At 37.9% G+C, this 144,179-nt stretch overlaps 2 protein-coding genes across 7 annotated transcripts; both read right to left on the reverse strand.

Annotated features, from left to right (window-relative positions):
- Positions 1-15,951: 15,951 nt before the first annotated feature.
- Positions 15,952-81,385, reverse strand: zbbx (zinc finger, B-box domain containing). 2 transcript variants are annotated; one of them, XM_047822788.1, is made up of 19 exons: positions 81,278-81,385; positions 80,787-80,870; positions 80,417-80,530; positions 76,387-76,462; positions 75,768-75,813; positions 74,758-74,861; positions 68,524-68,619; positions 62,656-62,826; positions 60,037-60,214; positions 57,889-58,000; positions 51,537-51,640; positions 49,546-49,658; positions 49,327-49,382; positions 47,999-48,351; positions 47,129-47,704; positions 39,547-39,764; positions 37,919-38,090; positions 19,437-19,589; positions 15,952-16,390 (listed from the first exon to the last, which is right to left on the reverse strand). In XM_047822788.1, exons 2-19 carry the CDS (start codon positions 80,846-80,848, stop codon positions 16,230-16,232), a joined length of 2,865 nt encoding a protein of 954 aa, XP_047678744.1. In that variant the 5' UTR covers positions 80,849-80,870; positions 81,278-81,385; the 3' UTR covers positions 15,952-16,229. The 2 variants fall into 2 exon arrangements, with proteins under 2 accessions (XP_047678744.1, XP_027023853.2); XM_027168052.2 differs by having other exon boundaries at positions 47,129-48,351.
- An 18,441-nt stretch (positions 81,386-99,826) lies between these two features.
- LOC113656705 (WD repeat-containing protein 49) lies at positions 99,827-141,122 on the reverse strand. 5 transcript variants are annotated; one of them, XR_007144756.1, is made up of 21 exons: positions 140,856-141,120; positions 137,438-137,563; positions 136,243-136,683; positions 135,120-135,296; positions 134,154-134,325; positions 125,953-126,120; positions 123,453-123,601; positions 122,693-122,926; positions 122,360-122,524; positions 120,766-120,881; positions 117,912-118,042; positions 115,794-115,886; positions 114,565-114,690; positions 114,188-114,375; positions 109,071-109,268; positions 108,104-108,291; positions 105,968-106,092; positions 105,439-105,585; positions 104,454-104,583; positions 99,992-102,142; positions 99,827-99,885 (listed from the first exon to the last, which is right to left on the reverse strand). XR_007144756.1 is itself a non-coding variant. In XM_027168055.2 (20 exons), exons 2-20 carry the CDS (start codon positions 137,516-137,518, stop codon positions 102,100-102,102), a joined length of 3,072 nt encoding a protein of 1,023 aa, XP_027023856.2. In that variant the 5' UTR covers positions 137,519-137,563; positions 140,856-141,120; the 3' UTR covers positions 99,838-102,099. The 5 variants fall into 5 exon arrangements, 3 of the variants coding, with proteins under 3 accessions (XP_027023856.2, XP_027023858.2, XP_027023859.1); XM_027168055.2 differs by having other exon boundaries at positions 99,838-102,142; XM_027168057.2 differs by lacking the exon at positions 140,856-141,120 and having other exon boundaries at positions 99,838-102,142; positions 136,243-136,499; positions 137,438-137,565.
- Positions 141,123-144,179: the final 3,057 nt, after the last annotated feature.

Raw genomic sequence — 144,179 nt, forward strand, 5'->3', positions numbered from 1 at the left:
GTTCATCAGCCACAAGAGTGTTACGAAAGGCAGGCACTGATGTAGGTGAGGTAGGGTGGAGTCAGCGTTCACATTCATCCCAAAGGTGTTCAGCAGGAAAGGTCAGGTGACCCAATACTTTTGGAAATATAATGTATAATGTAAGTGTAACACCAAGGCCATATCCCAAACTGTAGGGAGATTCCAGCGCTGTCCTTGAAAACAGCTCAAAATTATTGTGATGTTTTACAAATGACAAAATTAATGTTAATTAAAGTAAGCACTTCGTGTTTTTTGGGTTGACACAATATGTTAAGCATTCGCCATGAATCCTTTTTTGAAACCGATTATTTCAAACATCTCCCTCATATATGGCCATGGGTGTTCAGGAATGTCCTCGTTGTTAGTTATTTTAACATCGGTGACTGATTTAACATTCCTTTTGTAGGCGTGCTGCTCATTGTTAGTTCCGCTATCCTTAGCCAGTAAATAATACAGTACACCAGTGACATGGTGAAAAAGCCGCACAATGATTGGATGATAGGCTGGAAACAGTGCTCAATGAGAAGAAATAATACTAAAAGTAGCGAGTCTGTTTTGAAAATGTAAGAAGTAAAAAGTACAGATATTTGTGTAAAAATTTAATGAGTAAAAGTAAAAAGTTGTCCGAAAAATAAATAGTGGAGTAAAGTATTGATACCAGAAAAATTTACCTAAGTACAGTAACAGTATTTTTACTCCGTTACTGCCCACCTCTGGTGTGTGGGAGCTTCATCTGCACTATTTCACCATCGTTCACCTCATTTCACTACCCAATATCAATATACTCTGTTATTTTGACATATCTCAGTCTCCGTTGTCTTCTGTCTGTGACAATAATAGCATATATATATATATATATATATATATATATATATATATATATATATATATATATATACACACACACAACAACACACACATACCATTTTATAATCTAATAATCCCTGTATTCCTGTTAAAAGTCAGCATTCTGGCAGCTTTCTTATGTAACCAATATGAAGGCATTTGTGAGGATGACATTAAATGTATCCATTTTCATAATCCTATTCAGCAGGGCTGCTGTCAGATGTTGATCTTGATCATGTGAAGATCCCACATCAACATTTTACTTTTGTTGTATACAAAAATTGTCCAGTCAATTGTCATTTCATAACATAATTGATGTACATTCAAAACAAAATACATGAAATAAAACAAAACTATAAGTTTAAACGACAACTGTACAGTATAACTTAGAAGACTAGACAGAGTAATAGTAAAGAATAATAGTACAATGTAAACAGTGAAATGAGTGGATAACAAAGTGTATGTTATTGCAAATGAAAGGTCTGTGGCAGTTATATAATACATAATGTATACATTGACTTCAGAAGTTTAATAAATTGGAAAGTTAGTAGAGGTACACTGACTAGGGAAATGATTTGTTTTATTTCTGAACTCTTATCCAACTGCATCATGTTAGGATATCGAAAATATTAAAATATCACACAAGTAATTTAAATGTGTCTTGTCTGAATTAAAATATTTTTAATAGTAGCATACAAAATCCATCTACATATTCAAAGAAAGGTATATAATGTTAATCTGTAAAATAGTCAGAGTGTAAACACCAATATCTACATCATTAGGGGGCCTGAACAGTGCCCAGGAGGTCAGGTGTCATACACCACTGGTTTATCAACATCCCATATTAATTAAGGTCAACAATTAGGCAGATGAAGTTATGAAGGAAACAAAGATTCACTGGAGCAAAGAGGGCAAGGGAAGAGTACTAAAAATATTTTTCCTTCAGGTTATCCAAATATAGATCAACTGTATAACTGTGGATAATCGTGCTTACAGTGAGGAGAAAAAATGATTTGATCCCCTGGTAATTTTGTACGTTTGCCCACTGACAAAGAAATGATCAGTCTATAATTTAAATAGTAGGTTTATTTTAACAGTGAGAGACAGAAAAATAATAATAAAAAAACAAAAAAAAAACATTTCAAAAAAGTTAAAAATTGATTTGCATTTTAATGAGTGAAAAAATATTTGACCACTTCACAAAACATGACTTAGTACTTGGTGGGAAAACCCTTGTTGGCAATCACAGAGGTCAGACATTTCTTCTAGTTGGCCACCTGTTGCAATTTATTATTTGCACTAGTATTGATATTGAACAATGTTAAATGTAAGGTTAAAATTTAGTGTTGCTTTAATGTTTATAATGTTTTTATTGTTTACCTTTACATTTGTTTTAAACAAACTACATTTCCCATGAGCATTAGCACGAGAGATGTCGGTGGTGAATGCTGGGATCAGGCGGCCACACGCGCTCTATTATTCTATTAGTTTCTCTGCTTGCAAAACATACATAGTTGTTTGTCTCTTATGCAATTTTGTTCAGTAAAGCTTCCTGAAAGACAAGATGCCTCCCATCTCTTAATTTTAACCCAAACTATTTCATGGTGCAGAACCCGGGATATTTGGGCTTTATTAACGAACTTAAATAAGAAGTTTGGAGTTAGCTCGTGGCTGCCGGTGAGTGAGTGAATTAGAAGTAACGCTATGAGTGAATGAGACGGAAGCACTGAACGATTAGAGCTTCCACTACAAAGCTTTTGAGTCGTATAGAAGAGGAGAGCAACAAGGACGACGCGGATTGTGAGAAATTGCATGAACTATTGTCATTGTACGAGAGAGGAAAGCTTATCGGAACTAGACAAGGGAATAAAGGAGGAAATGTCGACAGATGAATTCGAGGACAAGGTTGATATGGCGCAGGAATATCAAGACCATATTGTGTTGTGGAAAAGACCACCAGACTGACTCAAAGCAGCAGAGATTCAACTGCCCGTCAGAGTGACGTAAGTTCAGTCAGTAATAGGCAGTCAGTTAAGTTACCAAAGTTGATAATTGACAAATTTGATGGAGAAATAAACGCTTGGCAAGAATTTTGGAACCAATATGAGACTTAAATTCATTTAAATGATACACTGTGCAAGAGAGAAAAGTTCACCTACTTGAAATCCTACTTAACTGGAGCTGCAGCCAAGGCAGTGATAGGCCTTACATTGAGTGATAATAATTATGATGCTGCAATTACATAGATTTGGAAGGAAGGACCTTGTAGTGAATGCACATATGTCCAAACTGCTAAACCTGACTCCCGTGAAGAAATCATATGACATCACAGCATTAAGACAGCTGTATGACGAATGTGAAATACAGATTCACAGTTTAGAGTCTGTAGGAATTCACTATGATACCTATGGCAGCCTTCTTTGTCCAATACTAATGCAGCTGATTCCAAATGACATTGCATTCAGTTATACACAAAAGGCTGGCGCAAATGATGTATGGAGTGTACCTGAGTTCATGGCATTTTTGCAGCTTAAAGTTCAGAGTAGAGAGAGAGCACAGCAGCTCAAAAGACTCAATTGCATACAAAGAGAAGCTGTTCAGAAACCATTTAGCAAAGCAGTGCCAGGTAGTGAATCAAAAAGACTGCATGCACCATCAGCAGCTGCGTTGCACACAGCTTGTCCAACAGTTCCAACAAACTGTGTATTTTGTGACAGCGCAACCCATAAGTCAGAGGCACAAGACACATAGCAAAATACTGTATAGTCAAGGGTGTTACATGTCCAGTCTGCAGTCGTTGCCATCATCAGTCTGTATGTGAACAAATCGAAGAAAAGCCAGAAATTTCTAGCATGAAGACAGACACATTGGTTTCATCTCTGTCAAGTACAGAAAATATAACATCAAAAGAACGAAATGCAGTGTTGCTTCAGACAGCGAAGGCATGGACTGAGGGTCCAGGAGGTAGAAACATTGTACAGTGTTTGATAGATGGAGGTAGTCAATGAAGCTTCGTTCATGAAAGGCTGGTGAGAAGTTTGCAGCTACCAGTATTAAGACAAGAGACATTGAACCTCCACACCTTTGGTTCTCCCAATTCTATAATGACCAAGGGTAACACTTTAAAAATTATATTGGAAAATGTGTGGAACACACAGCAGAAACTTGAGATTGATTCTATTGAGACCCCACAAGTGTCTTCAGCTCTCATAAGAGTACCTGATGATAATATTCAAAGACTGCTGAAGGAAAAGGGACTGCAGCTTGCAGATTTTCCGCTTGAGGGTGCTGACCCAGAACTTCTAGTGCTCATTGGAGCAGATATCTACTGGAAGGTTGTATCTGGGGAAATTGAGAGGCTAAAATATTTCCTTGTGGCTCTGGACAGTGCCCATGACTGGACCATTCAAGGTATTGTTTCAAACTCAAGCGAGATGGAAACCACATGTATGAACATTAGCGTAGCAGAAGACGATCAGATCGCAAAGCAGTTACATGCGTCTTGGGAAATTGAATCTCTCTGCATCGTCCATGACAAATCACCAAATGCAAAGAAGCTGAAGTGCTAGAGGCATTTGAATAGATGGTATGCTTTACAAATGGACACTACCAAGTTGAATTGCCATGGAAATGTGGCAGAGACAAATCTGAGCTTAAAGACAATGACAATGTTGCAAGAAAGAGTTTTGAAGCGTGTTCGCCCTCCCTCAATGACTGTTTGCTTATCGGGCGCAACTAAAATTACTACAGTTACTTATCAATTACTACAGGTACTTATCAAGTTCTGCCTTCACAAAATTGCCTTCACAGCTGATATTGCAAAGGCCTTTCTGCAGATCGGAGTGAAAGAGAGGGATAGAGATGTTCTGAGGTTTTATGGACCTATGATCCCTCTTCGCAGAATTCTGAACAGAAGCTTTGCACTATGAGAATGAAAAGAGTTGTATTCGGAGTTGCGTCTAGCAATTTTCTGTTAGTTGCGACAATTAGAACTCATCTCAAACATCTCTGGCTGTTCAGAATCTGAACAGCCAGAAACTGTGGCAGTACTCAGAGAGTCACTATATGTGGATGACCTCATTGCAAGCTCACCTGATGTAAACAAGGCCTGTTCTATAACAGCACAAGCGAAGGGGATTTTGGCTGCTGCAGGAATGGAGCTGCGGAAATGGACAACCAACTCCTCTGACCTAAGAGCGAGATAGATGAATGACCAGATTAAAAGCACAGCAGATTCAGAGACGGCAAACGTTGCACTGAAAGTTTTGGGATTAATAAGGAGGCAAGACCATGACGACTTTGTGTTCAACTTGCAGCAAGTGCTGGATGTTTTGAAATGGAAAGAGAGTACTAAGTGGTGTGTCCTTCAGATATCATCTTGTGTCTTTGATCCAGTAGGTTTCCTAACACCCTATACCATCTGTGTAAAATGCCTCTTCCAGGAAATGTGGGAGCGAGGTCTCAAGTGGGATGAAGAACTACCCCCAGATTATCCCACAAATGGAAACAGTGGTGTGACGAGTTCCCACAGCTACACCTTGTGGCCATTCCAAGATGGTATCACATATTGACCAATCAGCAAAGTGAGACAGTCAGGCTCCATGTCTTTTGTGATGCAAGTGAAAAGGCTTACTGTGCAGTTGAATATCTACAAGGCAGGAGTGAGATTGCAGAAATGATTTTGACAATGGTAGCCTCAAAGTCCAGAGTTGCTCCTCTAAAGAAAATGACGCTTCATTAGGTGCCAGGCTAGCTCATAACCTGTCAAAAGCTCGGAGAAAGCCAGCTCCATATGTGGACAGACTCAATGATAGTCTTGAGCTGGATCCGCAGTTCGGTGCTAAAATGGAAGCCCTTTGTGGCAAATCGAGTGACTGAAATTCAGAGCCTCAGTAAACCAGAGTCATGGTCACACTGCAGTGAAAAACATAATCCAGCAGATCTGCCAACAAGAGGACAATCTTTAGACAATTTGATTGATAATCACTTGTGGTGGAATGGACCTGATTTTCTCCAGTCAGTGAACTCTTTAGTATCAGCAGATGTAGAGCTTCCAGAAGATGAGGTAAATGCAGAACTCAGATCTAAATTCCAAGTTGTAGTGCAGTTTAGCAGCACAGACAAAATAGAGACACTGCTTGATCAAGAGATCAAGATGTAGGAGAAAATCGCCTCCACCCTACATTAGCCCAGGCTAGCTACGGCAATCTGACTAAAAGTTTAAACAGCAAATCCAAGTTAAAATGTAAAGAAGAAATGATCAGCCAAACTCACGAAAACTGGATTCAGTTGAGGTAGGTTTATTGACAGTCGTATAGACAGCAATCAACCAGCTGGTACCAGGGATACAAGTTTGTCTAGCAGATGATACTTGCACCAAAGCACTGCTGATTTTAGCAAGCTTATATACAGCTCTGACATGCCCCCCTTTTCGACATACCCTCCTTGCTATCCAATCATAATATTGCTCACATACATACATACTCACATACATATTTTCTGCATGTTTAGGAAATTACCATTATCTCCAAAATGGAACCTTTTTGCCAATACACTGGGTCAATATTGGCCTATGCATTAGGCCATCTAAATTCCCAATATCTTCCACCTGAAGGGTCCCATTTCCACAGGACTTGGGTCTACGTCATCAGGCCATAGAGCTTATAAGTTGGGTTTATGTGCTTTAAGACCTATTCTCTTTCCTGAGGTTCTTCTTTAACAGACTCAACACAACGCACCGATACATGGGTATGTATTGGATCTTCTTGTGTTCTTGTCTATAAACATTTTCTTTTCTATATGACTCAAACCTGTTCTATCTCTTTAGATATGGTGTGCAGTAGCCATTGGTTTACTTATTAACCCGGTGGCTAGAGTGAATATATGCTTACTGAGGCTCTATTTGTGGTGTGCTCTCAGCTTCCATCTCTGCTTGGGTTGCACATCTTTTGGATGAGACTGACCTTTCTACACCATCACCTATCGCTGATATTCTCACTGAGGTAATCACTCATTATCTTCAGGACATGGAGAGTCGTGGTCGGTCCAGAGACACATCTGCTGTTAAGGGGGTCGATGTCTCAACTCAGACTGCTACCGCTGCCACTAAGTCTACCCAAACTCATTCACCCTCATCCACAAGCACACAAGCTACTCAAACTACATGGCGTGTTAACAAAAAGACTCAATATCCTACTCGTTATGCTGTCAAACCATTTTATATTAAGAAGTGACTTTTCCTTTTCATTTTGCATCTCCCTATTAAACCTTTATGCTCAGTTTTGGGCCTTGATCATGTGTGTGCACGTGTCCTTTTCTCTGCCTTACTGTGTGTGTAGATTGTTGTGTGTTTTTAGCATATAGTGGTGGTTGATCATTTACTACCACTAATTGTCTATGCCTAGGATCTGCTCGCTTCTAATGGCCCTAATGGCCTGTGCACCTGTTCGCTCCTAATGCACCTAATAACATTTGACCCTCAATGTATATTTCTTCTCCCCCTTTCACCTTTCCCCTAGTCATGGTATAATTTGACACATTTATTTATTAAAAATGTCCCACAAAGAAGAGGGTAAAGAGATTTCTCACCAATACATGCTCAAGCGTTAAGGAGCATGGAGAGCTTTCTGCTGAAGAGTTAATGACAGCCAAATTGTATTGGGTCAGAATGACTCAAGAGGAGACATTTGAAAGAGAGATGAAATTGCTTAGTGAAGGACAGAATGTACATAAAGACTCAAAAATCAAAGAACTCAAACCATTTCTTGATGAGAAAGGCCTGATTAGGGTGGGAGGAAGGCTGCAGCAGTCTGACCTCACCTTTAGAGAGCAGCACCCATGGATACTACCTGCCAAACACCGGTATTGTGAACAGTTAATTCGAAGCTGTCATGAAAAGGATTTGCACTCAGGTACAAGAAATACACTCATGCAAGTCAGAGACAGATTTTGGAAGATTTTAAGAAGATAGTTGGAAGGTATCACGTGTGCAAGAAGTTTAAGGCTAAGCCAGTCCAGCAGGCCACCGCACCCTTACCAAGTAATGGAATCTCCTCCATTTTGAACAACTTGGGTGGATTTTGATGGACCGCACCTGGTGAAGACCAGTAATGGTACGAGTAAGGCATACATAGCACTTTTCATGTGTGCTTTCACTAGGGCCATACATTTGAAACTAGTCTCAAAGGGAATAACCTGGAAGTACATAGTCGGGCGAGCAGCCTGGTGGGGAAGTTTCTGGGAGCGTATTGTGAGGTCAACAAAGTCATGCCTTAAGAGAATCTTGGGTAAAGCCTCATTAAATTTTGAAAAGCTAACCACGATCTTAAATGAAGTAGAGGCTGTGCTAAATTCAAGACCCCTCACTTACGTTCACAACAAATTGGATGAACCTCAGCCATTGACTCCTGCTCATTTTCTGGTTGGTAACAGATTTACATCGCTACCACCCAAGACCATTGCATCATTGCAACCCTCAGCCAGCTACTCAAAATCGGGAAACCTTGACAAAGAGATGGAAATACAGTCAGAGGCTGTTGAATGAATTTTGGACTCATTCACAGCAGAGGTGCTAAAGGAGGGAGATGTCTTTCTTGTAGCAGAGGACAAGATGCTACGACAGACATGGAAGACAGGAAAGATTGAAGACGTTTTCCTGGGGAGAGGTGGATTAATACGTGCATGTTCTGTGCGCACTTCTCTTGGAACAGTGTTGAGAAGACCAGTACAGTTACTGTATCCTTTGGAAGTTAGTGATTCTTAGTGATGAGAGATGTCGTCGGTGAATGTCGTCGGTGAATGTTGGGTCCGGGCGGCCACGCACGCTCTATTATTCTATTTGTTTCTCTGCTTGCAAAACCTTTACTCAGTTGTTTGTCTCTTATGCAATTTTGTTCAGTAAGGGTTCCCGAAAACACAAGACGCCTCCTGTCTCTTTATTTTAACCCAAACTATTTCACCACCAGGTTGGCACACGTCTCAATAGGGATTTTGTCCCACTCCTCTTTTCAGACCCTCTCCAAGTTATCAAGGTTTCGAAGGCTGACTTTTGGCAACTCAAACCTTCAGCTCCCTCCACAGATTTTCTATGTGATTTAGGTCTGGAGACTGGCTAGGCCACCCCTGGCTTGGCCGTGTGTTTCTGTCATTCTCATGCTGGAATACCCATCCACGACTTATTTTCAATGATGTAGTGAAGTTGCCCTGTCCCCTTAGCAGAAAAACACCTCAAAAGCATATTGTTTCCACCTCCATGTTTGACAGTGGGGATGGTGTTCTTGGGTCAAATGCTCCTCCTTCAAGCACGGTCAGGTGAGTTGGAGCCAAATAACTCTATTTTAATCTCGTCTGACCACAACACTTTCACTTTTCTGAAACATTCAGATGTTCCTTAGCAAAATTCAGATGAGCCTGTACGTGTGTTTTCTTGAGCAGAGGGACATTGTGGGCACTGCAGGATTTCAGTCCTTCACAGTACATTGTCAGCTGATGCAGCTCATTCTTCCTCTTTCCAGATTGGTGGCCATCTTGTATGTAGCACTTCAGATTGCCTTTCAAGTATCTTTGTGAGTCATTTTGCCCTTCATGGTCCGTGTCTTTGCGCCCTTCATGGTTTTCATCTTTGACTTTGCCTTGGCCTCAGGTTAAGTTCCGGGTTTCTTCTCTTCCATCGTGTTCACTGTTCGTCTCGTGGCCGTTTTGGATCTTTTGTCGAGTTCGCTGTGGATTACTCCCTAATTCTCTTGGATTATTATTGTTTCGTGGAATATAGACATCCCACAATCTGAGTGTTTTCCTTTTTGTGGATATCCTTGGACAGCTCTTTGGTCTTGGCCATGGTGGAGAGTTTGGAATCTTGATTTGGTGGACAGATATCTCTTAAACAGGTAACGATCTGAGATCAGGAGGACTCCCTTTAAGAGAGTCCTCCTGATCTCAGCTCTTTACTTGTATAAATGACACCTGGGAGTTAGAAATCATGCTGAAAGTTATGGGATCAAATACTTATTTCGATGCAAATCAATTTATAACTTTTTGAAATGCATTTTTCTGGATTTTTTAGTCTCTCACTGTTAAAATAAATCTACCATTAAAATTATATATTGATTGTTTCTTTGTCAGTGGACAAACATACAAAATCCATAGGGGAACAAATATTTTTTTTCTTTACTGTCCCTTAAACTGCTATAAATTGTGTCTATGACAACCTCTAAAATCAGCTGTCACCTATGTATGTATTATGCAGATAATGGTAAGCATAATATTTTTTTTTACAGATAAGAGAAGTGCCTTCTGTATAATGCTATACACAAACAGTGTTTTCTGTAATATTTAAATATGTGCCTGTGTAATACTTTCTTGATATTCTTCTTAAGCAGTTACTTGCCAGACTACTCTAACTTATGCTTGGGTCATTACTTTTTAAAAAACTTTTGCATTTTTGGCTAATGTATGAACCTCTATAGAGAAATTATGTTGAAGGCTGCTAAGGTTTTGTGTTTTTTTTATACATGAAGAATGGAAGATCTGCACCCTTGTGTCTGCAAGTTGCCAATGTAGTAGTTGTGTGTGTTTGTGTGTGTGTGTGTGTGTGTGTGTGTGTGTGTGTGTGTGTGTGTGTGTGTGTGTGTGTGTGTGTGTGTGTGTGCCAGGATGAAATTAACTTAACACCAGCAGCAGCTGAAAAGAGGGGAACAAAAATCTGCTAAACACCCACAGACACAAAAACTCACAGTGCATACCTGCATACTTACACAGGTGATGAACCTGAACCCAAGAGTAGGTTTTATCAGTGCAAGAGCAGCCTTGTTCTTCCTGCTTCCATAAACACAATTTATCACCTGCATAAAAATGTGCCTTCACATTGGCTACACCTAATTAAGAAGAAAAATGTGATGACAACAGGGAAACGGATTGAGCATGAGACTCCTGAGGATGAGGATGGCAGAAAAATAATGACTGACTTGCTAGCCAATGTCCTTTTTTTTTTTTTATTCCTTCCAGCTCAGTTCTGATCAGCTCATCCCCCTTTCCTAAGATTGTCAGGATCTAGCCCGGACTTTGGGCTTATTTACGTTCTGTGTTCACGTGTCTGCCCTGACCTTGTTATTCCTTCATGCCTCAGCGAACCTGTTCCTTATGTGTCTAAGTGTTTTTTGTATTTAGCCACACCGCATTGCCTATGGCAGCGTTGAATCATTGTCTTCTGTTGTCTTTTGTTGTCTTTTGATTTGTCTTGTCTGGTCTGTGCTTGGTTTTTATTAATAAATCGTGTTTTTTAAGCTATCCTGCATTTGGGTCTTTTTTATCCCCATATCGATGACAGAAGGATTCTGCCACTTTAAGACCCAGCAGGATAGCATCTATCCTGGCACCGGCTTATTGTGAGAGCATTTTTTGGATTATTCTTTTTGCTCTGTTAAACCCTGGATTTTTGTTTCATTTGTTCCAGTGGGGGATGTCGCTTCACTTCCTGTTTTCACGCGGACAACCCACCTCACTTCTTGTCTGCAGGGGGTGTTGCAGGTCCATATGTTTTCCCAGTATATATTTTGTTTCTTTTTTCTTTTTTTTTTGCTCCATGGTGGAGGTTTATTTTCCTGCCCTCTCTCCCTTTCTGGACATGGGTCTGGCTAAGTATTGTTGGGGTTGTCGCTCGACGCTTCTGCTCGGCTGTGGACGTCGCTCAGCCCTTCTGCTCTGACTGTGCCGCCATGTGCTTCGCTCCCCCTCACCTGCCTTGCTGTGTGCCTCGCTTCCCCCACCTGCCTCGCCATGTGCCTTGCTCTCCCCACCTGCCTTGCCAGGTTCTCTTGGATGTGGTGACTCATACAGGATTGACATGTTGGGAGCTGCACCTCGAGGAACAGTACTGTCAGGATCTAGCCTGGACTTTGGCCACGTGCATTTGTTTACGTTCTGTGTTCACGTGTTTGCCCCACCCTTGTCTATTCCTTCCCACGTCAGCACACTTGTTCTTTATGTGTCTAACTGTCTTTAGTATTTAGCCGTGCCACTTTGCCTATGGCAGCAAAGGAATCCTGGTCATTTGTTGTCTTCTGTCGTGTTTTGTCGTCTTTTGTTTTGTCTTGTCTGGTCTGTGTTTAGTCTTTATTAATAAACCATGTTTATTTTAGGTATCCTATTTTTATCCCTGCATCGTTGACAAAGATAATATATTTACACTAATGGCAACATGATGCTCTAAAAAGTCTGGTAGTTATTGGTTTTTAATGAGACTAGTCAATTTCCATCAACAAGTGATTAAAGGAACCATTCTGGTTTTTAATTGAGATGGAGGAGAAACTGACTCTTGACAAAACAAACTTTACTGTCTTCTGATGCTAGTCAAAACAAGGTGGTTTGCTGCATTTTGCATTCAAAATCCATTGAACATGGCTGTAAAAAAAAAAGTTCTTTCCAAAATGTCAGTAGGTTTTGTACAGACCAAAATGCACTTTAAATGATTTTGCATGACATTGAAAACATGACAGATAGTATTAAAGATGATTTACTTGCTACTATTAAAATAAAGCACAAGACCACCAAGGCATACAAGCTAAGATTTTGTTTACTGCCACACTCACAGGAAGGACACAATGTATAAAAAGGTATGTCTCAAATAAAACTAATATTTTTTACTAAACTGAAATGCTAATACTAAAATGAAATCATAACATTAATGCAATTTTTGTAAAGGTGTTTGTGTTGTAGACTTTTCACCACAGAAAAAATAATTTGGCCAGGAGTTAAAATCTTTGGTCTTAATTGCTTCTATTGATGTGTTCACTGGCAAATGATAAGAAACGTAAGAAATATTGGATCAAAATTGTGTGAATGCTGTTGTGTTTTATTTGAATAATCTGAATTGCAGCATGAACATGAACATACTTATGTAGCGATTTTGGCTAGCGAAGCAAGGTAAATATTTATAAGTAACTATAACGTGTTATAGTGACTTCTAAATATTTTAACCTAAGTTGAAATTAACGGTAACGGAATTAACGTTACACTTATTTGGTCTGTTCGTCCGAACAGTCCGTGTAACCTTTATTAATTCTATGAAGGCGGTATCTTCCCGGCCAAGAAAGATTCGCTTCCCTTTTACTTTATACCGTATTTTAAATTAAATTAACTTAATAAAGCATGTAGTTCAGACCAGATGTTGTAGGTACCTCAATTTGTGAGCGATACTCAGAGACAATCACTGGTGGCGCAAAAATATGACATTTAATGAATGAGACAAACACAACATAAAACTAACTACACAAACAAACAAAAGAAATAGGGAAAATGAAGATGAAAATAAAATAAAACAAAATAAATTAAAATTGGGGAAAGGGAGGAAGAGACTGGAAATAAGAAACTAGAGAAAGGAAGGAAAGGAATGGCAAGCTTAGACTCAAAAATTAATCACACCCTAAATGGGAAATCGTCACAGAAACCTAAATTCACCTTATGATTCAATGAAAGATTCCTAATTAAAATTACGCATCTAAATTGGTTGGTAAAGGAAACGGTTACTTGCATTGGCTTACTGCACAAGAGTCCGGATGCAACAGAGAAATCTCTGAAAAGTCAGTTAGGGTGGGGTCAGATGTTCTTCCAAGTTCTCCTGAAGATCAGAATAGTTGTCGTTCTTGGAAGTGAAGCTTGCTGGAACTTCTTTGAAAGAAGATGGAGTCGTCTCCAAGCTGTTCCGAAAGTCTGACCACGGATTAGTGGTGTTTGTGACAATTTAAAGGTGGCGAACTCCACCCATCTTTGGGGAGATGACCAATACTTCGGTCAGAATTTTTGGAGGGAAAAACTCCCTTTGTTTCAGGTGTCTGTGGGTGTGGTTTAGCTATCAAACTTTTAGATGACTTTAAAGTTTGATCCAGGGTGTATTAAAACGGTATGGCGCTTTTCGTGCTCAAATAAAATACACCATTGTTTAAAAAAAATGAGTAACTGATAACAAAAGTGACAAACAAAAATGAAACATAAAACAAGATGCACTTTCATTAGGGAAGTAAAAAGAAAACGATAGCTTCGTATACATTCTGACATCAGACCTTAAAGGGGCATACAGCATTAGAACAGGTATACATTAACATGCCATGATCAGTAATTAGAGTGTAACGGATGTTAAATACAATGTTGTTTTCTGACGCATGAATAAAATACACCCTTGTCAGGGAATTAAGGAGCAAATAATTTTAAGTCAGGCAAGCCTTAAAAGAAGAACACATTACAAAAAGGGTTATAAGAATGAGAACCTTAGAGTACCTTATCTTCGGGTTTTATTAGTAAAAGGAATGTCTCATTGTGTTGTGTGTGTGTGTATGTGTTTGTGTGTGTGTGTTCTGGTTTAGGGCCCCTCTGAGTTCAATCGGAGAAGCCGCATGGGGTTATCTTGTCGTTGTGTAGGCTCCAGACATTCTGTAGCCAGTTGTGGGTGTAGCCTTCAATAAAATCGTAAAACTGAGTGGTCATCGGTTAATTGAGGAGTAGATGTTGAAATTTATGGTGCCTGGGACATGAAATCTAAAATGATGCTACACTTATTACATACATATTGCAAAGTCACACAAAATTTGCCAAGCTTTGGTATCATATTCTACAGTAAGACACATAGTCTTTAATTAAGACTATTTATAAAATTGTTAATTATCTACATGATCATTTGACCCAGTTAGTGCATTTCTCTAAAGTAGGTGTTGTGTTCTGTGTTTCCATCCATATTTCAGTCAGTAAGAATACACTGTACTGGACAGTGCAATTCATCACTAGAGAGAATCTGGGCTATCTTTTCCTGTCAACAAAACACTGATGTTCAAGATCAAAGGTCAGAGATCACATCTGATGAATCCTTCTTTAAAAAAAATCAAGTTCAAGCAGAGGTTGAAATCCATTATTTTCTTATAAGACAAGCCTAGACAAGCAGCGATAGCCCTCTATGGGACAGAGAGTGGACACTTCTAAGGCAACAAAAAAGAGACCTACATAGAGATAGGGATAAAAAGATAAAAAAAAAAATAGACAAAAAAGCATAGACTGACATCCCCCTGTTACACAACATACAGCACAACAACTAATACAGCAAAGAGCTACACTTCAGATCACATGCCTCAAGCACATATTTGGCCCTATAATTACACACACGTAATGATGCCAAATTATTTAGGCTTGCTTACATTTTATACCAAGTTGCACACATAATTTGGGAGACACACAATAGCCCTAAGCCTTTGCACATGAAAACACTCGATGCTATTATACTTAAAGGGATTTACAAGCATGTATTCAACTTGGGCTAAGATATGAATAACATAAAGACAGAAAGAAGGATTTAGCACAAAGAGAAAGACATGTTTTGGGAAGAGACACAGGAACATAATCAGATGATTACTCACATTTCAAAGCAGCATCATGTGCATTTTTGATTTTCTGATTTAATGTAGAATGTAATGTTTTTTATTGCTACTTTCTTGTTAAATTTGTAAAATTTTGTTAGATTCTGGGAAATATACAGTAGTCTTGTATCATAGCCTAGCAAAAGACCGAAGCAATATACATTTAGCTAGCAGGGAATTATACGGACAACATATAGAGAATGTGCTGGCAGAAACAAAACAAAAAAGCTACATACAGTACTGTAATTGGTGGGTTTGATAGAATACTAAAATCTCAATATAAACGTATTATAGTATAGTTAAATGCATAAATAACCTTATATTTAACTGCTGTCAAGGGTTGTAAATGTCACCTGTATAATGTGTGCCCTGGGATTGAGAGGAAAAAACATTGGAACTGCATTGTTCAAGAGGGAGGGGAAGTTTGTAAATAGTATGTATGACCTTGAAACAATCATCATACTGTAGCATGACACATCAAAATAGTTGCCAAGCAACAGCTCACATGTAGACAATGCTGATGATGGTGATAATGTTTATTACCTAATAGGCCAGGCTCTCTTCTTGACCAATAACCAAAATTTTACAGGGTGTGTGCCTTGCATGATAAGAATCTCTTTGAAGGTGTGTGTGTATATATATATATATATATATATATATATATATATATATATATATATATATATATTACTCTGTGCAAACAATAGTTGCATTAGGGTTGAGCATGCATTTTACAATTGAGTGAGCAGGGCTTAGTGAAGTGTCAATTAGTATTGGGATAATGAGAATTAATATCTGCACATGGAAAATATATTCCTTTTGTATGATCACAAAACTGATTATGTTAGAAAAAGCATTGTTATGCAAATTTTACTGCTGCAAATATTTAGAATATGGTTAAAAAAATCAGTATGTTTTTTTGTTCATTCTCCAATGTTTTTAGTTTCAACTAATATGTTTTCAGTTTCAACTAATATAACTAAATTTTTCTTCTTTCAAACCGGCAATGGTGAGCAGATCGTCATCATCCTGTTTGATGTGTGTGATCTCAGCTTGCTCCACACTCTGTACATCCAGGATCTCCAGAGCAGTGCGAGAAACACTCTGAGTCACTGGAACAGAGGGATCTAAAATTAATGTGAAGAAGATAAACACACAGTGAATGGAAAGTGTGGGAAAATAAAAATAAACATAAAAATAAAAGAAGACTGGGCAGAAAAATTAAATAGAGAAAAGATATGATCACGTGAGAACTCAGATGAGAACATGAAAAAGCAGAGACAGGATAGGAAGAGGATAGAAAGAGAAGGGGAAAGGACAGGATAAGAGAAGGAAGGAGAGGATATGGTAAGAAAAAGAGAAACGGACTGTTTTCATTAAAACGCGGAATGAAAAGGAGCAGAGTGGCAGTAGCTTAAGAAAGGGAAACAGAGAACAATATTTCATGAGAGATGGCATAAAAATATAGAGAACAGTATAAGGAATGGAGAAAAATGTGTCAGTTTTTATTATGAAAAAGAAAGAGAAAATTGGATTGAAAAAGTAAAGAGAGAGGAATAAAGGCTTGAGTAGAGGGTACTGGTGTAAAGGAAAAGAGATAAACCAGAGTGATAGTGAGTAGAGTGTCAGAGAGACAGATAGATAGTCAGACAGTATAAAGTAGGAGGTAAACGAGTGGCAGAGGGTCAGGTGTGTTTTTGCCCCTTAGATCTAATCAAATAGAGCAGCAGGAGACTTCTGCCAGCCTCAGGCAAACACACACACACACACACACACACACACACACACACACACACACACACACACACACACACACACAAACAAATGTACTATGCCTCCTACTGTATCTGATGAACATGTTCTAGATACACATATAATATAGAAGCTGTCTCTTATTAACTGTTTAATGACTATTTATTTTGAATCGTTGAGCTTGTGCAAGTCTACATCTGCACCCTTGACTTAATATTGATAAACAACCATATATGGAATGTTATTTAAATTTTACTTCCTTTTCTTTTTTTGTTTGTGGCATTTTACAGATCATGACATTAGAAATTCCTGCACAAAATCCTGCAAAGTCAGTTGAAAGTATGAGCAAAGCTTTTATCCATTATCTTTGCTCTGGTTTGAATTGGAAAACCTGGCACACAGATGCACAAACACAGAACATAAAGTACTGGCATACAGAACAGTGCATACAGGACAGACTGCTTGTAGAAACATAATTTTCCACTATAAGAACTATAACAATTAACAAAACTAGCAATAGAACTACAATTCTGAACGGACCCAAAAAGTTTTTCACATTTGAAATTGTTAACTCTGTGTCACAGTAAAACTCTGGTAAATGGAATGCTGGGTTTTCTTGTTTCACATTTCAGACTGCACTTGCTTACATACTTGCGCACATATTTTTCAAATAACAAATAATTCTGGGTATTCATTTTCTGATGTTTCTAAAATGTACTTTCCTAAACCTTAGCTTTACATAGTTGCTCTGTGAACAAACATGATCAGATAAATACAGGTTATGACCACTTTAAACAATTCCATGACTTTCCTTTTTGCATTATTGTGGAAAAAATCACAGCTCTTCTGTTCTGCACCCAAGCAGATATTACTATCATTCACAGCTTTCTAAATTGTCTTAAACATTTGTTTTCCACTTATTTGACCAGGCATCTTTTGATATCATTTGTCATAATTCTAGTTTTTCTTTTCTTGTTTTCTATTCTATTGCTAATTGAAGTTGTGTTCTTAAATCATGTTAAATCCTCTACAAGAGGCTTCAGGTCAACAGTAAACAGTTTGTTCAGCCCTGGGGGCTGGAAACGTACGTACGCCAGTTCCCACGCAAAGGTTGAGATCTATAAAAAACAAACTTGACGGGAGAATGTGCGCACCTATAAGCAAACTTTGAGCCGTGCGTACGCACATTCTGGAGACAAAGGGAATTGGCGACACAGATGGTGAGGTCGTGAACTGAAGTTAGATTGTAGAAAATAAATGTGAGAAGAAAGATTATAAGAATTATTCATTCATTCATTCATTTTCTACTGCTTGTCCGAACTTCTCGGGTCACAGGGAGCCTGTGCCGATCTCAGGCGCCATCGGGCTTCAAGGCAGGATACACCCTGGAGGGAGTGCCAACCCATTGCAGATACATTATCATGAGGATTAAATCCAACAGTGTTATTTGTGCCGATTGTTTTATGGCATGTGTCAGCAGGAAGCAAATGGTCTAGAGCAGGGGTGTCAAACTCAAATTCACAGTGGGCCAAAATATAAAACTGAGATAAAGTCACGGGCTAAACTGAATATTTATTGAAAAATTAACTGCAACTGATACGTAATGTTTAACCTTTTTCATATGAAAACAAACTTTAGTTTTGCTTAAACACAGGATTTGGGAAAAAACATGTTTGAAAATTTGAAATAAGAGACACATCAGTGGTGTTCATTTCGCAAACTTTGACCATACACTTTTTTACAAACTCTCCCTCATTTTGGCCATCTCTGCTGCCATAATAAAGCTAGCCTTTACAGCAGCTTCACTTTTTGATTTTGCTTTCATGAACATTTCAGGAAACCAGACTTTTTTTCATCTCCTCCGCCTTCTGGAGCTAATGCTTTACGTCCAGATCCTTATACTTCTCATAATGTTTCGTTTCATAGTGTCTTCTTATGTTATATTCTTTCGTTACAGACACATTAGCTCCGCACACAAGACAAACAGGTCTGTCCTTTATATTCGTGAACAGATAATCTGCCTCCCACCTGTCTTGAAAGCTCCTATTGTCCATCTTTCATTTGGCCATTTAAGTGGAAGGGGGAATTAACTTGCCCGATGTGACTGTGGCATGGTTGTTAACGACTGTCAACATAGAATGAGGGGCGCCTGCTGCGCGTGACTACGCGTCAATACAGTAGCAAGACATTCTGGGATTTGTAGTATTAGCAGAGCATGCGGCTAGCCAGCTGTAATGCACATTTGATATGATCTCGTGAAATATAATAATATAAGTTTGACACCCCTTCTCACACTGATTTAAGATATACGGGATCAGTCACTTATCAGCCAGATAAGATGCCTCAGTAAATGTGACAAACTTATATACTGCTTTAGCCCATAATTTTTTTTGTCCAGTTGTTACATAAGAGATATCACACCTGATTGACTTTTTCTCTGAGATGGCTCCACTTTACTGATTGGTGTATCAGATTGTGAGGTGATGTTGATTGGCTGGTTGTTAATTAATACACCAACAAGCGTTGCCTCTGAGTGAGGTTGGAGGCTGGTCTCTGGCCTCCAGAAACTGTCACCTACAAAGAAAGAGAGAGACAGGGAGATTGTGATATTGATCAGTATTATTCCAACAATGATTAAAAAGCATTTTCATGTCTTTTCGTTTACCTATTTATTCCTGTGTCTGTATATATATATTTACCTGCCATCCTGCCTGTCCATTCACCTATGTTCACTCTATATTTACTTGTTTTTTGTTTGTCTTTGTCTGTCCATTATTCTTTATTTTATTGTATGTCTGGTCAATTATTTCTGTCTGTATCTTTTCTCCTTATCCTTAGATCTGCTCATTCTTAGACCTTAGATCTGAATTTCAATTAAAGCAGCACACTGGCTGTAAAACCTGTGGACCATAGGTGAGGTGAGGCGAATGCAGATCTGCCCACAGCCACTGTTTCAATCTGAGATTCCACACTGCTACCGTGTCTGTCCGTAGTAAAACAGCAGATAAATTGATATCATGTATTTCTTTTTAATTCTGATGCTTATTCATTGTAACCCGGGTCCAAATGTACCAACTGAGCACAACGTGGATAGTGAATCCTTGTTGTACTTGTTACGATCCAGGCAACTCTCAAATTTTAGACGAGAATTCTTGAGTCACATCATCAGATAATCAGTCTATTTCATCAACTTAAGATTTACTATTCTGAAGGGCAAGTCAAAGAAGTCCTGTATCTTCAGAATCTAATGCTTTTATCTGATTGTTTTATTGTCAAAGAGGACTCTTTCTCACAGTTCTCAGGTAACAGTGGTTTTGATAATTCATCTCCTGTTAAATCATGATGCTTTTATTGTTGTTATCTGGGAATGTGCAGCCAAATCCTGGGCCTACTACCTCTGTATCTCTGTCTACCCACTCCCTCAGATTTCAAAAGTCGATCAGGCCTTGTTTTTATACATTTAAATGTCTGGTACCAAAAATGGATATGATCAAGATCTGGGCAAATATGACAAGTGCTGATGTAATGGTTCTATCAGAAACTTGGTTTAAAAAATCTGTAACTGATTATTTAATTTTTATTGATGGTTATAAAGTCTATAGAACTGATCGGTTGGGTAAAGGAGGTGGGGTTGCCATGTATGTCAAATCCAAGCTCACTAGCTCTGTAACTTTGTCAATTACTAAAGCTAAACAGTTTGAGGTATTGGCTATCAAAGTAGGCATATCAAAGGTTCTTACATCACTGTTGTTGATTGCTATAGACCCCCCGTCTGCTGCAAAGGTTGCTTTCAAATCTATTTCAGATATTTTACGTGAGTTAAATGACTCTGAATTCATCCTTATGGGTGATCTAAATTGGGCCTGGCTTTCAGTGACGTCAGATTATTTTAAAGAACTGTGTGATTCATTAACCCTCTGGGGTCTGACCATTTTGGGACACTGGCAGAGGTTCTGACATGCTCTTACATTTGGTCTTTTTTCAGTTATTTCAAAACAGGTTAATGGCTAATATCACATAACATTGTATTCAGCACAAACTGGGCTACAATATTATGTAAGTAAAATGTATGTACATGTTTGTATTTTTAAGTAAATGATGTTTATGCGTGGGTAGTAAAAAAAAGAAAAGATGCTGAAATAAGGCCAAGAAACACATACTAAACATTTGTTCACACACAATAAAGTTCTCTACTCTTGTAGAGTTGATAATTTGCTACAAAAAGATGTGAAAACCATTTTACCCACTCATTCACATGAAACAATACATTGATTTAACTTTTGTAAGACAGTTTTTGTAGTGTAAAGGCAATATGCAAGGGAGGGTCAAGGGTCATGAATATTGATGATTCACACCTGAGGAGGCCCAACCCCCTAATCGCTTAGTCTGGATTGTGTTGACAAAAGAATGAATGTGGGGAGACTTAAAGAGAAAATCTTTTGCTTGTAGTGTAATAAAATAGTGTACAATGAAGTACAAAAGACTTAAGATTTTATTTATATCTGTACTTGACAAAATAAGACTTATTTAACCAATGTTAAAAAACATGAACAATACAATAGAGTCAAGAGTCAAGATTTGTATGCAATGATTCAAAATGTCAGCTGTAAATGTACAGTTTGGTGTGCATCTAAAAATACTTTACATATAAATTAAATATTTATATAAATATAAATTTGTTAAATGTTGTCATGCCATTGTTCAAAACAGTTCCTATTTAACTGAACACACAAGGGAACATTACATGTTTTGCATTTCCAAGGTGTGTCCTGTCTTTTACCATGCACTGTCTTGCAGTGCACACATTTATTCTTTATTGCATTTTTTGCGCTTTTTTCCTCTTCAACGTGAAATCCACTTAAAATACTCCGTCATTCATAATCATACACATACATGTAATACATCATTCGAAACTGTGAAGTGTCTACTTTTATTTGACTGCCTTCATAATAACAACAAAACGCTGTGCTTTTGGCAAATAAAGAAAATAACCAGGGTGTGCATTCAGACATCTCTGTCTCCTTGACCATCTTCCTGAAACACGTTGAACCGATCAAACATGAACCGATAACTCCGCCAATACTTATCACACGAACATGATACATATGTCTAATGAAAGCCTGAAATGTCTACTTTTAAATGAGGTAATTAAAATCGAAAGCAAATATTGTCTTTTTGTGTAATTTGTATGATTACACGAATGACTGAATCTGTTAAAACTTTGTGCTTCTTATAGCATAGTTTGGGGGCGTTGATCTTGATTGCATAGCCCGCTCAGGTCATTTTCAAATGAATGGCGCACTCGCGGTAGGTGGATCACATTAAGTGCTAATGAGGTCGAGCCAGAAAAACTGTACCTCTCTTTACTTACATACAGATTACACAAAAAGCTCTGAAAAAGAGGACTGTTCGTCCCGACTTCACCCCGCCGATCCCTGAAGATCCTGTGCTGACAGCCCTCCACAACATCCATTTTTCCCTCTCCAATCTCGACGCCAGGATCCAAGTCTTGGAAAAGCTGCCTCCGCCCGTTCCCCCTACAGCCACCGCGTCTATGACACCTGCTCCGCCGCCCCCCGGTGCTTCCTCAATCTCCTCACCAGCTGGCGTAGACCTAAGCCTCCTCCCCCGCGGCAAGCTAGCAACGGCCCTTCCAGCTCCCACCGCCAGCGCCCCCTTCTTTCCACCTGCAGCTGCTATCTCTCCCCACCTGCGCGCCCAGATTCTCGCAGGTAACGACATTAAAGTTAAGATCCTGCTGGGCTCCGAAGTCCAGGACAAACGCACGGTCGACTGCGGGGACGTTTCCGTGTTCTTAAAAGACAACGACCTGAGGCTGTCCAATCGCCTAACCATGCCCGAGTTCAATGTTGCTTTCGGCGTTTTTAGAGACGTCATCTGCGACTCCTATCCGGAGCGCAGGGCAGAGCTAGACACCAACCATCAGAGCTAGACACCTATCATCTCGGACCTCGCCGTGACCTATGGGGGACCCTTTTCTATGTCTATCACAAATCCTTCTCGGCCAAGTCAGCTATGTTCATCCAAAGGCTCAACCAAAGATTAGATTGGTCAGCCGTAGACCTAGTTCTTATCAGCAGGCATCTCACCAGTCACCACGCGCTGTCATGCTCTCTATGCGGTGCTTTGACGCACACCCCTCCTCTGTGCCCGAGGTCCGCCAAATTCGCCACTCCGGCCGAACACCCCCCCAAAGCCAAAGACGACGAACAGGAGTTCCAGGCGCTGTGCCCAGATGCCTCTCCCTCAGGCCTGCCCTGCCCATCATTCGCCCTGAACTTCCTCGACTAAGCTCTACCCTGCAGTCATACCTCTCCGCAGCCTCACTGTACATGAGATCAAGCCTAGCCGAATCCACATTAAAAGCCTATGACTCTGCGTGGTTTCGCTTCACCAGCTTTAGCGCCGCCTTCTCAGCCTCCGTTCTGCCGTTCAACCTCGCCATCGTGAGCGCCTACATCGTTCACTGGATCCAGGCTCAAAAAATGCAACCCTCCTCCATCAAAAGCCAAGTCGCAGGCATCCAATTCCACCCAAGGTGTTTGGACCCGTCCGCGTGCAGTCTGCTGGGGCATCCGTCCATCCGCCTGCTCCTTGCTGGCATCAGGAAACAGACACCAAAAGGCGCAGACAAGCGTCTCCCTCTCACCCTCCCTACGTCAAAAAACTGGACACTAGACTGAGACAGGGGTGCTTCAGTCCTTACCAGGATCTTCTCCTGGAAGTGGTGTTTCTATGTGCCTTCTACGGTGTCCTCAGGGTGGGTGAATTCACGACATGTAGCAACAAATTCAACGCCTACCACGACCTCACAGTGTCGGACATCACGCTAGACCAGTAATTCTTAAAGTGTAGTCCGCGGACCACTAGTGGTCCACCATCGACCCCTAGTGGTCGGCGAAAAGATGACCTAAACTAGGCAAGTGTTTATAAAATCGTCACTTATTTAAGTAGATTTTTAATGTACTTGTGAAACAGTTCTTGCCATTCTGTTTTAATAACGTAAAAATGGATCGGTGGCTAAACCAAAGAGGAGTCAAAAGAAAAGATCAAGCGTCCACTGAATGCAGCAAAACTCCTTCCTGAACATCCAAAGCTTGCAGAATCTGCCCTCAAAGTGCTCATGCCCTTCCTAACTACATACAACTGTGAAGTTGGGTTTTCCACACTGGTTGGTTTGAAAACAAAACAGCGCAACAGACTAAACGTGGAGCTAGTATGAGACTGAAACTCTACTCTTTGGAGCCAGACATTCAGAAACTGATGTGTGATAAGCAGCACCACCCGTCTCATTGATATTCACGTTAAGTTTTAGATGGAAATCTCAAAATCTAAAATCCACAGATCTATTAGTTTTTGTTTCATGTGTAAAATCCCAGCAATTTCAGTGATATTGGACATTAAGGGGAACATTCTTTTCAGCATTTTATTGTTACCATAGTTACAACCATAGACTTCCTATACCCACCACCTCAGTTTTAAACTAATGGCTCTTTGGAATGGCATTAAGTGGGACCTAGGCTGTTACAGTATGTTTAATTGCATTTTTTTTTCCACATGTGCAGTTTGTTGTTCATATTAAGCTGCAACTCATTTCACATTTACTTTTTCAAATTAAATAAAAATTTATATAATAATTTCTGATCATATCATTGCATTTGTGTTTGAATAATTAGTTTTTGACTTGAAACAGTTGCATATTAAACTTAAATTTAGCTTATCCTTCCTATTTTGTTGGTTTTTGGGGGCGTGTTAGAGTGGGATTCTGTAGATGGTCCTCAGAAAAAAATTGGAAGATAAAGTGGTCCTTGGGCTGAAAAAGTTTGAGAAACACTGCGCTAGACGAACATTATTTTTCAATCTTCCTAAAACACTCAAAATCCGACAAACATTTCAAAGGTATTCCCGTCGTAATAACTCGCACTAACACAGAGTTCTGCCCCTTTTTTTCCATGTCCCGTTACCTGGGTCTTTGCCCAGAAGCCCGGCCCAACGAACCGCTGTTCCTGACTGAGGACAGTAAAGCCATGTCAAGGTCATGGTTTGCCGCCCGTCCGCACGGCCTGCCAATTCTGCGGCATCTCACCGGAGCTCTACACACCACATTCCTTCCGCATCGGAGCCGCGACAACCGCAGCCTCGGTCACCTCAATTCCCACCCTTAAAAATCTCTACGGCTTATGAACGCTACGTCCGTCCGGGAACCACGGACATGTTAAAGGCCCAAAAAGCTATGGACCCCCCCCCCAATCGCTTCTGCCCTCCATACTCGTTCTCTTCCCACCCTCTTACCTCCTCTGCTCCTCACCCCCCCCCGCTCTGCCGTCCCCCCATAGCGCGCCACTCCTACCGCTCCAAGCTGCACTCACCAGGACGTGCTGCTCCGCGCCCCCCCCCCGCCCCCCCATTAGTCCATCTCGCGGTGGGGCCCCTGGCTCCCTCTTCCCACGACCCACGCTTAGCTCCGACCCAGTCTCGCACTCCGCCCGCTCGGCAAATACGCCGCCCGCGTTTCATGGTCCCTACGCCACGCATCAGTTATGTTGGGGGTCCCCCCTGGCATATGGTTTTGTTTTGAGGGTCTATTCTTTCCCCAGCTGCTGCCTCCCCGCCCCGTCCATGCATGCGCACGGACAGGCACGCGGGAAAATTCTCCCAGAACAGAACCATCCCGCCAACACTAACTGTATGCTATCATCCTTCTTTACGAAGTGGTCCTGACTGAAATCAAGCCTCACGTTAGTTGCTACATTAGCTGCTAATCAGCCGTGCACAGGCGAACCAATCCGGCTAAGACTTCCTTAATTTCCATCCTTTAAATCCTCGCCTGCGAGCGCTCCCATGCATCGCTGCTGCTGCGATCCAACACCCTCCTCCGTCCCCGACTCCTCCAGCTGAACCTCCCGCCGGCACAGATTGACCGCTATACAAAAAAAAAAAAAAAGTGTAATTCGGTTCTGATTCGGAGCAAAAAGGGGGGGTCTATTCTTTCCCCAGCTGCTGCCTCCCCACCCCGTCCATGCATGCACACGGACAGGCGCGCGGGAAAATTTTCTCAGAACAGAACCATCCCGCCAACACTAACTGTATGCTATCATCCTTCTTTACGAAGTAGTCCTGACTGAATTAAAAGATATTTTAAAAGTTTTCCAGAGCAATCTCCTGCGTGATTTATGTAATAGTGATCTTAAGAGAGTAACCTTGATTCCGGATGTTGAATTGGCATGGGAATCTCAAATAAACATGTTCCCATTAAAAAGTTTAGGATCAGTGGTAGGGAAAATCCCTGGGTCTCTTAGAGCTTATTCATCAAGAGGTTAAGAAATAAATTGTGGGCCCAAGCTAGATTTTCTAACTCCTCTGCTGATTTACTACGTTTAGAACCCTAAGGAACAAGTGCACCTTGATGATAAGAAATTCCAAATCAGAGTTTTATCTGAAGACAGATAAACACAGAATCTAAATTAGCCCTCCAAATTTTGGAAAGTAATTAAATCTACTGTATGTCAGGTACACATGTTGCTTCAAGCCTCCCTGAACACATTCTTGTTGGCTCAGATGAAATCAGGGATAAAGTTGCTATGATCAGTCAGTTAAACAAACACTTTATCTGTGCTGGGTCTACATTTGACAGTTCAAATGTAAATGCACCTGTCCCATGTTCTGTCACCACTGCAACTGATAGTAATCTGAATTTGTTTGAATTTAAAACTACTACAGTTGTGCAAGTTAGTGAAGCTCTGAAAGGCATTTACCACAAAAAATCTGCAGGTCCTGACAATCTGGATCCTTATCTCCTAAAGGTAGCGGTAGATATTATTGCTGAGCCTATTACTCACATTTTTAATTTGAGTCTTATGTCCAATTCAATACCCCAAATCTGAAAAGCTGCTTATGTTCTCCCCTTATTTAAAGGTGAGGACTCCTCAGAGCTAAACAATTACCGTCCGATTTCCAAACTCTCAATCCTGGCTAAGATCTTTGAATCGCAGGTAAATTTACAGGTCAAACAGTTCTTACTTGATAATAATATTTAAACAATTTTCAATCTGGTTTTAGAACTGGCCACAGTACTATTACTGCTGCTATGGTGGTAATAAATGATCTTATTTGTGCCTTGGATATAAAACAACATTGCGCTGCTTTATTTGTAGATCTATCCAAGGCGTTTGATTCTGTAGATCATGAATTGTTGCTAAACATACTTAGGGATGTGAGTTTCAGTCCTAATGCTGTTAAATGGTTTAGAAACAATTTTGTAGCTATTGTGTTCTCTATATTTATAAATGATTTAGGTAAGGACGTTCAAGTTCAAAATGTCATTTATACATATGCTCCTTATATAGCACAGCTTCAGACTGCATTTCAGTCATTACAAACTACTCTGCTCAATTTAAAATTGGTTTTAAATCCTCAGAAAACTAAGTACATGGTCTTTTAAAAAACTCACTCACAGCTGCTTGATGATCTTAGCATTTTTACGTCCGATGGTAATTCCATTGAAAGGGTACCCACATACAAGTACTTGGGTATATGGATAGACGACAAACTTTTATTTAATGTACATATTGCTAATTTAGTTATGAAGCTCAAAATAAGGATTGGCTTTTATTTTAGAAATAAATCTAGTTTTACATTTAACTTCTCTGTCTGTGATTGATTATGGTGACATATTATGTATGCACGCAGCCTCCTCCATCTTACGGAGTCTTGATTCAGTGTATCATTCATGTCTACTCTTCATTACAAATGCAAAGTCCCTTACTCACCATTGTATTCTTTATGATCTGGTGGGTTGGACATCACTGACCACTCGCAGAAAACAGCCTTGGTATACTTTTATATATAAAGCCATGCTAGGTAAACTTCCAGCTTACCAATGTACCCTCCTCTGTCTCAATTCTGCTAGTTATCAGCTACGCTCTTCCAAGTGGTTGCTTTTTAATGTACCCAGGGTTTGGACAGATTTGGGGAAAACTGCATTTTCATACTATGCACCATGGGCATGGAATAATTTGCAAAATGATCTTAAATTAGAAACGTGTATATCAATAAATACATTAAAGACCATCATAAAAAATGTGGTAAAGGAGACATGTAGTAGACAAGAAGTCCTTGTATTGTATGATTGTATGTATGTATGTTTTTACTATGTTGTGTGTCACGGTGAGGCAAGACGAGTGAGGATCCAATTGCAGTTAACAATTTAATAACCAAAACAAGACATAGGAACACAGACAGGTAGGCAAGACTAGGCAGAACACCGGGCTGACAGGCGACAGGGAAGTGAACAAACAGTGTATATATATTAGACTGGAACCAATCAAGAAGCAGGGACAATGAGAGACTAAGACAACACACCTGAGGGAAAGATTGAGTACAATTAGTGTCCATGGTAACAAACAAGTGGGCAGAGCAAACAATCAACAGCAGGGCAAGAAAGCAGACAGAAACAGAGCAAACACAGACAGACTCATTACAGAACCCACCCCCCACCCCCACGAGCGGCTTCCAGACGCTCCCAAGGCCACAGAAAAACTATCCCAGGAGGGTGGAGCGAAGGCGCCACAAGGGTGGGAGGGCGGGTTGAGTTTGTGTTGTGGCGGAGCCGGCAGAACAGGACAGGACAATGCTGTAGGCGAGACCAGGGACCACAGCAGAGTTAGTGGCCAGGGTGGTGCTGCAGGTGGAGACAAAGACCAGAGCAGAGCTGGAAGCCAGGGTGGTGCCACAGGTCGAGCCAGGGACCATTGCGGAGTTGGCGGCCAGGGTGGTGCTGGAGGCACTCTGGACATATAGATGAGGGCAGGAGAGAGCGAGGCTGACAAAGTCAAAGAAGCAGAACTAAAGACAGACAGGGCAGATAGGCTGATTAGTTCGGATATAGTCAGTTTGGGCCAGGCTGAGAGTTCAGGACTATCCCTCTTGGACTTGGCAGAGGGTCTATGGAGCTTGGGCATAACCATATTAGCTGGGCTACACGACCCAGAACATTCCGGAAGTTCCAAGACAGGCTCAAGATTCAGGACAACAGATTCCGAAATTTCAGGTTCGGCTAGCTTGGTCGGAATAAAGAGCTCTAAAGACCTGGTAGACCCCATCGTCCCGGCTGGTTCCGTTGACCCGGTTGTCCCGGGTGGTTCCGTCAACCCGGTCGTCCTGGCTGGTTCCGCCGACCCAGCCGGTTCCGGCGACCCAGTCGGTCAGGCTGGTTCTGGCAACCCGATCGGCCCATCTGGTTCCGGCGACCCGGTCGGCCCGGCTGGTTCCGTCGACCTGGTCAGCCCAGCTGGTTCCGTCGACATGAGCGGTCCGGCTGGTTTTGTCGACCCGGTCGGTCCGGCTGGTTCCATTGATCCAATTGGCCAGGCTGGTTCCGTTGACCCGATCGGCCCAGCTGGTTCCGTTGACTCGATCGGCCCGGCTGGTTCCGTTGACCCAAACGGTCCGGCTGGTAAAGCAGATGGCTTAGGGAGTATCCGCCGGGTTGGAGATCAGCCAGTTCGCACGGGCCTCAACTGAGCTTGCAGGTATAGCAGCCATGTGAACAGGCTCGGTCACAGGCGTGCACAGGACTGGGCTGGACGGAGTTACTGTAGAGCATTCGGGCGTCCGTGGCTGGTTTGGCTCCCGATGCCTACTGCCCTAGCGCACCTTGATCTCCAGTCCATGCCTGAAGATGTCTTTCGGGCCTTCTCCCCGAAGTCCACCTGGTTACATTGGTCCAAAAATACCTCAGCGTATTCTTCAACTGGGGAATCTTCCTGACATAGGCAAAACAAGTTCCCTTTCGAGGGAACTCGACGCTGCGTCAGTGCTGACGCTATAGGAATGCTTCTTTGAGGAAGTTGTGTCTGAAGCTCTGTGTGCACACACGCCATTTAATGGCTCGGAAAGGACACGTGACGGAGTAATTACTCGCCAGTAAGTCCATATAAGGGCATCTACGTCACGCTGCTCCAGCTTTCTTTGTCTTCAGGAAGCGCTCTGTGTATGTGTGTCGTTTGTCTGTCTGTCAAGTGCAGGGAAAGAAAAAAAATAGGGAAAGACTAGGCAAAATGTTGCAGTCTAAGCACTTTAAGAGATGCGTGCATCCTTGCCCCCGCTTTATCACGGCGGACGACGCGCATTCTCTTTGTGTGGTGTGTTTGGGAGAGGGGCATGCCCGGTCGGCTCTCGAGGGAGCCGGCTGTGTGCATTGTGAGGGATTCCCTCTCCGCACGCTCCGCTGGCTGTGTTTTCAGCTTCGGCTGCGCCTTGTGGTTCGGGTCCTGAGTCTGCCGAGGCAGCGCGGCGGCTTCAATCATGGGGTTCCCAGGTTGAGTTAGTGGAGGCGGAGCAAGAGACGGGTGTTCCCCTTTCTCTTGCCCTCTCCCCTGACTCCGATCGCTCGGTTTCGCGTTCGGGAGCTCGCGCTGCGATTTCTACCAACCCGGAAGAGAGCATGCTGCATTCCGCGTCCGGCTCTGAGGAGCTCGATGTCGAAGGGGAGGGGCTTTCCACCTCAGAACAGCCGACGCAATCAGTCGCGTTCGAGGAGCTCCTCGAGGTAATAACTCGGGCTGTTGAGAAGCTGAATTTAGATTGGCCTGAGGAGGTAGTTGGTGTCGCCCATTCTAAGCTGGACGACCGCTTTCTCACTTCAGGCCGTCAGCCACCTGCACGCAGGCGTCTGCCATTTCTTCCAGACCTCCATACTGAGGTATCGAGGTCTTGGAAAAATCCCTTTTCGGCGCGTGTATTTTCTCCAGCCATGTCAGACTATTCAGCCATTAATGGGCTTGAAGACCATGGGTATAGGACGATGTCGAGGGTTGAAGAGACGCTAGCCAGTTATCTCTCCCCTGCATCGCCCGCATGGAGAAAACCTGCCCTTCCATCCAAGCCATGTAGGACCACTTCGGCCATTGTGGGTAAGGCCTATGAGGCAGCGGGTCAAGCGGGTGCAGCGCTGCACACCATGGCGGTCTTGCAGGCCTACCAGGCTGATCTGCTGGCAGAACTGGATGGCGGTGAAGGGCTGGGACCTCAGGCGGTGTCCGAGCTCCGCCGCGCCACTGATCTCGTGCTCCGTGCCACGAAGCAGACGGCCCGCTCTATAGGCCGTACTATGGCTGCGCTGGTTGCCACGGAGAAGCACTTGTGGCTTAATTTGACGGGCATAAGGGAGAAGGATAAGTCATTTCTCCTGGACGCCCCAGTTTCACCTCAGGGCTTGTTCGGCAACGCAGTTAGTACTGTCGTCGACAGGCATCAGGAGGTGAAATGCCAGTCAGCGGCGTTCAAGGAGTTTCTCCCTCGCCGCGGGGAGCAGCCTGGGCCATCATCTAGCCGCCCCCCCCTTTTAGCTCACTCAGGGCAGTGAGAAGAGCTAGTGTGGTGGCCCGAGCCCCCCCGTTTAAAACTAGGGAGGCCGGTTCACATGCCCGGACCCGGACCCGTCCGGTGAGAGAGGACCTTAGGTCTGTCCTCTCAGCCAAGCGGGCCGCGAAGGAGACCTGATGCCCGAGGGCAGGGGCTCCTGGGAGCGCCCTATTCAGAGACGCTCCCCCTACTGCCAGCCCCGCCGCCTTTGTCGTTTCGGGGGGCAGTGGGGCCTGTGTCGGCTCCCCTTTCTTGTGCGGATCTTCCCGGGTTCGCGCCTGCCGGTGCGCTGTTTCAGGGCGCCCGGGAGGTCTGCACAAGTTTGACGCCACTGTCAGGCAGCCTGGCAGCGTGGAAACTTCTGCCAGGGGTGTCTCAGTGGGTCCTGAATACTGTGGAAAGGGGGTACAAGATCCAGTTTTCCTCCCGTCCTCCGTGTTTCCAGGGTGTGTTGCCCACAAATGTGGGCGGGCACCAGGCGGCGTTACTCCGGGAGGAACTCTTCTCACTTCTGGAGAAAGGAGCTATAGAGCATGTTCCCCTCCCAGAGCGGGACTCCGGCTTTTACAGCCGATATTTTGTTGTTCCCAAGAAGGACGGGGGGCTGCGTCCGATTCTGGACCTGCGGGCTCTGAACTGTACTCTGAAGACTTACAAGTTCAAGATGCTCACGCTCAAGATGATCGTGTCCCAGATCAGATCCGAGGACTGGTTTGTCACGATCGACCTCAAGGATGCTTATTTCCACATAAGCATTCTGCCGGAGCACAGGAAGTTCCTCAGGTTCGCTTTCGGGGGCGAAGCGTACCAGTATCGTGTCCTTCCTTTTGGCCTAGCCCTTTCACCACGCACGTTCACGAAGTGCATAGATGCTGCCCTGGCACCATTGCGTCTCCAGGGCATCCGTGTACTGAACTACCTGGACGACTGGCTCATTCTTGCCCAGTCGGAGGCTATGGCAGCCAAGCATCGAGATGCTGTGCTTGCCCACATGAGGTCCTTAGGACTCAGGCTGAACCCAGGAAAGTGTGTGCTTTCTCCTTCTCAGAGAACCACCTTTCTGGGGGTGGTTTGGGACTCCACCATGATGTGGGCACATCTGTCTCCCACCCGGGTGGCCTCCATCTTGTCAGCGGTGAAAGCTATTCGGCTAGGCCGCAGCCTCTCTGTTGCCGAGGCACAGAGGGTGCTCGGACTCATGTCAGCAGCAGCCAACGTTATTCCTTTGGGTCTGCTTCACATGAGGCCATTCCAGCTCTGGCTCAAGGGGGCGGGCTTTCATCCTCGCAGGCATCCCCTCAGGGTTATACGGGTTACGTGCCGTGGGCTTTGTACCCTCCTTATGTGGAAAAGACCCCGGTTCTTGGCCTTGGGTCCCATTCTAGGGGCGTGTCACCGTCGCAGGACTCTTTCGACAGACGCCTCGCTTTCAGGCTGGGGCGCAGCCTTAGATGGACGCCCGGCCCAGGGTCTATGGGAGAGCCCCTGTCTCTCATGGCACATAAATTGCCTGGAGATGAGGGCTGTGTTCCTAGCGTTGCAACACTTTCTCCCGCACCTGGAGGGCTGTCATGTCCTAGTGCGAACAGACAGCACCGCGGTGGTGTCCTATATCAACCATCAGGGCGGTCTGCGTTCACGCCCCCTGTTCAGGTTGGCGTGGCAGATTCTGCTCTGGGCAGAGACCAGGTTTCTTTCGCTAAGAGCGGTTTTTATCCCAGGGCGTGTAAATCGGGAGGCAGACTTCCTGTCGAGGCAGGTGCTGAGGCCCGGGGAGTGGCGTCTTCACCCTCACGTGGTGAAGCGAATCTGGCAGATTTTCGGCCGGGTGGAAGTGGATTTGTTCGCCTCAGAGGAGTCGACCCACTGTCCGCTGTGGTTCTCCCTCTCTCACCCAGCCCCGTTGGGCCTGGATGCCCTGGTATGGATGTGGCCGAGGCTCCGTCTGTACGCCTTTCCCCCGGTAGCTCTGCTCCCGCAAGTCCTAGCCAGAGTGCGCCATGACCGGGTCAACCTTCTCCTAGTTGCCCCCCGTTGGCCCTCTCGGGTTTGGTTCACGGACCTAGTCTCCCTCCTGTATCAGGAGGGATCTCTTCTCTCAGGCGCAGGGGGCAATTCTTCACCCCCGCCCCGAGATGTGGAAGCTTTGGGTCTGGCCCGTGAGGGGGACCAGCACCTCTCAACTGAGGTGACAGAGACTCTGCTGAATGCTAGGGCTCCCTCCACTAGGAAACCGTATGCTCTGAAGTGGAGGCTTTTCCGCCTCTGGTGTGACGAGCACTCTCAGGATCCAGTTCACTGCCCGGTTGGTACAGTGCTGGAGTTACTGCAGTCTTGCTTTTCTCGGGGCCTGTCCCCTCTACTCTAAAGGTGTACGTGGCCGCAGTTGCCGCGAACCACGAACCTGTCCTTGGGGCCTCCTTGGGTAGGCACCCTTTGGTCTCTTGCTTTCTGCGTGGTGTCAGGTGGCTGAGGCCTTCCTCTAGGCCACGCCTTCCTTCCTGGGACCTCTCCGTGGTCCTGGAGGGGCTGCTGGAAGCCCCCTTTGAGCCCTTGGAGTCAGCCTCTGAGAAGTTTCTGACCCTGAAGTCGTCTCTGCTTCTTGCCTTGGCCTCTCTCAGGAGAGTCGGGGATTTGCAGGCTTTGTCGATCGCCCCCGCCTGCCTAGAGTTTGCCCCCGGTATGTCCAAGGCTATCCTGCACCCCAGGCCAGGATATGTCCCTAAGGTGCCCAGGATGGCGGGATGTCCAATCATCCTGCAGGCCTACTGTCCCCCGCCCCATGAGTTGGCGGAGCAGGAGAGGCTGCACTTGCTTTGCCCGGTAAGGGCCCTGAGGACTTACGTCCACCGCTCTAGCTCGTGGCGTAACTCCTCTGCCCTTTTTGTCTGTTTTGGGGGCCGGAATAGGGGTAATCCAGTTTCCAAACAGCGCCTGGCGCACTGGGTGGTGGAGGCCATTACTCAGGCCCATGAGGTGCGCGGTCATGCCTCACCTCTTGGCATCAGGGCCCACTCCACTAGGGGTATCGCCTCATCCAGTGCCTTGGCCAGGGGTGTCCCCATTGGAGATATTTGTGCTGCGGCAGGATGGTCCTCTCCGCACACCTTTATCAGATTCTATGACCTGGACTTGGACCCCACTCCAGGGTCCCAGGTACTTCGGGGCCTATGATGTGCTGTTCCCAGTCTGCTCGTGCTCTCTCACAGCCTCTGGCGCAGTCATTGACCGGTGCGTGGCGGCGTGGGTATTGGCATTCCCATAGCGTCAGCACTGACGCAGCGTCGAGTTCCCTCGAAAGGGAACTACACCAGGTTACGTATGTAACCCGGTTCCCTGAGAGGGGAACGAGATGCTGCGTTGCTGGCCACGCCCCAGGCATCCGTTCGCGCTTCCTTCAGACAAAGAGAGCTGGAGCAGCGTGACGTAGATGCCCTTATATGGACTTACTGGCGAGTAATTACTCCGTCACGTGTCCTTTCCGAGCCATTAAATGGCGTGTGTGCACACAGAGCTTCAGACACAACTTCCTCAAAGAAGCATTCCCATAGCGTCAGCACTGACGCAGCGTCTCGTTCCCCTCTCAGGGAACCGGGTTACATACGTAACCTGGTGTAGATTTCTGCTGGATCCATAGTGGGCGAAGACGAGTGAGGATCCAATTGCAGTTAACCATTTAATAAACAAAACAAAACATAGGAACACAGATAGGTAGGCAAGACTAGGCAGAACAGCGATGAATCGTGATGCAGTAAGCCATAAATATACTATACACGCAGATCTGACCTCCTGCAGTTCTGAATGTCACAGTCAAATACTGCAACATGTCAAAGTGCATGACTTGATTAACATTTGATTATTCTTTTATTTCTATAAGTAATGGACAAAGTTTGGACAAAGCACAGTGTACCTTCAGGAGAGAAAAAAGATGTATACCTGTATATAGAGAGACAGAGAGAAAGATGCACACATGCAGAGAGGCATGTCTCTAGCGTTAGCACATGTCTCCTTTCTCTGTCTTAAACACTGGCTATAATTAAGCCATTTTCCAGCTCAGTGGTCACTGCCCTTGTCACTGTGCTCAGGGGAATGCAAGCTAGAGTGAAAGACCAATAAAACCCATTAGATCATGGCACTCAGAGGAATAGGAAAAGGATGAGAAAAAAGAGTGATTGATATATGCTGCGAAGAAAAAAGAGAGGAGAAAAAAGAAGACACTGCTGACAGGGAAACATCACTCATCTGACCTTTCCTGCCTCTCATTAAGGCTGTGGTTGATACATGGCATCTAAAAATGAGGCCATTAGAGTTCTGTTTGTCTCCATTGACTTTCTTTATAATGTAATATTGGCAATCTTAGAAAGTACTAATGGAAATATTATTGTTTACATTCTAACTAATGCTCTCTTAAGAGTAGCTCATTAAAGGGAAAATGGAACAGGGGAATAAATGGATATTTGAGAGCAGTATAATCTGCACAGTGGCTGTTACCCTGCAGTATTTTATTGAACAATTCATCTAACCATGGAATAATTAGGGTCTGAATAGCACAGTGCTATAAAAAAAAAGGTTTAAATTATTAATATATTAAAAAAAAAAACAGCTTGTAAAAATAACATCTGGAGAAAAGAGGAGTTTGATATCCAAAGCAAAGATCTGATTCAATTTTAATTATGAAACACTAACGTAAATATTGCATCAATCTTTTCTATTATATAATATAAGAGTAGTGTGACATGGAGTGCTGTGGATATACATTTAGTGTACTTGATCCTGGTTCTCCTCACATACAGTATATCAAAACATGGCAGGCTATTATAAAATGCCTCCAGAAATAAACGTGTGTATGGATGGTTGGATTAGCTTGTTGGATGCTGCTTTATCATGTTTTTATTTAGTTTAGTTTGTTAAAAAAATGTTAATGCTGCAAAAAACAGTCGCGGTTGTAACTAAATTTACAACAAGAAACTAAATGTCCTGGTAGATGCACACAGATGGTTAATTTCACAAAATGAAAAACATGTCAGAGTTTGCCATATACCTAAAAGGGAATACTTTACACATAATCAAAACATATTTCAAGTCTTTGTTAAGGCTTAGATCTAGGAAGGATGTGCCACTTCCTTTCATCTTATTCTTGGTCTTTAAGATTTACCAAATATGAATGATTCAACCTGCAGAGATTTGTTCTTCAGTCCACTATGTGATGGACTATGTGATGGCTGTTAGCTTCACCTCAGTTGCAAGTTTCCCTAGCAATACCTAGCTACAAGATACATAGCTATTCAAAAAAACATGATAATTCTTTATTCTAAATAACAAATGAGCCCACAGTGAATAACAATACAACAAATATAGCACATGTGACCAATTTGTCTTAAATTTATTGTTGTTTAGGTGTTTTTTTTTTGAGTAAGGTTCAAAATTACATCTAACTTTGAGAGAATTTTGTGTGAGCTGGATTTTTTTATTGTCTACAAATTAAATATACTTGATAATCAAATGCACTAGAAGGAAAAATAGTATGAGCAAATAAAAAAATAAGCTAAGATATCTAAAAAATGGTTTCATAAAAAAACTGAAAAGATTGATACTTTTCATACACTGAAACACTAATGTTTGAGTAAATGGGCACTCTGGGTATAAAACAAAGTATGAAACAATACACTGTGTCACTTGAATCAAGGTCTACTTTGCCTCAGGGCTTCGGGTGAGAGTAAGCTTCCTTAAGTCTCTTGATTGATGACAGTTATAACCACAATTGTAGAGAATGAACACATTTAAGCACATTTTTAAAGATGAATGAGAATCAGACCAATAACAGCACCTCTGGGTTAAAGGACATAGTAATCAGAGATAGGATGATATGTGCTTCTTAGACTGAAAAACCTCCATCTATATTGTATTATTGTCTCAAACCTCAAGTCTCAGATGGACATAAATTCTCTATTATCTCATCCTCTACCATTTTGACCAAAAATAACATGAAGCTTGAGGACAAGAATAGTTAGAAATAAAGAAAATCCAGCTCATACCAAACTCCACTGGGCTCCAATCTGATTTGAGTTTGAACATGCACATACAATAACATGAGTACAGGAAGTGTTGAAGTGCTCCCTCAGCTAATGCATCCACTGTTTATATCGTAATATTGTCTACATTCTCTGGTGGACATCATTTTTCCCTCTTGACTGAGAATAAAAATTGTTAGTTTTCTATATTACTCATTAAATGGCTCCACTCCATATGAACCAATAACACCAATAAAATGATAGCATTATTGGCAAACTTGTAGGATGAATTTATTATATAATCTATTATACTGAATATCCAGTATGAAGACTTTCCACTCAGTATCTATAACATAAATAAACTTAAACTGATTATAAGTTAAATGCTCTAATTTTCTCACGCACAATGAAATATGTTGTATTGACTGATTATTGACAGAAATAAATGTAATTCAATATAAATATGAAATTACACATTTATAAATATAAAAATAAATTAGTACTGACCTGACACAAAGACTTCTGAATTTGTGGAGATTCTATGCATCTCTGTAGAAGCTTGTGATGCAGCCGGACTGACGGGAACAGACCCGGAATCTAGCCCCAGTGTAAAAAAGCCATCTAGGCCTTGATAGTTTGTTGAAACAATATTGTGTCTCTGCGCTAATGAGCTTACAGCCTGTAATACAGGGAAACATTAATAATTATTTTCTTAGACCTACAAGCAACACTAATACCATGATAAAAAAAACTCAAGCTGAATTTCGGTGCATAGTTGTTGTTTTTTTTCTTTGTACTTAAATACATTACAATACCTAGATTCTACATAAAAATAATCTTTGATTTAAAAAAATCTGCAAGTCAAGGGAGCAAATCTTCTCTTGCCCCTGTCAATTATGGCAACACTAGAAATCTTTTGTCATGTATTCAGTATTTGAGTGTGTTATGCTGCCCTGTGATGCAGCATGAGCAGTAGTTCATGGTTTGGTGACTTTACATCCGGAAGCACATTAGCCCTCACCCAATTGGAAGCTGTCATTTCATAAGGGACAGCTTGCTGGTGTGGGGGAATTGGCAGGTTTAGATTAATATTGCCCTAGGCTATATTACATTTCTGCTATTACTGAAATATTTTAGGTTTAAACTGATTTGAATTGCTGATTCTGTCAAAGTATAAAGGCAGATGTCGAACTTCATTACATACAGTAGGCTGGGTTTAAATCAATTTTTAGTGATTATTTGTCATCTGAGTAGCACACTCAAGTTTGGCACTGACCTATGTAATTTAGTCAAGATGACCACAGGCAGAAAGCACCAGGGTGCTCTGAGTGGTGTCTCTTGTTGTTGTTGAAAGGAAATGAGAATGTGTTATTGTTACCAGTCTGTTACACAAAATCAGTTTGGATGAGATAAAAACCTAAAAAACATTAGTCAGACAAAAGAGCAGAAATGGCCCCTGACAAGATTTTTATTTTAATTTATCTCTTTCTCTCACTTTCTCATTTTCTTTACAACAGGTCACAAATTGTGACAGGCTTTTTACAACAAAGAAAATGTGATTCACTTAATTTAAATTGATCAAATATCTGTAATATCAAACTCATCGGTTCACTACAGTATATCTAAAATTTTATCAGTCAATAAACTTTATTAGAGAAAATAATGAAAAATATTAGAGATATTAAGAAACATTTGCAAAGGAACGACTTAAAGCACACTGAATATTATGCTGGATATACCCTCAATATATCTTAGTAAGCCTTGCCTACAATTCATACCTTAAGGGAAAGGGAAACTACTCTCTGAGTAGTAACCAGAGTTATTACACTATTATAAAATACTATTATATAAAACTATTCATCATAGAGCAAGAAACACCCAAACAACACTACAGAATCAATGATAATGGTTGCATTAGGCTGCATCTAACAGAGGCAGGTAGATCGAACACAAAAGTCAGAAAGAATAAATCCAAGTTAGAACAATTTACAGAAGTGTTCTGTAGCACCTCAAAAAATAAACATGATTTGTGTCTGCCATCTCAATCCAGTTTCCTATCTGCACATTCTCAATTTCTATCAACATAAGATAACTAAAGTACATTACAGTGAAACAAATACATTTGCTTTGCTCACCAGGCACGGTTTGGTAAAGAAGCCTGACTGATCTTCAGTCGTGGGGCTCTGAGAGGGGAAAGGAATGGCTGAAGTGGGAAACAAAGATGGAGGTAAAGAGGATGTGTTTCTCTCCTCTTCTTCCTCCATATCCTGCAGTGCACACCTTCTAATTTCTTCATCAGAAGAGTCATTATCATTAGGTATCATGCCAACACTATCACTTGACATATCTGAATCTGGACAAAAAAAAAATTGTCAAAATTATTAGACTTAAGACATTCTTCAGCATGGTTTGAGGTAAAAGTGTGTCCCACTTGTAGTAAGAAACATTTAGATCCAGATCAATTAGCAAACAACATAATATAGAAGGGATTAATATTAAAGATCAGTTCTACAGTAAAACTCATTTATGGGGACAGTTTACATAATCTAAGGGCAAAAATATAACAAAGATCATAATCACTGATATGATGATGCCTATTATTTTTGAAACGGTCAAAACATTTGTTAAAGTTTTTATTTCTGAATTTTGCATATTCTCTGTACCATGACAAGCTGGTATTTTTATTATTTTAAAGAGAGAAAAAAATAGAGGCCTGTGATGGCTGCTAGAACCAGAGACCATGAACTAACTTGTCTCACAGACGTTAAATTAGTAAATAAATGGTTAAAAAAGAATTCAGTAATGATTCTGAAAATTTTAAAAAATAATAAATAAAATAATAAATAAAAAAACACTTTTGGATATGCTGTTTTAGAAAATAAATTACTTTCGCTTTGCAACAGGCCACATCACACCACCCTGTTATGAATAATATTTTTTAACAGTCCTATTACGTTTTATTCTTTACTTTATTATTTATATTCACACTCTTTCTAGTATATCCATGCTTCCACATGCAAACAGTGTATGTAACTAAATATAACCATTATTGAATCAACATTTTGAAATTCTATGTACAAACAAAAAATAAATCTATAAATATATGTTAATCTTGTTGAATACAAAACAACACTTGAAAAGTGTCTGTATCTTGAAAATTTCAAGATGGCTCCATTACAACAAAGAAAAAGTATTATTGGATTGTGTTGTAAATAATGTTATGTAGGGCATCTTACATTACTCTTAATTAATTTTTGTGCCGATCCCAAGCCCGGATACAGTGCCTTGCAAAAGTATTCATACCCACTGAACTTTTTCACATTTGTATTCAGCCCCACTGAGTCAATACTTTGTAGAACCACCTTTTTTTACAGCTGCAAGTCTTTTGGGGTATGTCTCTACTAGCTTTTCACATCTAGAGAATGAAACTTTTGCTCATTCTTCTTTGCAAAATAGCTCAAGCTCAGTCAGATTGGATGGTGAGCGTCTATGAACAGCGATTTTCAAGTCTTACCACAGATTCTCAATTGGATTTAGGTCTGGACTTTGACTGGGCTATTCGAACACATGAATATGCTTTGATCTAAAACATTCCATTGTAGCTCTGGCTGTATGTTTAAGTTCATTGTCTTGCTGGAAGGTGAACCTCCACCCCAGTCTCAAGTCTTTTGCAGAATCCAGCAGGTTTTCATCTAAGATTGCCCTGTATTTGGCTCCATACATCTTCCCATCAACTCTAACCAGCTTCCCTGTCCCTGCTAAAGAAAAGCATCCTCACAACATGATGCTGCTACCACCATGTTTCACGGTGGGGATGGTGTGTTCAGGGTGATGCGCAGTGTTATGTTTCCGCCACACATAACATTTTGAATTTTGGCCAAAAAATTAAATTTTGGTCTCATCTGACCAGAGCACCTTCTTCCACATGCTTGCTGTGTCCCCCACATGGCTTGTCAAAAACTGCAAATTAGATTTCTTATGGCTTTCTTTTAACAATGGCTTTCTTCTTGCCACACTTCCATAAAGACCAACTTTATCCCTAACCTGTCTGGTGTGTTCTTTGGTCTTCATGATGCTGTTTGTTCACTAACACACTTTTGAGGGCTTCACAGAACAGCTGTATTTATACTTAGATTAAATTACACACAGGTGCACTCTATTTACTAATTAGGTGACTTCTGAAGGCAGTTGGTTTCACTGGATTTTAGTTAGGGGTATCAGAGAAAAAGGGGCTGAATACAAATGCAGACCACACTTTTCAGATATTTATTTTTAAAAAAAATTTGGACACCATTTATAATTATCATTCCACTTCACAATTATGTGCCACTTTCTTTCGGTCTATTTCATAAAATCCCAATAAAATACATTTTTCTTTGTGGTTGTAACATGTCAAAATGTGGACAAGTTCAGTGGGTATGAATACTTTTGCAAGGAACTGTAAATACAGTAGGCTGCATCAGGAAGGTCATCCGGCGTAATACTTAATTTAGCACTGTCGAACCTACAGGGTGATGGCAAAAAATGTGATACTGTTGGTTGAGGAAGAAGAGTATGGAGAAGGGTTAGTAGGCAAAGATAAAAGAGGAAAGGCAGGAGTATAGGTTTAAGTATAGAACCTATTAATTTACAATGACAGGGAAAGGTAGAGATCCGGCAGACATGAGTACTGTGTGTTCAGGAACCCAGGTCGAAGGGGAGCAAAGTACATAGTACTAAAGGGGATACAAACTGTTTTATTATGGTGTGGAGAGGTGTGGTAGGAGAAATGTGGTAGGAGTTATCCTGAAGGATGAGTTTGTGAGGAATGTTTTAGAAGTGAAAAGAGTGTCAGACAGGGTAATCTGTTTGAAGTTAGAAATTGAAGGTGTGATATTGATTGTCATCAAGAGTAAAGTCAAGAAGCTTTTATTGTCATTTCAACCATATACAGTTAGGTCCATATATATTTGGACACAGGCACATTTTTCATACTTTTGGCTATGTATGCCACCAGAATAAAATGAAAATGGAAAAAAAGATGTATTTTAAGAGCAGACATTCAGCTTTAATTCAAGGGGTTGAACAAAAATATCAAGTAAAAGGTTCAGGAACTGCAACCATTTTTATGCAGAATCGCCCCAATTTCTGGGGCTCAAATGTAATTGGACAAATGAATATAATCATAAATAAAATGTTCATTTTTAATATTTTATTGAAAATCATTTGCAGGCAATGGCTGCCTGAAGTCTGGAGCCCATGGGCATCACCAGAGACTGGATTTTATCTTTCCGATGCTTTGCCAGGCCTTAACTGCAGCTGTCTTCAGTTGATGTTTGTTCGTGGGTCTTTCTGCCTTTAGTTTTTCCTTCAGCAATTGAAGTGCATGTTCAATCTGGTTGATATCAGGTGATTGACTCAGCCATTGTAGAATATTTAATTTATTTTCCTTAAAAACTCCTGGGTTGCTTTTGCAGTGTGTTTTGGATCATTGTTCATCTGTACTGTGAAATGCCGTCCAATCACCTTTGCTGTATTTGGCTTAATCTGGGCACACAGTATATTCCTATACACTTCAGAATTCATTCATGCTTCTGTCTTGTCACATCATCAATAAACACCAGTGACCCAGTGCTACTGGAAGCCATGCATGCCCATGCCATTACCCTGCCTCCACTATGTTTTACAGATGATGTTGTATGCTTTGGATCATGAGCTGTTCCAAGCCTTCTCCATACTTTTCTCTTCCCATCATTCTGGTAAAGGTTGATCTTAGTTTCATCCATCCAAAAAATGCTTTTCCAGAACTGGTCAGGCTTTTTTAGATGGTTTTTGTCAAAGTCTAATCTGGCCTTTCTATTCTTGAGGTTTATGAATAGTTTGCACCTTGTGTGAAGTCTTCTCTTGATTGTAGACTTTGACAATGACACAACTACCTCCTTGAGTGTGTCCTTCACTTGGCTGGATGTTGTGAATGGGTTTTGCTTTACCATAGAGAGGATCCTGCTACTACTACTACTACTACTACTGTTGTCTTATTTTGCTGAGATCAACATTGCATTCTTTTTTTCTCATTGCATTTTTTTCTCCAAACTGTTGATCTGGCCACTTCTAATGTTTCTGCTATCTCTCTGATGGATTTGTTTTGTTTTTGAAGCCTAATGATGGCCCTTTTTGACTTGCATGGAGAGCTCCACTGAATGCATGATGTAGGTTCACAGCAACAGATTCCAAGTGCAAATACCACACTTAGAATCAACTCTGAACCTTTTACCTGCTTAAATGATGAAGAAATAATGAAGGAATAGCCTACAGCTGTCCATGAAACAGCTTTTGATTCAACTGTCCAATTACATTTGGTCCCTTGAAAAAGGGGGGTGGCTATTCTTAAGAGCTGTAATTACTAAACCCGTCCTGAAATTTGGATTTAAATACCATCAAATTAAACCTGAGAGACTGCAATTTCAGCCCGCTTGTATATGTTTTGGTAAATACCTAAAAAATAATAATAATAATTGTGCCTGTGTCCAAATATATATGGACCTAACTGTATAGCTGTTGCAGTACACAGTGAAATGAGACAATGTTTCTCCAGGACCATGGTGCTACATAAAACAAAGACAGAGCTAAGGACTTAAGTAAGTACATCTGTGTAAGTAAGTGCATAAAGTGCATCTGTGCTACCTGGTGCAAACAGTGCAAGACAAAAGACAAAAAGACAGTGCAGGACAAAAGACAGTGCAAACAAAAAATACAAGACATTACGCAAAAGACAATACACAAAAGCAGCGCCGACCAGTGTAAATACTGTATGTTCAATATTGCGTGTGCAGAAATACTGGTTGTCCAGGTTGGTGAGGGCTAAATAAAGGTACGTTACAATGGCTTCGTCCGTGGAGCGGTTTGGACAATATGCTAACTGTAGGGGGTCAGATAAGCGTGGTAACTGGGTCTTGATGTGCCTCAAGATGAGCTACTCGAAGCACTTCATTACAATAGGTGTGAGTGGATTGTAGACTTCTTTGGGATAGGGACGATAGTGGTTGTTTTGAGGCACATAGGAACAACAGTGCTGCTCAGTGAAATTTTGAAGATGTTAGTGAAGACATCCACTAGTGGAAGTGGCTGTGGATTGTCTTTACTTATTTGATTGCTCGGGACAGTTTGGCCCTTGCTGATCTTAGGGCCACCCTGTCCCCTGTTCTGAAGGTTAGGTCTCTAGTCTTCAGCAGCATGTGCACTTTAGCAGTCATCCTCGGCTTCTGGCTCGAGCGTGTGGTGATGGTCTTGGAGATCGTCACGTCATCAATGCATTTGAGTCGCCATTGGTTGCAGCCTCCCTGAAGATGTTCCAGTTAGTGCACTCAAAGCAGCCCTGAAGAGCAGAGGTGGCTCCTGCTGGCCAGATTTTAACCCTATTCAGAACCGGTTTAGAGAATCTGACAAGAATGCTGGAAATAGCATAACAGAGATGTGGTCTGAGTAGCCGAGATGGGTGCGGGGCTCTTCATGATATTTGCCATGAATGTTTGTGTAAACAAGATCCAGTGTGTTTTCCCCTCTCATTGCAACTGAGCCAAAACAAAACAAAGACGCAGCAATTTCTAAAATATTGCCCTGTAGTCTTTCAAGTCGGATGTAGTCCAGTTTATTGTCCAGGGAGCAAACATTAGAAACTAGAATGGATGGGAAAGCCTCCCAGTTAGGGATTGTTTTTAGCCTAGCACAGACACCTGTCTGCTTACCGCGCTTCCACTTCCTCAAGCACCACTTTTGGCATCTCCTCTCCTTGTCCATGGTATCACGTGACACAGGGGACTAGAGGCCTGTTCTCTGCAGCAAGCTGAAATTATGAAGCCTTTCCAACACATCATCATGCAGGTTGGTTGTTGCACAATTTCTTTATTGTATTAACTTCCGGTGGTCGTATACATGAACACCGCTGTCTCTGGTGTCCATCTACAACAGATAAGGGTGATTAAATATAGAGATGGAAAGGTACTGACAGATGAGAAGAGTGTGCAGAGAGGTTGGAAGGAGGAAAATGAGAGGAAAAGAAGGGAGAGGAGGTGAATCGCGTAAGTAGATGCCTGTCTTTAAGAACAAGGGTGAAGTGCAGGGTTGTAGCAACTAAAGAGGTATAAAGTCGATGAGCCACACAATGAAGTTATGGGAAAGAGTAGTGGAAGCTAGGCTACGAAAGGAAGTGGATATTTGTGAGCAGCAGTACAGCTTCATGCCCAGAAAAAGCTCTACCGATGCATTTTTTGCTTTGAGAATATTAATGGAGAAGTACAGAGTCTTTGTGGATTTAGAGAAAGTGTATAACAAGGTGCAGAGAGGAGCTATGGTATTGTAATCTCAGGAGTGGCAGAGAAGTACGTCAGAGTAATTTAGGATATCTATGATAATGTATTCAATGTTAGAGATTTAAGCACTTTTGTACGTCGCTCTGTATAAGGGCGTCTGCCAAATGCTGTAAATGTAAATGAGAGGAGTATGACAGCAGTGAGATGTGTCATAGGTCAGACAGAAGAGATCAAAGTGGAGGTGGGGCTACATCAAGAATCGGCTTCGAGTCCCTTCTTATTTGCTATTTTGATGGACAGGTTGACAGATGAAGTCAGACAGGAATGTCCATAGACAAAGATGCTTGCAGAGGATATTGTGATCTGTAGTGAGGGTAGAGAGCAGGCAGAGAAACACCTGGAAAGATAGAGGTCTGCTCTGGAAAGAATACATGTGTATGAATGAGAGGGAGCAAATTAGAACAGTGAGGTTAGAGGGGCCTGGGGTGAGGAAGGTGCAGGAGTATTTGGGGTGGTTGTAGTGGGTGGAGAAGGGTGTCAGGAGTGTTGTGTAACATATACTGTATACATGTCTTAAAAGAGGACATTGAGATAATTGGTGGAAAAGTAGAGGATGCCAAGGAAAGTAGAAGATATGTCTTACATTAAAAAGGCTAGAAAAGCTGCTAGCTACTGAGTATTCTCTCACTCCCCCCCCCCCCATGCTTTAATAACATTTAAAATACACAGCTTGATGCCTGCATGGTTCTGCTAGTCAGCAAGTAAAGCTTAAAGTCCCTGCTGTGTGGGAACAATGCAGTATATGTGTGATTCCTATTCAGATCATGTTTGAGTATGTGTGTGTTTCCTTGCATGTCTCAAGTCAGCAGAGTCCCTGCTGTGCTGTGTGCATATCCGCATTTCGATTCTGATTGTTGGGTGCCCCAGGTGATGGTGGTGATTAGGTTCCTGCCTTGTATTCCTGTAGTTATCCTCAGTGTGTAATTGCTTGGCTTAATGTTATGGTGCACTGGGTATTTATTTAATGCTCTAAACGATATCTAAAGAGAAAGGCCTTTATTGGTCTGTCTAAATTAACTCTGGCAAGCAAGCAGAAGACGTGAAGAGGGCCCGTGCATAAACCGATTTTCAAGGGAACCGCGTTCAAGATAGCTACTTATATATATATATATATATATATATATATATATATATATATATATATATATATATATATATATATATATATATATATATATAATGGTCATGGAGTTTAAAAAAAAGCCTTATTCTGGTTTAGGCCACACACACAGTTCCTGTATTTACATATTTACAACATTTAGACATTTTATTATATGAAGAGATTATTTTTATAAAATATGAAGAGAAGGCAATGGTATACAGTAGCTACAGTAAGTAGTAAACACAACAGGAGGCTAATCATACTCACCTGATAAGCACAGTGAAAGGGGAGGTGAGATTTGCAGTATTTCTGACTTTGCTGAAGATGTTGATACTAAAGGAAGAAAATATGGTTCCTCATCATCTGTGAATGGCTGCTTTGCAGATAAAGGTGTGTTACCACTTTGGGTCTGAGCGATAGATTTAGTAGACAATGGGGTCAGAGTTTTAGCTTTAGTATGATGGAGTTCTGAGGGTATTAGGCTCAATTTTGCCTGGGCTGAAATGGAAACTGCTGGTGAAAATGGAAACTGCTGGTGGAAGGGTGATGTTGAAGGTGATGGACCATGGGAGGAATCTACACCTTCTGGAGATATTGGGCTCAGTTTTTCCATGAAGGAAGTAGGAAATGCTGCCGATGAGGAAAGCAACTGTCTATGGGGTTGCAGAAAACGAGAAAGGGAGGGATTCCAGTCAACTGCTGAATTGGATATTGCTGAAGATGGCCCTTTGTGAGTCTGTAGATTTTGGAAATCACTGTGTCTTGGTGATAGTGCTCTTTGAAGTATGTGTTTCCCTTGTTGATGTGACATTATTAAGGCAGGTGCTGAGCTGTTTAAAATGTCTGAAATAGATTTTTGACATTTATGAGGAGCATAGGATGAAACATTTTCTGATGGTGGTAATTGTGAGAACTGACTTAGCATTGTTTCATTAGCAGGTTTAAAACATGCTTGTAAAAAAACAGATGAATTTGTTTGACACTCAACCTCCTCTTCTAAGTGAAGAGGCAATGGGAGATTCTGAATGAGACTCAGTTGTGGATTAGAGGAATCAAGGGATGTTGGAGATTGACATTGATCTGAGGAAATTAATGAACTATAGGTTTGAGGAGAAGTAGAAGAGCTGTATTCCCAACCTTGTGTTGTACATTTGAGTGCTGAATTGGGTTTTGATGGATATTTTAACATCTGTGGTTTTAGTTTTGGTGATTGTGCTTCTTGAAGTGCATGTTCCTTATCATTTACAAGGTGTAGCATTGCAGAGTCTTTTGAAGTGGAGATGTCCACAGATTTTTGCAGATTATGGCAAATGAGTGATGACAAGTGTTGGTCAGTTGGTGGTGACTGTGAGGATGATTCTAATGACCCACTCAGTAGTGCATCATTAACCAGTGCTTGAGTATTTAATGAGAACTCCAGTGAATTTGTTGGATGCAGAACTTCTTCTGCTAGGGAAAGTCTTGCTAAAGCATCTACTTGTTTTTGCTCTCTGTTGGAAAATGTGAACCAAGAAGACAATTAGGAAATGTAAGGAAAAAATAGGAATAAATGCCATTTTGTTTTATTTGTGCATCACATGTCATTGGCTAATCCATTTTTTAAATTACCCCTTTTGTTTCCACTGTGCTATAATTACATTTTTCATCTCCTTCCCACTTAGTTTTCAATTAATTACTGTTTGACTGAAAGCATTATAAACCCAAACTGATTAGTTTACCACGTCATTGCCCAGTCTGCATCTACTGTGTCACTAACCAAACCTTGCACTGCATGTTATTACCTGATCTGGATCCCAGTGTGATCTGCAGCCTAAGTATCATTAAGACTTATGCATTCTTCATGTCATAGTTCATTTACAATTCCAGTACCCAAACGAGCTGCCGTCTTTGTGTTCTTAAACAATATGCATGCTTGTCACAATCTTACATTCATCCAGTGTTTTTAGATCATTTTCATCTTCATGTAGTTATCTGATCTCTTTACTGTGTATTGTTCATGCATGCAAGCATACACTACATTACACTGTGACCCCTCAGTGCATACCAGACATACAAATATATATATATATATATATATATATATATATATATATATATATATATATATATATATATATATATATATATATATATATACACACACACACACACACACACACACACACAATATATATATATACACACAATATATTATAAACACTATACACAGTATATTCCGTATAGTTGCTTTTTATATGAAAAAGAAGTTTGCATTAAGATGTATTCATAGAAAGAGAATTAAATTAATAGATCAGTAAATACAATTAAATAAGAAAATTAATAAAACTAAATTCAAGCACAAGTTTCCTGTTTTAGATTTGAGTTAATTGTGTTTGCTTTTTATTTCATATACAAAATATGTGATGAAAAAAAAAATGAGACATACTGAGAAGTTCAATATCTTTTCTATATGTAGCATGACTCACTTTTTATTTTTCTGTTTGAATCCAAAGGAAGCATCCACCAGAGAGTCTCCTGCTGTCTGGACAGAATTTAAACCACAAAACAGCTGATGGAAACAATCTGGACTTTAGAGAGGAGATTAAAATGTAAATGCACAGCTTATAGCCATGCACCAGTTAGATAGCAGATATCTCAATGTCTACAGGTGATATGGGCAGCAGACACAGAGAGCACAGAATTACCTCATTTATCTCTGTGATTCTCGGTTTAAAAATGTTATTCACTACTTCTGTTTTTGCTGAGCTGGAGACCGCGAAAAGAGAGACACAGTAATGATGCATATCCATCTCCTCGGCTGCAGGACATATGAAACAGAGAAAGAGATTATGTGACAGGTAGAGTCTGAAGGATATTTCATCAAAGAATAAATGTAATCAGTGTAAAACAAAGGTTTAAAAAAATACATTTGAGAGAGAAAGGATATAAATCATGCAAAAACTCGTACTTAACTATATTGACAGTGCATTTGCATGTGTTGACCCCTTGAACTTTTCCACAACTTGTGGTGATACAAGCTAAAATTCGTATCAAATTTAGTAGAATGTTAAGCGGTTGATTGATAAAATGTGTCTGAATTTTGAGGGTGGAGCATAGTTTTTACTTTGAACAAAGCAGACATTTGATGGTTGCATAATTCTTCACGCACTTCATCTGAATCCTCATATTTTAGAAACTCTACCAAGATCTCAAGTCTCCTGCTGACTAGAACAAGTTTTCTTATATTATTGCCTTGTATTTGGGTTAATTCACTGCGTTATCTCATACCTGGTCTGTTTCCCATTCCCTGCTTATGAAAATCATCTCTACAGCATAATTCTACCAATATTTTTGTTCATTGTGAGGATGGTGTTCTTCTAACCTAAGAGTCCCATCTGAGCTTTGGACATTACAAAGTTACTCAGTCGTTTGCTTGTTTCTCTGATTAATATCCTCTATGCCCACTTTCTGACTACATTCTCTACTTACATATATTTTTTTAATTGGTTTAATGATGCTTTATAGGGTGTTTGGGATTTTTTTATTCACTAAACCCTCACTGGTACTCATCCAGATTTTTTGGGAATATCAGTATGCAATCAACAATGTGTTTTACTAGTTAACCAATACTTATCAACATAAAAAAAAAATAAGCAGAATAAAATTTAAGCTTTTAGTGCAAAAGCCAGTGATTTGTAACTTTAAAGAAACAACACTATTTGACATAATATCAAATAGACTATTTTTCGTACAGTTAACAGTGCATGATAATGATCAGGCTCAGTTTAGTGTATAAATGCAACATATGAGAAAGCAATGGGGTTGATACAGAAACCTTAGTTAAGGTGTTCTGGTAAAACTCAAGCTTTATCATTCTTTTCTCCACTCTTTTCATTCTTTTAACCTTTTAAGCAGAATCTCTACTTGCACCTCAGCTGTCAGAGGCCTCAGACAAGCTATCAGACACCCTCTTCACCATAATAAAAGCCATGTGAGTAGCCTTTAGTGGTGTAAGTGTGATGGATTGGCAGCACATGCTGCAGGAATTCCAAAGCCATGAGCAGTGTGAGGGTGAAAAACTAACTTTTTAAATTATTTTTAAAACGTTTCAAATTCTTGGTGAACACATACTGTATGTATACAGTCCTCCAAAACTATTGGCACAGCAAGGCCAATTCATTTGTTTTTGTTTTCTTTTTTTTCTTCAGAGTTTTGTAGATGGTAGTGTAAAATGGCATCAAAAAGAGCACATTTTGATGAGCCACAAAAGATCTGGAACCCAGAATAACCTACAGTATAGGCTCAGTAATATTTTTATATGAAGTAAAATATGATGGTATCATCAAAATTCATTCAGAAGTTCAGGAACATTTTTCTACCAATTTATAAAGAAATACATCTAAATGACTTTATTAGTAAGACTAATTACTAAATTAAAGAAGAAAGACTAATTAGCAAGGCTATTAACTGGAATTTTCTTCAAGACTTATCTGTTACTATATGTTGTATGGGTTCTACATAACACATCTAGATATAAATAACAGGAAATAAAAGCTGAATTCCTAAACTTTTGCCTTATATCCATTTTTTGATCTCAAACTAAATAAATTGTCCTTGCTGTTCCAATAGTTTCAGAGGGGACTGTAACTGCCTCATTTCCAATCTATGCATTTGTGTGTAGAATGAAAGTGCTGACCAGTTAGTTCACGAATCTCTTCAACAGGTTGTGCACAGGTGTCTGTAATCAAGTCCTGTGTAGATCTTGGGGTGGAAAGCAACTGGTATGATTCAATCTGCATTCTAAAGAAAAGAAATAATATGAAAATCAGAGCATAATCTGTTTTTAATTATCTTGTTATCATTACTACACTGTAGAGTGACTGAACATAGAGTCACCAAAAAGTTATTGTCATTAAGGTACAAGTCACCAACACTAAGAATTTTCTAGTTATTGATGAATGATATGTTTTATCTATGTATAATATATTTTTAATATATGTTTAATGTTCTGCAATATCTGTTAATGATATTTCATGTTATCTGATGTATAATTAGTAAATTCTTTACAAATCTCCCATATTCTTGAAATAAAAAACAAGAAACTGGAAAAGCCTCCCTTGGGACTTCCTCATTTTTTAAAAAGTCATAGCTATACAACTGACCCTGGACAGACACTAGAGAAACAGGAATATCATGCAAATATCTCATAGAAAATATTATCATACCAACAATTACACTTTTTTTTGTATAGATTATCTGCTATTCAATTCTCTGTGTAAAAAAACTTAATATAGAAATGCAGTATATTAGTGATTTGCCCTATAGCCATATATCAGTCCTTGATCTTACTTAGAGACAAAACTTCTCTCAGCAATAATGGTAGTAATGAACCCCCCTCATGCCCCGCTCAAGATTTGTATTACAGTGCATAAGTATTCAAACCCACTGAACCTTTCCACAAATTGTCACTTTACAACCACAAAGAAAATTTTATTTTATTGGGATTTTATGTGAAATCATTGTTAAATGGAAGAAAATTGATAAATGGTGTCCAAAATGTTTTACAAATAAATATCTGAAAAGCCTTCAGAAGTCACCTAATTATTAAACAGATTCCACTAGTGTATAATTTAATCTCAGTATAAATACAGCTTTTATTAAGCCCTCAGACATTTGTTAGACTCAACTAGTGAACAAACAGCATCATGAAGACCAAGGAACAAATGATGCATGGTTTGGTTATAAAACAGTATCCCCACATTACACAACTGCAAACCTACAAAGACTTGTTCATTCACATACTGTAAACTGACAGGCCGGGCAAGTTACTCATTACTCAACTATTACTCATGCACTCCATTGTTGAAAGAAAGCCATGTCCAAAGTCCCATTTGCAGTTTGAGACAAGCCATGTGGGGGACACAGCAAACTTGTGGGAAAAGGTGCTCTGGTCAGAAAAGACCTAAATTTAACAAAATTTATACCTAACACTGCACATTACCTTGAACACACAATCACCACTGTGAAATATGGTGGTGGCAGCATCATGTTATGGGGATGCTTTTCTTCAGCAGGGACAGGGAAGCTGGTCAGAGTTCATGGGAAGGTGGAGTCTGCAAAAAATTTTAGACTAGGGTGGAGGTTCACCTTCCAGCAGGAAACAACCCTAAACATACAGCCAGAGCTACAATAGAATTGTTTAGATCAAAGCATATTCATGTGTTAGAATGACCTAATCAATGTCCAGACCAAATCCAATTGCGAATCTGTGGCATGACTCGAAAATTGCTGTTCACAGACGCTCTTTAGATGTGCAAAGCTGGTAGCCATACCCCAAAAAACTTACAGCTGTAATTGCAGCAAAAGGTGTTTCTACAAAGTATTCAGGGGGCTGAATACAAATGCATGCCACACTTTTCAAATATGTATTTGTAAAAACAAATTTGGACAATATATAATTTTCCTTAACTCAACAATTATGTGCCACGTTGTGTTGGTCTATTACACAAAATTCCAATAAAATACACTTTTGTTTGTGGTTGTAACATGACAGAATATGGAAAAGTTCAGTGTGTATGAATACTTTTACAAGGCACCGTATACTATGGCCTTGTAAGGACAAAAAAAATGTTGCTTGGTAGCTAACTCAAACAAACTGCAGGGGTTTTGGATAGCTAACTGTATGTAGGTACACCATTGCCCTTTTTCCACCAAGGTAGTTTGAGTGCTGGTTCGGCACCAGAGCCTAATTTAAAATCAGTTTTTCTCTTTTTTGACACCCAAGGCACCGGCTCTAAACCAAGAAAAGTGGTTCTTAAGTAGCACCAAAATATTGCTGGTCTAGACTTAAGAACCACTTGTGTCAGGGGCTGGGGGTGGGGTTACTGTTAGCGCCTTTGATAATGTACCTTAACCAATTATAACATTTTTACTTTACCGCATTATGATGAATTATCAGCACACATGATAGTATAAGGGGGAAGTCGTGGCCTAATGGTTAGAGAGTCTGACTCCTAACCCTAAGGTTTTGGGTTCGAGTCCCGGGCCGGCCACGACTGACGTGTACTTGAGCAAGGCACCAAACCCCCAACTGCTCCCCGGGCGCCGCAGCATTAATGGCTGCCCACTGCTCCAGGAGTGTGTTCATGTGTGTGTGTTCACTGCTGTGTGTACACTTTGGATGGGTTAAATGCAGAGAAGTAATTCTGAGTATGGGTCACCATACTTAGCCGTATGTCACGTCACGTTACTTTTTTTTTAGTAGGTAGCTACATGCTTCTGTGCTAACATTGCTGTTTAACATTGTATACAGTGATGAAAGACATGGCTCTGTGATGGCTCTCTAGCCCATGGAAAGGCAAACCGGTTCTTAGAAGGCTCACCAGTGGAACCAACTTCGAACTAGCACCAGCACTAACTCTGGACCATCACCCGGTTCTTTCTGTTTTCAGTGTTACAGTGTTTCAGTGTATGTTCAGTTCAGTACATGTTGTGAAATGTGTGCCACACACATTGCAACAGGTAATAGCTTAAAATCTTTTAAGAATTCAAATATATTTTTTTTTAAATGTAAATAAAAAATGTCATTTGATACATTCATTAGACAGATGAAGAAACACATTTACAATGTCATGAAAACCCAAGATAATAAGACTTATAATAACTTGTAATGTTGGTAATGATAAAGTTTCATGGTCCCACTCCTTGATTAATCTATATAGCACTGTAGATTGGAAATGCCGAACACAAGAAAAGAAATGCCCTCCAAAAATCATGTGAACTGAAGGAAAATCATAGACACAGCTGTCCATTCCAGATCCTGCAGGAGGGCACACATCATCATCAGTGACCCTAATCAGGGTCACCATATGTTCACCTGGAGGGATACTAAGCACAGGCTTAGGAGTCAAAGATGAAAGTGCCATCACACACAGAAACTGCTTTACCATCATTTTTCCCCTTTGAAGGAAGACTAGTGGCCAAAAGAATATATACTGTGATGTCAAAGCCATAGCCATGATTGTGTGCCTATTACACTCGGTGTCAAACTACACTAAAGGACAAAATAAACATTACATTAACAGTTCAGTTTTAAAAATCATGTTTAATGAATACTACCATGCCAATAATCTTTATTTGATTAACAGCATTTTGTGTTACCTGTGTAACCCTAACCCTAAAGAGCTCAGTAGAGTATAAAAGTTCTTCTTATTCCAGACACACATTGAGCAACATTGCACCAAGGTACTGATATCTGATTCTATTATAATGGAGGGAATGAAAGCTGTAGTGGCAAAGACTGTTGAAGGCAGAAACCCAAATTTGATTCACTACTCCAAATCCTTTTCTTGCACTAAAACACACTATTTCAAGCTACCCTGAAACTACTTCTACACACACACATACACAGCTTGTATATGTGTAAGAAGTGATTCAGTGCAGCTTGATATAGAGAAATGAATGCCAAATAAAGAGCTCTGTCCTATCAAAGCAACAGCAACTAATAATGTAAGTCAGTTGTGTGTGTGGCCCCCATGTGACTGTATGCATTCCTGAAAATGTCTGGGCATGCTCCTGATATGATGTTGGATAGTGTCCTGGGGATATCCTCCCAAACTTGGATCTGGTCTGGGGAACGTAAGGGGCCAGTCAATTGCATCAATGATTTCATCATACAAAAATTATCTATATGCTGGTCAGAGAAGGACAGGCATTGTCATGAATCAAGAATAACCTAGGGCCCAGTGCACCAGCATAAGGTCTGTCAACGTGATGCAGAACGGCATATCAGATATTGCGTCATCGGGTAGGTGTGGCCTATTTGATAATCTAACCCTAACCCTAGTTTTTGGTTGTTTATTTGTTTTCGAAAATAGCTTAACTGTAAGATAATAAAGCATAATAGCTATAAAATATAGAATCTACCTGTATGACTGTTTTGTCCTTCATTATCCATCGTAGGTATGCTCATTTTTTTTGAAAGAGGGCGTTTTTCCAAGACCTCCAGAAACACACCTACTTTACGTCGTGGTAACAAAACCCCTGGAATTTAGTGAATGCCGTCTGTCAACAGCAGTAAAGGCACCATTGACTAGCACATGGAGTTCGTTGTGACCCTCCAAGGATATTCTTCTGCAGACCATTAGTAACACACTACCAACCAGTCATGCTGGATGATGTGGCATGCAGCATAACGTTCCCCGTGGCATTTCCAGACTCCTTCATGTCTAACACCTGCACATTGTTGGCCTGCTCTCATGCACTAGGAGAACAGAGTGCCAATGGCAGACCTGTCCTGTCAATTCTGGTGTTCTCTGTTATATGCCAATTTAGCTGCACAATGCTGGGCTGTGAGCACAGGTCCCACTAGAGGATTCAAGCCATCATGCCACCCTTGTGGAATCTTATTCTGACAATTTAGTCCGAAACATACACACCAGTAGAATGCTTAAGGTAATTTTGTAGGAATGTGGCAGTGCTCCTCCTGTTTCCTTTCAAAAAAGGAGCTGATACTTCTTTCTGCTGATTTACTGCTTTTCTACAATCTCTGTCTCCTGGAATCTCATACATGCTCTTGAAACTATGCTGGAAGACACACCAAAACTCATTGCAACAGTACATTTGGATGTGCTGTCCTATAGGAGCTGGGCTACCTTTGTGATCTGATTTGGTTTGCAAATACTGCATCATGCTACAAGTAGTGAAAAGGACCCTAACAAAATACATACATACATACCTACATGCATGCATACATACATACATACATACATACATACATACATACATACATACATACATACATACATAAAATAAAATAAAATAAAATAAAATAAAAAACTTTTTTTGTCTTATGGGGATCAGCCTAACTTGCCAAAAGGGCAAAAATGTTAGCTATTCCTATCTTTTTAGGACACACAAGCGTGCATGAGTACTGTGGGAACACAGGGTGTTCTTGTTCTACAGATGATAATATTGAAATAAAAGCCGTTTAATGGGCTTACAGCTGACCTGAAAACCATGGCAACAATACAACTCTTATGTAACCCCCGACATGTCTCAAAGAAACCAGCACATTTTCTGCCTGCCTTTAGTCTTTGGTTAGATTGTTTTGAAGCAAACAGGCAGCATTGCATGAAGCACATTTTCCATTTGGTAGAGGTATTTGAACTTCTCTAACAAGCAACTAAACCAAAACCTTAGTTTGATGTGCTTGCCTGAGTGTGGTTTAAATAAAGTTGCCCTTATTCACACTAGTTTGTTGATTATTTAATATATATCTCAAAACAAAGACATTGGACACTGAATAAAATTTGTTTTAATGGAAAGTAACTTTGTGTTTTGTTGAATGTTTGTGCTTACTATGCAACTATCACATTTTCAAGCTGTTTCTTGAACATGCTTGTCAGCTTTAAGTCAAAACATTTCAAGACATGGAATGTACTTGTGCTGAGCACCCCAAATAGTAATTTTTTTTCAGCCTTGCATCTGAATATCAAGAACACAAAAACAAAACATTTTAGTACACCAAACCCAGTTATGAGTCTAATGGACCTAACACTACCAAGTCTTTTTAATTATATTATAGTAAAAATTAATTTTATTTATCCAGTAAATACTACCTACACTACCCAAGGACACTTCTATCTGGAAAAAAAAAAGCTAATGACATTCTTAGCATTCTATGGTTCACTCTGCAGTTTGGGTTTTTGGAAATTAACTAGGCATCTCCAGTGACCTTGATAGAACATTAAACTATTATTGAAATCAGTAGGGAGATGCAAGAGCAAAATTACATGTTGGAATTATACTTTTCAGTTCTGCCCTAACTCATAATGTATTATCATTAATGCAACATCAAAGAAAAATGTTACATGTTTGATTTCTATTCCTTAGGGAAAATTGCATCATGCGATTCAGGGGGATTTTAAAGCCATTAAGTGGTCTGTTTTAATTAAGGCCCTGAAGGTTAAGTGGTTCTATTTACAGTAGCTATTATATAGGCTATTTCTTAGGACAGTAGTTTATAGGCTAAAGAAAGCCCTCCTGACCTGCGGTGTTTCTTCATTAGCAGCCTTTCCATGTAGCTTAGTCCATGGTTCCTAAACTCAATATGTATTTGAGGTCTTCCTCCAGCCTGGGTCCCCATAGCCTCCATGGATTCTATGAGGAAAAAATACAGTAATAAGTACTGTAAATAGGAAAATGTTGTTTTGTGAATTTGCTCTTTATTTTTGTGTAGTATAAACTAATTATGCAGGGATGCCATTTTACCATGAGTATTTTTTGAGCAGTGTTTTGATGATCAATGATGGCATTAATATAGGAATGATTTTTGGAAAAATGGTCATGGAAAAACTACACACACAGTGCATCCAGAAACCAATCACAGTGCTTTACTTTTGTTACAGCCTTATTCCAAAATTCATTATTATTAAATTCATTATTTTCCTATGTCGCCCATAATGTTTGAAATCTTTGCAAATTTATTAAAAAAAAAATATGAAAAAGATCACATGCCCATAAATATTCACAGCCTTTGCCATGACACTCAAAATTGAGCTCAGGTGCATCCTGTTTCCAGTGATTATCCTTGAGATGTTTCTACAACTTGATTGGAGTCCAGCTGTAAATTCAGTTGATTGCACGAGATTTGGAAATCCACAACCCTGTCTATATAACTTTTCACAGTTAACAATGCATGTCACAGCACAAACTAATCCATGAAGTCCAAGGCATTGTCTGTAGACCTTGTATAAAGGCACAGATCTGGGAAAGGTTACAGAAAATCAAGGGAGAAAGGTCTTGGTCAGGGAGGTGAGCAAGAACTCAATGGTCACTCTGACAGAGCTCCAGCATTTATCTGTGTAGATGAGAACCTTACAGAAGAACAACCATCTCTGCAGCACTCCACCAATCAGACCTGTATGGAGTGGCCAGATGGAAGATCCTCCTCCTGGAGTTTGCCGACTATTCAAATATTGAATATGACGCTCCCTGTCCAACCTGATAGATCTTAAGAGGTCCTAGAGAAAGAAGAACGGTAGAAACTGCCCAAAAATAAGTGTCCCAAGCTTGTAGTATCATGTGATTCAAATGTGTTTCAACAAAATATTGAGAAAAGGCTGTGAATACGTATGTAGATGTGATTTTTTTATTGAGTATTGTTTGTAGAATTTTAGGAAAATAATTAATTTAATCCATTTTGGAATAAGGCTGTAACATAAAAACGTGGAAGAAGTGACACGCTTGGAATACTCCGGATACATGGATACAATGAAAGGACTCAAGTGACGTGCACAGAGCCCTGACCACAACACCATGAATGCCTTTGAAATAAAATATGAAATACAAACTGCACCCAAGGCCTTCTCAAAGCCTCAAAATATCAAAACCTTACTAATGCTCTTATGGCTGAATGTGTAAAAATGGCTCTAAACTCAAGCACAAGCCATCCCAGAAGTGTGGATACTAAAGCAAACAGGGGACAAACTGTGGAATAACATTTTTAGCAAGCACGTATGGTTATGATATGATGTGTATGAAGCATAAGTTAATAAGTACGGCATAGAACTAATATCAGATATCAGTATTGCATTTCTGCATCCCAAGTATAATTTGTTTTGTTTGATAGTAATATTTACATGCATTATGAACCAGATTTTGGTAATACACTTTTATTATTGTTTAGGAGTTAAATCCATTAATTCATTATTAGTATGTAAAAAGTCATAGGGTGCATGGTGGAGTGTAAAATTAATAAAGAGACCAACAGGGAAATAGTGAGATGACAAAGAAACATTAGTAAAATTGGACAAACATTGTAAAACCCTGTTGGCAGGATAGAGAATGGGTAACAAACTGCTACTATATGTGGCGACCAAAGCAGACGATTTAATCAGGAATATCAAATACGTAGGTTAATTGGTGGATTTACATTTCTGTTTCCCAACAAATGTTTAATTTGTGCATAAAAGAAATGGAAAACTATTAAAACGGTGTTGTTTATGTATATGTTCTTTTAAATAATGGCAAATAATGGCATATGATATAGCAAATAATGGCATATGATATTACAGTATCTTTCACTGTATACATCTTGTCATATTTAGGCCTTATCCACGCTGTGTGTGTGTGTGTGTGTGTGTGTGTGTGTGTGTGTGTGTGTGTGTGTGTGTGTGTGTGTGTGTGTGTGTTACCTAGTTGAGCAGTTTGTACACTGTGGTTGGGTTCATGATGTTCTCTGTCACCATGAGTGTTGCCTGCTCTCCACTCATTCAGAGCTTGCTGAAAACATCTGGAAGATTCCTCTTCATCAAAACTGCCTCTGAGTAAAGAGTCTTTATTCTCCTGATCCAGATCATTTACACTCAACACCTACAATCAGATGTGGTTAGTAACTCCAATTCAGAACTGGACTCTTCTAAAAAGTTACTACTACTGTTTTATAATTTTGCTAATGCAGTTATTAGTTTTATGTCCCAAATTCACAAATTATTTTTTAGTTTATACAAATTTATACTACTCTCATCTGACCCCAGTCTCTGATTAAGTCCATTATTCCCCTATCTCTCCTTCCCCTTCTGCTTTTCTATCTCACACATTTTATCTCACCACATGTGTTTTCTCAGGGACCCAGTGGTGTAGAGGTAAGCTTTGTTGGTGCAGCAAGTAGTCTTGGCATTTCCAATAACAGTGTTCCACCACCGGAGTGAGAACTTTAGTCTGGCTCCCTAATCCCCAATTCCCTGATCAAACTGGGATGTACAGAATATACATATCTGAGCACATCATACACTGGTGGATTCAGGCTGTAATCAGATCTCAATCCACTAACTACTGAGTCAGGGAGAGCAATTGGATAAAGCACAAAGGGTGAAGGTGAGGTGTGTGGCCAAGGTACATTCGCAATTATTTGCTTTTGCCCATGCATATTTATTTCTGGGGTCAAAACCATAGTTTAAAAGTGGAGATTAATCCTCTCCTAATCCATCTGCTGATTCTGGGCATAAATTGGTCAGACTTTTGGAAATTAGTCAAGGGACTGTTTGATGATGGGTCCAGCATTAGCAAAAAAAACTATATATGGAACATGTGTTGCTTGGAGTGGGGAGACAGTGCCAAAGCCATCAATGACACCTTGAAGCATGCTTTTGACCAAGTGAAAGTAATTGACAGTCAGCCCATTGAGCTGTGTCCAGTGGCTATGTATCCTGCACTCCAGGACAGGGAACCAACCCAGCTATTGGGGGGTGCACAAGCCAACACACATTCTGTGCTGGGCCCAAGCCCACATGAAAATGAGAAGGTTGCAACAGAAGAGCTTTTCAGCTTAAATCCTGTGCCAAATCAAATATGTGAATCAGATGATCAGCTGTAGTGGTCCCTAATGAGAGCAACTGAACAGTATTGAGACCATCCAAAGAAGAAAGACAACCAAAATGATGGTCCCAAACATCTGCAAAGAAATGCTTTTCCAAATGTCTCATTATAATCTCATAGCTGGGCATTTAGTTCAATAAACAAGGCTAAACTCCTGTGGTTCCACTCCATAAAGTATTAATTTCAGTAGCAATCCACAGGCTGTAATTAATTTCAGTAACTGGTTCAGTAGCTGGCTCAACTGGTTAAGGCTTTGGGTTGCTGATCGGGCCCTTGACCTGCCCCTGCCCTCTGACCCCATGCTCATCAGTTGGGGTATGTGAAGAAAAGAATTCCACTGTGCTGTAATGTATATGTGGCAATAATAAAGGCTTCTATGCCCTGTTCTATTCTATTCTATGGGTACAGTTGGTGGTGGCAGAATTCCACTCTTGCCAGTGAGGGAAGCTGAGTGCAGGCCAGATGGATATCCTGCCATACATCAGACAGTGGGGTTATATGGTGGCAGAGATGTGGTCGAATAACATTTTTGGAAGGAGTAACAACATGGAATGTGTAATTCCAGGAATGAGCATGCAACTGTGGAAAATTAAAGTGGTTCTTTTTGCTTGGTGTTTGTTGAAGGAGGAGAAAAAAATTAGAGAGCACATGAGACAAGATGAGCTTATGTGTGTATGTGTGTTTCCCTGAATAAGGTGCTGAAAAGACCCCAGTAAACAGGATGAGATAATAAAAGAAGTCAAGTCATGCTCTCTAAACCTGCCTCCTGTGTCCTCATTTATCGACAGACTTACCAAGGGTTGGACAGTATTCATGTACAATTTAATACCTACTGCACAGTGAGCATATGTAATGAAAAGGAAACAATTTGAAATTCAGCATCATTGTTGACTTAGTATGATACACAAAAGCAGGAAAACTAGTGATTGTTGGTGATAAGCCTTGGTGATTAGCTTTTTTTACCTTTTGAGGTTTATGTGATACAAATATGTAATATAATACCACTAATGTTTGTTTTTGGCAAAAAAAATAAAGCTTCATTAACATTTAAATGCATTTGTAGGCTATCTCCTAAATCTTCTAAATGATTGGATTTTAAGTGCAAACAGTGATACCTAGATATTAAACAAAAAGGTTAACCATAAAGTGTAGGCTTCATGTTATTTAACATAATGCAGTTAATGTATACAATTTAAATCAAGCAAAAGTAGATATCACCTCTACTTGAAAATTATTTTCTCCACCCACCTCTCTTTTACACACACCATACGGATTAAATAATTTAGTTAAGTGCCTTTTTTAGCTAAGTGCATTTATCTCCTTTACTTTGAGTGTTGTATGGCTGTTGCCTTTTTATTTTTCATTGTATTTGAAGTTTTTACTGCAAAAAAAAGGACGCATTTGTGCATGTGTGCGAGTGAAAGTGAGAGTCTCACTTGTGTATTGTGCATCTGGTTATCACAAATAGGTTGAAGAAGTGCAGATGCTGGAACTCTTCTCATATCTCTGCCATGATTCAACCAAAGGTCTTCCTCCTCTTCACTTTCAAGCTTCTTCTGAAGACAATTCACCACATCCATTGTGCTAATGGAGGTATGTAGCTCAGCCTGGATAGAATTATTTTGGACTATAATATGATTCTTTAATAATTTAATCAAATAATAAGTGGTAAATATTAAATTTCTGGTTTGGATCTCTAATTATGTGTATTAAAATAAAATCAGTTCTGTTTAGGCATTTAGAATTGTGCATACTAAAATGCCTGTAAGGTATGCCCTGATTTTTTGTTTGTAATTCAGTGTTGACCCATTCACATGTCGCATCATCTTCATCTGCTACATTTTTATATGGCCATAGATATAATGTTTTGCAGTATAATATACGCTATTTCAGCATATCAAGGTAAACTGCTTTGAGAACATAAAGTCCCCTCTAGAAGTACTAGGTTTCTTTATTTTTTAGGACATATTGTACTGTCTATGACCAGTGCTTTTCCAGCGTTTTGATAAATTGTGGCAATATTCTTAGTTTCAGTATAATTTGCTGTACTCCCAATCCCCACTAAATGAAACTCAGGGCTTAAACCAAGAGTAAATATTCAGAGCTATTAATTGTTAAACAATCAATATAATTTTCAATATAACAATTTCAATAGTTTCTTGGCCACAAACACAACATGCATAACAAAGTTGAGATACATTCTTGGGAAAACAAAGAGAGGGATGAAAACTCTAAATATGAATATCAGTCTGGCTAACAGGTCAGGGTAGCAAAGCTACACATACAGTATATTAAATACATAAAGAGTTACCTAGCACTGTATTATGTAACTTTTCTTATTTGTTATCATTAAATAAACTGGGGTTATACCATAAGATTAAAACCTTTACATTATAAAGTTATCAACCAATTTCAACATTGTCAGAGGACTGTCACTGGGGCACTGTAAGTGTAAGACTGAAGTTAATTACTAGTAAATTAAGTTTTTACATTCATTAACTGCCAAAGAGCTACTGGCAAATGGCAGGTGCAAAATCCCAGGATTGTTAAAGGCCCTAGTGTCGAGGTTGTACACTCAGTACTGATAGAGAGTCTCTGGTGACTGAAAGGTCACGAGTTTAATTCACAAGACTGGAAAAGAGCCATTAGTCATCAAAAGGTTATGAGGTCAAATCGCAGGACAGACAGTTAGTGAAGGAAAAGTTGAGAAATATAAGAAATGTCAGAGAGTGAGAAGTGACCAGATGGCCAATGTTGACCAGAAGATTGTGCCTTTTAATTTTGCTACATAGCCAACTTCCAGTTATAGCCAACTACAACTGGAAGGTTATGAGAAATTAAACCCAGAAAACTGGGATTGTCAGAGATCCTCAAGCAACTAGAAGCTTGCAAGTTGCAACCATCCACAGAGTTACGAATGACGGGTAGATGCTAATAATAATGTCTGTCATAGACCAACTAGTGATCAGAATGTTGTATGATCAAATACTAGGAATACCAAAGTTAGTTCAACTTAGTTCATATTATTTCAAATCCTAGAACAGTCAGAGAGATACTGTTTACTCTTTACTGCTCAGCTCTATGCTTGGACTGGTTTGGATTTAACCTCCGTTAAAGTGATAAAAGTGTCTGAAAAAAATGCATGAATAAATGTAGCATGTAAATGTAAAATTCCATGCAATCTAAAGAGAAAAAAGCTGATGTGAGGAAAAGGCCTGCATTTCTAGAGAAACAGGTCTCACACCACAGGGATCAAACTTGAGAGCAAATCCATGGATGTTTTTCCCTACTTTCCTTTTTCTCATTTTTGATGAAGGCAAATCAAACTGGATTAGGAGCACAGAAACCTGCCTCACTGATCACATTCCTCTAATCCAGATTCAATGTGGCCTGCCAAGCATTCACCTTTGATTCTGGCTAAGCTCTCTCTCTCTCTCTCTCTCTCTCTCTCTCTCTCTCTCTCTCTCTCTCTCTCCCTCTATCTATCTATCTCTCTATCTCTCACGCACACACATTTGTACTATCCTTGAGAGGATCTTCTATTAATGTAGTGCAGCTAATTAATGCCGTGTTACATCAAAATTTCACCCTTACCCTAAGTTAATGTGGTTATATTGTAAAAGGACTGAATATTTGAAAGCTGTCAAGAGAGTAATCCAAGACAAAAAAAGTACAGAATTTGCCAAAGTCACATTTATTTTAATAGATTTTTTCAATCATTCTGCCTTTATGTTTGCCTAAAATCTTGGCACACTTACAATTGAATTCTGGTCTCTTTTCAGTCCTGATGATATTGTTTTATTATGTATCAGACAGTGGTTCTTGGCAAAGCACACTAATATGGCATTTAAGTCTTTGTTATTAGTTGCCATGGCATGACAACCAAAGCACCAATTCTCCAAGGAGTGCTTCATTTGTACCTTGAATGCTTCTAACAGAATTTTTAATCATTCATTTTCAGTGATTGCTTTACCATGGTCTTGGTCCTGGTGTATTCTGAGCATATTCCATGAACACAGAGTAAGACAGGAATGCAATTCCAGTCTGTAACAGGGCATCACACAAAGTACACACACAACCACACACTGATATTTAGGGGCAATTTAAAGTAGCCAAACCAACACACATCATGAATTCGGGTGGAGACAGGAAACAAGGATACCTAGAAGAAACCCATACAGACACAGGGAGAACTATACTCTGCAGAGACAAGAACACATATCCTGTACCCTGGGGCTTTTAGGAAGCAACTTGCAGTGTGCATGCAGTCCATATTTTTGTGTATTTTTTTTATGCATTTCAGTATGCCCCAAGTTCATTTAATGGCTGCTAGAGGCTTATCTAGTTACGCTTGTTTAGTTTGTAAAATGAAGCTGTCACATTGCATACAGTCCCATTATCTTTTACCATAAATTGTTCTGCACACACAGTCTGTGACTGTTGTACTGTTTGCTTTTGAAATTTTGATTGATTTCGATGCACATATGTAATTTTTTGCTTTGGCTCGAATGTGAGGTATTCTCTGATGGTAAGACTACAAAGTGATCTGTTTGGTATGTGTGTAGGTTTGCCTGTTTACCTGTATGTCTGTTAATGTTTGTATGTGTGTGTTTATCTGGAATACTGAGTATAATAGGAGCTGACGCATTCCTCCATTTCAAATGTAAGTTTGTGTGTGAGTATGCCTGTGTGTGCGTGCTTGCACATTTTCAGTGTCTCTGAACTAGAGCAGTGGGAGGAGAGCAGCTCATTACAGCCACCTCACAACTAGCACAAGCAGAGCCTAATCCTTTACACACAAACACACACACTCACATACACACAAGCCCTGTTATCACCAGCAGTATTTGTGTATTTTTGTATAGTGCTTTTAACAATGTCACAAAGCTTCTTTTTTTTTTTAGAAATATAGAAGTTCAGTATAGAAATTTAAATGTATAATTTTAACACATTTAACATAAGTGTACTTCTAGAAATTCATTCTAATTTTAACATTTGTTTTTTTTTTGGAAGATATTAATTATAAGATGTTTACTAATAAAGTGCAAAACTTGTTTTAAAGCTATCACAGCAACTGTAGACCAAAGCCACAGTAACTATGTGTCTGAGACAGATTTTTTTCATCAAGAGTATTTAAGTCTCTCTCTCTCTCTCTCTCTCTCTCTCTCTCTCTCTCTCTCTCTCTCTCTCTCTCTCTCTCTCTCTCTCTCTCTCTGTGTGTGTTAAAATTTTCCAATATACAGTTCAACTATCTTAGGTCTTGTGGCAGTAACTACACACATATTAAAAAACACTGCTGTAATACAAAACACACACATACACACTCACAGGTAATGGAGATGTAATAACAGACTATTTTAGCTACCCTTAATTACCGTTTGAAGCAAATGTTCTAGCAAAGCAGGTACATCTATTTATAGTGTGGATTTAGCGATTTAAGTGATGCGGTTACTGCAGCAACTGCGTTTTGGCATAATTCCAGCCTCTTTAATGCCTTACTTAATGCACAATTTAATCTTTTGTAGAGTGATCACAACTAACTACCAAAATAGTTGTTAATTTCTGCATTTATAATCAAGTACTGCAAATATTAATGCTAATAAATTGTTTAAAATGTATAAAAATGATGTAAAACATGATACAATCTTCACATTCAGCAGTTCTCAACTCGATTGAATACCGCTGAGAGATTTTGAAGTGACGCTTTGGACAGTGTTCTCCCTAATTTTATCTAAACAACAATTAAAGGAAATTATTTTGGAAGAATGTTGTTCATCTCTACAGTAATCCAGACATTTGTTGAATCGCTGCCATGCCACACTGAAGCTGTTATTAAAGGCCCAACTTTTTATTATGTTGCTTTCCATTTAATTTGTCTGTATGTTGAAATGGTTTTATACACATTGTATTACAGTACAACTGATGAGCTACAGTATGGTCTCTAACTGTAAATGTAGATATTGTAAATGTACCGTTTTTAAAGGAAGGTGAATCTAATGTACTGTCACTGCTAACATGCCTTATTCTTTTTTTTGTTGACATGGTCAGACTGTGTACTATTTATAGTAAACATCTATCACCTTCCATGATAGCAGAGAAAAAATTGTGCAAACTGAAATGTAACTTATATTAGCGTATAAAAACAAGAAGCTAAATACAATACAGTACATGCTAGTATTGGGTATTCAAAACGTGCATAGTACCATTATTGTAAAGTACAAAGTTGTTCTTTTAATCACATAGCTTATTGTTTCTACAAGTGGACAATTAGAATATACTGAACAAACTTATCAAGATTATCAATACTCTTTTTTATTTTATCACCATATTCTACAATTTTCTCCCTGAATTTAGTGATCTGCCAGACCACCCATTAACTCTCCCCTATCATTTGTCAGGTTCCAGCAGGTTTCCTTGGTGATACATGTAGCTAACCTCAGCATCTTTGGACCTGCTTCTCATGTTGCACACAAAGGAAAGTGCTATCTACCCTCTTCCCAATACATGAGCTTAAAAATGGCCACAATTGTCCAGCTTTGCTGTTATTCACATGGGAGCAAGTAATTCAATCCCTTCCACCCAGCGAACATAACAAATTTTGCTCCCTTGAGAGGCCATAGTATTGTCAGGATTCTAACTGTAATTACATAATAGATTCAATAATAAATATATGAATATTTACATTTTATACAAATGCCACCTGGTGGGCCACTTCACAGGGACAAACTAAAGTCTTCACAATTACAAAAAAAATCCTGCATTTATATCACTACTGGGCCATGTGGACCTCATTAATAGCAAAATACATGTTTGTGTCACGGCTGGACTGTAAACACACACACACACACACACACACACACACACACACACACACACACACACACACACACACACACTAAACCAATAACAATTGCAGACATATGTCAATAAATGCTTCAGTTCAAATACTGTGCAGCTTCTGCAATCTCTAAAACAAATGCATGTGTGTTTGTGTTTGCACTCATCTGTTCCCCTCTGATGACCATGGCTGTCTGTGTGTATGTGTATGTTTACTCTCCAGGCCCATATACAGGTGTCCGTAATCAAAGTTGGATGCAAAGAGAGAGACCACTAATGGCAGAAAGGAGAAGGACAAGCAAAATTGCCGCTGGTTTCAATGCAAAGACAGGAGGGCGCGCGCGTGTGTGTGTGTGTGTGTGTGTGTGTGTGTGTGTGTGTGTGTGTGTGTGTGTGTGTGTGTGTGTGTGTGTGTGTGTGGTTTGCAGATATGTTTTTTTTCTCTGGGTGTAAGAACTGCTTCTTACCTGCATGGGAATGATATGATGAAACCTTAGTGCCCCCTTCTGGTGGAATTTAGCAAAGCAGCTGACACAGTAATCCTCTGAGCATTCTGCACACATCTGACCGCACACGTGTCAATGTCATATATGAAAAAAGCAATATTTACATCAATAATAGCGTTTATTAAAATGCTTTAGAAAGATTAATTTGATCTTATATAACTGTTCAACAAATGATAAAATAATCAGAAGCATGCTTTCAATATTTTCTTAGTATAAGCCTAATGACAAAAAAGATTTTAAAATGTGTTGTTATTTAACAAACAAAATACATGAAAAATTTGATATGATGAACTTTTCTGATGAGTCAATAAATTATTATTTATGGTGGAAGTCCCAGGTGTGAGCATATTGTAGCAGTCTGTAGGTTTTCCACCACAGGACAGTCTTCATTACGAAGGACTTTTTTTCTGTTTTCGAGTTTCCAATTTCTCAGCAACATTACGATTTTTCTCTTATTAACTGGTGAGAAATGTTATAGTATATATGCTTTAGTGTAACTATAATCACCATCAGTAGTATTTTCCAGGATTATAATGCCCCAATCCTCAGTGAAAGATTGGGACTGAATAGTTTGATCAAATAATTTATAAAATGATTAGTCATATGGTATGACATTTACTCCACCCAAATCCTGAAACCAAACAGGAGGGAAACTCACGCTTGTCATGTAATTAGACAGCAGGTTAAGAAAGCAAGCAATGTGTAAACACACACTGCCAATGAGCCACAACTCTCAGGTGTGTGTGTGTGTGTGTGTGTGTGTGTGTGTGTGTGTGTGTGTGTGTGTGTGTGTGTGTGTGTGTGTGTGTGTGTGTTGTTAAAAACATACATTAAAAATCGAGTTAATAAGCAGCAAAAACTTCAGCCTTCATGCAGACTTCTTGTAGGGAAATCTTTTGCTTTCATTCCGGCTTGGCCTTAATAAATATTGAAATGAGGGGAAACACTAGATGTCTGTATCTTCAGGGAGCTCATTATTTGTTTTGAAATAAGAAACGAGTGAAGAAGATGAGTAATGTGATTTGAGACAAAGCCGAAATAATAAAAGAAGCAAGCCATCTCTCTCTCTCTCTCTCTCTCTCTCTCTCTCTCTCTCTCTCTCTCTCTCTCTCTCTCTCTCTCTCTCTCTCTCTCTCTCTCTCTCTCTCTCTCTTCTAGATGAGAAGCTCTGGGCACCTACATCTGAAAACACACACAAACAGATAAACACTCTGACATGCTTGAATAGTGTGTGTACCCCGGCTATCCCCCACTAATCAAGCAAGCATATTATAAAGCCATCTTCTTCTTCTTCTTCTTCTTTCGGCTTTTCTCTTCAGGGTTGCCACAGCGAATCATCTCTCTCCACCTATCCCTATCTTCTGCATCCTCAACACTTGCACCCATTAGCTTCAAATCCTCATTAATTACATCCATATACCTCCTCTTTGGCCTTCCTCTTTGCCTCCTGCCTGACAGCTCCATGTCCAACATTCTCCTACCAATATACTCACTCTCCCTCCTCTGAACATGTCCAAACCATTTAATCTGGCCTCCCTAACTTTGTCTCCCAAATGTCCAACATGAGCTGTCCCTCTGATGTACTCGTTCCTAATCCTGTCCTACCTTGTCACTCCCAAAGAGAACCTCAATATCTTCAGTTTGGCTCTGACTCCTGTCTCTTCTTCAGTGACACTGTCTCTAACCCATACAGCTTGGCCGGTCTCACCACTGTCCTGTACACCTTCCTCTTGATTCTCGCTGATATTTTCCTATCACACAGAACTCCTGACACCTTTCTCCACCCACTCCAACCTGCCTGCACTCGCTTCTTTACTTCTTTCTCACTCTCTCCATTACTCTGGACTGTTGACCCCGAGTACTTACAGTAAACTCCTGTACCTTCTTCACCTCTTCACCCTGTAACCTTACTGTTCCACTTCCCTCCTTTCATTCACACACATGTACTCAGTCTTACTACGACTGACTTTCATTCCATTTCTCTCCAGCGCAAACCTCCACCTCTTCAGGTTTTCCTCCACCTGCTCCCTGCTCTCACTACAGATCACAATGTCATCTGCAAACATCATCGTCCAAGGAGTCTCCTGCCTGACCTCCTCTGACAACTGGTCCATCACTATAGCAAACAGGAAGGGGCCCAGAGCCAATCCCTGATGCAGTCCCACCTCCACTTTGAACTCCTCTATCTGACCTATGGCACACCTCACCACTGTCGTGCTCCTCTCATACATGTCCTGCACCACTCTGAAATACTTCTCTGCTACTCCTGACTTCATCATACAGTACCACAACTCTTCTCTTGGCCCCCTGTCATACGCTTTCTCCAAATTTACAAACACACAATGCAACTCCCGCTGACCATCCCTATACTTCTCCATCAACCTTCTCAGAGCAAAAATTGAATCTGTTGTGCTCTGTCTGGGAATGAAGCCTTACTGCTGCTCACAAATTTCCACCAACTTCCTTAATCTAGGTTCCACTACTCTTTCCCACAGCTTCATTGTATGGCTCATCAACTTTATCCCCCTATAGTTGCTGCAACTTTGCACGTCACCCTTATACTTAAAGATCGGCACTATCACACTCCTTCTCCATTCCTCAGGCATCCTCTCACTTTCTAAAACCCTGTTGAACAAACTAGTTAAAAATTCCACTGCTGCCTCTCCTAGACACTTCCAGACTTCTACCGGGATCTCGTCAGGACCAACCGCCTTTCCACTTTTCATCCTTTTCAAAGCCTTCCTGACTTCATCCTTTCTAATCTTATCTACTTTCTGTTTCATAATAACAGTAATTTGATCAATTATAGCAAAAAAACTCCACATCAAAAAGTTCATAAAGCCATACTCAGAACTATGTACAACCCTGGAGATATAAGACAACAATGCTTCCCACTGTACCACAATGTAACATCTTAGATCTTCTCTTAAGATTATTGGATCAGTGGATGGATTTAAAGGTTTGGATGAATTCAGAAGCCATGTCTATGCATTTTGAATGGCAAGTGAGAAAGCAAAGTAATGCCATTAGTCTTATAAATATGTGCATCTTTGTGCAAATTATCAAAGTGGATTACGATAACTCTCCCCACTGATTGCTCCAAAAATTGCCAAAGAGAATGAAGTACTGATTCCATAGGGTTTAGTAGATGACTGAAGGATAATTTTAACAAAGCATATGAGCATAATGCTATCTTGGTTGTCAATATAGGGCAAAACCAAAGCTAAATGTTAAACATCATGTGCTGGACACTATTTAAATTGTTACTGAAGTGATACCAAGGAGATGGAATCTAGGGGATTAGTACAAATTACAAAAAAAGCCCTAGAAATTACAGTACATTACCCTTGAGTTATCAAGCAAGAAAATATCAAGCATAAGGAAGAACTTTTGGGAAACCAAGGGGTGTGTGGCCAGAGGCATCTTCTAGCTTGCCTTGAAAACTGTATAGGGAATAAATTTTACAGGGAATATTTTTAGGATAGCAATAGACATACATATTATGTTTGACTAGGCTTCAATTGAATCAGTCAATAAAGAAGTAGAAAACTGTGTGTAAAGGAAGTAGGAAGCTAGTGGTGTGAGACAAAGCACACAGCAGCCGCTATGTTTGTGTGACACAGCAATGTATGCATGATAGCTTTTGGATGAACAGAGGACATAAGCTTAGGAGTATATGGAGTTAAGGATTTAAAGTTGGCAAAGGAGTAGAGTGGGAGATGTACTTGTGCTGTGGGTGTGATGGAGTGATGATTTAATACACAGTGGGCATGTTGCCATGGTGATGTTGGCTATAAGCTGAGCTACAGGGCTAAACCTTAAGAGGTGGAGGACTAGCATATTGTAGTGTATTCTGTTGGCACTCGTGGGAGTTTACATACAAAAATAGCTTAGATTTTTACACAGATAAATGTAGTAAAATTTCAAAGAACTAACATGGACCATTATGATCAAATATTTGTTGACACCTGGTCATTACACCAATATTTCCTTTTTGAACTTCTCTTTCCAGATTTACTCCCCTCTTTTTGTTTATTATGCACCAGATGTCTGTGATTGCTTTGTATTGTTTTTTTGGCACATGGCTGTGGGGATTTGTGCCCATCTTTTGTTTTTTGTACCCACAATAGCATTAGGGATATCAGGCACCAATGTTGGGCAAGGTGACCTAATATATAATCAGTGTTGTAGTTCATCCTAAAAAAATGTTCAGCGACCTTGCAAAACCATGACTTCTGCACAGGGCTATTGGTATTCTGGAAGAGGTTTGGGAAATTGCAATGCTACTGCAAACAATGGCAGTATGTGGGTCTGATGGTCAGGTGTCCACAAATTTGCCATAATGGCATTACACTGTACAACATGATGTTGCGCAGTTTAACTTGGCTTTATGTGTCAAGTCAAAACTGCACTGATTGCTTGTCTCTCACTCACTCAGACACAAACACAAACACACAGAGACACAGAGAGAGAGAGAGAGAGAGAGAGAGAGAGAGAGAGAGAGAGAGAGAGAGAGAGAGAGAGAGAGAGAGAGAGAGAGAGAGAGAGAGAGCAGTGAAAAAAATCCAATGACAGGTTTTAGACAGAATAGAAAAACTAAGCTCACAAGAGCTATGAGAGTAAGTGACAGGGATTGAATCAGTAGCCTACATAAGGAGAATGTAGTACGGAAGTAAGCATTTAGAGAACGATAAAAGAACCATCATCATGCCGGTGTGTGAGTATGCATGTGGGTGTATTGGAGTTGAGAGCATGGGCTTTATAATACCATAATCTGGCATGACGATGAAAAAAAGACAGTGCCATATCTTTCTCTCTCTCCCAATTTCTCCAGTCAGACAGTCATATAGTCCCTGAACATGAGCCAGGGTGACTCACACAAAGACTTACTTATATATGTGAATTGCATTGGCGGATGGATGGATGGATGGACATCTGGATGGATGGCTTGTCTAGTCGTCTACTTAGCTTCAAGTAAGTGAAGCAGCTCTCTATTCTTGAAAATGTTTCTCCACTCATATACAGAAGTTTCTATTTCTTCCTTACATTTTTTTCTTCTTTCATACTTTCCTTCTTTATTTGTATTCTTTTGGGAGTCTAAAATTGTATATTTTAGTTAAACTCTGTATGAATAGGTGAACAGGTAAATAACATATAAAATGGATAAAATGGCTTGAAAATTTTGGAGGGATTTAGAATTACAGTTTAAAATGCAAAAGGCATATTTTAAATTGTTTACAGTTAAAAAAAATCTAAGCAAAAATTAGGAAAATAGGAAATGACCTAAATTATTATCACTCTAATTAGGTATTAATAATATATTTAGTAAATTTTAGTAAATATATGTTTTACAAGTATGCTATGTGTTTATTGCCATTTAACATGAATATTTTTCTATAGGCTTAACTGATTATCCACTACTGTCCAAGTGTACCTGTCTTTATCTAATACATGAAGCACCATTTAAAAGATAAGTGAATTTGAATAAGCAAGCAAGTGAATGAATAGATATCTAGGTGCATAGACGACTCGGATGAATGATTAGATTAAACAGTAGAATCAACTGTTCTGTTTTGTTGACACCATGGGAATGCTTCTGTGAGTCCGGTGTCTGAGGCATGAGTGGAAACATGCCAATTATATTGGCCAATGTGAGGTCAGGTGACATAGCAGGCGTTCTTGATCAGGGCAAGATATCAGACCCTGAGGCAGTAAGAAAACTCTGGCAGGCCAGAGTTTTAGCACCATCAGCCATTCTATGGCTGCCATGGTTTTCACAGAGAAGCATCTGTAGCTCAAGTCCCCTCTGGTTCACCCTCACCCCTCCAGCTCCAATGGGGTTGGATGCCATGGTGCAGATGTGGCCAAGGTTTGTCTGTACCATGAGTTCTAATGATGGTGTGGCAAGACTGTTATATTGGCTCCATACTGGCCAGTCAGAGTCTGGTTCTCGGATTTAATGTCTCTCCTGAACGGCACTCCTTGGGAATTTCAATATGCCAATAGAATTAGCATGTTTCCCCAAGTGCTTCAGATGCGAGATTCACAGAAGTGTTTCCATTACACATGATGCAACATCTTGTTCCCTTTCTCGGGAAACAAGTTTACATACGTAACCTGAGACATTTCATGTGTATAAATGATGGAGGAAATCATCCTACTGTTTTAGTATACTGTAGATGAATGATAACTCACAAGTCCAGCAGTTTGAGCTTCACATTGGCCACAGGCTTTTCCTTTGAGCCTGGATTTTCTGTTCCATCCATTCTTTGGAGGTGGAGGCTCAGGAACCCTTTGAACTAGAACACATAAACACACACACACACACACACACACACACACACACACACACACACACACACACACACACACACACACACACACACATCTTAAATAAATAAACACAGACCTTCTGCAGAAATGTAATATTCATCACATTACTGATTTGGTTTCATAGTGTCTGATTGGTCAGGTCAGGTTCAAAGTTATAATGCGTTATTTATCAGTAATTAATTGTACCCAGCTTTGGAAAAATCTGCTTTATGGATTTATATCTGCTGATTTGTAATTTATCATACATTACAATCATCACTGGCAATACTCATGCTGACTGAACTATAATGGTTGAGGAAACTGTTGGTATTATATGGGTCATCTGTTCATCATTGCTTTTGCACAATTATTTGTATTTATTTTAATGCCATTGACTATTTGACAGCAGAAACAGTTGAGTTTCATATAGCTATGCTCACCCTATGCAAAGAGCGAACATCTGGTATTCTACACTCTACTGCCATGGTTAAAACTAACTGTTTTGATTTTTGTGGAGTTCCAGAGTGCTGTTTATGCTGCCATTTGGTCAAATTATCAGTGAGTATGAGGTATAAAGACAGCACATTTATATCTTTCTGTAGTAAATTTGTATGCATAATTTTGAGTACATTTATTTAGTAGCTCATTAAAAACTATATAAACCAAAAGTTAAATACAAAAAATACAGACATTTATAAAAGGAAAATAATTATTTTTTTTTTTAAATGATTAATGAGTACGCAAAAGAGATGTAAGTAAATGATTAAACCTGGCTTTACTGACCAAGGCAGCATTAAAAACTCAGAGTAATTTTGACTGCATTTTCATTTATTCACTATACGGACACGAAGAGAACATGTGAACCCTGTTTTCACTTATACACATACACTTACCTGGCTCATCCTTCAGCACTCTTAGTTTTATCTTGCTCGGGGAGCTCTGCCCAAAAACACACAAGTGCACACAATTTATGTCAACAGTCATCAGTAATAATATTTTCTAAACTTCCATTTTAAATAAATTTGGATTTGAATTAATTTAATGGCTTGTGTGCTTAAAGCTGCCAAATATTTCATTCTTAAATGCACTCTCACACTAAACTGGAGTTCAACTTAAAAATAAATTCAATACTTAATTTGGGCACTTCTAAAAATTTACTTAACATAAAATTCAACAATTCAAGTCTATTTCTAGATTTTTTCACTATACTTACAATATTTTATATTCATTCAAATACTTACAATATTTTATATTCATTTTTTTAAACACAAACAACAGGAGTTTCATTATGCTATAAATTCAAATCAGGACAAACATTTTAGAGAGTCAAGTTGTGTTTTAAAACTTGCAGTTGTCCTGTTTTCTGGTGCAAGTAAATAACATAAGACAATCATCTATCGTTTTGATTTAAAGCGCAAGCATGCAAAACCCATGTGCTACACAGTCAAGTACACAGTGCCTATAAGAACATATCCATTGCTTTGGAAAATGTATGTCAGAGTGAATCCTCACTTTCTTGAGCTTTTTCTCTTTTTCACTTGTCACATCTTGGGTCTGAGCAGATTTCCTGCGAAATGCACCATTCTTCCTGTATGAAACATACCCAAGCATGTGATTAATAAATCTCATTTAAACCAAGCTAAAAAAAAGCAGAGTTCTGGAGATGCTAGAGCGAGCAATCAAAGTTAATGCAGAAGCTAAAACCTTCAAGAAATAACAATCAAATTTATTGACGTCAAAAGGGAATGAAAGTGAACTAGTGAGAACAGAGAGAAGAAAGTTAGAAAATAAGAAATATAAATTAGATGTGATGATGAGAGCAAGAAAAAAGGCGAGAGGCAGGAGAATAAAGGATAAGCAGAAGAAAAAGGGATTGAGAAAGAATGAAGCCAGAAAAAGAACATGAAAAGAGAAAATATGAAAGTGAAAAGAGAAGATAACAGATAGAATGAGATAGAGCAGGGAAAAGAAAAAGAAGGAGAAATGAGTGAAAGAAAGTAACAAAAGAGTAAAAGCAAGAGGAAGAAAAGGGATGGAAAGACAGATGGAGACAGACAGTAGCAAGAGACAGAGAGAGAGAGGGTGAGAGGCTGTTTCTCTCTGTGTGTGTGTGTGTGTGTGTGTGTGTGTGTGTGTGTGTGTGTGTGTGTGTGTGTGTGTGTGTGTGTGTGTGTGTGTGTGTGGGTCCACTCAGCTTATCAGCTGACCATCAATGAGTAAGAGGCTCATTTAAGGCTGAGGATTAAAGACACTCAGAACTGAAAACAGCGATGTGACAGTGTGCTACCATCAGGCAGATTAACACACACACGCACACACACAAATACAAACACACACACAGTGAGCTAAATCTACTTTCTGGTGAAGTGTTCTGTTGAGTGTGTGTGTGTGTGTGTGTGTGTGTGTGTGTGTGTGTGTGTGTGTGTGTGTGTGTGTGTGTGTGTGTGTGTGTGTGTGTGTGTGTGTGTTTACAAATTATGACTGAAGACTAGCAGCTGAACTCTGAAGTCTTGCATTATTATTATTATTATTATTATTATTATTATTATTATTATTATTATTATTATTATTATTATTATTATTATTATTATCAGAGGTGGGTAGTAACGAGTTGCATTTACTCCGTTACATTTACTTGAGTACGTTTTTGAAAAAATTATACTTCTAGGAGTAGTTTTAAATCACTATACTTTTTACTTTTACTTGAGTAGATTTGTGAAGAGGAAACTGTACTCTTACTCCGCTACATTAGGCTACAATGAGCTCGTTACTTTTCTTTTTACTCTTTGGTATTCTACGCATCAATTTTAATGTTTTTTTTTTTTTGACAGAGAGAGAAACTTCCGGTAAGGCTCTACCACGTGACTGTGTTTCACCAATCAAACGTAGTTGTGCAGTCTCGTCACGTTACCATACTCAATCTCAGTGGGTGAAGCACAAAAGTGACATCACTGAGTGATTTTTTGGTGAAATAGTTTGTTTCTGCATGTTTTCACACACACACACACACACACACACACACACACACACACACACACACACACACACACGTTTTACGTTGATTGGTGTGCAGTTTTCTGTTCAGCATACCTGGTATGAAATGTGTGTGTGTTTCTTTCTGTTGTTCTGTCACTGGAGACACACACACAGTTTATGAGAATTTATGGGCTGCCTCGTTCTAGTTCTGCCTGGTAAAAAAAAAAGTATAAAGGTTTGGAAATTTGTGTTACTTGTGCGTATTTATTTTTTATTTTTTATTATTTTATTTATTAAGTACTTGAATTTACCTGAATTATTTTAATTTAAGCTATTTTGTAATTAATTAATTTAAATTTATTTTATTGATTGGATGAGCCATAATTTGCGTAAAAATTATTTTGTATTTTTGTCTGCCTGATTGTTGTCGTGTTAAAAAATAAATCAGACGTTACTCAACAGTTACTCAGTACTTGAGTAGTTTTTTCACCAACTACTTTTTTACTCTTATTCAAGTAATTATTTGGATGTCTACTTTTTACTTTTACTTGAGTCATATTATTCTGAAGTAACAGTACTTTTACTTGAGTACAATTTTTGGCTACTCTACCCACCTCTGATTATGATTATGATTATGATTATTATTATTATTATTAATAATAATAATAATAATAATAATAATAATAATAATAATAATAATAATAATAATAATAATAATTGAATTCCTTTGCACAAAATGGTGTTTAGCCCTGCGATGGGTTGGCACTCTGTCCAGGGTGTATCCTGCCTCGATGCCCGGTGATGCCGGAGATCGGCACAGGCTCCCCGTGACCCGAGAAGTTCGGATAAGCGGTAGAAAATGAGCGAATGAATGAATGAAAATGGTGTTTAAATGTAATGAACAGCTCATTAACAGATCCACTGAAGCAATTACACAAGTATTTATTCCAACACTGTGAAACCCCTAAATGAGGTCCTTTTTGAGAGAGACATTGTTTATTGCTCACTATTGAAATATCAAAGCTCTTTTTTTCCAATCTGTCATTTAATTACAGACCACAAGATCAATTTATACTAGAAAACATTTTAATTTGGTGGGCTGTATAACAACCTTAATCGGGTCTATATTTGACTTCCCTGATCTAAATCTAGTTCTTTAGGATTGCTCAAACATAAACAATACCTTTAAGTACAAGGTCATGCTGTAATTTAAATAAGAAGCACATTTTATGCTCCAAAATGCACCCTATGGTACCTATCTAGGATAACAGTAAATCGTAAAATATGGGAATATGATGAGACCTTAATTGACAGTGTGCAACCTGTGTGAAGTACAACATACAGAAAACATCTTTGTTTCATTACCCTAGATTAATTTTCCACTCTCATTATGTCTGTTTAATTATTGAAGAGCTGCAAAACACACATGACCCCAAGATATTAAGTTCATCTCAACCCTCAATTCACCTGAGCAGTGATTCATAATGGAGTGTGTACACCACAAACATGCCTCTCCTTCACACCTGATGAGCTTATGAGCTCATATATCCTGATTTAAGCCCCTAAAAAGGCCACACTATAATTCCACAACTAGGTAACATCTGAGTGTTATTAATAAACTTTTGCAAGGGGTTACTCTAAGGAAGAGGGACATGCCAAATTATAATTGCAAAGTGTTTTTTTATTATTATTATTTGTTTGTTTGTTTGTTTGTTTATGGAAATTTTGCCTCCATTTAATAACTGTTACTTTAATCAAAAGCCCATTGGATTTTTCATCATTTTGAACTTATGAAATCTAAGTATGAAATCCTGGCTGTTCATTTGGTGGACAATGTGACACTGGTATAAATGTGTTGGATTACAACTATAAACAGAATGCCAGTCAAGCACAGGACACAAAAATACACACATTTATCTATGCATTTCTGACTGGGGCTAAATGTGAGTAGCCAATCTACTTACCAACAGGTTTCTGGACTGTAAGAGGAAAATGTAACAGAGGAAACCCTCATGGAGATGATGAGAATACACAAAACTTCAGGATCAAACCACAGAACATGGAAATGTGAGGCACCTGCTCTACCTATTGCACTATCATGCTGCCCTAATTAAAATAATTGGGTTGAAGATCATAAAAAATCAACTGAACACACTTTTATACATGCCTAGATTTTCCAATGTCATGTAGCAATGTGCGACATGGTACATAATCATACGGCTATCTTCCCATTCTTCTTTTTGCCTGTGCACATGCTAAACTACATATGCTGACATATTCAACTGGTGAATAGTCCGTTTTTGCTTTACGTCTAGCATGCATCATTATTTTAATATAATGCATTATTGTAAATACTGTGTTATATGTAAATACATGACATTGTTGGAAGATCTCTTGTGCTAATGTATTCATCAGAGTATACATGAACATTTTCAGCATGCTATTTGGACCATGATGTACTAGATGTGTTGTGGTTGTATCTTCATAAAAATTTTTTTAAAAAGACACAACATATCAAGCTCCGCATTTCCAATCCTCTTCTGCCAACTGCATATGTGTTACTCACTCTCTCTCCTCTTTCTCACGGCTCATGACCTCTTGGAGTTGCTGCAGACGGTTCTCCATGTCCTTGTTGTCCTGTTTGAGCTGTGCCGTCTCAATTCGCAGCTCTCGCAAATTCCTGTAAAGCACACAACACAGTTTACACACAAAAAGCCAAATTACAGTGCAATGTGTCAGGGAGTCTCAGGACGAGAAACATCAAATCTGACAAATTAATTCATGGCAATTTGTTACAGTAGGATGAAGATCTATCTGCCACATTTCAAAGATTAACATAAGTGTGATTGACACATCAGGTTCAATACATCACAACACAACACTAATAATAAAATAAAAACAAAACTAAAAAAATCAAGGGGGAACAAATACTCAACCTGACATTTATCTTTACTGATTTAGGCTTGTTGGGAAGGACCACAAAGTTGTTTAAATTCATGGTTGTTGATTTATCTTCCCCCCTGTGAAAGAGAGAAGCAATATGAATAGAAGAAGAAGAAGAAGAAGAAGAAGAAGAAGAAGAAGAAGAAGAAGAAGAAGAAGAAGAAGAAGAAGAAGAAGGGTAAATTGGACAGTACAATATAATCAAACAACACGGTGCAATATATACTATAATGCTATACTACTTTATACAAACATATCAATCTATTTTTTAAGCAATTAGAAATAATTAATAGACATAATAAATAAATCTAGGTCGACTAGTGACCTATAGTTAATATAGTATCTAATATAGTAGTAAATAAATTGTCTGTAAGTGTTAACTGAAAGACGTGACATAGAAATTAAACTGAGACATCACAAAAATCCAAAAATAAAAAAGGACAATTGTTTCCTAAAGTATATTGCTGTCTCACTGAATACTCACTTGTCGCTTCGATTAACTGTGTACTAGCGTGACTATGGTAACGGCAGCTCACGCGAGAGTAGGCACGATACTTCCGCAACGCGAAGACAGACTTGAGCCTGATTGGCTAATAAAATAAAATAAAAACAAGCGGTTTAAAATTAATTCAATTATTACTTATTTGCAATCTTGCATAAAGTACTAGAAAGCAATACTTGAGTAAATGTACAAGTATTGTACTAGAAAAAGACTTTGGTAGAAGTTAAAGTTACCTTTTAATACATTACTCAAGTAATATTAATTATCTGATAATATACTGTACTTAAGTATCAAAAGTAACTACCTGATATTTAATGTAATTAAGTATTTGAAGTAAAAGTAAAAAGTTTTTGTTGGTGTTGTTTTTTTTTAATTAAAGCAAGCGGTTAGAACTTTGATTGTGAACTTTATTGTAGCTTTCTTATAGTAAAGCATAAAGCATATTCAGGGTTCCCATATTTTCTTAATCTCACTCATCAAATAAAAATCATAGTCCCCTATGGATTTTCTGTTTTGTGGAGGTTTTTTTTTTTCTTCCCCGCCCTCCCTGTTCCTGGTGTCTGAGAGGTGGGCCTGGCCGTGGTGTCTCGGGGGCTGCGTTCGGCCCGCCCTGCGCGGCTGTGGACGTCGCTCGTTCCCCCTGCTCGGAACTATCAAGACGGGTTCAAGACGGGTTCAAGACGGGTTCAAGACGGGTTCAAGACGGGTTGCCGCGCCGGGAGCCGCGCCGGGAGCCGCGCCGGGAGCCGCGCCGGGAGCCGCGCCGGGAGCCGCGCCGGGAGCCGCGCCGGGAGCCGCGCCGGGGGGGGCTCTGTCAGGACTCAGCCTGGACTGTTGGCCATGTGCCTTTTGTTTACGTTCCTCGTCACGTGTCTGCCCCGCCTTCGTCTGCCCCTCCCTGTCTTCACACCTGTTCCTAATCGTGTCTCATTGTCTTTTTGTTTTTAACTGTGCCGCCTTGCCTTGTGCAGCGCGGAATCAACTGTTGTCTTTGGTCTAGTCTGGGTTGTGTTTCATGTTTTTCGTTATTAAACCCTGTTATTTTTGCCATCCTGCGTTCATGACAACGATAATTTGAGGTCCTCCAGTAGGTGTTTCCATGGCGGTTTCAGTTGTGCTTCCTCCTCCTTTTGGCAAATAGAGCATCAGAGCGTAATGCAGTCTAGGAGCAGTGATTCTCCAAACCTCCCTTATTTCTGTCGCACACGTTTCTTCTGATTTTATTTTGTAGTAACGAGTAACGAAGATGATTAGTGGAAATATATCGGAGTAAAAGTATACATTTTATCTAGGAAATGTAGTGGAGTAAAAGTGAAAGTAGCAAAGTTAAATAGCAAAGTAAAGTACAGATTTTACAGATTGTATTTGTACTCCGTTACATTACAACACTGCTTATTTGAATATGCATAAATGTATGTTTTATTTAAGTGTAAGACAAAAAAGCACATTACCTTTACTGTAAAACATTACCTTTTGCACTTCATCCTAAAATTGTTGAAAAAATACTGTGTAAATGTCCTAGGATAAGAAAAAAGCCTAACTTTGAATAAAAGAGAGGAGAAAAGACCTGAGCTCTTGTAGCTCTTGTAGAAACTTGTAGCTTTGTGTCTCTGTAATTGTAACCAGACTCTAGCAGTGTTGCTTTTGTATGCTAATGTAAACCTACACAAATGAGCCATAATTAAGCCTTACTAATTTCCCCAGGCAACAATAAGCCATATTATTGAAGTTTGTACCTAATTAAGAGTCCACTGCTGCTACAGACACTGTGTGTAGGAAATTAGGAAAGGGATTCTGGACTTTTTTTTTTTTTTTTAATTAACACAAGGCCTTTTCCGACAATGTATGGCAATCTTTTACAAAAGAAAACTGGAACTGTTGATGAAAACTAGAACTATATTTTGCCTACTAATTATTAGCACCCTTTAACAGTATTCAGCTTTCCAGTCTGTGCCTGTGATAGCATCTGATCCTTGTTCTCCAGCTGACATGCGTAGTAATGATTCGTGTTACATCAAATCATCGGCATGTCATCTGAACACATAATTTAATGGAAGGGATAAGGGATAAGATCTGACATTTTGTACAAAGGAGTTAATATAGTCAGTATATGTGTGTGTGGGGTGTAGGAGTGTGGGGAAGTGTGAGAGAGATTAATGCAGTAAAAAGTCTAAAATAAAAAAAACCATCAGTGCATGAAACGCTTATTTTTCTTACTAGAATGGATGGCTGAGATGGAAGATATGCACTTGCTTTTAATTTGCTCATTATAGTTGACATCACGATGATAAAAAGACTGTGGTCAAGATAAATAATCCATTACCAAAATACATTAAAACACTTATGATGCACAATCCATCTTTGTACATTTATAAATTTGCCTGGTAACGAAAGCCCTCACCCACCTACTATGTCTTTCTGATAGCTCATTCCCAGAAAGAGGGGGCGGAACACACTCCACAGTCTTATCTCCTTGCATCAGACAGACTATACTGCTATATAAAAAGTAGACACAGATCGATATATATATATATATATATATATATATATATATATATATATATATATATATATATATCATATATTGATAAGATATGCATAACTAGTCACAAAGGCCTTATTATATAAAACGTTCAAATATTTTACTAATCCTCTTACAGTTATATTATTAAGTCACATGTTGAAATTGTATTGAAATAATCATATTAACCTTACTAAATCACTGATCAACAGCCATCATACAGTAGTGAAATGTGAGCCATAGCATTTCAATTTACATGTAATACAATTATAGCATACATATCTCATACCATTCAGTCACCATACAGTTATCATACAGATTAGATACAGTACAATTACAGTGTAGTACCTAATCAGTTATAGCACAGTTACAGTTTTCATAAAATTCAGTTACAGTATTTTTACAACTTTTTGCAATATAGTTACAATTCTCATACAGTTTAGTTACATTTAAGTTCCAGGTTTCATACAGTCTGCTAAATGCCATACATTAAACTGTAAATGTTTGCAGTTCCACTTTTTACCACTTTTGGATCTTTGTTGAGCAAGGCCCTTAGACTTATCTCCAGCCTATCATGGCTGACCTTGCACTTGGATCCAAGTTTCCGAAGAAGCTGGGATATGCTAAATTCCATTTTATTGTAATATATAGAAATATACGTATAAAAGCTCTTGTTTTGTTAGAGTATAGTTACTATCCGGCACAGTGTGAGCAGTAGTGAAGGATTGTTGCTTTTAAGACTTAAGATAAATAATTATCAAATAATTGCAGCTGTGTAATACCTTTTATTTCCAGGAACTGTTGATAGAAATATGACAAAATCTGTTTCTTTCAGCAGAATGCATTTTTTGCAGATTGAAAACACAAACACAAGTAAAAATACTAGTTTTGGTTTTCAGTCATATTAATGCAGCTGTACAAAGACTGATTTTTAGGTTGCATGTTTTTCGTGTTGTCCTGCACTGAATAAATTCAGGCATACATTTTTTGTATTTTTCTGTGTCCAGCAAAATATGTATTTTGCAAAAATGTTAATAATTGATACTTGTATAGTTGCAGTTTGTTTTGTTCTGTTCAATTTTGACAGATTTATTCACTGAAATGTAATTATTTTTATTGATTAAAACAATGCTATGTTGCTCAAAATAAAATGGACTAATCATTAAGACAGGTGTGTAATAAGTAATTAGATGTCAACAAATATGCTTGTCAAATGATTGTAATTTATGACAACAAATGTAAAAGTTAACATAGCAATAAGTTCTAGAAAAAGCTGTTTATATACACTTTCTAACTTTTAAGCATGCTGACAGAATCAAGGGAGGAGGAGTTCTTTTTAGGGAACCGCAGGTATGAGTGATGGATTATGAAAAAGAAATATGAAGAACATAGAGAGTAGACAAGCATGAAAGGCACTATGATCTAGTACTCAGGTTTATATGGCCTCCAGGATTGACATACTGGATTCTTTCAGATAGAAGAGGCTGATAGTGAGATGGATTGGTGATATTGGAACCAGCAGGAGGGAATTTTCTGCTCCAATAATAAAATCAAAATGAAGAGCAAGGGCAAGAGTAAAGAAAAAAGAGATAAATGACCAAGAAAAGGAAAAAAAGAGTAAATGGGAATGAATTCATGAAAAATATGTGAAGTTCTTCTAATGGATAGTTTTTGTAATTACAAAATGTAGCTGATCACTCAAAACATATTTGTTCTCTGATGTTTACTTCTCAATCGTGTACTGAAGACAAAAAGCTAGCTAGAATGAGACAAGTTTACAGTCACCAGTTAGCATTCTGAAAAGCATATTCCAAAATCATCATATACTCATTAAGTACGATGTGGCCTACTCATCCTGAATGGGACACTAGTCCATCACAGGACACCATGCACACACCATTCCATTTTGTAAGGAAACTGAAGCATACACAAGAGGTTCATGCACAGAAACTCCTCAGAGGCAGTTACCCGCATAGGTTCAAGCTACGGATCATGAAGCTTTGAGGTCAGTGTTACCCACTGCACCACCATGTTGCTTTATATTTCTATGTTTTAAGAAAATAGAAAATCTTAATTTTTTTCTACAAGTTTTTCATATACTGTAATCATGCATATACTGTACCTCTGTCAATTGTTATACATAACATCTTATTAGAATGTTACTACATTAATTTTGAACAAGGGTAGACTTTGTGATGCAGGTTGAACTTGCTAAAGGTATACTTTTCCTTAGATACCTTAGCTTAACTGAAAACACACACACACACACACACACACACACACACACACACACACACACACACACACACACACACACACAAACACACACAATTGAATAACATTTTGGGTTATAGTAGAATTAATATGTATATGGTTTTTAAAGAAATACTTCAAGAACATTTTATTAAATTATTTTACTCTGATTAATATGCATCTCCAAATACCAATTTATATTCAAGTCACACAAATGTCATTCACTGGTGATATTCGATTATCTAACAGAATGAAGCCTAATGTGATCACTGCAATTCATCGCTGTAATCTTCTTATAATAATCTCTTAAATCCCTCATTAAGAATTATGTGTTAATTTACCTAGCAAAAGTAAACTGAATTAACCCCACCAATCCAGGAATATATCAGAGAATGTGCCTGTATAAGTGTTCTGAACATAAAAGTACTGTAATACCCGAGGGAAGTGTGTGTGTGTGTGTGTGTGTGTGTGTGTGTGTGTGTGTGTGTGTGTGTGTGTGTGTGTGTGTGTGTGTGTGTGTGTGTGTGTGTGTGAGAGAGAGAGAGAGAGAGAGAGAGAGAGAGAGAGAGAGAGAGAGAGAGAGAGAGAGAGAGAGAGAGAGAGTGAGAGGCGCTGACAATGCAGCACTTTCTCCTTGCTGATTGGACTCAAGCTTAGATAGATTTAATCTCATGGCAGAGAGATGAACCCAAGTGGCAGAGGCCCAGTCCATATTATTACAACCTGAGGAGAAGTGCAAGAGAAGAAATAAAGCAAGAGAAAGAGAATAAAAAACACATGAGCTTATGAGCTTTGTTTCTTTCAGTCAATAAAATAACAAGAATGCTGATGGAATATTGATTTCTAATTATTATAATAGGGATCCACAAAGACTAACATGATCATCCCAATTACTTTGCTCACTACAGAGATTATGGTTATTTATTCTAAATGGGTAGAGTCCATCTGTAGGATGATTTCTACAGTACTGAGAAAAAGGATGGGAAAGCTGTTCACTCGAAGCTCATTTATAATGGAATCTTAATGGCAGTCACTGCAGCACACCATAGACATTAATCTGACTTTTTTATGAAATGCCTTAATGAATTTGGCAGTAAACTGTATTTATAAATCAAGATCTAAATCGGTATAATTGGTTTTTCTGATGAACCTCATCTTTCAGAGAGAAGGATATGTAGATATGCATTACTATAGATGTGTGATGGTGTATTGATACAAAAAGATACAGTAGATACACTCTCATGACTGTTGTATTTTTAGACAAATACCTGTAGTACTTTTAATTAGGTCCATTTGTGTGTATTTTGAGTGGCAGTTTAACAATTGGACTCACAAATCAAAGACAAGGTTCTGGAGTCAGGGTGCCAGAGTTTGATTGTAATTAAACAGAAAAAATCCTTTAATTTGCCTCAACATACAGAAAAAACCTATGGAATCTTCACAGAGCTTGAGTCAATGTGCAAAGGAAAGGCACAATGCCAGAAACTAGCCATGCATGTCCAACCATCACAGAAATGTCCATTTAATACAAACCCAAGAAACCAAAAGACACATTCAAGCCAAAAGGTAAACAAAAGTATTATCCAAAGGGCCATAATCTGAAGGGCAATAATCTATGTTTATAATTGTTTTGATCGTGGTGTGGTGTTATAGTGTAAAACTATCTGGAGAGCAATAGGATGTTTTTAAGGACAAGAAAAAAACAGGGAAATAACAAGATTTAACAGAAATGCAAATGCTGGCACTAGTAGTGCCAGTATTTGCATTAGGTAATAACATTTATTATACTTATTATATTTGAAGGTTTTTTATGAATGCATTCCTTTGTTTAGTCACATTTTTCTGCTACCAGCTGCTGTGACAAGAAGCAGCATTATGGAATGGTGCATTTTTCCCATTTCTGTTTGAAAACTATTATGCACTTAACAATGCTGTAAGTGGGGAGATACGGAAGTGAGTGGCATTCCAGCCATTTTGGCATTTTATAGTTTCCTACAAAAGAAAAGTAGTTTAGGTTTGTAAAAAAATAGCATAATTTTCTTCTATTTTACACACACTTATATAAACATTTTTGGTGGACCTGTCATGAAGGTAGTTATGGAAGGTTTGCTAATATTGAAAGACTTGATGGTAGATGGTATACGTTGATACATTGATGGTAGACTGGGCCTTAAACGATTAAATAATACTTTGTGTCATCACCGCTCCTACTGTTGTCTGGCATCCACCTGAAATTTATGAGCATATCATGCTCACCAAATTAATACTAAAAAAATAAAAGTTCTCAGTGATGGCTCTCATGGAAAGGTACCTTTATTTCCAGTAAGATAAAAAGAATAGAACAGATCATATTAAATACAGTCTGTATTACTGGGAGCAATTTAGCACTGCAAATGAATCCTGAATTGACACAAATGCAGCGAAACAAAGCAAACCAAACATGCCATCTGTTTAGAGTTGTGTGCTGATGAACTGAGCCACAAGGCACAATTAACTACAAACAGTCCTGCACCACACTATCCATTGCTGTAGATAGCTCAGTGCATAGCACCACAAATGCTGAAGCAAACATACATGTAATTTAGAAGGGGAGATTGGGCATAATTCAGCTATTATAGTTATAAGTTATAATATCAGCGAGGGTACTGCAACAAATAGAAAAGAAAGTGAAGACTTTTTTTTAATGTTGGTATTTGCTCTCCGAATGGTACCAATACAAGTGGGTAAAATTTCTTTTTCAAATTACCAAAGGTCATACAAGGCCAGACATGCACACAAAAGTCTATTGATCATAATGTACATAGTTACATTGTGTCATTAATACTACTGTTTTTTTTTTACCAATGGTTATTATTGAAATAATCAAAGGTTTCAACAAAACACACTCTGTGGGAGTGTGGGCTAGACAACTCACAAATTTACTTGCCTTAATTCTTCTCCTGGATCCAGTAAAACACTCCAGTATACTGTACTGTAGGTCCATTCAGCATTAGCACACAAGCACAAATGTGTGTGTGTGTGTGTGTGTGTGTGTGTGTGTGTGTGTGTGTGTGTGTGTGTGTGTGTGTGTGTGTGTGTGTGTGTGTGTGTAACATGCCCGTCACCATGATATATAATATTTTGCATACCAGAAATGTGGCAACACCAATCGATATGATCCATAATCAGTGTCTAGATTTGTTTACATTCCTGTGACACTGACTCTGGTCTTAATGCTGCAATGAAGGATGGTAAATTTGTCAGATTGCTGTAATATATCTCCAACTTTAAACTGTATTAAACTGGATTTTTTTTTTTTTAACATAAATTTTGGTTCTTCCAATACCACACAGCAACACTGTGGAATTTTACCATGTTTTTTTTTTTTACACAAAAGGTCCCTGTGTGCCAGATTTGTTCTAGCCAGGCTTATGTGATGATTTTTGGCTGTGTAGCACAATGAAACTTTCTGCCTGCAGTCTCTATTTTTGGTCTGATGGTGAATGGGAAACTTGTGATTTGATGCCCCACAGTCAGTAAAATCTGATACCTAATATTAACGTAGGTAAGCTTAATGATATCTAAGTTGTTATATTTACTTACTTGAAGAAGAATTTGAATCCTAGTTATTTTATAATATTTGTTTTATAACTGGTGAATTAAAATTTATTCCCAGTTCTGGATACTGGTTTCTGGGACTGACTGCAAATCCAATTTGTGAAATATGTCAGATAACACACTATCGGTTTTAGATCATGTGACAGGTGGTCATCAGCATTATTCTCTGTGCGTCAAACCCTCTCCCAGCTGTCAGAGTGATGGAAATGCTCGGTGCTGCTTGTGTGTGTGTGTGTGTGTGTGGGTGTGGGTGTGCATGTTCCATCCCCTCCATTACCATTTATAACGGCATGATGGACAGCTGTCAGGAGAAGCGATTGAGTTGATGGAGACAAAAAGGGGTTTTGTGTGTGTGTGTGTGTGTGTGTGTGTGTGTGTGTGTGTGTGTGTGTGTGTGTGTGTGTGTGTGTGTGTGTGTGTGTGTGTGTGTCTTTACAGTGTGCGTTGCAGTAATGAGCAGCAGGTGGAGGCTGACCAGAGGGCTCCTTTTAGAGGCAATGCATCATTAGAGAGCTGCAGATTCTCTGCAGAAACACACACATATGGTGTTTCCTTGAACAGCCACCCATTTGACAAAGACACATTCACAACACACATACTTTCCATATGTATTTGTCTTATTATCCATGTGAAGATCATTGATATACTTAATAACACAGGGAATTAACACAATGCTTCACCTAAATCTAACCCTAATCTTAGTAAACAAAATGAATCCACCTGGATTGGTTTGTTTTATTTTTGTTTCTTTTGTTTTGTTTTGTGTTTATATACAAAAGCTTGTTGAAATGATCTTTAATTTGAAAAACATCCTGTTCATGCTTCTAAGTGAGAGTACATTTCTGCATAAGACTAATGTAATCCCTTACTTCTAGTTCATATATTTTGCAGGGACTAGCCATCTATAATATTTGCCATTAATTAAAGAACATGAAAAAGCTGAGCCTACACAAACCCAATAATTAAGACAAATAAGTAAGTGAATAGTCATAAGCCATAAACAAATGCCTCAGTCGATGGAAGATTAAGGTAATGCTTATGAGGGAAAGGATGAAAGCTGGTTTGGAAATGATTTCTGTTTGCCACAGCATCTTCTTTTAACTCTTTGGGATAACATAACTTCAGCTGAGACACCTTTAAAATAGCAGCTTGTCTGATGAGTATGATGTGCTTGGTGTGCATAATCAATTGAGTAACATGTAGATCATGTAGAACGTGCAGAGGGTCTGCAAGCTAAAAATCTGAAAGCACAGTAGCTATAGTAACTCAAATAAGCACTCTTTACGAGTGTGCTGAGCAGAAAAGCATCTCAGAATGCACAATATATCAAACCACATCACATTCTACTCCTGTCAGCTAAGAACACATATCTAAGATTCACTTAAACTGGACAGTTGAAGACTGGAAAAAGTCCAGGTGATATTTTTCCTTATCTCCAACTGTCCAGTTTGTGTGAGTTTGTTTCCCTTACAGCCTTAGTTCAGAAGTGTAGCCCACAGAACTGACACTCACACAATGCATGTTTGCACCATTCTGTGCAAACTCTAGTGATTGTTATGTGTGAAATTCCCAGTAGATCAGCAATTTTTGAAATGCTCCCACCAGCCCATCTGGCCCTAACCATGCCACAGCTAAACCAAAAATATTCCCCTTCTGATGATTGATTAACTGAAGCTCTGGGCCTGTATCTGCATTCTCGTATGCACTGTGCTGCTTCCACATAACTGGCTGATTAGATAACTGAATAAACGAGTAGGTGTACAGGTGTTCCTATTAAAATTGATGACGAGTGTAGTTTAACAAATTATATTTTTGGTTGTTTTAATCTTATAATAGGAAATACTATGAACATTTCCCATACAAATATATTTCCACTCGAATGCAAGGAGATTGATTTTCACTTGCTCAGAAGTACCCACACATTCATACGTACACACACAACCTAAAGGAAACATCTCTGAAAAGTTACAATAGTGGACCAAAGAAGTTTAAGAACACTGTTGAATGAGTGAAAGTGGAATGACAGATAAGAAACAAAAAGAAAAGACAGCGCATTAGCAAGGCGTCAGGAGAGACGTGTTGTTCCCACCTCTTGTCATTGCTGCTGAGTGGAAGTAATGAGATCTGAGGGCTTCTTCAGTCCCTCTTTAAGCATTTTTCTCCTCTCTCTCTCTTTATCGGCTGAGATAAATGAAGGATCCTGGTGCTTCAAAGAAATAAACACTCTGAAAGCAAATTGGATCTGAAGAGAAATTCGTTCAGGAGGCTTTAGTGTGGAAGAAGGGGGTATGTCAAGTGCACTCCTGTACTCTCCTGTCTACATCTCAATGCAGAGGAATGAAAGGATTGGGCTGTAGTTACTAGATATAAGAATAAAACCAAAAGTATTTTACTTCCCCAATGGAGTTTTCAGGAAAAATGTGTGGACTATTCTTTTTTATGCTGTTATGTCCCTTTGCCTGAGGCTCTCTTTTTAAATTTTATAGCGTAATACTGCAATATTTATATCGAAATGCCCAATCTAGCTGCCATTTATATTGTGGGAAATTGTGGAAATGAAAATAAAATAAGTTGTTCTACATGTTTACACATTCCAGTTATTCTTTGAAGAAATCATCTTGTTTTTTTGAATGTAAGCTTATGTCAAAATGACCCATATTTTATAAATATGATCATAATTGAGCTCATAACAGCCATACCTATCAAAATGGGATAAAGCATACAGTGTTTGCTGTTGATGTTATTGTTATCATTGTATTCACAATCTATCATTATCAAAAGTATGTATACAACTGACCATCCAGGCCTTCCCTTAACTGTTGCATCAAAGCTGGAAGCACATGATTGTCTAGTATGTCTTTGTATGCTGTAGATTTCCTTCACTGGAACTAACAAGCCAATCTGCAATAAATACATGAAATGAAAGACAGACATCAGACACCAGGCCTTCTCCCCTGACATCTGTGCTTGACATCAATAATGCTCTTGTGGAAGAACGGACAAATCCCAACAGCCAGGTTCCAAAATCTTGTGGAAAGCCTTTGCAGGAGAGTACAGGCTTTTATAGCAGCAAAGGGTTACTAGGTCAATATTAATATACATTTAGGAATGGGATTTTTGTAAACGCTTATAGGTATTATGAAAAGGTGTCTACATACTTATATACTAATACAATGTATACAGCAATACAGTGTATATCAGCACTGTTTAATCTGATTAACCCCCTGGTGGTTGCAAAGCAGTAGCGGGGTACTAAGGCTTAGTTTGATTTCGAATACATGTATAAAGTACTCACCTAATGGCACCACCAACCAGCAACGTGATATAAGTTGTTAATTGCTGATTCGAAGAAGTCAGGTGGGCCTAGCAATTTATGGTTTATAATCATTGTAGCTGGGCTGCTAGTTTTATGTCAATTTCACATTGATTTCAGTCATTTTGCATCAAGAACCTGTATAGAGCCAGACTCATGGTTGAAAATAGTTTGTGTCTTTTCCTCAGCTCTACTCAGTCACGACTGAACTGCCTCGCATCCTCTCTCCAAGGCCAACAGTCGCACTGAGTCAGTATTCTCTAACACAGAAGTTGAAGTTTTTAATCCATATCTTCATATAATTAAGGGTGTTGGTGTGGATAAATACATTCTTAAAAGGTGGTCATATTTGCAAAAATGTTAAGAACCCACTTGTGGTTTTTTTTCATATTTGTTTAATAAACATGAGTCACCAAGCAGAGAATAAGAAAAACATGACTAATATTTGGGAGTGATTAATAGGATGTCCTCATGTTTACTGGAGGTAAATTAAACCATGAAATAATGCATCTAGCCTGTAAATTTTATTTTAGTAACAAACAAGTAATTATAAAAACATAACATAGGTTGTGAAAAGTAGAATTTAAGGACAGCTTATTGTCCAAATTCTGATGTCTTTGCATGGAAACACAAATCACACAAAGAATATTGAAATCCTGCCAGTTTTCTTACAGAGCTGAGCTATTTTTTTCTTGTTGCTGTGGGAGAATTTGTTCCTCAGACTGGTGACATTTTCAATACATCTTATTGTTCTTTGGCTTTTAGTTTAAACAGTAAATGTTAATTACTGTATACATGCATATAGGTTTTGATAAATAAATTGTAGTAAATGCATCAGTAATATAAAAAAGTTGTCATGACTCAGCCTGGACTTTGGCCACGTGCAGATGTTTGTTTATGTTCCTCGTCACATGTTTGCCCTGCCTTCGTCTGCTCCTCCCTGTCTACACTCTGTTTCCTATTGTGATCACCGTGTCTATTTAACTGTGCCTCGTTGCCTTGTGCATCGCAGAATCTACTGTTGTCTTTGTCCTGTCTCTAGTCCATGTGTTGTTTCATGTCCTTTGTTATTAAACCCTGTTGATTTCGCTATCCTGCGTTTGGGTCCGCTTCCTTACCCCGCGTCATGACAAAAGTAGACTGTTTTTACTAAATGGGTGTTCAAGTTGTGCGTCAGTAAATTGGTTTATTCAATCCTTGGTATCCAAGGCATTAATTTTTGACAATATATGTAATTTGCGAAAATTGGATGAAAGTGGAAATGATTTGGAAAAATGCATGGTTTTAACGCTGCTTCAGTAAAATGTATGGTGTTGATTTGTATTTGAACATATCCTAACAAGAAAGCAAGAGTCTCAAATTCATTAAGCAACATGCATAAGAGGCTGCCAATTGAAATGTGCTCCAAAATGCAGGTGTGTCACCTGGAGCATTTCCCCTGAAGCAAAAATCATTTTCAGTAAATCACTGCAATAGGCACTAATTTACTCAACAGCAAATATTTGAGCGTTTTAGTTCTAAACACTCCGTGTGTGAAGGACATAGACAATAAAGGCTGATTAAGTGGAAGAACTAAGGTGAAAAGAAAGATGAGGAGAAAGTGCTCAGATCACTCACACTTCACAAAACTACTCAAAGAGTAAATATTACATAAATAAATGATGCCTGGCTTCATTGATTTTTTTTTGAGGGTCAAAAGCGTTCCATTTCATGTGTGTTGTTTCTTCATGCAAAAACTCTTTTAGATGGCACTGTAAGTCTAAAACTGAAAGTTGTTGTAAATGATTGTGTTCGACCTGTAATAGTTGCACATTATATTTAACAATGTTCCTGCATTTCCTTTGTAATTACAGTTTACAGTTATAATTGCAGAATTTTACTGTTGCGGTTTGCAGTATGTCCTGAAGATGAATGTCAATGACATTGGATATGTACATTTGCAAAAAAAAGCCCCTTCTAGCAAGCTGGAGAAGGGCATCAAACTATATGCTTATTGTGTTGAACACAAAAAATCCATTTAAATGTACTATTTCTTAGAAAAACATTTTAAATAACAATTGAGTTTCTCAAGTACTCTACCTTAGAAGCTTTTGGAAGCATTTGCATGTTGGGGTTTGCTACAAGGGTTAATCCACATACACATACTGTCCATGTTTTTAGGTACAACTGTACAACTGCACATTCATGGACATTCCTATAAAGCTACTTTGAATTAAAATTACTATACAAATTGAATTTAATTGAATAGAATTAATGTATTTGCCACTGCCACATGATTGATTTGATAAATGCATAAATGAACAGGTATACATGTGTTTCTATTAAAGTGGAAGGTGATTTTATATATATATATATATATATATATATATATATATATATATATATATATATGCAGTACAGACTTTACAGTATTATATTCTTGCAGGGGGAAAATAGCTCTAATCCATTAATCAAGTTGAATGCATCTTTCATCTTTTTTGTATGTATGTGTGTGTCTGGGTGTGTTTATTCTCCCAGTGCAATCTGCATAAATTTCAGTCACCCCTGCTTTCCCTTTCTAATTTAAAACCAAAATTCAATTAAACTTGTGTAATACCAACAACAATAGCATCATATCTGCCTTTGCTAAGAAGGAGGAGAGAGGGTGAGAGAAAAACAGGGAGAAGGGAATAGAGGAACGGAGAGTGAGGGAATTAAAATCATATTTCATTTCAGCTTCACTTATTAATCTCTGAAAACAAGAACTCTCATTTTAGTTTCTGCTAAAATGCACTGCTTCTGTGTGGCTTGCAGAATTAAGGAGCTGCTTGTGTAACACAGTAATAGTTATTCATCGTATTTGTCAGTGATGATCTAAAATGAGTCACGTTAGTTCATTCCTTCATTTTGTGAACTGGAGATCAGTTCATTTATCTTGAATTCTGTTCGATTCTGTGTTTATTCTGTATATTATCGTACTTATAAACCTCTCTGGATTAAAAATTCACGAAATTGTTTTGAATGCAAATATGAGCATATTAAAGTCCTTTATTACACATTTCCACGTTTACAGTATACAGATTATCAGTATTTTAAACATTGTTGTCTAATGGGTTTTACAGTTTTCAGGAATTAGTCCCAATCAATATATTTTAAACACTAGAAATAAGATGTGACAGTGTTTCTCAACACCAAAGTGTATTACCCTTCAGTCTCTGCACATATAGAAGGTTTTTTCTTTATTCCAATTTAAACTCTGGTGATAAGCAATTTCTAGACTACTCCAAGCAGCCCATCTGGCACCAACTACCATGCCAAGTCAAATTCACAGAGATCACACCTTTTCTACATTCTGAAGATTTAACTGGATCTACATGATTTGCATTGTGCTGCTGCTACATGATTAGCTTATTATATAACTTAATAAATGTGCATGGAGTACAGGGGTTCCTAATAAAGTGGATGATGAGTTACATTATTACATGCTTGGCAATTAAGTCTATCTCTAACTTATACACTGATATTCAATTATTACATTCAATGATATTTAATTTTTAGCAAGATAATAGGTCATTACTTGATATTACATTATAGTAGTACACTACATTATAATATAATAGAATTACTATTCACTTCCCGCATAGTGCACCAACCAAAGAAGGTGAAAACTGAAATACTATTTGAGTGTTGCAAAATAGCCAATGTTTGGCTAGCATATCTTTAACTGAACAAGAAACAAAAACTCTCGTTCATCTAATCCAGATACCATATGCAAGCCTTGGAAGACTTAAAAGTTGAAAAAGGTTTTCACAATAGCTTAGCATATAAAAACTTTGCATAATGCCTCATAAATATCATAATTAGGTTATGCAGATAAACGTTTAAAACACCAAGAGATAATGGGCAGTTGTAATACTTTAAGCATCTGTATTTATATTCATTTATTTATATTAATCTAATGTATGCTTATCTGTAGAATGGCATCTTATAAAAAGTATTCAGTTATACACAAGTATGAATTTATGGTGCTAAATTCGTGCACAAATCAAAACTTAAAGTAATTTGTTAAAACAGCTTAAACTTTTTTCTTTTTCTATTTTTTTAAATGGGGCTGCGCAGATATTTGTGTGAAGATTGTTGATGTTACAATCTGAAGTATTTTTTGCAATTAAGAGTGGAATCAAAATTAGAAATTCAAAAAGTGGTAAGTTGGTAGATTCTAACCTAGATAGACATTTATTACTGTACTAACCTTAAATCGGTGTTATGTATTCTAATGTACTGACCTTTTCAACTAGCATGAAGCTGAAAGAAAAATCACTTCTATAATAAGGGAGTCTGTTCAATCCTACAAATGTAAATGTATTTAGATAGCCAGTTAGAGTTAACGGGCTAGCTTAGATCTTCACATAGCACAATGTGAAATTACAACAGAGAGGTTTTAACCTTTCACCTTGTACTCTATAACTGTGGCACCCACATTATCTTGCTCACTTCTGTAATACTGAGTAAATAACAACAGGTATGTGTCAGTTGTGAGTTGTGAACACCTGGGGCCATCCCAAACTACATAGTTAACAGTGTTAAAGTGTTTGTGAGTACATTGTGGGTATCAGTAATATTTAGGGATACTACTTAGCATGTATTATGAAGTTTGGGACACTGGCCAGAATGAAATGCCCACTATTTGTAAGAGAATACTGGTTTAAGTAATCTCATTAGAACACCAAAATAATTACTCTAAGCTAAGCTTAAAGCACATGATAAATAAAAAATAGCAGCTGCAGAAGTGATTCTGCTTGTTTAACCATATGCCATAATTTAAAATTTTATTAAAGAACAGAACAGAACAAGCTTAAAGGCATACATGCTTCAATAAAAAAAAGTCTTTCTACTAAATTACATTTTTTATTTTGTGTAAAGCAGCATGCAGCATATTCTACTCAGCAATGGCTAGGAAGAATTTCAAGTAAGAGGTGTATTATTTATTTATTTATTTATTTATTTATTTATTTATGTTCCTTGATGAGGATGGCACTGCTATTTGAGGCTCAGCAGGAGGCACAGCACGTCAGATTTTATTAACGATAATCACGTTTCACTCAACCATTAGCATCCATTAATGAGATCAGTTGTGTTGTTTGAGGGAAAGTGCAGACCATCTTTAAACCAAATCACCAATTCTTACTTTCTCATCAGTACACAAAAAAACAGAAGGGAACCAGGGTCAAGATGTACTCACAATATCTCTTTATTAAAATTTTGATATAATAAATTGATTAATTATAAAATAATATCAATTATAAAATTTTGTATATTATAGTAATGGAATATTTACTATTTTACAATACAAACCTTATAACACCCAAAAACAAGTTCTGTCATCACAGGAATATATTGGTAAATCATTTATAAGCATTTAAACATTTTTGGAGTTACTGTTAATAATAGCATGGGTAGATTCAGGAGTAGATGTTTCTTCATGCAGCATTAGACAAGATGATTGCCATCAGATAATTTAATGTGACATAAAATTGGTTTTCTGCTTTCATCAGCCTTTCTCTAATTAATCAACCCTTGTGTCTAAAATAACTCCTCCAGCTTCCATGGCAACAAGATTTGCAGGTTTGATACCAAGCCATTCAGCACACGTAAATTCTCATCTCCTAGTTTATCAAATTAGATTTCTCTTCTCATAACGTTAATTTTGAAACATCTTTGATGAAAGAAATAAACATAGCACTCAGGCATATTATTATGGAGCGCGTAATGGCCTTATTTTTAAATGCTATATTCACTCCAGTAAAGTTGTCAACAAGGTGTGAACAGTTGTGCTTTACCATCAGCTCCTGTTCTGTTGAATACTCTGAAGATTACTGACAAGATTACATCAAGGAACGTCAACAAAACCCCCAGCTGTGGAGAGACTGGAACACATACTCATTAACAGTGACAGCTTGTCATGATATGAAACGGGAGGGCTAAAATCTAATATGGCTTGACAACAAAACCATTATCACAAGTCAATAATTCCCAACTGGGTTGTGCTGTATATCATCTGAATTCCAATAAAAAAATTGGCAAAGAATAATAATAATAATAATAATAATAATAATAATAATAATAATAATAATAATAATAACTATATATATATATATTGATTTACCACATTCATAGTCATTATACATATCTGTGTTTTTCAAACATTGCTGATGACCTATTAAGGATGAGTCAGTATCATAGGTTACAAATTATTAGTCCAAAATACATCTAGAGGCCATGTTACTCCCTGTAAACACTTGACACCTGTGTCACAAATGAATCCATTGTATGGACTAGAAAGAAATCAGTCCCAGCCTTGGTTTCTCATACCATGCATTTATCTTACAACCATTTATAGTGTAAAACATTTGTTAACATAATCTGATCCTTTAATGTATTTATATAAGACATTAGTCCTGGTAGGCCATTTATACGAGACATCTTTGCTCATTAAAACTATAATGTATTCAATAATATTATTAGAATCCTGTGGAATGTGGAACAGGGCAACAGGGTGTGCTGTCAATATGTGTGGTGTGATACATTTGATGTTAACCCAGAATTTAAATTATTTACTACAACTACATCTTATAGCATTATAATGTTTTATTCCATTTACACCACAGCATTGTTCATTGTTCCATTTTCTTTCCCTCTCTAAATTCAAATGAAAAAATATTAGTATAGTCATAACTTTTTTATATCAAATGCACATTATCATCTAGTGCCTGCTAATATTATGAACCACAGCTAGGCTAATTCCTCTCCACTACTTCTCTTTTTCTACCCATCCTGAGGCATCCAGAGGTTGTACCAGCTCCAGTTGTGTTCCGTGTCATGAAGATTTTGGACCTTCACTGAGATGAGGCCAACCATGTGAGGGTCCTGAGGCATATAGAGATTTACCAGCTCAAGTTGGATTCTGCTTCATCAAGTATTCAGACATTCTAAGAGGAGATAAAAACTACATGTGGTCTATGAGGACAATAACCTTTCAATTAGCACACAATTGCTGGACTGTATATTTATAATTACACCCTCCAGTGTCACCCAAATGAGGATAAGTTTCCCTTTTGAATCTGGTTCCTCTCAAGGGTTCTTCCTCGCCTCAGTCATCTCAGGCTTGAACACTGTGGATAAATACAAACTCATTTATATATACAGCAAGTCTAATATTAATCTTGAATTTTTGTTTTATATTGATCTTTGTATAATCTAAAATATTTGTATTATGTTTCTTATGTTCTGTAAAGCTGCTTTGAGACAATGTCTGTTGTTAAATTTGCTCTACAAATAAATTTGAATCTAATTGATTTGAACTGAACAACTGAGATACAGCAAAGCATTCCATGATTTCCTTGCTTGGGGCATTAAGCAATTTTTACTTCTGATTGCCAATGGAGACTCCTTCCAAAATGATATAAGTATATATACCTAATCATGGTAACATTCTGTGAATAAAGCCGGGGCTTGTCGACCTGCACCAGCAGTTCTTTAGGTAATACATATAACATCTCCTCACCGAAAAGTCCATCAGATCAACAATTACACGCTTTTTTATTCCAGTCCATACGAGATTGATCGCATCTTCTGATAAATGATTTCATATGTTATGACATTTTATTTGGTATATCCAAACCAAAACTTTTACCATTTAGGTTAAATATTTAAGCTTTCTGGTGGCAGAATAACCACAAACAGTAAATACAAAAAAATCTACACACTTTTTTTTTTAATTGCCAGTTTTTGTGGTGTTAAACCAAATGACAGATGACATCCACACACAAGGTCTCACAGTGTAATGAATATGCTTGCCTATAAACTTGGGTCAGCATCAGTGAGTTAATGGAGGAGTGGAGGGAGAGGCTTAACCCAAAAACCCTGCAACGTACGGACCAGTCTGCACAAATAAATCACTAAATATTGTCATATAGAAATACTGCTAATGCTTATATGCAGCTTATGATTTGTGTATTTAGTTATAATTCTGTGGGTTTTTTGCATTTAGCTACATACTCCCAGGGTCAATAATTCCCAGTGACTCAAAAATTTCACATATACACATCAAATTTCCAAATATTTCTTTATAAATCATCGTGTGCTAGGAGCTCTAACTGGACCATTCCAAAACAGTGAACTTCTTCGGAAGCCAGTTCCGCAGGTTTTGTGCCTTTTTGGTCTTCCAATGATTCCTTCTATCTGGACTATCTTTCAAGTCCAGTGATTTTGCACCAAATGTATCTTTTATAATTATGTCCCTAAGTTCTAGCTAGGTCTCATCAACTATGTTTTGTTTTGTTTTGTATTGTTTTGTGAAAGAAAGAAGCTCCACAATACCACATAGCCCAGGCATGTTAAGAATCTGACAGATTGTTGTCACATGCATGTTGATACCATTACTTGCTGAATATTCCTACAGCTCCAATAATGTAAGCATAGGTCTCTTGGCAACTGAAGTGAAAAGCCAGGCTGAATCCGATTTAGAAGGATGTGCTTTTCACTTCAGTTGCCAAGAGACCTATGCTTATGTTACATGATACTCCATTTTCTGCACTTGTTGATGATAACCAGTGTTCAAACTAATTGTTTGTAAATTCATTTGTACTTCTTTTCTGATCAGTACATTTCAACAGTGTGAGCCTTGTAAGCTATTTAAGATGTCAAAATAATCCTACAGAAATAGCTAATAATGAATAATAATTTATTTGTATGAAGAAGGATCACTTCAGTGTTGACAGGTGTACAGTTGAACATGAATTTCTCAAAGAAGACTCCAATAATTCTTCCCTACTATAATATAACAGTATGTGCTTATGGACAATATGCAGGTTACATAACTATTTATGAAAGGATACTCTATCTGCACCTCATGGTCAATTCAAACCCAGAAACACATGAATACACAGGAATTAGTGATATAAGAGTTGATACACACTTGAAAACACTGAGAAAACACTCTTCAAGGACACACCTTCACTTAAATCATAATCATCACAATCATAAATAATTAGGCATAATACAATAATACCAGGTAAATTAAAGGATTTCATTTGTAGTAATAATAATAATGCACAGTAAGACTCTTTACTGGACAAATGTTCATTTGGTTTTGTTGACTCCAGAGGTACTGGCTTTGGCTTTCCTGTAATATAAAAAGAGATATTTATTTCAAATATGAGATAGTTAACACTTGAACATTTGTTAGAAGAACATATGGGCTATCATTTTATCCACAAATATGAGTTGCAAACTGCTACATAATCTCACAGCATATGGCCAGGTATCCTAATCCATTCACTTTCATTTGTTTAGGGGAAGTACATATCCCTTTACTGATAGGTTTAAGTGGTATATCTGGATTTGGGGCACAAACTTGGGGCTAACATCAATAAGTTAGCCTTAGCATTTATGTTTTTTTGGGCACTTGTAATTTTGATATGGGAGAGACCCGAAAACTTGTCTGATACAATTCACTTTTACTTAGTCCTAGCCTGGTCACTGTCCTTGTGAGCCAGTAGAAATAAAGAATTTTTGGCTGTCTCTTATGTTTGTTAAAAACAGGAGAGCTGATCATTGTTAAGTAGTCAATTATTAAGTCACAAAAAGCTATTAGCTTGCAATTGTTTTACTGATGCAAGCTGTAGTTGGATACTGTTGATTACTTCCTCTCCAAAATAACAACTGCCAGAAACCTATTGTTAATTTGTGCAACAGGACAACATCATGTGTTCAATTAGTCTATCTGTACCTGATATAAACATAGGCAGATTTGCACTTTTGTGAATCTCTGTAGTAATTATGTTGGCTTTGTAGAAGCCAACATTCTGTTTTCCGTTATGAGCTTATTATTATTATTATTATTATTATTATTATTATTATTATTATTATTATTATTATTATTATTATTATTATTATTATTATTATGTTGGCTTTGTAGAAGCCAACATTCTGATTTCCGTTATAAGCTTATTCTTCTTCTTCTTCTTCTTATTATTATTATTATTATTATTATTATTATTATTATTATTATTATTATTATTATTATTATTATTAGCCAAAAATGTATTTAAATAAATGCGGCCTAGGGCTTTCGAGCCACATGCACCAAATTCGGATATGTCGTAGACCCTGGTCTGAAGTTTGTTGCTTCTATTTTTCTAAGCGATCGGAATTCCGGCATTCCTGGTACAAGCTCAAAGTGGCCTTTTTTCCCATAGACTTCCATTATAAATTTTTGAGGTTTATAACTCGGAAAGTTTTCGAGCGATTTACACCGAACTCGGACAGGTTCTTTAGGACCTTACTCCGGAAGAAATTTATATTACGGAGTTCTGACGGAATTTTCGGTTTTCCTGTAGTCGACGATCAAACATCCCATAGACTTGAATGGGGAATTCCGAAAAGTCCTCTAAGCTCTCACACACACACAATACATCCAACATTAAGAATTGCATGTACTGTTCTATGCAGTATAATAAGTAGAATCCCATAATAACTGCAGTATTGACATGAAATGTCCCAACCCTCAGTAGCCACTTTTTGCCAAAAGTATTGGCACCCCACCGGGTATTCTGGTGACGTCACTCGACACCACATGACGTCACACGTAGCCCCGCCCCCAAAACAAGCGAAATCCAAAATTTGCACAACATGGACATGTGACATATCAAAACACTTAGCCCCACGGGTATTCTGATCACGTCACATGACGTCACGTGAAGTCACGTGAGGTCACGTGAAAATAACAAATTTGCACAACATGGACATGTGACATATCAAAACACTCAGCACAATGAGGGGAACTGCCCCACGGGTATTCTGGTCACGTCATGTGGGGCAGTTCATGAGGGGTCCCATCATGTGGGGCAGTCACGTGAAAATTAAAAATTTGCACAACATGGACATGTCATATATCAAAACACTCAGCACAATGAGGGGAACTGCCTGATAGGTATTCGGATCACGTCACATGCTCATGTCCGCTCACCTCCAAAAGTATTGGCACCCTAGTGATCCAGTAGCTTTCACAATCTTTCTGTCCACTCGACTCAAAAAAGCACCGGCCTTTGCGAATACTTGCACCATCAAAGCCAACATCAAAGTTTGTCGTGACGAACTTTACAAATCTAGTTGTATACTGTAAAGTATGCATATATATTTTTTTTTTTGCTTATAATCCAGTTATAAATAACAGTTCTGCAAATGTCAGTTAAATATCAGTTTAACCAATCAATGTTTTATTATGTATGCTATCATTAAGCTGTTATCATTCTATCCACTGGCATATGCTAGAGTTTTTTCTCACGAATGATTTTCTCCCACTCTGTCTGCTGTCATTTTATTTTTAATAAGGTTGGCACCTCTGCAAATTAGATTTGATGCAAACTATTGCTTCCACACATTACAAATCTGTTCCCAGCCAGAAAGAGTAAAAAATAGAATTAAACACATACCCCATACTCCTGATGGCTCTCCCATAGTTTCTAATCATGGCAACTTTCTGTGAGTAACACCGGGGCTTGTCCACCTGCTCCAGCAGTTCTTTCGGAAACAAACTCTTTTCATCAAATGGTGCTTTTAAATCTGTTATAGAGGAAGAGAAGTATTAAATATGATTTTTGCATGATTTATTTTTTAAAGTTCTTTTTAGATTCATCAACTGTCATAACCCTGCCACTTACACATATGCAACACCTAAAAATAAACCCATTTTCATCTCTATATGTTCACTTTCTCAGTACTTTTCACGGCTATCTTTTTTTTGTAGGCAAGACACTACAAATAGAAATGTTGGTCATAGCTACAATTTTTCTTATTTTTTGATAAATTGCATCTCTAAATGTCGTAAATGTTGATTTCACTGTTTTAGCCTACTCTTGACCACAGCATTATTGGAAACTATAAAAGAAAAAGTAAGATTAATAAAAAGTTATATTGAAAATAAATGTTTGATTTTATACTGCAAAACAGCATCAGTTATTTTTAATAACATGGTATTTTCTTCATAGCATTCCAACCTTTATTTCTCTGGAGAATGATTTCACATGTAAGTAATTATTTTAATTCTAGCAACATTAAGAGATTTGGTTTAATTAAACAAGCTAATTTATTTCAAGCATATTTAATTATATGAAGTCTCAAATGAAAAATTAGTGCAATTTCATACAAAAAAATAAAACCTCCATTACAAAAAAAACACTTCAATCAGCTGCCAATTGTTTGTTGTTGTTCATGTTGTTTTTAATATCATATTCACCAGTAGGATCTTGCCTTACATACCTTTTTTTGGATTTTTTTTTTTTTGATACAATAATATAAATTGAAATGCAAATGAAATCACTGGTTAATTTTGTGTGTGTGTGTGTGTGTGTGTGTGTGTGTGTGTGTGTGTGTGTGTGTGTGTGTGTGTGTGTGTGTGTGTGTGTGTGTGTGTCCTACTTTCTCTAATGACAGGAAGAGATGGAGGAGTTGGAATAGATGAATCCCACATCTTCCCAAAATATAAATGAGGATTTTTGATGAAGTCAGGTTTGCTCAGTTCTTCTATTGAGGCCAGTTCCTCCACTCTTAGTTTGCTGAATATTCCTGAACATATACACAGTAATATTTAGGCAAGTATTACATGGCAAAGAAATAAAACAATAAATCTCAGAAAACCTTTAAGCTCTCTTAATTAATTCTGTCTGAGAAAGGAAATTATTACCAATGAATATACATACTATAATAAACATGGATTAGTGATGAGTAATGAGTATTACTTTCTATTATTTATATTAACTGAATTCTACATTCTATTACAGCAAATTTTGCTGAAATAAATCATCTTTGTGGAACCAATCATACTTTAAATGAATCCAACAAATTAAGTCATTCAGCATTAATATAGTAACGAATAGGAACAATGGTCAACCCTGCAAACATATACAGTAGAATTAAAAAATAAAGGTGAGAATAAAGTGTGACTGACTAATAGAGGTACTGCAGGCTCTGTTAACATTTTGATGCTGTGTGCGTTCATTGTGATGCCTCAAAGCTTTGTGGATTCTTCTGGATCTCTGTCCTGTGGTGTTATCATTAAGGGTATGTAGATGTCTAAAACAGAACATATAAGATGATAAAGAGCTGGTGGTGATTTCCATTAATATATATATATATATATATATATATATATATATATATATATATATATATATATATATATATATATATATATATATGATTTATGAAAAGTGTGGCTTATTTATATAATAGGACTTTTAAAAAAAAAGACTTTTAAAGCATCATGTTAATATCATGTTAATATGATATTAACAAGTTGATGGATGGATGGATGGATGGATGGATAGATAGATAGATAGATAGATAGATAGATAGATAGATAGATAGATAGATAGATAGATAGATAGATAGATAGATAGATAGATAGATAGATAGATAGATAGATAGATGGATGAGGCCACAGAAACATCTCTTTATAGAGAGGTTCATTTTCAGATAGGTTTATAAAGGTAGGTTCACTATTATAAAATATATAGTGTTAGATGTGAAAAAAATGCATTTAGCGTACAAAAATTACTGTATGCATCAAAACCCTAATTATTAGAATGCAAATGGGGTGTAGTACATGATTAATGATCTATTATTAAGCGGACTGGCTGATACATTTTTTATAACAACATGGCACTGTGTAGTTCTGAAGTAAAAGTATCTGGATTTAATTCTGCTGAAATGACATGAGGCTACTGAGTCCATGGAACAGAGGATAGGACAAAGTGCCGAATTTCAAATTCTTATTAAAGTTCTAAAGCTGAATTAATGAATTTGTCTGGCAATTCTAAGCTTAACTTTCTGCTGCTTTATTAAAGAACATGGCAGCTTTCCATCAAAGGGTTTAGCCAAAGTGCAGCAAAGAGATTCCACCATGCACACATTACAGTAATCATCCTTCTTATGTTTATCGAAAAGAACATGTTATGAAATGGATAATTAATCACAATCAACTCCAATACTATACTAATATATTTTTTTTAAGAAAGTGCATGTTAAAATCTTTGACAGTAATAACACTTTTGGGCAGATAAGTCTGAAACAGTGAATAGAATTACACACATGCAAACACACATATTTGATTGGATTTTCCAAAGCCAACATCAACTCAGCAGCTATCAGTGACAGACAAAGAAGGAAAGACTACTCTATTTCCTTTATCAATCACGCAGATGTGAAAACATTAATGAGCTTCCAGGGGAATCATGGAATAAAAGCTCTCATGTGGAAATGAGCCATCTGCTGGCATTTACCCAACATCTGTCATAGTCCTATTTATCCAGTTTTAAATAAAAGACAGGATAGAGGGAGAACCTGCTGTCTGGATAGTAAATGAGTTAAAGAGAAATGAATGTATGAGGGAGACAAAACAGAAAAGGAGGGATCAGTGAGCAGAAAGAAAGCTAAACTTAAAGAGGCAGTGAAGAAAGACACAGAAGAGGTGGATACTGAGGGGAAAAAGATAGATAGACAACCTTTGTGGATGGCAAGATAGTGGAAAAAGATAAAGTAAAATATACAAAGATAAAGAGGTATAGAAAACACAGAAATTGAAGATAGTAGAAAGAGATGAAATCAGGAGAGATATAGAGCTTGAGACAAAGAGACAAATGGATAAATAGACAGATTGAAATGACAGTAAAATAAAGTGATATGAATGTAGAAGGACAGAACAAAAAGGAAGAAAAAAAAACAGAAAGCGACAGAGAGGGGAGCAGATCACAGAGAAAAGGGATATATGGGGAGAGACAGGAAATAAGGAAGAACACAATCAAAGAGAAGGTTGAAAATGAAATTGGAGGATAGATGATGAGTAAATGGGTTTGTAGAGAAAAAAGCGAAAAAGAAAGAAGGAGGTGCGTGAGCAAGAGGAAAACTGGAGGGGGTGCAGGGAAGAAAAGTAAGGAGAGAAAGACATGTAGAGATGATAATGGTGTCGTTTGATTGTACACGCCTTGTCACTACACGATCAACAACAAACACACACACACACACACACACACACACACACACACACACACACACACACACACACACACACACACACCTCACTCACAGTGTGTATTCTTTCTCTTCCTCTGATTGTGTATTGCTCTCTGATCTCTCAGCATGTTGGGAGCTCTGTTCAGGCTGTGTTTCCTGCAGAGCTGTTTCTGTCCCACTCATTTTGGTAACCTCTGTGCTCACTTCCTGCTCTTTCTTCACAAATGCTTCACTGATTCCTGCTAGGTTCCAGCGCACGTCCTGAAAAAAAACATATCTGCATTATTATAAACTGTATTCATGTCATAACTAAGACAATATCCTAACATGAGGCTACAATGGTCCCATTGACCATAGATTACATTATAAGATCTATGCCATCTTTATAAGGAAGGTTGGAATGTAGATTGGTTGGTTTGTAAGGATCTATCTTTTCTGGGGTTTTGTTTATTTGTTTGTTTCTATCTTTTGTTTTGTTTTTGATTTTGAAACTCACAGAAAAACCTTTAAGACCTGTTTTCTGTACTTAATTTATGCTGCTGTCATGGAGCACCAAGTTCATCCTGGGTGATGATTAGCTGTCAGATAGAAACTAATTAAACTCAATTTAATGTGAGTTATGAGTTTCTTTGGAAATTTATCAGTTCATGACAGCATTGTGTCCCCTGAAAATGAAAGTGGTTTTCATTTTCAACTAAAATGCCAGAGAGAACTTTATTTTACTAAAGACACCATAGCAACTAATAGCTTAGTAAGTTAATTTATTACTATATTATTGAGACCATGTAAATGGTTTTAACTAATTAGGAAGTGCTAGGAAATGTTTTGGTGGCAAAGTTATTAAAGGGGTTGGCACCCTGTCCAGGTGTCCTCTGCCTTGTTCCCAGGGATGCTCCTGTGTCCCTGTGTAGGATAATCAATATAGGAATGGAGGGTGGATGTGTGGATCTAGCTAATGTGAACTTACTACTGTACATCCCTCCTTTACTAGGATTTGTGAGTACAAAGGCTGTGCTTGTTACACACAGTATAAAACTAACCTGTCCGAATGTCCCAATAGTACCTCCAGGCAGGAAGCTGAGAGCCAGACTGCAATCAGCCGATGCACTGAGGAGAAAGAGACGGCCACTGTGGACACATGTTTCCAAGTGAGTGATGCGGTCAACATGAGGTTGGAGGCTCAATAGCAACTCTGGCGCCTGATCGATTACACTCTCAGATGGTTGGAGACAATATTCCTGACATAAAAAAGAACCAGGAGAGAAGGTGTTTGTCATTAATGTCTTCAACACAATGTCTATGAGTAACTTTTCAAGTAAATTTGTATCATCTTTGTCATCCAAATGTGAGGAACAGTGTAGAGTGCACTCTTATTATCTGTAGTCAGAACAACAAATCTGAAGAGATTTCATCTTATGTTTACACCCACAGGCTGACAAATAATGTGTACACTGATTTACTAACAGGGACCAAGATTGATTCTTTCACATGAGCAAAAGAATCATGTCCTATTCACATTCGTTCTACTAAATATGCAGTTGGAGTATGCTACTATATATGGGGTGTTCTGATCTAAAGGTGTAAATTAGAGCAGAGCCTACACAGTTGGATTAATTTAGCACCTGTGATGTGAAACTTTCTTAGGGAATGGAGATTTTGTTCACTAGGCAAATGCTCATTTTGCAGAAGCCTGTTTCTTTCAGTTGCAGACAATGTACCATTTAAAGGTTTAATCACAAGAAAGACTATTTTATTTAGCAAAATATTTTTTTTCTTTAATGTATAAATAGATTTTGACACTCAGTTTTTATATTCTCTGTATATAGTCAGCTTGCTAACCCACATGCAGGTAATAGAGCTCACTTCCTTGTCACATACTGATTATTGTATATTAACTTATATTAATTCAAAAACACACCCTACAAATGTTAATGTGCAGTACTTGATACTTAATATACTTTCCTTTCCATAGATTTGCTGTCACGTTACTCTTACCCAACTGCTGCATATTAGGAGGAAAGATTAGGAAGAGTTAGAAATATGACTTTAAAATCGACAGAAGCTTGTCAGACTAGCTTGTGTTAGTTATCAGCCTAACAGTGTATGAAAGCTGAGAACATGAATGCTCGTAACTTTTCTTTTTTCTTACTTCAAGACCAATTATTGACTGAAATTTAGTGTGGCCTTGGAGGAATACAATTAAATTTGAACACTGACAACTGTGTTATAGTTTTGAAATATGACATTATAAACAGCTTACCATTTTACAAAAAGCAATTGCATCAGACTAAACCAATGCCTTCTGGCAATGTTGCCATGTGTATGTATTTTCCTGCATAGTTTGTTGGTGGGATGGGCATTTTGAATACATTTAATGATTTATATCTATATATTAAACCATATTTCAAGTAAAATTTACATAGCAAATCCTATAACAAAGATTTCCAAAGATTATATCCTATTTTAGATTACATTTTTGTCTACCATTGTCACACCTATTGTATATTTATTGCAATTTATAACAAATCTAATCAGAGGTCAGAAGATGACCTGGGTTTAATAAGTTATTGTTTCTGTGCAGCTGATATTAAAAAAAATGCATATCATAATATCACAAACAAATGCATATAAATTGCAGGTTTCTGTGATTTAACAAATAATAACTGTTTTTCCACATTCATTACCAAGCAAATTTCATTGAAACTCATGTTGAAATGTTGAAACTCTGATTAAACCCATATAAAAGCTTTGTAAGATTTTCTTAATATTTTCTTGATTTGATCTGTCTGCTAAAGCCATGAGCTTATAAATCATATAAAGGATCTTAGTTAGGTATCAGTCAGAAGAGTGGAGCATTATCAATTATCAACAAATGGAGAAAATGGGGCATCACTGTGACATGACCTAGAACAGATCTCCCAAACGTCCACTCCGAAATTAAAAAAAAAAAAAAAGGATCACAGAGGCTGCCAAGAGCCCCATGGCACCATTACATGAAATTCAAGAATATCTGGCATGTATTGGTCAAAAACAATCTCTCCTTTTCCTCACATGTCTGGGCAATGGGATAGGGTGGCTAGACAGAAGCTCTTTCTCACAAAAAATGTCCATGTTCACCTAAATCAGCTCAAACCATGTGTCAACTTGTGTTATGGTCTAAAGAGACAAAGGTAGAACCTTTATGGGCATAATTCTAAAACCTATGTTGGGCACAAAAATCAGGAGCGCTTATCAACCAAAGAACACTATACCCATGGTGAAGCATGGTGGTGGCAGCAATTGTACTATGAGGCTGCTTCCTTTCAGCATGGACTGGGGCTCTTGTCAAGATACAGAGAATTATGAATAGCACCAAATACCAAATATCTATATTTAAACAAAATATGCAGGCTTCTGTTAGACAGCTGAAGATGTGGCATTTCAGCTACCAGCATGAAAACAAACAAAAATCATAAATCCAAGTTGACAACAAAATGTCTTTAGTTGGTTACTATATCATATTAAAGGTGGAAAAAATCTTGAAAAAAATGTTAATCATATCCTCTGTGAACAGTTATTTCACAGGCATTTCTGTACTGGATGCTGCAAATAAATAATTATAATACTGATGACTAAATGATTTAAAAAATTTGTTGTTATTTAATAAGTTAAAATTGATAATTGATACTATGTTCAAGATTTAAGGAGACATTTATTTAACATTTATGGAAGTTCTCCATGTCAGTATTTTGTTTTCTGCCATAGGAAAGTCCTCATGACTTTGTGCTTCCCATGTTCTCACTAACATAAAGCAGATGATTTGTGTATAAAAACTCACATTGAAACCCTTTAATTCCTTTAAACCTGGTTAGCAGTCTTCTCGCTGGAGGTTTTAGCACACGGACAGTTGAAACAAATCAGTAGTAGAGACAACATGTCAGCCTGTAAAGCAATTATATCTGACGAGCAGGCCTAAATGTGAGGCTACAAAATATCACGAGCTATTGAAGCAGTAAAATGAAAGTGAACACGTGATTTATCCTCATTGAGAAGAGCTGTTATACTTCATAGAAAGTTATGAGGAGTTGACAAACACCCTGCTCTCCCTTCATCAATCATGCTGGTTCTGCTGACAGGCTCCATTTGTGGCTCAAGGACAGAAACTTGTGTCCTTCAGACATGATGACTAGAGGAGGGAGTTTTTCTCCAGCACAAAACATCACTGATGAATGTGCTATTAATATATATGTGTATAAATTTGCTATTAGAGATGTCTGAAGGAAAGCTGAATCTGTGATTGCTCTCTAATGAGGTCAGTCTAGGACTTGTGAGTGTAATTTGGAGATACACAGTCTGAATAATTGGTGACTTTGTATCATCAGAATTTCTTCCCTTCCCTACTTGGTTATTCTGGGGTCAGGCTTGTATAAGATTTACTGTTTCAATTCACAAAGCTGGCGTTTCCTGTGCTTCCAACATTGACATAAAAAATATATATTATGGGATTGGAACGCTTTGAAAAAAAAGCATGAATGCTTTGAAATACATATATGATTTTCATTTCAAACAAATCCTGGCACATTCACATCGTTGATGCAGGTCCCAGTAAGATGTGAACACGCAATCACATTCGGGTGCCAACCATAATAATGAGATAGTCAGTGTTGTCGATTTAGCTATTTTGTCACTAGTGTTGGTGAACTTTGGCTTTGTAGACATTGGCATCTCTCCTGCAATCAGTATGACACTCCAGATCTGGTTATATGAGTTATCACTTACCACCAGTGAGCAAAGTCAATGACCATTCATTTATCATCATTTGTCTCATCCACAGACATCTTTCTTCATCATTTTAAACAGTCTTCTTGGCTATATTTATAGTAATAAAAAGTTATTAATGAGTAATAGAAGAAAGTCTCCATTTAGATTTTTTTTCCTTAATGTGTATTACACTCAGCTATTTCTCATTCCCACTGCCTAATTGTCTGTGTTCTTAATAGAAATTATAGTATTTTGTTAATATTGGATGCTGACTTCTTTCTGTAAACGTTATAGTCTATTATTTGCTCTATGGTTATTCAGTATTCTGTTCTCTTCTGTTCTAGATTTTACATTTCAATATGCAACTGTTCATGACAAATCAATAAGCATGTAAATTATTTGGCATTCAATGGCATGTAACTTCTAGTGATTTCTGAATACAGCTGGGAACACTAATTTTGGTCTGCTTCCAAGTGAACCAAATTTAAATAATTTCCATAGCTTTGACTCTATATTCTGAATGCCTGCTTCTTTTCCATGTTAAAATGTGTTATTTATTGTTGTATTTCCAAGTGCATTTTCAGTCCCACTCTATCCATCATGACCCTCAGGAAATGTTATTGTTAGTTTTGCTTTTTGTTTAATTAAGTGCCAAATTGCATTAAATCAAATAGTAAACAAGCCACAAGTATCCATTTCAATCTGGTTTGAATTAAACAAAGTAGGAATACATGCTTTAATATTCTCATATCGTTCGAGTATGAGAAATGGTGAATACTGCACATACCCAGACAGTTAATTTCATTTTTAATTAAAAATGAAATGATATTAAACATACACAATACATAGATTTTTAATATTTAATGCTATATTGCCTAGGATATTCGAGGTATAGCATATAATTGACTGCTATATTGCTTTTCTCTAAAGTCCAGCTTGACATTTCAGTTCAAAGACATAGGCCATAAGGTCAACTTTCCTGATTGCCACTCAGATAAAACTAATCACCACAAGCATGGTGAAGCAGCAAAGGTCAGAGGTCATCCCAGCTCTGATTTATTTTCAACATTTTGAAGGATCGCTTGAGCTGAGGGTGTTAGAGCAAGATCTTAAGTTCCATAATCTTTCATAATTTATATCTTACTTAATTCTGCTCTCATTTTATCAGTTCTTCATACAACATTCTTTGAGAGTGAATAACGAAAAAATGGACCAAATCATTTTAGTAGCATTTATTGTAATGGTTGATTTTTTATTGACCATCACCCAATACTGATACGTACAATTGATCATCCCAACTGCTTTAGGTCTGTAAGTACTTTTTAGTCTGTAAATGCAAAATATTTTATTTGTGTTAGAGACCTGTATTAGTGCTTACTATCTTATAAAACATACTAGATTTTGGTAATGCTCTTACCTGGATATCCCACACTTTTAGCACTCCACCCATATCTGCTGTGACCAGGTAACGACCGCTGCCATCTATGGTCATTATAATGGTGTTTGAGCCGTCATGTGCTGTAAACTTGCCAACTAATTGAGCATTTACTGTATTCCAGAAGCAAACAATCCCTGATCCACCACATGACACCAGATCAGCTCCACCTCAGTAGAAAATACACAACAAATGTTAATTTATTTATTATTATTGTGCACTGTTTTATACTTAGCTATTTGTTTGTTTGTTTGTTTCATTTTGTTTTATTTTGCATTTTGTAAGACATTAATTCTGTGTATTTAGGAGTGAATGTTGTAATACGAGATTTGTGAAAGATTTCCCTCTCTTTCTAATACCTGTTGCAGCAAAAGATTTTCGTCCTACAAGAAAAGCCAGTCTGGTCACATCATAACTCTCTAAGTCTTTTTCACTGGAATTTGTACTTGCTTCTTTAGTGCTGGGAGTACTAGTTAAAGGTTTATCTGCGACAAAAGACAACGAGAGTTCAGTCTTACAGACATGAGTGCTATACATCTTCACAACTTCAGTAATGTCCAAAAAAATAACAGGGTGAAAATAAATACATTTGTATTTGAAAATCAATCTCACATCAGCCTGGGGTATTACATATCTCAATCAGCAGATATCCCAATCCAGAGATAAGTCTTTTCCAATTACATATTTTAAAAATATCCAATATTTTCTTAATATGTGGACAAAAGACACCTATCCAATATCTGTACAAAATTGTGTTTATTTGCATTGTACTACCAGTGTATACTATAATCAAGGTTTAAGCCTCAGTCATTAAGCAAGGCCCATAACCCTCTCTGCTTCAGGGGTGCTGTGTCTTGACTGACCCTGCGCTCTGTTCCTGACCTCTAAATAAAATAATTAACTCTACCTTAATGTTAATATCACAAAAAAATAAAGATCTCTTTTTCTACATGAGCTCACAAATGCCCATGATTGTCTATCTTCTGGATGGCTAGATTGCTTTTCTGTTGCACTATTCAATAGACGGAAAATGAAATTTTATGATTGACAGGATTAATCACGTCCTGCAATGTACAGGGATACAAAATAATAGATGCCAAGCATGTCTAGAGATGTGTTATAAAACATTTATTTATTTATTTATTTATTTATTTATTTGTTTGTTTGTTTGTTTGTTTGTTTGTTTGTTTGTTTGTTTGTTTGTTTGTTTATCTGTATTAAGCACTTTATCCTAGTGAGGGCTATGCTCAATTCAGGGTTTATCCTGGGAACACTATGATTAGGAAGGGAATACATTAGTTGTTAGTAACACAATCACAATCGCTCAGATAATCGATTTAGAATAGTCAGTTCACCCACTGGCAAGAGGAGAACTTGCAAAACAAAACTCTGCATAGACAGTAAACCAAGCTCAGGACTGCACCAGAGATGCTGGAGCTGTGGGGTGGCAGTGCTTCCTGCTACATCATTATAAAACAATTGTTTCTATTTGTGTTTATGATTTTAAAAGAAAGAAAGAAAGAAAGAAAGAAAGAAAGAAAGAAAGAAAGAAAGAAAGAAAGAAAGAAAGAAAGAAAGAAAGACTAACCTGAGCAGTTTTGTTGTTGTGTGTTTTTGTATAGTTTGCGTATGGAAATTTCAGTGCTGTTGTTCCAGACTATTATCTCACCATCACTACCGCCTACACAAAACATGATAAAAATAAATCACTATGTCAACATATATTAGTCAAAGCACAAAAAAAGCTAGAAAGAGAAGTGTTAATACAATAATGTTAAAATAGCACAGTGCCTGGTTCAGTGCTGATGAGACTGACTATTCTGGATGTTCATTATTCATCCCCCCAGCAGCCATGCTTATTCAACACTTCCTAACAACATCAGCTTTCTCAGCACTCTGATGCAGCCATTATATTCAAATCAGTAAAATTTTACAAATGCTTTCTCATGAAGTAAATTCAGTAGCAAAACATCCAAAAATCGGGGTGCTCTATTAAAAGCTATCTTACGTCACTGGTTACTAACACAACCAATGCAACACTGTCAAATTACATTTCACAGGTAACATCACGTTACTCCTAAATCTCCTAAAGGGTATCTAATTAAAAAATTAGCTACAAAGACTGCCTAATTGGGGGAAAATGACCTTCTAAAGATTGTCTAATAAACAAATGACCTCCTAAAGACAATATAATTAATACAGGAAAAAATTAAACCATTAAGTCCTAAAGACTGGAAAATTTGAAAAAAAAAAAAAAAAAAGGGTGTGTTATTAGGTGTTGCCAACAATGAACTCTTTGTCCTGAAATGTTACAGCATTTAAACAGTATCTTTAATACAGAGTACAAAGGGAAGCCAGTTGCCAAGCATTCTGAGCAGGATCAGTGAGCATGGTCATTAAAAATGGCTGGTACTGTGATTTGTTCCTCGACACCAGAGCAAAGAGCAGGCCCTGGCATGCAAGGGCTCGGTCTCAGTAATGTGTCAGTGCTCGAAATAAGTGGTCTTATACATGCCAGTTTCTTTGCAGGCCCACTTCACTGCTCCAAGCTCATGTTACCTTTATCTCTTTATTTTTAATGCTCATACTCTGATATTACTGCCATCACAGGAATGAAACTTTTTAACCTTTTTTTGATCAGGCTATGGGCAATGTCGAAAAGATGCTGTAGTTGCTTTTCAGTTTGTGTCGTCAGTTTATCAAGGCAACAACATACACTGGACATTTGACATTTAGTTTCACCTGGAAATGGATGTTGTCATTTTTTATTTGTGCAAGTATATCGGTACCAGTGATACCTGAAATCTAGTCTGTACATAAGTATGCCAGTAAAACCAGTACCAGTAACACCAGTATCAGTATGATGCATCTCTAAAAAACTTAAAGAGACTTAAAGACTATTCTGAAATTCTGAAGGCTGCTGCCCTCTGAAGATTTTTATTTTAGGCATCATTTTTAATTTAGCTGATCAGAGAATTCACAGTTCACTAGACCAGTACAAGTTTCAACCAGCATGGCACACCAACTGTCAAGTTGTATGATGGGTATATTAACAACTGTAAGTGAAACCTGTGGCTAAGAGAAGGCAAACTACGTCAATGCTATTTAGCATTCAGTGGACTTGGTGTGCTGAACTAAAAAACAAATAGCTGCCAATATTAAATGCAGTTTAGGATACATGCTCAGGAAAACTGAAAGTGAACATTATTCTATTCAATATTCTATTTTTCTTATTCTATTGGCAGAACATTTTGCTTTTTTCTAGAAATAAATGCCTAATCTTAGCAAAACAATCTGTAAAAAAAACATGAAAACAGAGCTTAAAAATAGTCAAATTATGTATTATCCCTAAATAGGTTTACTAGTCTTCGATCTGAATTTGTTTAATGGCTTAATAGGAAATACTTCATCAGTATATTCAATATATTTTAACTATTTTCAATTTTAAATATTTCTGCAGTGGGTTTTTTAATGTTACATTGATAACCCAATAAAACATGAGGACACAACCATATGAGCACACTGATGAGATTTCAGATTGCCTTTTTTTGGGTTAAATTTCGGCCCAATGACAGATGGACCTTGGAAGCAGCTTGAAACCACTAAAGCAGCTGTCTCCACAACTGAACACAGCAAGCATCTGCTAAATTAATAAATATAAATATGACGACTAGAGAATTAGAGGGTATGACAAGGAGGAGAGTACCAGTAACTAAGGTCTGAGGGGCTTGAAATGCTGCACACTTAATGTGCTCACGATGCTGAACGCCGCCTTTCCACTCTGAAGGCTGTACGAAGAAGCGAGAGAACGAGTTCATCCTGAACACAGTGATCACCCTGCACAGAAAGACAGAGAGAGATTAGATTGAAGAGAGGCAGAGAACGATGAAAGTCCAGTGATGAGAAATAGATGAGATATGACTGCAGAAGATTAGAAGTCCATTTCTAAATGTCAGAGCTAGTTTATGTTTGAAAGATGGAAGAAAACAGGATGGCCACAATGTCTGCACACACACACACACACACACACACACACACACACACACACACACACACACACACACACACACACACACAGTCTTTAGTCTGACCACTTTTTGGGTGCTTTATAAAGGACAAATAAAAACAGGATTACAAGAGACCAGAATTGAATACATCTATACATTTTAAAAAGAGCTCTAAAAATGCAGGTGAAGTGAATAGCATTGATTTTCTATTTACAGTGGCACCTGTCAAGGAGTGGGATATATTAAGCAGCAAGTGAAAAGTCAGTTCTCAATGTTGATGTGTTGGAAGCAGGAAAAAAGGGGCAAGTATAAGGATCTGAGCAACTTTGACAAGGGACAAATTGTGCTGGCTAGATGACTGCTCAGAGCATCTACAAAATGGCAGGGTCAGGTCATGGGCACCCTAGACTCACTGATGCATTTGGGGAGTGAAGGCTAGCCCATCTGGAACGATCCCACAGAATCGCTACTATAGCACAAATTGCTTATGGAAAATTGTGATGGAAAGGTGTCGAAACATACAGTGCATCACAGCTTGCTCTGTATGGGACTGTGCAGCTGCATACTGGTCACAGTGCCCATGATGGACTTTGTTTATGCTGTAAGTACCTATAATGAGCATGTGAGCATAAGAACTGTACCATGAAGCAATGGAAGAAGTTGATATTGTCAAGTGAAACAAATTTTCTTTTCCATCATATGGAAGGCCAGGTGTGTGTCCCTTACCTGGGAAAAAGATAGCACCAGGACGCACTATGGAAAGAAGATAAGCAGGTGGAGGCAATGTGATGCTCTGGACAATCTTTTGCTGGTAAACATTAGTTCATGGCCTTCGTATGGATTTTCTTTTACACATACAGCCTTTCTAAACATTGATGCAGATTAAGTACACCCCTTTATGGTATTCCTTAATGGCAGTTGGAGGATATCAGCAGGATAATGCTTCCTGATACGCTGCAAAAATTGTGCAGGAATGGTTTGAGGAACATGACAACGAGTTCAAGGTGTTGATTTGTCCTCCAAATTCCCCAGATCAAGGATATCTGTGAAATGTGCTGGACAAAAAATTGTCTAATGAACTGCTTCTAATATGCCAGATACCACAGCAGGGGTCTCATGGAGTTTATGCACTTATGGGTCAGTGCTACACGAGATTTGGCAGGTGGTTTTAATTTTATGGCTGATATGTGCATGTACAGTGTAGAACTATGTAATGTTGTTCATTTTGAAAGACATGAGCATGCCACCTACTTTATACTGGGGTGTGAAACAAATAACTGAAGAATCAGACATCTCATACAAGTGTTACCACGGAGAATAATTTACTCTGGGTGAAATTCAGCATATGAAACTTTGTTTAAAAAAAAATCACTATATTCTTTCAGAACAAACTGCATTTTTTGATTCTCTAAACTGCCTTTAGCTATTATTTGTGGTCATCACAAGAAATGGAATAATCATTTCCCACCACAAGACTGAAAATTTGTTATTATAACAGACCAAAAAATCAATACTTTAACAACCACAAATAATATACATATAATATGGTACACTTTAAAATTGTTTGAAAAAGTTTTAAAAAATGTATGAAAATATTGATTTAAAAATTGATTCTTTTAAAAATGAAATTCACTGTGGACTTTTGAGAAAACAACAAAAACTACATGAAAAATAAATCTACATTTATACAAGAATATACCTGCTTCTCCCCATTACACAACGGATATAAATCTGGAAAAGTAAGTATGGTTTCTTTTCAAACTTGGTGAGTCCTGGCTTCTCGTCTATCCTCACCAGGATTCAAGCTTTTGAGCCTCCAATGCATCAGCCACAGGCCATATGTCAGTTTTACTGCTTGCGAGATTTTAAACTTTTTTTTTTAAGTTTTGTCCAATGGTTATTTTATGAGTCAAGTCAAGTTCACCTTTATATATATATATATATATATATATATATATATATATATATATATATATATATATATATATATATATACCAGTGTGGGCTGAACTGCCTACGCAAAAATTTCCCAGGTAGTAAAAGTTATTGGAGATACAAAAATAATACCAAAGTAAATTGTCATTTTTAATATGTGCATGCAAATCCATTAGTTAAGGACTTCAAGAATTCACAAATGATTTCCATGCTTGATGGTTTCCAGCACTTTTCTCAATGTAAACTTTTGCTTTTTATCTATAGCCTAAAGACAATTCTGTAAATATACATATACAATAATTAATTTAATGATGCTGTAAATATTAGCATACTTCATATTTATGAAAAAAGTGGTACTGTGAAACATGTTAGAAATGTGTCCTCAGTCACACACATACTCACACACACACACACACACACACACACACACACACACACACACACACACACACACACACACACACACACACACACACACACACACACACACACACACACACACACACACACACACACACACACACACACACACACACACACACACACACACACACACACACACACACACACACATACTGGTTGTCTTATCCATTCTTTTTCTATGTCTCAAACTCATACCTGTCCCAGCCAAGCACCAACACTGTCCTTTTCAGCACCAGTATCTGTGAGATGTCCACTGCCAGGTCTCGGCATGCGTTCAGTCTGTGATGACAGTGCCCATTGAAATCCCACACCTTTACATACATAAATACAGAAACATGTACACTAAAAAGCTGGATATCAGTGTTGTCTAGACTTAAACATCATCTGTTTCTCATCAGGTCCTAAAATACAAAATGACATATTCTACTGTATCATTCAGCCATATGTTAATGCCATGTGTGCAATTGTAAATAGATCCTTGCTGCCTCCACATCAGTCAACAAAATCATTTGCAGCAAGCTGCTGCAGATCTCAGAGAGGTAGCATTTGCTACAAATCAGTCAGGAGAGGGTTATAAGGCCATATGCAAACAATTTCAAATCCAATATTCTACACTGAGAAGGATTATTAAGAAATAGAGAACAATGAGGTAGTGGCCCCTTCCCAAGAGTGGAAAACCAGCAAATTCATCCCAAAGTCAAATCGTTTTATGATCAAAGAAATTTCAAAGAAGACAGAGTTATATCTAGGGATCTGCAGTTCTTAGTGAGGATAAGAATAGGAATGTTGGCATTTATGACTCAAAAAAAGACTTTTTGTGGAAGTAATTTTTATCTTAGAGAAATCATTTACTCTCTAGAAAGAATAATGGAAGAATGAACTGATAAGAAATAAGTGATGTTTGATTATAATGAACAGTGCTATATTTGGTGAAAACCAAAAAGGTTATCAACACAAACACCTTGTGCCAACTTTTAATCGTGGTGGTGGAGGAGTGTTGATTTGAAAGCATTTGGCAGCCATGGGTTCAAGACACCTTGGATTTATTGAGTCAATCATGAACTCTTCATTATACCTAACCATTCTGGAGGTAATTTTGAGGTCACTGGTGCAGCAGCCAGATTTTGGCACAAACTGCATTATGCAACAGGATGGTGATCCTAAACACACAAGCAAAAGTAGTGAAAAAAAAAAGTGAAAATAATCACTGAAGGTTTTGGAATGATCAAATAAAAATCCAGATTTCAACACCATCTATATGCTGTGGTGAAGCATTAATGGAATAAAATGCCCTCAAACATCAAATAATTAAACCAATGTTGTAATGAAGAGAGAACCAAAAGTGCTCCAAGATTATGCGAGAGATTCATAAAGCAACTCATAAAAACCTCTACAGAAAAGGTTACTTCTAAATTGTTGCTGCTGAAAATGCTTCAACAATCTACTGAATGATTGAGTGTGCTTACGTTTTTTTACACATGGCTTATACATGGCTGATTTTTGGTGAATGAATAACAACACAGTGGAATCTGTTATATCTTGTTTGTTATTTGCAAAACCAACGTTGAAGACACAATGACGTTTTTTTTTTATTGATTTTTTTTTCAGATATATGTCTGCTTATACAGTATATGTTTCCATATGTATATTTGATGGTCCCAGATTCAGACAAGGTAATCATTTAATCACAAGTTTTATATTAAGGACAAAACATGGTTTCTTCAACTTCCTGATTTCCTCCTTTTAGAAAATAACACATAATTGCTGTAATCTGCCTGTGATCCCTGACCTTTACTGCTCCATCCGTGCCAGCAGTGAAGAGTCTTGTCTGCGTTGCATCCAGGGCCATGGTAGTGATCTCAGCATTGCCATGGCAACAGGAAAAGTGCTTGACCTTCTGTCCAGTGTCCATGAGCCAAATCTTCACACTGGAGTTTGCGTCACTGCTGATAACCTTAGAGGAGCACAACATCAAAGTGTTAGGGATTTGTAATACGTGTGTGTGTGTGTGTGTGTGTGTGTGTGTGTGTGTGTGTGTGTGTGTGTGTGTGTGTGTGTGTGTGTGTGTGTGTGGGAAATGTCTCTTAAGGAATGAAGTTTTATGGGGTCAGAGCTCCCCCACCTGTCTAAACAGAGAGTTGTAGAGAACGCAGGTGACAGCATTCTCGTGACTCATCACTCTCTTTCGATCCTCTTTCTGTGCTTCGAGAAAGAACAGAGTGCTGTTAAAGGAAAGGAAGAGGCGTGATCTCTCCTCGTGGAAGAACAGAAGCATTTTACATTCCTGGGCTTTAGGGAAAAGCCCTGCCACACATTGTACACACAGATGAGTGGACACATCCCACACTCTCAAGACCTAGAGAGAAAGAGAGAGAGAAAGAGAGTGAGAAATAGAGAGAGTCTCTCTGCAGTGCTATATCTATAATGTCATTAATAAATGACAATACATTTAGAAATGCATGAATATGCATTAAGATTATTTGAAATGCCTTATATATATATGCCCTAATAGCTGGCTGGCTTGTTAACTTATGTTGCAGATAATTGGCGGCATTTGCATGATTTTTCCATAGCCAAAAATGTCAAATATATCATATAAATGTAAATTGCAAATACAACTTTTCTATATGTTCACAGTTACATTACGGCTGATTTTCACTGCATCTGTGTCACTGAACATATAAAATACATCAATACATGTTTTTATGTTACATGGGCAAATTTCCATTTAAACATTGTATAACATATTTGCTTAACAGACTGATACTGTAGTTAATTCATTCTCATGTCAAAGCTTTGTGATACTGTATGTCGACATGTCTGTGACAATAAAAGTGTTTTTGTGTCATTTTATTCTACTGTACCTAAAATGTCTTCCTCACCTTGTCTTTAGAGAAGCTAATCAGCTGCTTTTTTCCTAGCATGAATTGAACTGCCACTACGCTAGTAACATGACCTTGAAGTATGCCAACAGGTTTAGAGACCAGGTAAGGGTTCCACAGACAAACCTGGTTATTCAGACCTGCAGTAGCTAAGGGAGAAGAACAACATATTTCTCAAAATAATTCTATCCTTCAGTAAATTCAAATGTCTCTGCAATGTCAGATTAAAAAGTAGCTAAGATTTTATAAAAATCTTGTATTGTTACTGTACTGTACTGTACTGTACTGTATTGTTATCTATTGTAGAAGTGAAAGTAGACCACTGTTGTACTAATATTATTCAGGTGGTTAAAGACATACATTCACAGATGTGACATTGGTAGGGTTGGAGTGTATCAAGTGGAGCAGAACTGTTAAATTTTAAACACCACACTTACTGGCCACTTTATCAGACACAGAAACCTTTCTGGTGCTCCTTGTAGGTGATCAGACTTTAGATAATCTTTTCAGTGCAATTTGCCTTAAACAGTTTGTTGCCCTTTACTTTTTGACTGTTGTTCCACAACCTGCTCCTGACACTAAAGTGTTTATATTTAACAGTAATGCTGTTGTAAATGATACTTGTATTGGACCAGTGCCAAAGCTGTAACAGAGCTCATGTCTCAATTACAGTATGTCTTGTTTCATGTGTTTTTGTTTGTTTTTGCCCTGCTTGATCCTTAGCCTGATCCTACCTCTACACATATGTTCCTTATGTTTCTCTGATTACCTCCCCTATTCATTCTGTCATGACGTGGGGTAAGGAAGCGGACCCAAATGCAGGATAGCCAAATCAACAGGGTTTAATAACAAAAGGACATGAAACAACACACGGACTAGAGACAGGACAAAGACAACAGTAGATTCCGCGCTGCACAAGGCAACGTGGCACAGTTAAATACACAGGGTAATCACAATGGGAAACAGGTGTGTAGACAGGGAGGAGCAGACGAAGGCGGGGCAGACACGTGACGAGAAACGTAAACAGATGCACGTGGCCAAAGTCCGGGCTGAGCCCTGACACATACCTGTTGTTTCGTGCGAGTCCTTGTCTTTTTTCTACAGTTTTCAGCTACTGGTTTAATGTTTTCGGATTTGTGATGGTAATTTTGTATTTAAGTTATCTAGTTTCCATGTGTTTTTTAGTTCTGTTATTTTTAATAAATCCCTAGGTCGTTGTGCTATAGCTGTATTTGGGTCTGATTTTTGTTTCCATGGAGGCAACCCATTTCATGACAGGTTTAACTTTGTGTAACACAATGCTTCTATCTGTATCTCTATCTGTTTACGGCTTCAAATATGCATGTTTCTGTATTTGGATTTGGATTTAAACTTGCAGGATCCCAGGCCCTAAGCCCTAAGCTTTAAACTCAACTTTTGTCTTTTTTCATTCTTAGTAAAGGGCCTCTTTAATCAGTCTTTTGGGTAAAGCTGTGTATAAATGTTTGTGTGAGCCAAATTGAACTAACTGAACAAATTGCACTGTGATGATTACTTGTAAAATGTGCATTCATGACACAGCTCATTTGCATCCAGGGACATCCACAAAACTCTCTGTTTTGTTGAAAGCCAGAAGTGGAATTTATTTTGAGTCTGAATAAGTGATAAGGGTAATGGGTAAAAAGTCATATTTTTTCTTAAGTTATGGGTTTGTGCTGGCTAGCTTTCTTTATTTAGTATATTCTTTAATACTAAAAAATGAAATGACTGGCACTCTTAGTCCCTGACCCCATGAACTATTATGAGCATGTGTTTTTGATAGAGACTCCAAATGACTAATAGAATCTGCAAAATGCTGTAAACATAATAAAAATGAGCAAATTATACTCGACAGTATATTACATATAAAAGTGTAGTTATTCATGCAAAGTATATTATATGAAGTCGACTAGGTTTACATTAATTATTAATTAGTTTGCAATAATTATTCTTATGCATAAATCTTTCATGTAGACACACTCAGGAGCATGAGTAGAATATAAATGTTATATTGTAGTATAATGTAATATAATTTTTTTTTGAATACCAAATTTCTTGTGTAAACACACATGTGAATGATTTAAATTGATACATGAGGCCCAGTGTATTCTTATATAGTACTATTAAGTTGTGTTTCACCAAGATACATATATAATTATGGTCCATTTATGTTTCTTAAATCATTTTAAATGTATATTCTATTAATATACATTTATCCAGGTTAAATTTAAATACTGTATTGAAGTTACAAAAAGGAAAATACCATCCATTTTATACTGCACTGGGTCATAGGGAGCCTGGAGCCCCTGGAATGGCAAATCAATCCCCTTTCCTGGAGTTGCAGTGCTTTTTCAAAGCCCAGTGGCATCAACACATGGCAATGTGTTAAACATGAACAATGACATTTTGCTAAAAAATTCAGTAAAGAAGTGAACTAAAAATCAGTTGTTACTTTTATAAATGACAATTAACGACAATATACCGATGAGATTAAGTCCCGGATGATAATCAAGATCCATAATTCCTTTTTGTATGTAAAAGGTTGTGATTCGCAAAGGACGGGCGTCTGTGTCTCTCCATGCCAGCACCATACTGTTTTGAGCAGAGGCACTGCAGGAGACAAAAGCTTCTAGGGTGCCGAGGAATCGTACTAAACACAGACAGAAACACAATTAGAAATTTAAACACACTCAAAACAGATCTTACAGATGGAAGAAAATGACAAGGGAATTCAAGGCATTGCACAGAATATATAAGAAGAACATGCTAATTAGAAACAGTAGTATGCTACAAAGAAAGAGCAAGGCAGTAAACCCAGGTCTTCAGAGCATCAAGGAGAGGCACTGAAGGGACAAATTACAACAAATATGATCTAAACACTGAAACAGTAACAAGTGTAGAAATAAAGATCTGAGTGCTCAAGCACGAAAACAAATACTGCTGCAAAGAGATGATGGGTTTCATAGGGCCGTGAAATCATACTGAGGCACAAAAACACACCAAGAATAAAAATGTAAAGGAATAAAAACACTACAGAATAAAAAAAAAGAGCAAGGTTAAAATGTATCATTATATTCAATAAAATCTATTCAGTGTTGGATTGGTATATAATTCTTTACTGCACTTTGTGTTCTTTGCCATCAGCACTATAGTTACAGAGCATGCAAAAATGTTATCATGCATTTCAAGTACTGTACTAACCCATAATCATACTATTCTCTTACACCCACTCCATGGTGACCCCTAAGCCCAAGCTACTACCTACTTCACAGTACTTTTAAATAATACCACATCAGTGATGACCGCATTGTTGAACTCTGATCATGCCAGAAACAGCACTTGACAGCTTTCTGGCTTGCTTTGTGAATTTCTGCTTCTGATAATTCTAAGTAAAGCATTTAAATTAAGATAATAATTGTGACTGCCAATAAAAACCTTCAGCTGCTGTCTGGCCAACTAAATAAGTGTGCTTTTGCTGTTATCTTAAAGCTAATGATGAATCATTGCTGACAAGCAATGGCTTAACTGTACTGGTGCCTTTCACCCCAGACAGCACTGAGAAAGTATCAATCCAGAATTTTACTACCTTTGGACACTCAACTCCCAACTGTTGCCAATCTATTCAAGACTAAGCAGCTAATGCATGCACAAAAAGTTAGAAGTCACCAGGTGATATCACTCATCAGGATCATCTGCATTTCAAAACTTTTATCTGAAGAAGGAAAGCCTTTCTAAAGATTTTTTTTTAATTATTATTTCCATATCAAAAAAGAAGCAGTGGTGTAGTGTGTAGTCTGAAAATAGAAAGTTGTAGTATTTAATCTTATAATTTGTAAATACATCCAAAAAGATAAAGATAAACAAAGAATGATCATAGATATATTAAAGCACAACTCCTAGTGGTGCTGAGTGAGACTTATATAACCAAATCAGCTTTTGTGTAAACTAGAGTGTTTTATCAAGCACATCTCACTTGAAAATACCACTAGTAACTGCCTTCGACTCTTTTTTAAATTTAAATCATGAAATGAGTCTCATGACTGAATGAGTCTCCAGGTTGTTTGCTCCCAATGCATATGTATGATAAACCCCTGTGCTCCCTGGCTAATTTATATATATATATATATATATATATATATATATATATATATATATATATATATATATATATATATATATATATATATATATATAGTGCATGGAGTTAAGTTTTATTACATGTTAGTCCCATCCATTTACCCTCTTTTTTACTAGCTCTTCAGTTTCTATTGTATTGTTGTAGCATGAACATTAACCTGGTGTTATATTTTTCTGTTGATGGAAAAAGCTTTATGTAGCAACAAGTTTCAAATGTATCTGGGAAGGCTTTCCATTAAATTTTGCAGTGTGGCTCTGGTGATTTGTGCCCATTCAGCCTCAAGAGCATTAGTGAGGTCAGGTATTGATGTCGAGTGAGGAGGCCTGGGGCACAGACAACATTACAGTTTATCCCAGAGGTGTTCAGTGGGATTGAGGTCTAGTCTCTGTGCAGGCCACTTGAGTTCTTTCTCTCCTGATCAACAGGCTTTTAGCAGTTTTAGCAGCTTCTGTGATATCTACAATGGCCTTCTTTTTATTTGTGCCTCTGATGCTTCACAGTGGGCATGTATTGAGCTTCTATACAAACTGTAGGATTCAAGAACCTTGGCTCCATACAGACATTGTCACAAAGCAGCTTCACCAAAAGCAAAAATCACCCTGACAAAACATTGGGAAGCCTTGAAAGGAACCAGATTCTAATTGGAACGCACTCTATTCTCAGTAGTTTATGAGATTATAAGTTGTTACCGTACAAATTGAAGAAGCGTATATTATACTTGATATACTTATTCTACTGCACAGGGCTGAGCTTAAACTTTTGGGACACGTGAACATTAGGGCATCCAAATCTTGAAAGTAACATAGTGACCTTGAAAGGTCATAAAAGAATCGATTTTTAGATAGCATCCAACACACTAGCTGGCAGAATTTATAATAAGGGATAATTACCCTATGGTTGCTCTGGATCTGACATGACCTTGATTATGATAAAGCAGCTATGTAAAATGTGACCTTTAGATGTGACTTTCTTGGAGGATCTCAGCACACATACATACTCACAAACACACACAATTAATTAATTGCAAATTGTATTTTCAATTGCTTTTCTATTTGTAGATGCATACATTGTGAAATAATTCCAGTGAAAATGTAAATTAAGGTCTTACCTTAATTTGCATTTTTGTTTACACAAATGTACAATGTCTAGCAAATTTCAAATAGATTCCAGTTGCATTTCCACATCTTAAGAGTTATGACCTTGTCAAAATAGCAATAGCAATTACACTGTTTCCATTTCACTTCCTCTGCATCATATATGGCGCATGCCAAAATTTAACTGGAATCACAGTTCCCCTTTCATTTGCATTTCCAATGTCTTACGCAGACACCTGTCAATCACTGTGAGGGCTGGGAGAATACTATGGGGCGTGTTCTTATTATCGGCCAGCAGGGAAAATGTCCTGAATAGACGACTGTGCCAATGCTTTCGCATATAGATACATTCTTAACAGCTTTATTATCTAAATGAAGAATGGTCTTGTTATATCTTTTATCTTTTAAGTAATTACTGTCACATTGTTTTCCAATAAATATTTGCATGACAGAGTCCAGATGGACTTCTGTCTAAATCAATCACCAGTCTATTCCAGTAAACTATACAGATTGGAATGAAGAGAAAATAGTTTTGAAATAAAGAACAAACAGTATTATTACCATAAATTATACAAATAAAACAAAGTTGTACAAATGAGGTTGAGTAAATAAGAAACAGAAGGGGTGTTCAGCACATTTTTCTTTTAGGCCATTGACCAAAAGGCGCTCTGAAATGCAGCACTAAGGAAGTAAAATAGCCAACAGTGTAATTGCTATAGCTATTTTGATATGACAGGGTCATAACTTATAAGACATGGGAAATGCTATTGCAAATGGACTTTGCTTTTCCCTTTGAAATTTGGCAGACATTTTATGTTTGTGTAAACGAAAAAGAAAACTGTGATATGAGATTTGCATTTTCATTTGAATTAGGTCACAATTTATGCATTCACAAATAGAGAAGGCAATTGCAAATACCGTTGCAATTAGTTTTGAAAATAACGCAGAAAATGCTTCCATATTTGTGATGCAGCATCACACATGCCTTCAAATATTAATCTGCTGACAAACTGAATCACTAAATGCTGCAAAATGTGCCTCGGTTTTGCTAAATAGGATGACCAAGGAAGTGGAACCATGTCCTTTCAGTGTGCACTTTCCCTGTTTGTTTCAAATAGACAGTTCACACACATCAATACATCAAACATACACTTAAATTTGACACCAACTGGACCACCAGCTTCTGTTTTATCTTTTTTACCGAGGAGAAATGTGAAAAGAAAGTGGACTACAGGAAACAAAGGCAAAGAGAAATCCCACTTGGAGGATCAAAAACCAGGCACTTCATACTCAAGAGGTCACAGATGCATTATGGTTAAAAGACAAATGCCTTTAGTGGCTGCCAAGCCCGAAGGCCAGCTCACACCCAAAAGAGTTGTTTCAGAAACTCTCTCTCTCTCTCTCTCTCTCTCTCTCTCTCTCTCTCTCTCTCTCTCTCTCTCTCTCTCTCTCTCTCTCTCTCTCATACACACACACATAGTGTCTAATCCCAGAAAGACACTTCAAAAGGATCTAGCCTTCAGCGGGGGAAATGAAGCACACAGCAATGTTCAATTAACAAGTCCTTTTCATGTTTTCTTCTGTTCTCTTGTGTTTGTTGTTCTTGTTTACTTCAGCTCTTATTCTCTTTATCGTCACATCTACACACAGAGTGCTGTAGTGTCAACACTAACAATAAAGTGCAGGCTTATCAGCCTATGAGGTCCTATGTGAGATAAATTGCTCATGGTTGGAGTAGACAGGACAAGACATGTGGGTTCAGGTAAGGACAGGAGCAGGGGTAAAAAATAGCCGAGAAACAATGATAAATAAAAGGATAGATAGATAGATAGATAGATAGATAGATAGATAGATAGATAGATAGATAGATAGATAGATAGATAGATAGATAGATAGATAGATAGATAGATAGATAGATAGAAAATCTTAATTAAAAACATTTAGATATTTGAAAGTTAAACACTAGTTACTTTTAAAGCTGCTCAAGTATTAACTGATGATATACAGTATCATGGAACTGAAGATTTTCATTTCAAAGAAGCATCAAACATTTGTCGAAAAATATCACTCAAAATAAAAAAAGGTGTGATGGTCATTCTGTATGTATGAGTAACGGCATGAAATTTGCTAATGAATGAACCATAAGTAAATTACGATGTAATTAATATCATGTAACCTGCTGCTAGCCCATTTATACTGGCAACTGGAAGCAATGCTAGTTTCACCTTTCATTATGAAACAGACTCAGTTCATTAAATATAGTCAGTTCAAGATATATCATCAGTTTCAAATTAGACAGATTCCTTCAGGCGATACAAGTTTTTTTTATATGTCTTTGCTCTAGCATATCTTTCATACAGCATTTTTTTACAGAGGTAGGGCCAGGGGTATTCATCAAGTCTGACTACATTGTGGAGAATGAGACGATCACTTCACTTGATAAATTGGCATGATTGGCTGAATAGTTTTCTTCTACACTGATTAATTTGATTGGATGCTATACAATAAAATGCCTGGATGCTAAAATGAGCCTAGTCTATAGTTATATAACATCATTGGCTAGACAAGAGAAGAACAGACCTTTGTTACTGTTTATAGAAGGTCTAAATAAAATATAAGGAATAATAATATCTAAAGTAACATTTAAATACACAAGAACAATACTTATGCATAATATTGATATAGTATTTTTAGTCTAAGGCAGGAGAGTATGTGTGAAAAGTAGAACACAGGGATGGTTAGTGAACTATAATTTAGAAAATATGTGAATCTCAGTAAAGAAGAGGTGATGAGAGGTGGTGTATCAAACCTGGGACATTACCCCACATTCATTTCTTAAACTTGTTTTCCTTTATTTTCCTCCCTTCCTTATTTCTTGTTGATTTAATTATGATTATTAATTTTACATTTGCATTTCTCATCAGCAAATCATTTATTCTTCTTTTTTTTTGTTGAGATTTGTCTCTAGATTCCTTCCCACTCTGTTGGAGACTCTGATCTCTTCCTCCTGGATCCCTCTGAGTGTATGTGAAATAAGCTGGCAGACTTCCATCAGTTTCTGGGTGACAGACTAAAGAAAGTAGGATCAAGGAGTCAGCTAGAGTTTTGGGAAGTACCCATTCTTCAAGTAAACTTTACGTTTACTTGCTAATCCCAGAGTGTAAGTTCTAAGCCTTGTATAGTGCTTCCTGTTTCTACTTCCACTGTTGGACCTTTTTCTTTTTCTTTTTATTACTCTCTGCATTTCCCTTTGGCTTTATTATATCCCAGCTACTCATGTTCTGACCATTGCCTCATTAGTTTAAATGTTCATCCTATGTTCAAATGGATTTCCTCAGGAGTCTCTGACTTCCTCTGATCTCCCACACCACTCAGGTGGGTGGACTGGCAATAATTCTAAATTGCTTCTAGGTGCAAATGTGTGTGTAAAACGTGTACAGAAAGGACGGGTGTGTATAGGCGAGTACATGAGCAGGGCATGTACATGATGACATGATGATAGGTATGTACAGGTTGGGACAGATGTCTAATGATGATGACAGGTAAGGACAGGGAAGGACAAATAGATAAACAGATAGACAGATGATAGATAGATAGATAGATAGATAGATAGATAGATAGATAGATAGATAGATAGATAGATAGATAGATAGATAGATAGATAGATAGATAGATAGATAGATAGATAGATAGATAGATAGATAGATATAGAAATGAGGACAGGCGTGTACAGACCTGTACTACATTTCAAGTGTAAATATTCCTGTGAATTATTTATGAAGAAATTAGGTCATATGCAGTTTGATCTATTGGTTCAATTGTGTGGAGAAGAATCTAGGCCTTCATTAATAAATATAAATTAAATTTTAAAATGTTATCATTTCACTTTATCATTATCATCATTAATTTATCGGTTTTCTAATATTCTTTTTATTCATGTAAAGCTGATTTGAAACAATGTCCCTTGAAAAACGGTGATTGAACTCATCAAGATTATATATACAAACGTATAAACACAAAAAGTGGAAATTATAAACAAGAAAAAAGAAATATAGTTTAGATTTGTGTGTATATTAACATTCAGCTGGATTGTGATGTAGTATAGACAATAGTGGAAGGAAATCAGAGAACCTTTTCACAGATAATAACTCCAGCTAAGGATCAAATCAGGCAACTTGGAGCTCTAAGAAGCCACTGTGCCACAGATCTCTGAATGTAATTAGTGTTAAACTACTGCATTTTCTCATGTAGATCAAAAAGTAATGTTAGTGGCACTATCTTTTTTAGAAGTACTAAGAGTAGATTTTCTGAGATCTGGGATAACAAGAACGTTGATAACGGGACATATTCCTCTGACATCATCCTGTGATGATTTTTGATTATTTGGGTTTGAAGTAATGCTCTCTGATATTGTCACGATTGATTGTCATGATTTCATACTGATAGTTCTTTGAAAACCAGCAAATTATATCTTACATTTTGTAGATCAGGGTATTATGAATAACTCTCACATTTTTTTCTTAATTGAAATGAGAATTGAATATATTTAGAATATTTCAAATCAAATGACATTGCTAGATAAATCTGAGCATTATTTAGTTTACATCATGTGTTATGTTCAATATGCACTCTCTGCACTCTCACTCATACATTATAATATGATTAGAGCTAGTACACAAATCACTGTTTGACTGCATTATCAGTGACCTGGTAAACTTGCAACAATGAAAACAAGGACGGTGAAAATAATGTAATGTGTATATTTTTTAGTAAATTGATAAAAACCCTATATTTTGGATAATACCCTGATGGCATCACTATATACAGACACAGAATGTAAAAGTAAGAACCAAAACCTATTTCTTTGAAAAAAAAAAAATCCCTCTATCGGAAAAAAGGGGGGATATCTAGTGTAAGGATTGCTTTTTAAACACAAAGTGTTTTTTTTTTTTTTCATTTTAGCTCAATAAGCAGTTTGTGAGTTATGAAACTTGGAAGACAAATACAAATGCATTTATCAGACTCAAAGATTTAACTTTCATTGCCTTACACTGCACACCTGGAGCCTTTGCATCTCAAGGCATTTGGGGCACAAGGGCACAACCTACTGTATCACAGGGCACAATTACACACACTCTTATATGCCCATTCACATGCTACAGACAATTTAGTGATACAATTCACCCTACAATGCATGTCTTTGGAATTGGGAGAAAACCACTGAATCACATGGATAACATGCAAAATACAGGCACAAAGATCTGTATCACCTTAAGTGTTACTGATGGCCAGGTCCCCATAAGAGAAATAAATTCAGTCATAAATATTGTTCTAAAGACTGTTTGTCTGTGGTTGTTTACTGTAACTGTACTGTCACGCTAACAAGCAAAAGGCTGGCTGAGTTTTGCTTTCTCACCAACAGACAGAACAGTCAGACAACGTGGTTCTTACCGCTCCTGACCCAGTGTGCTGCATGTGCACTGTGTGTGACGGTGTAACAGCAGCGATGGCGGTTCTGCTGTAACTCACTCCACCTGATACTGATGGCAGCATTTTGTTCCACACCTGCACTTGGCCTCTCGAACAGAGAGATCACAGCTGACCTAAAACACATCGCATTCACCTAAAAAACACACATAAAATACACACAGTATATAACTAATACACAAGAACTCAAAGCAGGCAACAGGACAGTGTACTGAAGGCACTGTCCTGGGAATACAGGTGAGGACAGGCATGTATATGTAAAAGAGGACAGTAAAAACAGCATTAGCAATAAACACTGATATATCTAGTAGCCTAATTCAAACACGTATGTAAAAGGTCCTAGAAATTTTTTTTAAGTTTTTGGCTTCAGAATAGTTGCATGGAAAACTTACATTTAGTTAATCAAGTTCAAATAAAGTTTAAATGCAGTATTCTGGCTAGCTTTTTGCTAACTGCTCACGTAGAGAGCAGAAAAGACAGATTTATCACAAAAACTTGCTACAACAATGCTCAGGCATTCCACATTAGTCATTACCTCTCTAGCTTATCCCCAAACACCCCACCTTTGCAGTTAATCAATAGAAAAGAGGCCTTTATTTGTCACCTATACATTTTTAGCACAGTGAAAGTCTTTTTTGCATACGGCAGCTTGTTAGGATGATGGGGTCAGAGCACAAGGGCAGCCATGATACAGCACCTCTGGAGAGTTTAGTGGTTTAGTGCCTTGCTCAAGGGCCTAACAGTGGCAACTTGGCAGTTATATACTGTCCTATATATAAAACTGTTTATAACTTTCAAATATAACTATAATATCCATGTTTTCTTCCAGCCAGTAACTCTGGACTGCTTCTCAAAGCAGGTTTATGCACAGAGGCAGTGTAGAAATAACAGATGAAGGGAAGTGAAAGGAAAAATCATTTCAAAGCTCACCTGTCCTGCAACATCTCCAAAGCTGAGCACGGCGTGTTCAGGTCTCTCAGGATCATACCAATAATGGATGCAGATGGGAGTGTGACGCAGACTATGAATTTTATACTGACAGCTGAACTCTTTCTTAGAGAGCAGATCATAAAAGCAGATCTCCTTACTGGTGAAAGAAACAGCAAGCTAATAAGGATGAGAAGACAGGACAGATAGACCAAATTACTTATTTCTTATGCACATACAAAATAACTCATACTGATATGCAGAAAATAAAGAGGGGGCAACAGGGAATATCTTATTGACATAACACAATGAACTAAGTACTCTAAACAGACCAGAAAGCAAAACCATATTTCATTCACTAAATAATTGCATTCAAATGACTGTGGCAGTGGCAGCTTGGTGGTCCTGAGGCTTGAACCATCCTTTTGATCACCTGGAGCCTTAACCACTGAACCATCATTCGTAGAGTTAATAAGCAGAGCTGCTGCTAATCAGAACAGAATACAGCACGCATAAATAAACACAAATAGGAGAAGCAAAAACATTGCATCTATTCAACTTTCATAATATCAAATGCATTCATTGACAAGAAGGAGTGTGTTTATACATTTGTATATGTATTTATAGCAATGTATACACTGATCAGCCAATACAGGGGTACATAGTGTTTCATTAAAGTGGTAACTGCTAAGGGGTGTATGTATTAAGCAGCACATGAACAGTCAGTTGAAAGTTGGAAAATGGTGCAAGCATAAAAATCTGAGTGACTTTGACTAGAGCCAAATTGTGATGGCTTGACCTCTGGGACGGACCTCTTTCCAAAACAGCAGTGATTTGTACCTCAAGTACATCATGGGTGCCCAAAGGTCCTGGCATTCATGTAGATGCCCATGTAGATTATTATTGATTATTTTACATTATTATTGATATTTTACAACAGAGGCTGACAACTAAGTAGTTTATCCTGCTTACTTGCTGAACTATACAATGGAGTATATTCCTATTATACTAGAGTGAGAAAATAGTGTGTTGTTCTCCTACACGTAAATACTAAGCACCTTATACTTTATACCTTATATATGCAGTAAATAGTTAATAAGTGGAATGTCTCTGTGTATGTATTTACCTTGTGGACGTTGGGCAGCACCACCATACCCGTAACCCAGAGGTCTTTGGGTTTGACTGAATCATTGTCAATTTTGTGGCTCTTGAGCAGTGTTAGATTCTCAGCCCACACAGCCATCATGCCCTCTTTACTCACACTCAGATAACGGCCTCTGCCCAGGTCTACCAGACTCTGTATTTGCCCTCTGTGAGGGGCAGACATAAGGCGAGGCGGACACCAACGTGGCACTGCAGACATTGTAGCTTGCTCTTGTTTCTCTGAAAGTCCCAGAAGAAGATAAGATGCTAGGTGATTCCAGTCCACCCAGCCCTCCCTGGACACGTCCACACTGTCAAATAAACGCTCGTATTCCTCCCGTGAGCCACGGCCAATCATGGAGTAGAACTTGTCTATAAATTCCTCCCGCTGCATGGTTACTGCATCACTAGAGCCACTACATGACTGGAATTAGAATTGGAATCAAATATTCAACCTGGTTCTGGTACTGTAACTTGAGCAAAGAAATATAAGAATAACTATAGTAGGACAGGAAGACTGAATGTCAAAGAACTGTTTCTGTTTAAGAAAGATATTATTTACCATATACCTGAATACTGAAGCTAATAATCACTTGTTTATCATTATATCACTGGGTACTGGCTTTTGTGGAATCCCATTTATGCTTAAATTACATCAACATAAAAATGCATAATTAAATAGATAAATAAAATGTCCTTGTTGCTAGGATTGTTTCAAATAATTATTTCATATAATGTATTTTTTTAACTTCAAACATCTTTCTGAGAGTTATGAGAGTTTTCCAGTTGGTGGGCAATGTATAACACCTTCTCACCAAAAAATATGTTATTTTAAAGGATGACGTATAAATCATTAAAGTGTATAAAACAGAGGGTTTCTATTTAATGATGTCAATTTCACTATTTATTGAATGAATATTGCATGCTGCTAAATTTTTGCAAGTACCTATTTAGTTGAAGGTTGTCTTTTATTTATTTTAGTCAAAAGTGAAACTCCATACCTGCTTTTCTAAACATAACGTAGATAAAAAAATAAAATTGAAAGATTAAGAACTCCCTAACCTCATAATCCAAGCTTCTTTATTCATTCAAACACACACACATTCTGTAAAGTGCACACACACGCACACACATTAAAATACTGTCTCGTCTTCCCCTCTAAAGCTCACTGATCTCACCTGAAACAGACTCTGCATCTTGATGAAGTCCTCTATACTCAGTTGACTCTCAAGCATCTCCTCCTCCCTTACTGTTGCCATGGTTTCAGCTGTCAGTCAGGCCTAAAGGACACAAGCGTGCAACTCCTTTTGGGAAAAAAATGCCACAAAGATCATAAAGAGACTATCTCTTCTGCCCAGAATCAGATTAGACAGAGATACAACAGCAAGGTGAGTGTGAATGAATCAACATTGCAATGATGCATTGATTAAGGTTATAATTCCTATAAATAATATATACATTTTTGTAAGTATATTTTATTCAGATATTTTACTTAACAAATTACAATAAATGGAAACAAAAAACACAGACAAAAAAACACCTTGTGTTGCACTTGAGAACCCTTAAGATGCATGCAATTAAATAAATCAAAACAACGTTGGGTTAAAAAAATCCACAGGGGCAGCTCTATCCATCAAAAGAATATCTACAAAGAAACTTAAAAAAATGGACTTCAGAGAATGAATAGGCTTTAATATGAAATTTGAGAACTGTCTTTTTAGCAGCAGTTGAGTAAGCCAGTAGTATTTTCTTGTGAAGTGGGTTTAGATTGAAAGATCTAAGTCATCTCCGAGTAAGAATAATGCTGCAGATATAGGAAAATCTTTTTCTAAAAGAGATGACATCAGTTCTGCAGCAATTTCCCAAAGATGTCTAAATACATGGAAAAAGTTGCCAAAAGCAGTTGAGGATATATTTAGAACACAAATATTCAGCAGATTACTTTTCATTTGAAATTAAGATGTTCCATGTACAAATTCAGAATAAATCAACTAGTGAGCAATATATTTAGATGAAGCGAATACATTCTTCCAAAGAAGATCCCAATCCATTTCCCTGTTAGCTTAATACAAATCCTAACACCATACCTCCACTATCTCATTCAAGCATGAGAAATAAACTTATTATAAATATTGAATACAAAACTCTGGGAACATTAGCTGACTTAAAAAGATCAAAGGGTGGCTTTCTGTGAGACTTTGCATAAAGCGAAGAATCACAGATGGTATAAGTGTGTTTCAAGTCAAGAAATGGTGCCTTGTCACTAAAGATGTGCACGAAAGTAAGAATACTTGCCTTAGACACATTCATTTTCATCTTTTTATACCCAAAAACTAGGAAGTCATTCTTTGAGGTGAATCAGGAAGCACTGAGGTCTGTCCTCAAAATGCAATACTTCTATACCACATAATACACTGTTATATATTGTATACTGCATACCATTTTATTAATTGTATGAGATATGCTATATATTATTCATGGGTGTATTTGGTTTGATTATTGGGGGTTAAAGTGTAAATAGGTATGCTTCCCGCTATAATTACATTTAAAAATGAATTCATTTTTTTTTTTAAAAATCACATCTTTATAATGTGCAGTGCCTTTACATAATTTCCTTCTGCTTATTATATATTTTTTTATATCTACCCATCCATCCATCTATTTGTCTAATCTGTCATACACAAAAATCTATGATCAAATAAATGTTTCATTAAAACAAATTACGCAGAACATAATGAATGCACACTGTAACTGATTAAACCTTATACAGATCATTTATTGTGAGATTTTTATATATCACTGTAGTGCAGGCAGGGCAACATCTGAAAAAAAATTCAAATAAAAATTGAAAGCGAAACATATAGTGTAGTCATTTCTTCTCTGCACGATATGACATGCAGTGTGAACAACCTTGTTGTTGCTGAAAATAATGGGAACTATTAAAATTACATTTAGCTAACATAGCACAAGCTTGTTTATAGTGTCGTTAGCTTGATTACACCAAATTATCCTACCTCCTTCTGAGTACATGTTTTATTTTGTTACTGTCCCTCTCTGACCAGCCATGCAAAACAGATCGCTGAGCAGCACTTCACTTCATATTCACAGCTTTGAAATGGCAGTAATCATACATTGCTTTTGGCGTTAGCAACTTGTGCAACAAAGTGGGGCTTTTATAGTATTTTTATCTGATTTAGTATAACAAACGATTACAAAATCCAATGATGGTACAAAATATATTACTTTAACATATTTTACAGTCAATTTTCATATAAATATTAGCTTGTAATTGCCAGCACTGATTACCCCACCCTCTTCCTGACTCAGGAAACTAAACCTCTGGTATTATGCAAGGTTTATTGTTTTGTGTGGCTTTCCGTCATTCGATTTTGCTTGTAACTCATGCTGTTTGATTTAGCGCAAGGAATTTTGAGTTACTGTGTCTCAAAATGTGTTAATGTGTTCACATGCGGCTGAAAATTATGTACTGATGTGCCAAAAAAGATTTAGGAATTTAGAAACTGGAGTGCAAAGCAATTATAGTAATGTACTAGCACAACTACCATAAACAGCTAATTTTCATCACCGTATGTGTAAAGGGGTTTGACTTTTTTATTATTTAATTTAAAAAAACAAGGGTTTTTTGGCTGTAGATAGCTGTATATAAGCTTGATTATATAGGTAAAAAAAATCAATTATATTGAACAGGCATATTAAACAGGTGCTGATGCTGATGTTATGTCTGATTTAATCCCCACCATTTTTGTGTAACCATATACTGTATTAGCATGCTAGAGAAAGTAATCCAAACATTTTCTAAAAAAAATATCTTATTATTAAAGCCCCGTTCACACTCTAACATTTCTCACAATGACGCCTCTGTAACACAACTCTCATATCCAGGCAATTAGAAATTAAAAATAGAACTAGCACCATGTTTTCCCTGCAAGCCTGTATGCTGCATTACACAAGGCAATATGAACATGATATTGTGGCACGTGCAAACATAAAGTGAGCTTTTATGAAAGCTGTAGTGGTCATTTAAATCAGCCTGCATGATTAAGCTTTTTGTTGACTTTCCTTCTAACAGGCTGTAAAGTACATATTAAAATATTTTCAATCCATCCATCATTCTGTGATTACTGGGAGTATTTCCGAAGCTGATTTTCTCAGAGTCGTGCGGATACAGGCCACTGAAATACTTTTGATTTTTAATCTATTTTACATTTGTTGTTCATTTTCCCCCAGGACATTTCAAATCACATCTGATATAAGATATACAGCGTTTTCACAGCTAATTTATAAATGTGTTAACAATGAGTTTAATCAGCAAAAGGAGGCTAGAGGACCTGGAATGTGAAAAAAAAACACTGCCATATAGGATTACACAACAAATATCACCATAACATCAGGGTCATGAAGTAAAGAGCCACACAAATGTTTCTTAAAGTGCTAATAAATAGAACCAAATTATAGATTTTGTTCATTGTTATAAAATCTAAACAACAAGTAATCGGCTATTGTCACAGAATATCTAATGTTATACACCTGATATGTGTAAAATGACTAAGAAATACTAGAAAAAAAAGTCCCTACCTATCTCTGTTTGTGTGAAGTGAGTCCAGGACATGAAAGCTTGTCGCAAGGCTTTTTTAGCAATGAAGCTCAAAAAAGTTTGAGTGTTGGGCAGATGGGAATATAAACTCCTTGAAATTTACACAATGCTAAGTGTGGTTCTAAGAAACAAACAAAGCAAAAGTCCTCAAAGAACAAGAAAAGCTGCCATCAGTTGTAGCACTGCTGGTGGTGAATCTAAACACACACCACACACATACACATCTACACAACACTTTTCTTTTATGATCACTCTCTTTTAAAGACCGTCCAGGTCTCCAGGCAACAAGGGAGCGAGACGGGGACGTGTTTATGCGTCCAAGCCATTCCTCTTTTCACAGATTGGACACTAGAGAGAAGCTTATCTGAGCCTGGGGCACATTTTTCCCCAACACACACACACACACACACACACACATACACACACAATGGAGAGAAGCAATGGGGGAAAGAGTTTTATTACAGTTTCCACATCCCTTGCTTCCACAGCTCTCAAGGGCTTTAAACAATTGTTGTCCAGGGCTTCAGTGAGAACAAAGGCTTTATTTTCTTATTTTCTCTTTCAGTCTAACACAAACACACACACACACACACACACACACACACACACACACACACACACACACACACACACACACACACACACACACCACAAATAACATCACCTTGGGAACCCAACAATGCAGCATTTAAACCCAGAAAGCGGTATTTTGTTTAAATACTTTTAAGCAATCTATAGAGTAACACACAGGTTCCAGTCATGCAGTCAGATGTCTTTACTTGATCTGCTATTACACACTGATTTAAACATTCCCTAAGCTGAGCCTTATCCCATGTGTGGAAAATCATAGTGTGAAACTGAGATCTAGAATATGTATCCTGTTTATACACTGCTCTCTCCCTTGCCGCACCTTATAACTCATCCACACTGCTACAAATTGACACGACTGCTGCTGTTTTCCAATTTACACTCCTCATATTTCTACGTTACACACGGTGGCACAGCAGCTTACAGCTTCAGAGTCCCTCATTCAATCCTGAGCTCAGGTTACTAGCTGTGCAGTGTTACCCATCTCTTTCCAGTGTTTACATGGGTTCTCTTCAAAATCTGTAGTTTCCTCCCATCTCCCCAAAACATGCCAGCAGGTTGACTGGCTATGCTAAATTGCCTCTAAGCGAGAACGCGTGCAGGTGTGTGCATGCATCGTACATCTCATTTAGACTGGCATCCCATATAGAGTGTATTCCATTCTGATGCCCAGTTTTCCTGGATAGACTCCAAGTCCACCGTGAACCTAATCAAGATAAAGGGATTACTGAAGAGGAAAGAATGAATTATGTAAGAGGTACAATTTTTTACACTAAATATACCGAAGGCTAATAAGTAGAAAGTTAGAAGGGTAAGGAAGAAGAAAATAATGAACTGCCTCTTATGGATGAAAGATGTTGCAGTACTGTTAAATGTTAAATGATAAAATGAATAAAAAATTGGACTCAGGACAGAAACAATTAAGGAAAGTCTGAGTAAGTGCTAACCAGTTGATGGCAGATATAAAATAAGAGCTTATTAAAAGTAAGAGATTTTTCTACCAGAGGAAGATTTTTTTTTTTTAAATCTTACATCCAGCTGCATTAAACCTAAAAATATATTTTAATATTTTTGATATTTTCATTTCACATTTTTAAATAATTTAAATGTTTGTGTCTTCCAAGTGTCTTTTTTATTTGAAGTCATTTACAACACATTTCATATATACGAGCAGGTTACTGTCTTTATTAACTGCAGGGATTTTTACTCCAGTGTCAGAAAAAAATGGAAAACACAAACTAAGGAATTTTATTTTATTTCTCGTGCAAGTATTTCAAAGTGTTTCTAAAATCATAACAAATGTGTTTTAATATTGTTTTGATAGAAAAGACTCCTTTGAACAACTCAATATCAAATATGCATTCTCATTAACTAAATACTCACATTGAAGCAGTTATTTGAACTTTTCTTTTACCATCACCTGATACTGACTCAGTTAACATTTTGTCCAGTGATGATGAATTGTTGATGGAAAGTTGTGAACTCAGTCTTCTGGACCCAGCTGTATCTTTTTAACAGACCTATATTACAAAGCGAGCAATAGAGCTGAGATAATTCATTTTCTCATGGCTCAAACCCTCAGGGATCATTTATGTTTCTGATTTCTACACATTACTTAATGGCTCGAGATAATAATAATTAGCTGATCAGCGCTTTCTTGCATGAAGATAGGGTTTTAAATCAGGTCATGGTCATTTCTTTCGATATTCATTTCAAAATGGAAGCGTTTTAGCAATTAAAAAATTAAGATAGGGACCTCCTTGAGGACTTACTATCAATTCCTTTGGGCATAAAGCTAAGATTTTTCAGTCTTGAAGTCATTCTAGACTACGAGAGGCAGTTCTGTAAATTCTCTGTTTTTTTACATGTAGCAGGCATTTTCATTTTCCCTGAGCATTTGTACTCTAAAACACCTATTGATTTACACTAGGTTAGGATTTGTCCTTTTATTGTCTTAGGAGTCTAACTGTTACCCGAGCCTTAAAGCCATAAAGTCCTGGTGCTGCACTATCCTATTATATCGGATTATTAACCATGACAACTACATTTGTTTAGACAACATCTATGTACAGAATAACAATTCATATGTTAAATACAGCTACAGCATTTAGCAGATAGCATTTATCTATAGAAACTTAAAGCAGTTCTTTCTTATCTTCAATACAGATAGGGAAAAAATATGTCTTTACTCTTGGATAATATAATCGTGCTTTCTATTATATATCCACATTTTATGCTAGTTAACTACACCGATCTACTAATTTAGAGTTTTCTATCCTGAGATAGGAGATTATTATTCCTAAAGTGAGACAGGATTTTCTTCTGTAGTACAAATTTGTTTAAAAAAAAAAATCTGAACACCTTCAGTATGAATTGGAATGCTGACAGTGCACCAGGCCTTCTCTTCTGACAGTGCACCAGGCCTTCTCTTCTGATCTCACTAAATCTCTTGTGGCTGTTGAACAAAAGCATTTGGATATTAAGGCTGTGGGTATGATTGCGCCTGGCAGGTCTGCCTCTGAGCGCCATTCAAATGCTTCAGAATGTTCCTGCGCAACATGATTTCAAGTTCCTAAGTTCTCCCAAACCACCCTATTGCTACGCTCCCTCTATTGGATTTCTGTACCTGCTAGAAACATATTTTAACATTGATGCTTGCCTACTAAGCCCAAAACAGACCAGAACCCATTTACCGCAAAGTAGTTATCACACCCTGC

This window comes from Tachysurus fulvidraco, chromosome 13, assembly GCF_022655615.1.
Source record: "Tachysurus fulvidraco isolate hzauxx_2018 chromosome 13, HZAU_PFXX_2.0, whole genome shotgun sequence".
NCBI classification, from domain to species: Eukaryota; Metazoa; Chordata; class Actinopteri; order Siluriformes; family Bagridae; genus Tachysurus; species Tachysurus fulvidraco.

Bases quoted from the DNA above. Each gene is read 5' to 3' on its own strand.
- zbbx (XM_027168052.2), bottom strand. From the start codon at position 80,848: ATGAATTTAAACAACTTTGTGGTCCTTCCCAACAAGCCTAAATCAGTA. The intron at 49,659-51,536 runs GTCAGCACTTTC...TATGTCCTGCAG, and splicing joins AGAGATTCGTGAACTAACTG to CCGAGGAGATGGATATGCAT. The intron at 16,391-19,436 runs GTGTGATATCTC...CATTAATTTTAG, and splicing joins TCAGAGAAAAAGTCAATCAG to ATCCCTCTGTTCCAGTGACT.
- LOC113656705 (XM_027168055.2), bottom strand. From the start codon at position 137,518: ATGGCAACAGTAAGGGAGGAGGAGATGCTTGAGAGTCAACTGAGTATA. The intron at 136,684-137,437 runs GTGAGATCAGTG...TTCTAATTCCAG, and splicing joins AGATGCAGAGTCTGTTTCAG to TCATGTAGTGGCTCTAGTGA. The intron at 115,887-117,911 runs GTACTCTCCTCC...TGTTTTGTGTAG, and splicing joins CCCTCAGACCTTAGTTACTG to GCGGTAGTGATGGTGAGATA.